This window comes from Amia ocellicauda, chromosome 7, assembly GCF_036373705.1.
Source record: "Amia ocellicauda isolate fAmiCal2 chromosome 7, fAmiCal2.hap1, whole genome shotgun sequence".
Lineage (NCBI taxonomy): Eukaryota > Metazoa > Chordata > Actinopteri > Amiiformes > Amiidae > Amia > Amia ocellicauda.
The window spans coordinates 30,109,410-30,253,588 of NC_089856.1; the positions used below are offsets into that span (position 1 = coordinate 30,109,410).

Sequence of the window (144,179 nt, forward strand, 5' to 3'; positions counted from 1 at the left end):
GCTCTAATTAACCCCAGCACCTTGCAGAGAAGGAAAGGAAGGAAGTGGGGAAGGGTGCCGGCAACACCTGCACCGTAATGACTGAGCAACAGCCACTCAGCATGTCCTTTTCCACTCCCCACTCTGCCCTCCTCTCTCCCTGTTTCTTTTACCTAGTTAGCTGCCCAGAAATTTGCTACATAGAGGGGGTATTAAGGCAAGCCATAATTGCTAATATAAAAAAATTAATTGCTGATATCAGCAATTCATGACACGCCATTGTGACATTTTATCCTTAACCAGATGTTAATTATTATGCATTTTTGATATCAAGAATACAATTGCTGATATCACAAAACAATTGGAAGTTAATTATTGATACAAGAAATTGAATTGTTGATATAAAAAATGCATACTAATTAGTATCTGGTTCTATTTTTGATGTCAAAAATACATACTCATTAACATCTGGTGACATGAAACTTAACCCTTACAATCATTTATTTTCTGACATATTTAGTTTCATCGGTAGTTCATTTTCTACTGCGGCCGCCCCATTCCATGCAACCTCCGGTAATTGGCTCTCCATCACCAGACATTGGGAACCCCTGATGTAGCCTGTATTGCGCTCTGTATGGAAGCTATGCACCGCCTCCAGAGGACAAAATACAACCAGTGCCCATTTTGCTTTAGCCTTACTGGTCTCAGTTTCGTCTCTTACAGCCTCTTTCTAGCAGTTTATGTGATCCTATCGAGGGGAAAAAATGATAGTCTACATTTTAAACGTGTTGTGTTTTGAAGGTGCCTTTATGTAGCCTATATGTGTTGTATTTATTTTAATAACCAAAACCACCCAATAACAGGGCCAATGAAAGGTGACAAATGCAGCGCTGTATACGGAACTGAGAGAATAAGGCTAAAGCAAGTGAAGAGTGGCTTCTGGAAGCGTGGAGTCCGTGGGCTAATGCATGCTGTTTGCGCACCTGGAAGCTGTGAGATATAAGTCTAAAACAAGGGCATATCGGCTTCTGGAGGAGCGGAGCAGGTGGGCTAAAGCATACCGTGTGCGGCACCTGGAAGCTGCGAGATGTAAGGCTGAAGCAAGTGAATGCCAGCTTCTGGGGGGCCAGGAAAGCATAGGATAAAGCAGCGTTTTTATGCCACTAGCGGGGACCTGCGGTTGTTGTTCAATACACTACAGTGGGGGGCTATACCGTGAAGGCTCAATGCATATGCCTTTGTTTCCGGGAGCTACGGTGGCGGCCTCCACTCGCCTCGATTGCATACAATTTTCTTCTACTAGTCACTTCGATGCATGTAGAATCCCAAGGTTCGGTTGGCCTTTGCTCCACTTGACTGAGAGAATCAGCTTTCTCCTCAACCAAGGCAAGCCTGCAAACACTTACTGCATGATGTGTGCAATTACGCTCTCACCCTCCCTAATCCGTCAACCCAATTATCCCACCATGCCTCTAATCTTTGCATCTCAAACACTTTCACTGATTTCTTTTTTTTTCTTCCAGTACCCCCATTATTCAGGGCCATGAACCATCACTCTCCATACTCCATTAAAAAAAAGAAAACAAAAAAAACACCAGCTTTAATATCACAAGAATAACCCTAAATGGAAGAACAGGTTAGTCAAAGGGAAACACACAGAGTTCTGCACAGGGCTTTGCAATGTGCAATGGTAACAAATGAGAGCTTACAAACACACTGTAACACTGAATGGAAGAATGGGTTCAACCAGGATGTGTGCTTGTTAAATTCAGTCTTAAGGCGGTTGCACATTGGATCCGATAAAACAACACCAGGTACACAGCCTTTCCCCTTTTTGTGCTGGTGTGCGTCTCGCAAGTCTATGCCACTGTTTCGTTAACAAATCATATAGCACACAAACTATGTCTCAGACTTTCAACTATTTATTTGAAAGTGCAAATCTTTGTTAATAACGAAAGTCACTTTTGTGTGCTTAACCACTTTCTAGGAGAATTCTAGCTATATTAATAGGTACCATTCATGCCCAGTGCCTCCGTGATAGCTTGCCATATATTGTGTGTCTATATTTATTTTCTTTGCTGCATACTTCTTCATGGTTAGACACGCAGATGATAACTTTTCCAGAGGACACAAATGAAGTGCATCAACCCACGTCTTCCCGTCGTTTTCTATTGGTCAATGCCATTTTTAATGCATGTAAAATTGGATCGAATCAAACTCGTTTACATTCCAATTGTCGTTCTATCATATGACAATTACGGACTCTGTGCTTAAGGTGAGATAGGAATGCATTCCCTCGTTTTTTCTCTTTTCATGCACGTCAAAATGGAATGCATCATCGGATCAAGTGTGCAAAGGCCTTTACTGGAAAATTCACAGAAGCATGTAACAGAGCTATGGCCCACTCCACATGAGAGAATGAATAAATAAGAATAAGAATACTTTTTATATGCTAAACCAAAACCAACAAGAACAACTTGTTATCCAATTCAAGTCTTGTATTTTTTATCAAGGGCAATCATTTCCCCATCCTTTGTTTGTAGATGTTTGCTCACAGCTGCACCTACAGTAATGCCATTCATATCACACCTCTCTCTGCAGGGCCCTTCACATCTCTGAGTCCTGTGCTCATCATTATGCAGAAAGTGTAAGTGATTGAAGAAGAGCTTGTGCTGTGTTAGCAGCCTGCATGGGAGGCAGTTCACTGGTTCAGCCCTTGGAAAAATAACCGGTAAAATGTGTCTATCTGAAAAATTAGTTAATCCAGCCCCTGGAATTAAAGGTTCCTATGCATCACAGCATACTAACAGTTAAACTTTTATATCATCCTGTCTCAAATCCATTGGCTATATGTAAACAGGAAAATACCATCATAAAAACAAAACAATGTTAACCCATTAAATCATCAAGACTAAACTGCATATAGAAAATACAGCGAACCTTCCCTTTAATGAAACTGGGGTGATACAGGGCCTTATGCGATTGGCTGATCTCCTAATATTTCAGATAGACTAATTTTATATGCCATTTCTCATGTTATTTCTCACAGTTATTGACACAAGGCAGTACCACTTGATCAAGGCAAGCCATCATGGTCCAAACCAGGCCCATTATGAAAGGGATTCTGTGACTGAACTTGTGATGAGAATGAAGATGTTTTAAATGTTACTGTTCTTTTCTTTAATGTAAGTTATAGTTTTTGACAAATCTCCCCATGGAATTGTGTCAGAACCATTTGCTGTTACAGTGGGGTCTTTGCAGAGTGTACACCACAATAGGAAATTAAAGGCCCATTCTCCCTTCCACATCTGTAGGCATCACTCCCAACCTGTAACACGAGAGACTCATTTTTGGAGCCAATGGTCAGCAATCATAAAACGGGATCTGAAAACCAGGCTGAAATTGAACAGGCAACCAGTGTTACTACAGGTAGCTCATTAAACAGCTGTGATCATTTCCAGTCTGACTCCCGGGGTACAAGCACTATTAGTCTCTGTTATGGGGAAAATTAGAGTAATGGCAATAAAGCAATCTGTCAGATGTGATGTTTGTTTTCCCTCTGCTTTCATTTCCCATGAGCAATCGGCAGCCAACTGCGAAGCCCATGTCTTTGGACTGCGAGAAAGTTTCTCAAACAGCATCCTAGTCCAAGGCAGATGATTGTGAGTACTTGCCTTGGAGGGGTGCGGTCTGTGTTGCGGACAGGGGGGGTACTGTTGGTGTTCTGTGCATCAGCGTTAACTTTCTCTCCTGCAGTCCTGTCCAGGAGAGCCCTCTTACTCCTGCAATGCCACGTCCCTGGGGCTTGGCAGTGTAATGGTAACACAGAACATCTGACACCTGTCAAAACAGCCCTGTTAGCAGAGCGATGAGGCCTGTCAGCCCACAGAAAAATACCAACCATCCCTCTCTCTCTCTTTCTCTCTCTGTCTCTGTCTTGTTCTCTCTCTACCTCTTCCACTGTCTGCCTCTCTCTTTCTCTGTCTCCCTCACTGCCTGTCATGACTAACCCTCCAAACACAGATACACACAGCCAGAGAAACACAAGACGCCTGTCACTGTCATCTATCCACACACACACACAGACAAACTGAAACTGTCACAGATGAGCTCAGAACCGGTGCCCTGCTTAAAAATGAGCCACATTAAAATAATCTGTTCTTCGGATTTCTTGCACATTGTTTTGCCTAATTGTATATGACTAGGCTCACTCAATGTTCACACTCTGCTGTCTGATTTTATTAGCCTTATTTTTCCTTTGCAGTGCTATGCTCCCATTAGTTTTGCAATACATCAAATGCATTAATGCGAGTGGAGATAATTAGGAATGTATTTTTCTCACTTTGCAGTTTGTCATTTATTTTTCTTTCCCTTGAAGACAGACTGATCGACATGAGTTTAGAAACTGCAGCAGATAACATCAAACCCCACAATCTGCAACAATACACAGGAGCTACAACTATGATGGAATTTTTAAAGAATGAAAGTGCCAGTTAGTGGCCAGAACTACAAACCAGCATAGCAGAGTGCAAGGAACTCCCACGTGACTGGGACCATAGCACTACTGCATGTGTTAATAGAGTGGTGGAACAAAATACCTAATTTGGCCCGAGAACGCTTTATTAAAATCATAAATCGGCTAATGATTTCTTTCATAATCCCACTCGTTAAAGACTTTCTGACTTTCCACATCTCAGAGCCTCAAACCACAGCAGAAGTAAAGAAATTGTTTCCATCAGAGACAGTTGGTGTCTAATGAGGCCCAGACTGAGGTTTTTCCCAGAGAAGATCTTTCCTGGTCTCACAGTGCTGTCTGTTTCAACAGGGGAGGCCAAGCTGCCACAGCTGCCTCCACTACCCCCAATCGTAAAGGCATAAAGAACAAAAAAAAATGTACTTTTACAAAGCTGCTTTCACCACATTCAAGAAACCGCCAAGGCTCTTCACAATAACAGTCCCCTCTCGGTTGTGCCGGGATCACTCTCCCTGCCCGGCTGCCACTGAGACTGCCTATCTTGTGTGGATGGGTTTTTGTTCAGGGAGACCCATAGGGTAACCATGCTGGACCAGCAGGATTGCAAGTCATTAATTGTCTGAGTTTAAGGAGGGGCACTGGAGCTTCTATACTTTGCAAGTCAGGGGTTTGTCACACTCCAGATCATCCAATCCTACTCCATCCATGCAGCACTTCATAGTAACCAGTTTCTTAATTGCAATTATAAAGTAACGGAGCCATTATCATACTGGCCAAGACCCTACAATGGGATGGATGGCAATTTGTGGTATTTGATGACCACTGGTGATGGCTGAGGCCACTGAAACTCATGTAGGCAGTTATAATCTCGGAAAAATAAATCCAGTGTCCCCACTTCCATAAAGCAACATACGAAGGCAGGTGACAGATATATCAATGACTAAAGTCGGCTTCAGTGGCAGGGAGAACATTTACACGAGAAATGCAGCTGGGTTGGAAATTCAGTGGTAACAAACCATGTTATTGCATACCAATTTAACTAATGTGTCTCTTTATTTTATGCTACATTTGTACAATATTGACATTGCCCTTCTGCTTAATTGTGGTACAGTTTATTCTCAACCAGAAGTGTTGCACTGCACAGTAACTGCCTCACTGTCCCATCCTCATTGACAGAAACATACTGTAGACATTAGGTCAGACTACTGGAAATCGTTTAATTGTTACTTGACGCACCTGTGTCTTCGTTGTGACTGCATCTTAATGACAGGGTGTTGAGGGACACAGTGTAAGGGATGCTGTGTGTGTGTGTGTGTGTGTGTATCTCCAGCTTGCTGATATGAAGGAGGGGGGGTTCTGGAGGCCAGCTCGCTGACAGGCAGCATGAGGCTCTGAGCTACTGAGTGGATAATGGGAGCAATAAAAATAAAACGGCACAAATATCAGTGCTGGAAAATAATAGACATTACTGCAATCAAAGTTAATGATGTTTCATAAAACACCATTTATTCCCCTACTGCCAGTTAAGGCAGCTGGAGGGAGAGAACACACAGTGTGTGAGATCACCATGAGTCAGAGAGAGAGAGGCAATAAGATACTGCCTGCACAGGCCACAGGGGGGCTCGGGAGAGGGGAGGCCAGGGGAGATTGAGAAGACCTGGGTTGTTAGACTCCTGCTGATACACGCCATTATAATTGCAAATGAAAATCAGTAGTGACAAATAAAACAGGTGAATTTACACTGCTTTGATATACACAGTACAGTGGAATAAATTGTCTTCTTTTCCCATACTTGTATTACTTAAAAGTATATATACAGTGTTTATAAACCATATTTATTTATGCATCCGTCTTCCCTGAAGCTCTTTCTCATCCACTTCTGAGAAATTGGGAGTGTCAGTTTGGCGCAGATTCCCCAATGATATGTGTGCCTCAAAATCTCAGGTCCATGTGAGAGGAGAGAAGGGAGAAGGGAAGTAATTTAGGAGGAAGGGCCTTAATTATGGCTGCAGCCTGGGTTGACAAAAGGGGATTGGGATTGTCTGTTTCCACACTACCTTGGCGCAAGGGGAGGTGAGCTGCACAAACCCACGCACAAACACCCGGCCAAGACAAACAGGTGCAGCTCAGACCGCAGACGGTTTTTCAGGGTCTCCCCCTCCCCATGCTAGACAAGCACATAAATTAAAGTGACTCAGACGCTCATAATACAGATATAAAATCTTTATTCCAGCACCAATTAGCTGACCAAGTTACCATCCTTTAGGTGGCATGGAATCAAATTTCCAGTGGTTACAGTATGTCTATGGAACTCTTTCTACTCCACATCAAAAAGATAAAGAAGGGAAAAAAGTTTGATAGTTTACTTGTTTGATTGCTTTTACATACACAGAAACAAATATGGAATGAACTTGCAATAACATAAAACATACAATATATGTTTATTACGATTTGTCTCTTTATATTCATAAAACCATATCTTGTATCCACGACTGTAATAATGACTCCCACAGCCCAAGCAAATTCTCGCTTTCAGTGTCACTGAGGCCCTCCGAGGTTTCCACATCAATGTTCTCCGAAGGATGATTTGTCCACTGTGGTGTTTTCAAGTTCAGCCAATCCCTGTATTTGTTTTGGGCTGCTGCCACCCTCCCAAGAATGTGTTTTCGCTATCTGAAGGACTGTAGTAAGAAACAAAAACATAAAGTGCCTTGAAATTCCATCAAGTTCACATCTCATATTTCTCTTGTTCAGTGACAGGCTTCTCAGCCTTGCCCAGTCTCATTAGAGACAGACATGCTGAGAGAGTGGCTGTGTGTTCCTGGAGTCAAGAGACCATCCTGCTGGAAAACCTTTTTCTGTCCCCCCCTGAGTGCTTTCAAACTGTTTCTCCACCAACCTCATCGCGTGACCTTCCGCACTGTATAACTAATCCTTGTGTTGTTTTTTTTTCCTATTATTTTCTCACATTGAGAAAAAGACACACCAAGTGAAAACAGGCAGCTGTCTTGTTTAAGCCTGCTGAAGATTTCCTCTTCATCTCTCATTAGTGACTTCACGCTGTCCTGTCGCTGATCTTTTATGTCTGTGTTTCAGTGGGAGAAGGCCCTCCTAGCTCCACTCCCGGCCCTTGTTTATTCAACCACCTAACCATTTATTATAGTTTATATGCTTGTATTTAGAAAAACTCACATATCCTTTTACCAAGGACGGAGATGCTCAAACTATAGATCGTGGGCCTCTGATAGTCAGTGAGCTCCTGTTTAGAATGAAGTCTAAGACCCACGAGCATCACGAACCAGCAACCCCGATAGAGATGCTGTTTAATTGCACGGATGTAGACCTGATAGACAGAGTGCACACGGCGGGGCTGAATTGTGTTTGTCTGTGTCTGCGCTAACAGCCCCCCATCTCCTTTCACTGCCTTGTTTCTCCTCTTTCTCCTCTCCCATCACTTCAGGAGGATGAGTGCAGGCCCCAATGAGCAACTAAGGAAAAGTATGTGGATAAGGGGATGGTGGATGGGGGTTGTGCAAGTGCAGTCTGCAGGGAAAAGAAGGGACACTTTTGTTACAAGAAAAGGGGGATGGATAGTGGGAGGGGAGAGGGGGAGTGAATGAGGGGTGCCAGGGGAAGTGAATGCACTCAGGAGTCTCCACCCTGCTCTGATTCACTGCCTGCTCCACCAGCAAGCGCAGCAGTCATTAATTACAGCCCCCAGTCCTGCACACAGCTCAATGGGCCCCCTGTCACACGGGGCTTGTTCAGCTGGTGCTGGCCTCATATTTCATGGCTGGTGGCAGCCTCCTTGTGCACTGCCGTCCCCGCTCTCTGTACTCAGTCGCGGGGGGTGACAGAGAAGCTGCTGTCGCGGTGTATTGGCACTTCCTCCCCCAGTATGTGGATCTGCATAGAGATCTTAACAGCTTCACCACATCAAGAAGTTTGAAACTAAGGCAGGGAACACAATGCTAACAAAGCCCTTCTCAAGGACTGCAGTGTTTTGCAAATACCCTGCCCTCTTATGATGCCTGAAGAAGCATCTGACTCTAGGCTAGGACTGCAATTAGAGGCTAAAGCTAAAAAATAACAGGAAGGGAGAGATAGAACCAAGTGATTTTCTTTCCTGTGCCATCTCTGTTGTGTTTTCAATTTGGTAGCGCTTTACATTTAATATTAAAAAGATATTCAATTGAAAATGTATTAACATTCAACTACTTGCTTAATTCACTTCAATAGAATGTTAATGTGATATCCACCTATACCGAAAAAGTTAAGTCTCAGCCATCTAAAGTTGGAGATATCTATGTTTGCCGCAATCGTTTCTTGTACTTTGATATCTCCAATTTAGATGGCCAAGGCATTTTATAAAAGTGTTTTTTTCATGCTGACAACCTTTTTGGTCTAGATAGAGATTACATAGAAATTCAATTGATTTTTATTTAGTAAACTTTGAATGTTAATAGATTATCAAATGCATTTCAATTTAATATTAAATTGGCCCACATAATCTAAAGCGTTACCATTTTTTTTGTTTTTTGCCGATAGGGGCATGCTGTGGTTTCTGCATTGATTTCCATCTCCGTACCTAGTTGATGCACTCGATGCTCCCGCATAAAAAAAAAAGATTCCTCTGCTTGCGTCTCACTCCCTTTGTCAGGCAGTAAATCAAATCTCCCGAAGAATTCATAATAAAAAATCGATAACCCTGTATGGATTGAAATGTCATGTGCAACAGAGAAATAAGATTTAGAATGAATTAACACGGCGCTTATTGAATAAGTACAAGCCTGGTGTAAATTTCAACTTCATTCCCCAATGGTAGGGTATTTTAGAGGTACAGGCCACAGATGACAAGGGAAGAGGAGAGAGTTCCTTTCAATGGTGTTTTGTTCCCTGGGCATTACAAATGTTATCTTTATATGAATTTCCCAAAAAGAAATGATGGCCGTACCAAACTCTGCCAACTTGTGTGGTCGATTTGCTCGGTCTGCTCTCCACTGAGCAGCTAATTTTACTTGTGAATTAGGTAAACAGTTGGAGGGGCCAAAGATATGTCCAAAGCCTTATAACATTATAACTCAGTGCTCTATTAACAAGTTTGTTAATTATGCAAGAAACATTCATAGAACTCATTTTTATATCAGAGCATTCCTTCCAATTTCAGAGTAGAATTATGGTGGATTATTATTCAGAAGCAATAGTATGAATTACATCAATCAATAAATAAATAAAGCAAAAATCAATGACGAACAAATGTATGCAATTCAATATTATATCTTTTTACTTTGATAATGAGAGTATAACATTTCTTCTTCTGCCAAGCATGCTGAAATACAGTTCGTTCTCTCATATGTATAACTGGTTAGGCCCTAAAAGAGATTTGTTTTTTAAAGAATATAAGAAATGGTCCAGCCAAGAAGAGGCTGTCTGCTGTATGGCTTTTTGGTTGGCAAGCATTCTAATAACTGCTTGTGTAAAGAGGATTTAATTACTCTATTTTGGCCTTCAATATTCTCTCTCTTAAGTGCTCTCTCTCTCACACACTACCGCTGTCATGTTTGATATCCAACAAGGAGTACAGTTCCATCCCGCACAGGTTTTTGATATGGTGTAATGCTGCTGCCCCTCAGTACATATCTCTATCTCTCTCTCTTCATGCCAAGCTTTTGAACCACTGACTGCATGTTTTGTTGTGCTTGATGCTGAAATTGGTCTCAGGGCCACAGTCATGCATAGCAAAAGTAATCAATGATGTCTGCACTCAAAGCCCCAGCAATGTCTAAATCTCATATAACAGTATCTTCAATGCGCAGCTACTGTGTCAAGACATGTTCTGTATGCACATACACTTTCACGCATGGATTTGTGCATATTATGTTGTCTTGGGTAAAAGTAGAACATGTGGAACGTGTGCTGGAATGTAAGCGTGATTACTTACATAAATAGGCTAGTGTATAAGGGCGACTTTCAATAAATAAATAATGTATGCATTTTATTTTACATTAAGACATTGAAAGAAAGTGCCTTCTGTGGGAATGTGGGGGCCAGTGGGGAGGGATTGTAGTACAGTGGCCAGTCTGACCGGCGCAGTGTGGGGGGTTGTGTTTCAGTGGGAATGCGGTTAGTCACAGTGCCGAGATGGGTGTTTGTTTCTGGTACCTGGAAACGGCAGCACCACAGCTCTGGAGAACCTGGCACAGGCGGCCCAGGCCAGTCTTATCAAGCCTGAGACCAAGCCTTTTCACCTTGGCAAAGAGGACACGTGTGTGTGTATGTGTGCGTGTGCGTGTGTGGAATTAAAATCCTAAAACATTGTGGAATACTTTGTGAACAAGTGGAAGTTTACCACACAGGAAATGCAACACTAGCTTCAATCTCCGTCAGTTTAATTTTAAACCACATAAACTAGGGAAATAAATAAATGAATAGAAGTGAGAGTAGGCTAAGCAGGCCTCAGGTTATACAGCTCTATTAAATCTCATTATCCAAATTCAGACTTCCACTGCTGAAATCTCACTCTGCCAGTGAGAATAATAACTGTGAAAGCCGTGCCCGTCATTTGTGTTTAGGGGGAGAAAAAGATAGAACAATGATAAGCATTTCAATTATCATTCGCCACTAAGCCCACATGAATGCGATGTGGTTGCGCAGCACTTCTCTACATGGTGCGCCAGTAGTGGAGAGCGGAGATTAGAGCTGGTTCCTTATCTGCCTGGGGGGCCACCCCGCTGCCCGTGGGTGTGGAGTGCCGCTGATGGATCAGCGAGGTGATCAGGTCGTCTGTCTTATTGACAGGGCGGTGGCGTCAGGGTGTGCAAGTGTGACATTCCTGAGCACTCCATGTAACAGAGCCTGGCCAGGCCGTGTGGAAACAGCCGCAGACTGGAGCCTGATCCTGGCGCTTGGAGCACATCTGGATGGAAACTTGATCCCAGTAAAGGGGGGAGGGGACTAGGCTAGGAGAGGGAGATGATTATTTTGTGACAATACTGTTCACACCCCCAACTACACACACTACATTCAGAGTTGACCACCCTATTGCGCAGAATCTAATAATTATTTTGATTAATGCAATCTTGTGTAAATGGGTTTGTCATGAATTGGCCCCATGCAAAACAAATAAATGAACACAATATCATTTATTATTAGGGTAGGGTCTCTGAAGTTGATTCTAAATGTTGCAAATTGTTACTGAGAGAAGAGCATAGTTCATGTGACAGATTAAGCAGGGTTGTCCACTTTGAATTATACAATTAGACAATATGTGCAGACATTTTTTATCGGGGGCCCTAATATGTATCTGAGTGGGTGAACCCTGGATCAAGTTGATGCTATAGGGGGATGTTGCTCTAATCTCCAGTTGCACCTAGAGCTACAACATCCGTGCACATTTAACTGCAGCTGCATTCACTCACACGTGTGTTTGTTTTGTTTTTTGATAATGGACATTCCAGATGCATGAGATAAGACAGATGTATGGTGCTCTAGGCATCCGAACTGTCTCGGGGTAAAAGCAACCCGTGACAATAAATAAGACCGCACACACATCTCCAAGCACAATTGAGTAAATATGCTTTTTCACTTATTTTCAAAACGAGAAAAAAAAAGAAAAAGATTGAGACATGTATAACGTTTCAGAGAAGCGGTCTGTCCTCATGGAGCCTCAGACAAAAACATTGGCGATCTCTCAGTCATTAAAGACGTGATTGAATGGAGACTGAACCTGGCCCGGACTGATGTGTCCTCCTTGTTAAACTTGTCACCATGTAATGCAGTTCTTGTTTTAGCCCACATGAGCCAACACTCAAAAACCCTACCTCCAAGTCAGACATGAAATGATCCCTTTATTTAAAAAACTTAATTTAATCACAAACACCATTCAAACCTGTAATAACGGGAAGGAAAAATCTATTTCATAATCCACAGGATAATAAAACTCAATCAATGTCACGATAATAGAAGACCCGATCGCAGTGAACGTGTTCTTGCAGCTGCTATCAAAAATTAATGAACGGGAGCAACAACAAAGGCGTTGTTCAAGCAACAGCAAGTACATCTTGAAATGAACACATTTACAATCTCAAGTCACACACAAAAGCACAGTTTTTGCACTTCTTCAGTTGGAATGATTTCTTTTTTTTTGCAGCTCTATAAACAGTTGCTGTTTTAGTTTTTCTGTTATAAATTGATTCGGTCTGTAGGATGCCTTAAGAGGGCAAAGAAGAGACAGTGTGTCTCTTGTAGGGCTGTTTTTAATAAATGAGGTGGGAGAAAACAAAGCGGGGGGATGTTGTTAACATTATAATGTATCGATTGGCACAACTTCCTCTGGAGCAGTCTGCTTTATGTCATTATTCATAAGAGATGCCCGATCGACAAAAAATACAACTGCAATTGTCCAGCCATTATTCCTGGGAGAACCCGCGATAAGATCTCCACTTCAGTCGTACTTCAGTGCCAAACACAGGAGTCACAGGGTGGAAAGAAAGACAGGGTGTAGGTGACAGGATTATATGATGCCATTTAAAGAAGAGAACTGGCATGACTACGGTCTCATTGCTTGAAAAACAACAATGAGAAAAAACAGCGGCCTGTTTGGATTGAACTATCACAGTTAATTTCCATGCCTCCGTGTCATCCCTCTCTCTAATGGGTTCTGAACTGAAGTTGCTGCGGGTGTTTGACCTTGTTTAGTCGGAGAAATTAATCATCAAATCAGAGGGCTACGCCGCTGTTTCTAAGGCACACTGCGCTCCGAGCCAGGGCTCAGCGACCATGGGTCACTCCGCTCTCTGCTTTCATCTGCTCCTAATGGTGCCCCTGTAGGACCGCCCTGCCAATCAACAGCCAATTCCCCAGCTTGGCCAGAGCCAAATCAATCACAAGAGGCAAGATCATTTGTTTCTGTCCTTTATTAATTTAATTGTTTGAAGTGCTAAAGAAGATGGATGCTTGCTGACACTCAGCAGCAGACTCGGATTCCTTCAGTGTTTTATGTGGCTCCGTGTTTTGATTGGAAAAAGATGTGATCAGGTCCCAGTAAAAAGAAAACAAACTCGATGAATCAAATTCGATGACCAAGGGACTGAATTTATGAACCTCATAGAGCATATACACTGACAAGAGGCTTTCAGAATACTAAATAAGACAAAGACCAGGACCCAAAAGTTTATGACTGTATCCCTTAATATGGCCCACGATCCTTACTCCGATCAGACCCTCAGTCAACGTCTGTGCTCTGGTCTACTGCCTCCTGTCACTGCGCTGACACTGCCTGGTGTGCTGCATGCACGAGTGTTCGCACATCTCTCCCTAGACCCCATTCCAATTTGCAGATAATTAAATGCAATTAAAAACTTTTATTTTTCTAATTAATATCCTCCCTGAACACAAGCCGTGCTCATCTTCTCAGAGGCAGTACACTCATAAGACCCGAGTTGTTCCTTGTTTTGTTCCCCCCAGATGAGGGACTGTAAAGCAGTGTGGGCTAACACTTTGAGCTGGCAGACCGGGAGAGAGAGAGACAGGGAGTGTGAATAATATACAGAGAAGCCTAGTAATCTGGGAAACAGCATGTTAGAACAGAATAGAATATCTACTGTGTGCCAATAAAGATATGATCCAGTTATAAGGAGGAGCTCCTGTCCCCCGATTAAGCTGTCTGCTGTGTAGCAATTCAGACGGTAGTTTGTTGCAGAGTAAGAAGATACTGAAACATAATTTTGTAGGGAATGCATGGGGACGCTGAGATAGCATTGACAATCTAATCTATTTGAGGGATAACAGCCCTTACCAAAAGTCAATGGTCCACCTTTCGTGGGACATGAGCCGAGTTCAGTGCAGGTTGTGGACAGTTTAAGATGGGCCTCTTACACTGAGCGAACAGGGAGCTGGCCTCCCCTGTGTGGACTCTTGCTGTCTTAATGATTTCTTCCAGGCTGTTTTCCAGGGAGCTCCTGTCCTTGAACCGAGGTTGAGAAACTAATTTGTTGGCTGATTTTCGTGAGGGCACAGTGGTCGGCACCCCGGCCCCTCTCTCCCGGGCCCTGCTGAATTTTAATGGACAGAGAGATGAGATTTCATTGTCGTTTCTCCTTGAAGGACAGCTGGTGCCCCAGCGCAGTCCCCAGGCTGGTGTGGACACGCTGCTGGAGAGACAATGAGCTCAGGGCCCAGACTGTGAGGAGTCCTCTGTACACCTCCCCTCAAAAAAATAATGTATATCTATTCCTGGTACTGTAAAATTATAGTTTAGAGTTCACTTTTAAGCCGTTATAAAATACTAAGAGCAAAAGCATTATAAACACTTTTCTATTGTTTGGTATAATGTTAATTATAGAAGTGTTATCACTTGTAATTTGTATAGATTGTTTATAGTCATTATTCCATATTATTAATTAGGTTTCATTTTTTAATTCACTTTATTTTATTTATCCATTCGGCACATTCTAGCACTCCATTTTTGCATACTTTGGAGATATGCAAATGAGGCGTTCTCTCCAAAATTTCTTGAGCCGAGGAAAGTGTTTGGATTGTCACGCAGCACTTCTGACCTCCAACATCATTATGGTCAACACAATCAGGGGAGAGAGAGCAATTTGCTAAGCGGATTAAGTTAATTGTGGGCACCAATGAATAATTATCAGCAATTGCACTGGCGGCGTGTTCACCAGCATGATACAATCACGAGAGAGAGGAGAGGCAGGAGCAGGAGACGGTGTATGTGGACTGTAAAGGCTGGGTGCCGACAGTCCGGCACATGTGAAATTGAGAAGTTGTACATTGGACAGATACCACATACTTGGGCAGAGAACTTCAATGGGATTTTGTGTAGCAGAGATATAGTCCAGGCTAGGAAAAGATATCAGACACCAGATACAAAGCAGAGGCTGTGGAGAGGCAGGGCTAGCATGCCCACAGCTATGCCCCCCCCCGCACCCACTCCGTCCCTCTAAACCCACCCCCCCAGTCGAGGCTCAGGCTTGCTGATTCAGACAGGAGCCCTCCCTTGGGACCCCCCCTTCTTTCAAGGGTTTTGCTTGAGTGAAGCTTTATAATGGCTCAAGGAAACGGTGCTTCTCGAAAAACTTTCTGAGCTGTCAAATGGTGAAGATTAATGCGTGAGTGAAGTCCCTACTGGGGAATAGGCACTTGATTCTCTCTGCCTCTCTCTCTTTCTCTTTCTCTCTCTCTCTCTCTTTTTCTTTCTATCACCCTTTCTTGTTCACACAGTCACACACAAATCTGTTATTTTCTTTTCATACTCACGTCCCTCTCTATATTCATATATATATATATATATATATATATATATATATATATATATATATATATATATATAACAGTACAAGCACATGTGCATCTTTTTATGAACATCTTTATCAATTACTTCAAACTAAACAGAAGCAAGAAGCGTCTTAGCTCGACTCAAGAGAGTTTCTAACAGACGTCTTTCTCAATCTCCGTGACACATTCTCCTGTGAAGTCTCCAGAATTCAGCTTTTTGGTTGTTACTAGAATAAAAGGATGTTAACTTTACCTCGGAGAATGATTAAGACAATACTTAAAAAAAGAAGTGTACTAAAATGAACCATAATACAATATAACAAGATTGTGATAGAATATAACCTATTAATAACATTAATGTTTAGATGCATTTCCCCCCATTTCAATAGTTTGTTTTTTAACACCCTGACCTGTGGATAACTAACAGTCTTCATTTTAAGACTCCCACTTTATCCCACAGCCGCAAACAAAATATGTGACATTCCTTTCTTATCCTGACAACACAAACAAGCAAATAAACTAACAAACCAAAAACATCCAAGTTATTTTCCAGCATGGCAATCTGTTTAAATTCTGTTGAAACACAAATTTTAGAAAAGCAGCCACAATCTATTACTCTGCGATGGGCCATACAATAGTTTACAAGCCCATGATGATGGCTCAGAACAAAACAAAAAAGTTGCCATTTCAGAACTAAAAGACTAAGATCTACAGTTGTTCATTGTAAAGGCAAATACATGTAGTCTGTAGTACAGCTGTTCACAATGCAATTAATATGTATTAAGGTGCACTGTATTAAAGCATTCTGAAAGCTTGTTGAGACTCTGAGCAGGGCATGAAATGGCATACACCATAACTTTTAATCAGTGCCAACAGCTGTGGTGATATATTATCTACGCTTAAACACAAGAATGGTGTTGTTTTTTAAGTCTTTGTGCCACTGGTCATCAATGGGAACACTTCTGGTCCACTCTGCCACAGAGATAAAAAAAAATAATGAAAATGAAAAGGTTCTGAGATTTGCAGATTGCACCCTAGTGGGCACCAGAGTAAAAGCAGGAAGAAGACTCCAAGTTGCCCTGAGATTGACAGGGAATACTAAAAAGCCTGCTGTAAATAACACAGTATTTATTTAAGTAATACATTAAATCTTTCTGTGCTGTATCTTATGGCTTAAGTAATATGTAACAATTTGCAGAGAATGGCAAAGTAAGGAAATCTGTCTGAAGTGCTCTCGATAAGTGGGGCTACGCGGGAGGCCTGGGGTGGCGGGCGATTAGCGGAAGAGAGCAAATACCTTAATGACTTCAAGCTCAGCGAAGGGGCCCGAGCAAGCCAGGGGGTGCCGGGGCCAGTCATTTTTTTTATTTCAATTTGAGATAATAAATGTCAGATTCGCTTCTGAACAACAAAAAGGCGGCTCAGCCCGGCTGCCAGCTCGGTGGGTTTGGGGTTGGTTCAGACTTGGCAGGGCTGCGGTCCTGGTGTGTAACATTGCAGAGAGCCGAGAGCCAGGCAGTCTCGCACAAGAGTCGGAGAACCGCCGATGACAAAACAGAGTGAGTCTTTCTGGAAACATGCATGTTTGGCAAGGACTGCAGTGTTTGAACAGGGAGAAAGTGTAATCAGGTTACTAACAACAGCAGCAGAAGCCTCTGTACCAATCAATCACAGCAAAAACAGTCAGACAATTTATTAAACTTGCAAATATTCATGTTACATCCCCCCTCCACCCCCTTCCCTGCCTCTCTCTCTCTCTCTCTCTCTCTCTCTCTCTCTCTCTCTCTCTTTCTCTCATGCTATATCTTTCTCTTTCTTGCCTCCTCAATCTCCTTTTTGTCTCTGAATAGGGAGCAGTAGTCTGGAAAGAATACATAAATGTTTGAATGTATTTACCAGCGTGGTAACACTCAGCTCAATACAAAAACATTGGAGCAGTGCTACATTTCACTACACAAAATTGTGTTATTATTTTTTTAAACGTACACTGGTTTCCACCTTTTTTGCTGGTGTTTATTTTTTTTTTATTTTTTTTGGCAAAGTCAGGTATCAAGTAGTGGTTAAGTAATGGAATTAGTTTTCAGGAATAGTTCACTGTGACAGATAGTACATGTCTGGTGTGACCTGTCCTGACCAGCAGTTGCGCCCCGTAGTCACCGAGGTCATGGAGGGTAAAGGCCGTTCCACCTTGTGATTCAGAGGTCAGAAAATCATCCTGGAGGTCAAGTCCATTTTCACAGAGGTCAGGCTCATATAACAGGGCCAGGCAGGTGTACCTGCCTAATGAACAAACGACAAACTCTTTTGAAACCAGACATGCGTGAGGTGTCTGTTAGCTGACAAGCATACTGATTTAGCAGTGATGTCTACCGAATATCACTTGAACTATATACAATTGTCCCACCGATATAGGCACCCCAAAGTGGCAGCATTTTAACCAATCTAGCACAGCTGTCTGATACATTAATCCAGCCGTTTCTGTTAGCCAGCTGAGCATTTACTTCAAAAGCTTCAAATGTTCCTCACAAATTGTTAATAAACTTCCAAAGCAAGGGATTCACCCCGCTGAGTTTCTCACTCTGTCAGAAAGCATGTTCAAGTGTTTATTTACTGTTGTATGTTATACAACAGTAACAGACTTCATTATAAATCAGGGAAGATACTGCACACTAGTGAATGACATAGAAAGGGCTGCAAACTGGAACAAAAATACTATTCAAAACAATTAAACCCAGTAGTATTAATTCTCACATCTGTCTATTCATCAGGGCACATTAGCTGAAGTCCTGGTTACACCACAGTGTTACAGAACATTAGGGAATTGCCAAGAAACACCACCCTGTGGTCATACTGGACTGGCCAACACTAACTGAGGTCGAACGCTGCCAGAGGTCAGGAACACACTGCATATCCCCAGGGACACAGGGTCAACTGGCTTTCCTTCCCTCCGTGTTTGAATTGAAATCATTATGAGTTGAATATGTCCTTCTTGTGTTCCTAATGGTCTTCAGCTCATGACTGAAAGAGACCTATGCCTGTATTTGCTAGAGTGCAGCACCGTCTCCAATATAGTTAGACATTTCACAATTTTTCATGTCCATAAATCGCCAGCTGTAAATAATGAAAATAAATAGTTACAGGTTTTTAGATTAAATCACCGTTCAGGTTTGTGACTGTATGAACTCTATCATAACCTACTATTTAAAATGGATGCATGGTTAATAAAGTCTCATTTTGATGCACTTCAGTCAAAAGCTGTTGGCACAATAAATGTACGTATATAGCCACTCTGCTCAGTTGACCTTTGAACCCACGTGGATGTTCCTCTGCATAAAGGGTCGCCATCACAGCACAGTAAGAATTCACAGAACTCCTCCAGAATGCTACAGGAAACACAGATTCATAGAAATATATGAACAAAAACTTTCCTTTATGTAACACAACTAAATCTGGAATATGAGAGGCGTTGGAAACCCTTAGGTCACATAATTTCATGCTTTCTCAGCACAAAAACTATTTTTATTGTGTTATTGTCTTTTCTTTGTATTTTCTTTTTAGTTGTTTCCTGGTGAATAGATATCTGCCTGTAAAAAGAGAACACACAACATAACTAATACAAATAAATAAACAGAAGGAAAGGAAAAGATAAAACAGAAATAATGATTTATCCTTTGCAGCTGTGAGTTATCTGTGGATTATGGATTTTGTTGTTGATGTTGATGTTGTTTTTCATTTCTAAACTTCAAATATATCTGAATCCCCCGGAGGGCTGTCTGTGGTGTTCTGGAATTCAGACCAAAACAGAAAATAATGGCACCATTAACACTTTGCTGTAAACAGACGTGTGAATTCTCACCTGTAGATTCCTGTGGGAGTTTCCCACACTGCAACTGAGCAGTGTGACTTCGTACACATAAACACAGACCCTCTGCCTTCCTGATTCCCACAATCCTCTACTGTCTCTGTTTGTATCATTCTTAATGTCCACCAATAGAAGAGAGGGGACAGGAGGAGGTGGTGCAGACAGTGTTGGACATACAAGGACAGAAATGATAGGAAACTTAAAGGAAACAGCCAGCAAAATATTAACAAAACTGGTAGAATTACTAAACGGCCGGCCGGTGCCCTTGGCTGTGTCCACTACTGGGAATTAGACTTCCTGTTAGGGCTGAAGACAGCACTCACAGACCAGAACAGACCTGTCCCCCCTTGAAATGGCCCATTAGACTCCTAGGAGCTGCTGTGTCTTGGAAGTGACACTTTTACACCCTGCCACCAGTCTTAGCACACTGATCTCACATCTGGGGGTGTGGCGGGGGGCTTCCTGAGCAAACCAAACACTGTGTAACCCTTCCTACACCCCCCCCACCCACCCACACCTCCTCCTTGAGTGTGTGGGAATGGCAGCTGTCTGTGTGGGGACTCCTGTACCAAGCTATGCACTATTACAGAAAACAGATCCACTGACTCCACAATAAAATAGACCAGAGATTAAAATATTGCGATCTCTCTGTTAACATGTCATCATTTAACATCTCTCTGTTTCATCCTACCTTTTTGATAATTTCTGAAAATGTAACTGAAATTAACTGTGACAGTTAGGCTTTGTTTAGACATATTTGCTTTTTTTCTGAAATATAACAAGAGCTCTGTATTCCTAATGATACTGACCATGAGAATGTATTATTTGAACTAAAAATGAACTGATTTTTGTATATAGTTATACAGTAAATATATCATTAAATAACATGCCATAGAGTGTTCAATATACATGGCTTGACTATTTGTCTGTTTCTATTGGACTTATTTTCTCAAATAAAAAACTACAATAAACCCATTTATTTACTAAGAAAAGCAAATTCATTTAAATTGATATGCCATCAGTAAAAGCACAGCAACTCAAAGACCTTTATGGAAATTTGACTACAACATAAAAGTAGAAAATATGTAAATGTGACGTTCCCTTAGAAACGTTACTTTCGGCAGCAATGTATAAATCTCTGTGCAAAAACCAATGACAGCTGAACAAGACACAATGAGAATTTGCTTACAGTAACCTGCATTCAAATTTCTCCTAATTATATTATGATGTAACCAAACAGCAATACTCAATCTTTGCTATAGAATGAAATACAAAATGTGCGGTTACCTTTATTTTTTGTGTGCAAGATCCCAGAATTTCCCATCGATTAACAGCAGAAATAATACTATTCTACTGTATGCTTTGTCTGACGTGAATAAATTATTTATAAATTGGGAAAACGTTTTTTTTGTCCAGCTTAAATGTTTGTGACATATCCTTCAACTGTAAAGTCACACTGAGTAAAAGAGTGTCTGGTAAAGAATAAATAAAATTAACAATAACAATAAGTCACACTGGGATCTTAAAGTAAATAAATGTACTTCTTCAGATGTTTTGTTTCCGGAAGAGATTGAGAGAGGGCAGCAACACCCCGTCTTGGGGTTGTTAAAGGAATTTGATAACTTCACACACAATTGGCAGTAAGGTTTACAACGGAAAAGTTTGGGCTTTTCCCAAACAGAGACGCTATCTGCTGACTGAAGTGTCAGTAAGGTGAGTCCTAAACTGAGGAGAGGAAGGGGGCAGCAATTAATACAGTGAGCCAGTTGGCTGCTCCTGTATCCTGTGTGAAGGACTTCCTTTACCGAGTTCAAAGAGCTCAGTTGACCTGCCTCATCGCATCTGCACCCCCCTCCTGCCTCTACCTGTAAACCCCCCAGTGCAAATCCACTGTTCCTCCCACCCTGCCTCATGCAGTAGCAAGTAATACTAAGTATGTAAGTAAAATATGTTAATAGATGAATGCAGCTGTATTTCCATCTCCTGTGAGCGCTGATGAGTTTGGTTAACCATTCTGCTTATCTGGGCTTTTGCAAAACATCAAAGCTTCAAAGCAATCACATTCAACACCAAGAAAAAGACATGGTTAACTTCTTCAAGATATCCCAATGTGCTGTGCTGTGCTGTGCTGTGTGGGTGTGCCAGTGTGTGTCTCAGCAGGCAGGGGGCAGTGGACAGAGTTCTCCATCACTGTGTCAATGGCTGATCTGACAGTAGGATCAGTAGGGTGCACGGGGTGTGGGGAGCCCAGGGGGCCCGGGGGTGGGGGTGAGTGGGAGTAGGTGCTTGAAGCATCCTAGCCGGGAATGACAGGACAAAGGCAGAGGGACAATAGGGCAGGGGGGCTCCAAGGGCATGTGTGTGTTTGGGGGGGTGACACAGGATCAATTTGTCAGAGCACAGGGGGTCTAGTCCATCCCTGCAGCCCACAGTGCTGTTCACAGGGATTAGCAGCGCATGCCTGCCTACTGCACAAAGAGAGAGGGAGAGAGTGGGAAAGAATATAGGACAGGGAGGTCTGGAAGCCTGTGAGACTAATCACAAGCACCCTGTTCTCAATCTTGGAGGAGATACTCGTGTAGGGACTAGAGGTGAAGCTGTCAGGAAACAATTGAATGCAGAAGTCCTCTGGTCTGTGTTTTCCCCCTCTAACTTTGCTCTCTGGGTGAAGGTTCAGGAACCAATTCTGGGGGACGGTAAAATAAATGTGTGTAAATGATCTTTTACTCAGCGAGGGCATAATGACCAACAATTCCCAGGTGACTGAGCTTCCAAATGACATTAAACGAAAACATTCTTTATTTTATCTAACAATTGTGACGGTTCCACACAATTGGGCTTCTATTAAAATTGTATTACATAGGAATGGGAACTGAATAGCTTGTATCGTCCAGTCTGTAATGATCCATAACTTGAAACAATGATAGAGCCCATTAAACAGCACAGGGAAGTCAAGCTTGTAGTAAAAACAGAGGCATAATGTGAGGGATGCAAATCTAGTGGTCTGGGATAGGTCAGTTTAGAAGTCTGAGGCCACTCACAACTATGAGGACACTATTAGATTGAACTGCTGGAGAGACCCCAGGCAGACAACTGTATTGTGCTTGTCCTGCAATCCTAAAACAATTATCTCAGCTCTCCAGGTCTCTGCCAAACAATGTGTGCCGTGCTATGGAATAATTTTCACACAAACTGTTTTCATCTGCAGCCTGTTACCCCGCTCTTGACGTTAAACGGTGCGATAAACTAACTACAGGTTTGGAAACGAGCTTTCGGACCATGTGTCCATAAATAATCTGTTCAAGCAACTGTATCACACGTCGCTCCATTTACGAGCAGCCACACACTTATTTGATATGGGATTTGTTAAAGGGTTTTCAAGGAAATGGAGAAAAGGACAGGGTGTAGCAATGGAAATGCTTCCTGTTGCAAAACCCACAGCCAAACTGACCCTGTTTTAATGATCACATTGTGAAGAAATGGATACAATCAGTTTAACAGCATGCAACGTCAAGTATGGTATCTGATATATAAAGCAGCATTCTACGATAATCCCAGAAGAGCTTGATTTCCACACACTGCTGATTTTCTCTGTCACTGCCGATATTGTGGAAGGCGTATTGTCAGAATTTGTAAAGGCTTTGTAAAATCGGCACAGCTCTGAGCTGCATTGTGAGATACACACAGTAACCGATTGTGTGCTGCAAAAGCCACAGCCTCGGTAGTCACTTCACAGCAGTGTTTTTGGTAGTTTTAGCAAAGCAAACACATTAAATGCATTCCACAATACGGAGCTTGTTTGAAGCCCAGCGCACAGAGTCTGTTTCACTTTAGTTTTATGGGTGGAAGGTTTACGAGTTTTCATACCGTGAGTCATTTGGCCGTTTTCATTAAAAACCAGGAAATCATAAAGCAGTTTATATTATTGACTGCTGCTTTCTGGAGGTCACAGCATTCTAATAAATTTAAAAAAGCTTCAATGGCCTCCCATTAGAGCCAACTACACTGGGGAGGGTGTCTCTGCAGCTGCGTGGAGGTATATTGGACGTTGTTGCAAACCACATCTGCAAGGGTCTGATACTACCAAGTAATGGTGATGGACTTGTTACATCATGTAAAAGAGCTCTTTGTGTACAGAAGCCTGTTATGGTGACATCACTCCCCTAGGCTTGGAAGAGCAGACCAACATCCTGGGTTAGGTGACCAGTCTTTCGGTGTACTGGCTTTGATGCATGTTTGGTGGCTGTGTGGATCAGATGCTCACAGGTGTACCTGATATAGTGTTTTGAATCCAAGCAAGGTTTGACCACACATGCTACAGGAGAATAGAGGAACAGACCACTCAGCCCATGAGAACTTGTCATTTAACTAGATCCATTTAAGTAAGACATTGTGTAGTAGGAACAGGAAACCTAGAATCTCAGCGGCCTTGAATGAGAACTTATAAAGAGAAGATTGTATAAAAAAAAAAAAAACGGTAACAGAATTCCAGGTCAACTTATAGATGCTGATACAGCAGGATCTTTCAGCTGCCAATTGAGAGATCCTGCTGTATCAGCTTCTGTTCTTTATACATTTTCATTCAGGGCCTATCAGATTCTGGGGCTGATGGAGCCAAGCTACTCTTGTCACAAAGAAAGCAGTGCAGGTAGAGCAGGTGAAGAGTGCAGTTTCCTGTAGCAACTGTAGATGTCAGACTGGTCCTCTCTCCTCTACCCCCACTTCCTATGAAGGCAGCTCATGCAGGCAGGTGTGTCTTATCTCTGCAGGCCTGAGGAGAGAAACATGTGGCCCAGGTACGTCATGCAGGCAGGAAGATACCTACCATTTTTCTGCTCTTACAATCGTCAAATTCCTTTCTGCAAGAACTGAGCACAATCTTTTTTAAAACAGACATTGATCACACGCATTATTTTGCACCAGGATCTTAACAATTATAGGATAACATAAATAAAAATGTTGTAAATTTTGAGCTGCCCCTTAAGCGCTAGTCCAAAGTTGCTACCCCCTTATCATCAGTACAGTACATCAGCACCCACATCTCCTACAATTGGGCTGGGCTGGGCTCTGTGTCCTTCACTTCACTGCATCTCCTGCTCAGAGTGATCGCAGGCAGCGTGACTCCAGTCTGCATTCTCTGCATTTTAATCACAAGTCTTACTGATGAAAACATTGTGCAATTATAGTCTTGTCTCTGGTAGAGATTCGACTGAAGTCATTTTTGAGGTCCAGTCACCCAGACCAGCAAGAGATATAGTCCGGATATTAGGTCACTGTCTCCATCTTCTCAAGTTGTTTAGCCATGTCTTATGAAATATTTTTTCTAGTGCGCTGTTATCTGTGCTGATTCAGAGATAGATAAAAACACAACAAAATTATCGGTGCCTCAAGGGGGCAAGTTAGTTTTGCATCTTGCATTCCTTTTAACGAGCCCTGGTACTTTGCTGCCCTCTTTACTCTTTCCACATGGTGAATTGTTCTCATTTCCTTGTTTAACCATACAGCCCAACTCACTCACCCACAGCAGCTCTGAAGTGACCTCCAAGGGGTTGTGTCACTTCCCTGTCCTTCCTCTGTGGCTCAATATCAAGCTGGACTCTTGCAAGATGGTTTGTTAGTCACTGCACAATGCTTCTTAATCGCCAGGGACCTGAAACTGGGCTCAAGCTGTTAACCAGAGTGAAAATATCAGCACTAGAGGAGAAGTCAGGCTCCCCTCCACACACTCCCCCGTCCAGCCACAAGCTCCCCTAATTACAGAACTGTGTCTCTGGCACAAATTAAATCAGAGTGCGGAGTCAGAGGCTGACGGCTTTGAAGGCAACGAGACGGGGGCATTGGGGAGAGGGGAATGAAAATTCAAAATTCAATTTCATTTTCATTTGGAAAATCTAAATAGAGTGTAACTTTAACCCCTTGGAGTCGGCTTTTCCAATTTGACAGATTATGACAGCGTATCAAACCCCGTGCCCCCCCTACCTGCCCCCCCAGCACTGAGCAACTCCCCCGTCTCCCCAATCTCGTTAAGCTAATTAACTCTGCAATCCACAGCCAGGGCTGCCAATAAGTCCATTTCATTTCATTTCATTTGTTTTTACTCCCCGTCTCGCTCTAATCAGATTTTATCGAAAGGGCCGCTTCGGCACCTTAACGGGATAACCCTGCGAAGACCAGCCGTGAGATAAGAGCTCATTAGTCTGTTATTCTGTTCTTAATGAGCAAGCCGTGGGGAAGAGGGATGAACTGAGCAGAGATTGGAGAGCTGTTGCGCAGGCCTGCGACAGGAGACCGATCGCTGTCTCTTCAGGGCAACAGACAGGACACAAACTCGTGGCAGAGGATGGCAGTACTCTGGGGGTCACTAGGCCTAGGGTATCCTGAGGTTATTTGGGACTTGGAGACTGTTGGTATTTTAAAATTACATCTTTGCCTACCAGCTTTAATTTCAATTAATTCTACACACCAAGCTTTTGGTCATATCCAAATTTGCTGAAGTGTTGATGTCTGTTTAAATGCCATTTAATTGTGCAGTGTTTTGTGGATATTGTAGTTATAATTAGACAGTATTTTATGAATGGCATGTGATGTATGACATAATATAAAAGTTAATATTATTATTAGCACTGAAGTATAGGAGGAAACAGCTGTGGCAGCATGCAGAAAGCATGGCATGATTCCAGTTCAAGTGGATTTCTAACAGCAAAGACATCAGGATTTATTGAGACGTACATAGAGGAGGGAAGGACAACCACATAACACAAACAAATCGTGTGATGTGATATAAACAATTAAATTGAGAGAATGGACAGACTTGCCAGACAAATCAGCACTGATACTAAAATAAAGCAGGGGAAGAGACAAGCTTAAGTAAAAATAAGCTTACAATTAAATACAATTCACATTATTACATAAGAGATCATAGATGATGCAGCCCCTTATTGTATATAGGATTACTGGAAGCACATGCCCCTTATGTTGCCCAGGGCTAGGAAAGGGTTTTGTTCCACTGGGCAAATAATGGTAGCCCAGTGCTGTTGTTAACACAGTCCATCCTGAGCCGAGAAGTAAGATGGCCAGCCCTGTGCAGCTGTTCTCTGCTACTCTGTGGTAGATGGAGGTGAAGGATGTGCTATGGGACTCTGTTCAGGACAGATACTTCCACACGGATGACCACATCTTGGTGGCAGACCCTTTCATCCAGTTGCAAGTGTGACTTTTACTGCCCGGCGCTGCAGGAAAATAGTCATAAAAAAAGGCGAAACAGGGGGATAGGATAGAGTGTGAGAAAAAGCAGCAGACCGGGAGATGGCACTCTCGGTTAGGTGTGAAACACCCCTACCCTACCCCAGTCTGACTGGCGGTGTGTCTACTTCATTTTATGAGTTATCTCATGCTGCATAAACAGCAGAGCCTGGTGGGTAACATTGACGTTACTCCCAAGCTTCTCAGAGGGAGTGTTCAAATCCTCCATGCATGTGTTTTCTTGCCATGCTCAGTAGCGTGCCTGTGACAAATGTTTGAGTGTGGGCTTTGAACACGTATGCCACACATTACATATTCTCTCTCTGTCACGTCTGCTCACTTTAATATAGCAGGGCTCTCAACATGATTAGAGAGATAGGTAGATTGTTATTAAGGTATACAGGAATACTAAATCTGATAAGAAAGTATAGAATTTGTCAAACTAATCTTTTGACTGGATTTGGTTGACTGAGATAGAGAGACTTGCGTGGTAAGGTCAAAGCTGGACTGCAGGTCCCACATGGAGGCGGCCAGGCATTATGTTTCATTTGAATAAGTAAATAGTTTGGGAGTTGTCTGCTTTATCAAGTGTGAATTTAATTTACAGCTTTTATTTACAGAACCTTAGCCTCGAGTGCTGATGAGGACGTTTCTGCAGAGTTGAAATTCATATGAGTTTAATGAAATAAGAGGGGGGGGGGGAGGGGGAAGAGAAAGTGTGAGAGAGAGGAAGAAAGGTAGAGTGAGAGATGCGCAGTGACCTTGGCACTCAGTACATAGAGTACAGAGAGTTTTCCGCACTGTCACTGCTCATGGGAATCACAGACCTTCAGTGTCTTCTGCAGATCCTGAGAGTCAGAGTCCTGGCCGGCACGGGACAGAGAGAGGAAGAGCGAGACAATGTGGCAGGCAGTGTTTGAGTAGCTGATTGGCTGCACTGTGCACAATAGCTCAAGCTGGCATGCTGGACTGCAGTATGCAAGGAAGTTAAAAACCCATAATTCTTGCAAATAAATGTGAGACTAATTTATAAATTAGCAGAACACATTGATCCCCAGATTAAAACCCATTTAATATTGTGTGTCAGTCAGCAGAAAAGGAACGGAATCAATGGGAATTTATTAACAAATGTCGGGAGTAGGCAACTCCGAAGCAGATCGTTCCCCCCACCACAAACCAAATAAAAAAAGGATAAATACCACGTCACAACCCCCTAGTTTTCATTGTTTCACATCTCACCACCTCCCCAGTCACCGACTCTGCAGCAGCTCCTTGGTTCATTCTCTAAAAAAGGCAAACAAAATGCAAGGTTATATTGTCAAAAGTGTAGAATTTAAAACAAGGGCAGTAATGTTCAGACTGTACAATGCACTAGTTAGAGCTCATCTGAATACTGTGTACAGTTCTGGGCTCCACACTTCAAGAAAGATATCGCTGCTCTAGAGGCAGTTCAGAGGACAGCAACCAGACTTATTCCAGGTCTGAAGGGAATGTCCTACCGAGAGACTGAGGACCTGAACCTTTTCACCCTTGAACAGAGGAGACTATGTGGGGACTTGATTCAAGTCTTCAAAATCATTAAAGGCATCGACCACATCAAACCAGAGGAGCTTTTCCAGATCAGCAGGGACACACGCACCCGGGGACACAAATGGAAATTGGGCTTCAAGGCATTCAAGACAGAAAACAGGAGACACCTCTTCAAACTCCCAAGTGATGTGGTTAAAGCCGACAATTTGTGAACATTTAAAAATAGACTGGATAGGATCCTTGGATCACTTAGTTATTAATGGACACCAAACGAGCATGATGGGTCGAATGGCCTCCTCTCGTTTCTAAACTTTCTTATGTTTCTTATGTTGTGGACACGGCTGCCAGACTGTCCTTCCCTCCGTCAAGTCAGTAAAGGCATCATCACGACTAATCACCCACATCAGTTCAAAATTGGGGTTGTAGACTATTGAATTATAATCATGGAAAGAAGGGGCTCACAGACCCGGCCTGATCTCCACCTGTACACAGGTAAGGAGAATTTGTATAAAGCTGTGAGTTCCACAATAACAGGCCCCAAAACCCCCATGTATTCCCCAGACTGTCAAGGAGCTGATGATGTGGCGTCCTGGAATGTTCTGACAGAGCTGGTGTTAGGAGACAATTCCTTGTCACACTGCTGCTCTTATACTGAGCTGGAATTGCAAAGGGTTCATTACAGCCCACTTGGTTCAGGAAGCGGTTAATAGCTGTTGAGAGATGAACAGTGTGCTCGGTTGGCAGTTTCAGTCTCGGAAACAACAGCTAAATGTTTTCATCGTCGGGCTGCAAGTGACTCAACTGCCGGTGCTAACAACCTTCTCATTAATGACGGATGGTGAAGATTCTGTCAAGGGTTTTGATTTCTAAAACAACAATTGTCGAAATGCGTTTCCTGGCAGAACACAGAGGCCCACATAATTGTGAAGAAGGAGTCACCTTGTTTGGGGGCTGAGATGCAGCAAGCTTTCTGCACCCATGTGTCACACATCAGACAGACCCAAATCCTGAAACCCTCAGCCTACCCAATGAATCATATGTATCAACTGGTGGGATGACTGGTGGATAGTTTGTTGTTGAGTTCAGACTCATTGAATATATGAGTCTGCTTGCTGATGTCACCCAGCTTGGTTCTCAGTAGTGTACAAATCTTCAGCCCTTTGGGACCAGTCTGTTGATGTTGACTTGTCACTTATCTGGGCTGTTCTGCTCAGGTGCCCTTGATCTTAGCTTCCAAAAGCACTACAGATGTCAGTCTGTCCATTATTTTGCCAATTCACTACACCATTAGACCAGATGGGATCAACCATTAAATCAGGTATGGAAACGCCACAAAATCTTCAAAGATGTTAGGCAGACAACAGCGAGAAAACTCCTCTTAGCTAGAGTGCACATTTTAAACTATGGGAGCCTCAGTAATCCTATAGTGTACCATTACAGTGGACACAGACAAAACAAACCAACCAGGTGAGAGAGAGAGAGAGAGAGAGAGAGAGAGAGGGAGAGAGAGAGAGAGCGAGCGAGGTGGTGGGTGGGGAGATCAGTCCTTAATAAACTTAAATCCAAATCCAAAGTGCTCATTCGGCAAATCCACACAATACACATATTTACATTTCAGTAAATGAGTTGGAAAGCTTCCATCTAGTTAACCAGGAAATATCTGATACCGAGTTGTAACGTGCACAGAGATATGGTCGTGGGAATTGAAGCATTAATGGACACAGTGAGACTGCAAAATACTGACAGTGACATAACACACACACAAAGCTTCTCCAATTTAAACCGCATTACAATTAAGAATACAAATAAATAATGACATCATTGAAAACAATTGTCAAAAAAGTTTTTCTTCTTTCAAACTTGTTTTTGTTTTTGATATCAGACCAGAAAGGAAGAAAAACAAAACAGTGTTGGAAGTGATAATACAAAGGGTTGGGTAAGGAGAAGGACTGACAGACAAGCAGGCACACTGCCAGCCCAACCTGTAGACAGCTTTATGGTATCATTAGGTTTTTTTATCAATTTGTTTGCAATAAATCTTTCAGTCATTACCTGTCAATTCAGCACCTGGCCTCTGTAAACAGAGCCCCATTCTTTCCCGGGAGCTGCAGTGTTTTGGCAGGCGCTGGCTGGGCGAGCTGTTCGTATTGGTGGGTTCCTAGATCCAACATTACCTTCTCCGGCAGGAATCCTTGTGCTCCCACAGTGGTTCTGTGTTTGAACTCGCTTTGAGTGATACACAAATGAGCATTCTCACTTCCCTCTGCTGACTCTGATACATTGTGTTCATTGTGTTCTCACTAACGACTCTAAAATGCTCCTTATTCTGCTTTCATTACAGATATGAAAATATTCACTCTTCCCAGCTCGGAATAATGCTTCTGCAACAACTATTCTTCACATGTTATTGGTAACTCTAAAGCACTCCTTTGAAAGAATTGTATAGATCCAAAAATGTTCTATCCTACTATCTTCATGATCATGAAACTGAAGCATTCCATTTTCAGTTCATTATAATGATTCTAAAGTTCTCCAATCTCTGTTGCTGACGCTGACTAGTACAGTCCACTTTCAGTCCTGAATACTGATTCTAAAATGACTTCATTCTCATCTCTTAATAATGACGGTCGGTTCTGATGCTAAAACACTTCATTCGGAGTTAATATTGCCTCTTAAACAATCCTTTCCCAGATGGTAACACTGAGCAGTGAAGCACTTTATCTTCACACAGTGATCATGAAAGCTGTGCATTCAGTCCAGCTGCAAAGCCACTCTCTATAATGTGGCCAACAGACTGGTTGATAGGTCTGGGGAATGTCATGTGAGCGGTCAGTGAGAGACTCCAGACAATATCAACAGTACACTACAGTACATCGCAGAGTACCGCCAGTACTACTGCTGCTTGTATGTACCCATTGATCAAAATTAAGTCACAACAATATATATGCCTATTTTCCCAAAGGTGCCTGCCCAATCATATAAACAGTTTTATGTTTTTGCTTCATAAACATTTCATTGTCACTTGTCCAGAACAACAGGTCGCAGTGCAGCCCTGCCTAGGAGTTACATTGAGTGAATTGTGTCTCAGGCACAAAATGAAGACAGATATACTGTAGGGGAGGAAGGAAAGAGAGGGGGGGAGAGCATAGGGAAAGAGAGAAAGGTAGAAAGAGGGTGGGGATGGAGAAAGAAACTTAAAAGCAGAGGTACATGTAGAGGAAGCAAGGAAAGAAAGGCGAAGAGTATAGGGGGGTGGGGGGAGGTTAGATAACATTGGCAAAGATGAAAAGAGGAATAAGGCAGGGATGGAGTAAGATAATGAGGGAGAGTGAAAGAGAATAAAAGGAAAGTATCTTTAAAAAGTGTGTATGGGGTGGCTGGAGCTGGAGAAAGAGTGCCTGATTTATTAGAGCAAGTGAGATGCGGGGTTCAGAGAGATGGCCTGCCTGTGATCTCCCCTAAGTGTTCCAGCGCCTTGGGAGTTATGGGGATTAGACGTTGTGAAAACTTCACTGTCCGTCCAAGCCTGGAATTTGCCTCAAAGCCTACTGAGCTTCTCCAGATCTCTCAATCCCCCCCACCACACACACACACAACACGCACTCCCGCCCATCCCACAGGGAAGCTGATATGGCCATGTCCACAGTGCATTAGCATTTGCTATTAGGTAGCCAAAGGAGACTGGGGGTAGGGCTTGGGGTGGGCGGGTATACGTTTGAGAAAGTTCCATATGGCAATAAAATGTCTGCCACTTTACTTATTGAATTTCTAATGTGCGCCAGGTGTGGAGCCCAGAGTGCATAGCTTTCCCCTTGCCACTTTTTAGACCTGCTTGCACTGAACTGCAGGAGCTACTCCAATGCAGAAATCCACTTTCCTCTTCTTCCCTCTCTTTCTTACAATAACTGTATTTCTCTGTTGACGTTTTAGCAAACCCAAACAGCAAATCAACTAAAAAGTCTAACATTCTTATATATATTTGGAAGTACATACTTAAGTTAGATTGTAAATGCAAACCTGACAGATTGGAAAGTAGTGAAATTTACTCTACTCATATTTCTGATTTAAAAGACATTCCAGTTCAGGATATTCAGTCTGGTTTTATTTTCAAGTTTCATGTGTTACATAAACTATATATCAACCGAGTGCTTCCTTGCATATATATATATATATATATATATATATATATATATATATATATGTGTGTGTGTGTGTGTATGTGTGTGTGTGTGTGTGTGTGTGTGTGTGTGTGTGTGTGTGTGTGTGTGTGTAAAAAGTCTACTTCCCCTCCCATCTTCCCCTCAGAATAGACAACACAAACAATACACACAGGTGTAAGTGCAGCACTTAACATGAACAATTGCAGACATTACTGTAATACCCCTCCTCTACATTGCCCCTGGGGCACAGGACCAGTATATTGTTTTTGGTGCAATTGAGGCGAATTTCTAAAGCCCTGATTACCTGAAGGGTCTTCTGTTGTAGGGTAGTGATAGTTGCTGCAGCCTCACACTGTTTTATTCATTATAGCACAAGAGATCTTTGGAATTGTGTTTGTTCTTATTGGTTTTTGTAAAGAAAATAGTTAATACATTATTAATTATAATTAATAGATGCACTATAATTCCTACATTGTTTAACACACATGTGGCCTATAAATAAATAAATATGTATCAATAAATAACAAACAAGCAAATACATATATACATTAATCAATATATTAATAAGTTAATGAGAAAGTATATTTTCCTTAATCCTGAAACCAGGTGTGTTAAGTTCTACACATTGCTTATGAAAATCTTTCCTTCACCACTTTTTCTTGATGCAAACCACAATGCTTTAACCATACACCCAACTTTCACAACAGACTGTACGTGTGGAAAGGAGTTTGGCTTTCACTCTGAGATACTTTCAAAATAATTCAGAAACATTTATTTCTTAGCAAGTTATATATGTATAAATTGAAACTGTTGTAAAGCACGATTAAATGGGAACACAAGAAAAATAATACGGTGAAGGAGAACAGCTCAAACCACATCTTTAATTAGACACTAAATTGCCATGTATGGTCAAAGTAAATCATACAGTGAGATCCAAGATATTCATATTTGGAACACAGATGCCATGGGAACCCAGGCATTGAGAAATAATTTGCAGGTATTCTATCTGCCCTGGGTTATCAGTGCCTTGAATAGGAGGTGACCCAAGGGATTACAACTTCTTAACCTTCGCGTGTCAGCATAAACACACTGACACAACAAACACACACAGAGCAACAAACCAGGGCAGGCTGGTCTTTAATCTCACTCTCACCTCCCCGAGTCTCAGAGCCTAGCATAACAGCCAGCCCTAACTCAGGAGACACGCTCGTTACGGGATTTATAGCGTCTCCCACTAAGACTTTAAGAGTGAAAAATGGACCCTGCCCTGCCATAACAATGTGCCTCATGTTTTGCTTTTTCTGGTACATTTAAACTTTAATATATTATCGTATTAGGGTTTGATCTGTAAATTAGAGGTCTTTAGAAGGGAATAGTCTATTGAATCCCCAATACACAACCCCCACCCCCACCCCGTCTCTCACTCATGTTCTGCAGATTGTGAAAAGAGAAACATAAAAAACAAACGGAGGCAAAATGGTTATTAGTTAATAGTTTTGCAGTTCAGATTCAATAATAATAATAATAACAATGTATAAACAAATTGTAAAATTATTAATTGGGTGAAATTCAATATTAGACTACTGTAATTACTTAATTTAAATTCAAACAGATATGCACAGATTTAAAGTAAATACATAAAAACATGCTGACAGAGTAATTAATTAATCAATTACATTTTTGCATGTCATATTTGAGTACATTTTTGAATATAGAACAGTAGAGAATGTAAATAATCATACTGCAAAAAAACTATTAAAGGTTTTAATTTAATTTTGATTTAAATAATTCTAGCTTCTGGAACTCATAAAATAAAAAGAAAGAAATACCCGCACACTTCCTACAGCTCCAAAAAATTAGAAGTATTTATTTAGCCCATGCTTCACAGGTTTTAAGCACAAACAACATTTCGATCTACCAGAGACCTTTATCATTCCAGTAACCATATAATAATAATAAGCATATTTAGGTTATTAGCATAAAATGACCAACTCATAAACTCTTAATATAATGAGATAACTAATTAGGAGTATCTTGATTACACAAACCAAAAAAGTCTACAAAGATATATCAATTCATGCACAGAGAAAAACTACTGAACATGATTAATGTAGTTTTAGATAATAGTCACTATACATTGGACAACAACTATGGATTGGATTAAATAAATATATGTTTCATTCCACTAAAAGGAGAAGCTGTGAAAATTATTAAATGGGAATTTAAATTTAAATTTAGAGAAAATCAAAGTGAAGAAATATTCTCTAAGGGCCCAGTTGTACTTTTCCAAAGAGGCCTACAAAAATAACTAAAAAAATAAATTAATTAAATACACAATAAATTGAGAAATGTATATAATAATTAAAAAAAAACCGTTTATATGTTAAATATTTTGAAATATTGTTTTGTTAATATTGTTTTTAAGCTTTTTGGGGGTTTTGTAAGCTTTTAAGTGTTTTGCTTCAACACTCTTGACTAATTTGACTGTTTACTTGGGCTGTTTACTAGGCCCTAACTTTTTTCAGTTATTATCACTAAGATTACAAGATACAAAGTTATATTCTATGAATCTCAGAGTTCACAAAACTATTAACATGACAGTCTATTATGATCAGAGCCTGAAGGACAGGCCCAGGTGGTGTCGTTACCCAGGCTGAAGGTTTTATTGAGCAGTAAGAACACCAAGAAGTTAATAATAATAATAATAATAATAATAATAATAATAATAATAATAATAATAATAATAATAATAATAATTTAGTTTGAATGTATTACTTCATTGTTAGAGCCTGTTTTCTTGTTACAGGGCAAGACACAACATATTTTTAATCAAGAATGAAACACGTTTACCGAAACTGCCATTGTCATAATTTCACGCTTTCTTGTAGGCTATAACTTTAACTTTATGGGTCTTTTTCTCTGACTCAGTATAGGGAATATATATAATAAGGTCGGGCGAATCTGCTTTTGCTCACAGAGACGTTGAAGCTTTCTTTTGTGATAAGGGAAGCATGGTGTTGTTTTTATGAACGTTATAATAAGTTATGATTATCATAATCGTTGCGTATTCTTCTCTCTAGTAAAATGAGTCACCAGATAGTTTCAAGGTAATATCATTTATATATATATATATATATCTCGGTGTTTGAGTGACGTTTACAGGCAGGGTCACCGTGTCTCTGCTCTTACCTGTGTCTGATTCACCTGTCTGCTTTGTGACGCGCTTCCTGGCATAGACATGGTCCAGGTGTTCTAGTAAACCATAATAATGCTTACTTATGAATATAAATAAATACATCCCTAAAGCGCAATACATTTACATGAAGTAGGCCTATATAACATTATGCATTAAAATTCGCCTAAAATATCATTAACATGCTTATTATTGTTGACTCAGACGAAAGCAATGGTGCTGCACTGTCATCTGCTCACCCAGTTCTCACAAGGGTGTGGTGGAATAGATGATTCATCTTAAAATCAGTAGTTAAAAGATAACCCAGACCACTACCCAACCCACAAAATAAAATAAAGCAATTAATACAATAAACAATAATATACGATACCATTACAAATATATATTAGTAATCATCAGACTCCTCGTCGTCAGGTCTAATCGTTTATGTACATAGCAGTATGTTTGTATTGAATTGCAATCTTCTGGAAAAATTATAAGCAGCTTATTGTCGTCTAACTCAATAAGTCTGTGTTGTCTTTGTAAATTCAGAAAACGTTAAGGCTGCGAAATTCGGAGTAAAGACAGCATTAAACCACAGACCAGCCATCACCCTGCCCCGGACAAAGGGAATCTGTAATAAAACATAATATTAATTGGTTTTCAAATGATGGTGTCTATTTTTATCTATTTGTTTATTATTCATGGATTTGTTTATTGGTGTTGGCTGCTTTCGTGATACCATAATACACATCGTGTTTTATAAAGTAATTTTACATTTTATTGTATACAATTCAAACCAGGTCAATTATTTTAATTATGTCTCATTAAATAATATATGATATGTAAATAAGAAAAAAAATGTATTATTGATTTCGTTCATAACACTACTAATAACTCTTATTCTTCTAAATATCATTATTATTTATTGATTGGCAGACGCCAGGGCAACTTATTACAGTATACTACTACTACTACTACTACTACTACTACTACTACTACTACTACTACTACTAATAATAATAATAATAATAAAGTCGTTATCTAACTAGTCTTTAAGTTAGCCTTAAGACTGAATAAATTGAAGGCTGTGATTTATATTAGGGGAAATATCCTCACAGTCACTCTGCCTGCTGGGACACCGCTCCTGTTACTGCAGTTACAGTCCTACGATCAGTAAGTTAATAGTCAAAAGGAATGATTTGATATTATTAATTCACCACCATAGAGAAATCGCTAAAAAAGTAAAATTCGATTTTATTGCCATAACTTTTTTCGAGTTTATTACTCAATTTCTTAGTTACAATATATCACATTATTTACATTACTTTAAATAATGTACTGGTGTGTGTGTGTGTGTGTGTGTGTGTGTGTATATATATATATAAAGCCTATTTAAAAAAAATAAAAAAAAAGAAATCGTTTCGTACAAAGATACATACATATAAATGTGGGCTTAGTCCTACACTTTTCATGGACTTCTTGTGGCGGCAGAAACGTGTATTCCACACTACTATTTTATAGAAGTATTTTAACGTCATGCACCTCGTATATGGTTTTACGAAGTAATGGACTTAAATTTCATTTCAATTGAAAGGCATGTCAGGCGCTGCAAGTTACTGTCTCAGCCCAGTCTGTCCGTGTAGTTGCCGATAGCATTAACACTACAAAGTGAATGACAACACCCTTACTAAGTGTTGTTGGACGCAATGGGCAGATAATCACAGCGCTGCCGTATCCCAGACGTGTAAGTTTTCCTTTTGATCACTGTCTGAAATCTCCGGTGAGGGAGGTGAACACAGCACAGTTTCCACAGCTCACCGGCTTCCCGTCCGCATCCCGCTTAGCGTTAGGAAACTTCATTGTTCTATTAGCGCTACTCTATACTGAAATCATTACATCAGTATTTTAGCTTTCATAAGAAAATACTGTATTCTTCTAAGTTCAGCTCTATACGAAAATAATTATAGTAGTGTTTTTCACAATAAAACATCAAGATCAAGTGAATTATTGGGAATGTTTGACAATGTAAACATTCGTTTCTGTTCCAGAATACTCTCATTTCCTTTCTGTCCAGATATTTATTACAAACACATATTCATATATATGCATAATTATAGAAAGAGAGACCCAGAGAAACAAAAATAGCCCCTAAATTACTTACTAACTACTTACCTAAGCAATCCAACTGTGATGGCGTAGCCTATCCACAGAATTAGATAAATGTACAAGAAAAAAACAATATCACAAAATTATTTTGATTTGTACTCCTCTATAGCCTTGTAAAATAGTAATACATACTGTATTCTCCCGCAGGGGGCGCTGCCTCCCCGCTGTAACCTGTTTTCTGTGTAAATGTCCCCGTTTGATCTGAGCCCCATGTCCCGGTGTGGAACAGAGAGGGGGGCGCGGCGTGGAGTAGTAAACCCGGGCCGGACAGCTTTGCGAATGAGGTGGTGGGCGTGTCCACGGGGAGAGTGACAGCCGCTGACTCCTCCTCCCTCCCGCTCTGTTTCCAAGCTCCAGCCACACACAGCCTCATTCCAGTACACACGGAGAGGGGCAGAGCGGCGGCAGCAACAAGCAGCTCAGGGAACTACAGGGTTAATAAAGCATTTGTTCCTAGGAGTTACAAGCATAGATGTATACGTGTATATGCTGTTGTATATATCGATATATACATAGCACACATTGCTGGACTACTTTCATATCGGCTCAACCCAGCCTGCGAGCGGACCTGTCCGTTCTCAGAACCTCCAGCACATTCTGGAACCTCGAAGGAACTAACGAAGATTCGGGCTCGCAGACACGGCACCGCACCGCTCTGATCGCAGCCGGAGCGAAAACAGGGGGTCGCCCCCACCCCCCCCATCTCCTCGCAGTGACATCTTCAAATGCCAAGTATAGGGTGCGAGACTTGTGGTCTATCCTGGCTGGCTGCTTAAACGGAGCAAAGGAGATCTACGGAGGCTCTCGGAACCAGCACCTCTGAGCAGGGTGGCGAAGTTGGGTTTCCGTGTTGGAGCTACTGAGCCCGGGCTTGACGGCTGGGTTTACCGGACCGTGAGCCTTGCGGAGATCAGCACTTTGGGATTTTATTGATTGACTTTCTGGGACCTGTTTACATGTCCGAGCTCCCTGGTTTATGACAATGGATTATTTGGTCTTTCTATGCAGTCTTTTGCTGCCCGTGACTTTAGCTGTGGAAGGTAAGTCTAACAGTCTAATAGGCTATATCTACCTCTATACATATATATATATATATATATATATATACACACACACACAATACTCTTTCGATATCATTTTAGGTCAGGTTTATTGATCATAAATTATACATAATCGGCTTTTATATATGCTTATATGGGAGCATTTGTATTAATTAATTAATTAATTTACTTTGGGGTTTGGAAGTGACTCTTTGCTCCCAGAGTGAGAAAAGTGCTCCTTCTGTAGGGTAGTCATTGTGTGTGTGTGTGTGTGTGTGTGTGTGTGGGGGGGGGGGGGGTCAGCCCCTGACACACTGACACTAATACACATTGGTAACTTGTAACATTCATCGAGAATATCCTTCCAGCGCCGCTTGTGTATTACTGCTGAAAAGACCTCTCGCTGGCCAAGTAGCCCTTTCTTTTCATTCTCGCCTCCAAGGAAATTAGCGCAACACGATCTCACACCAGGGAGCCCCCCGCCTGTGGGGTTAACTCCCCAGCTTGCGCGCACAGACTGGATGGATAGATAGATAGATGCCCTGGCCACTGCAGGCTACTCCACAGCGAGGTGTCTGTCTGCTTAACACATCAGGGGTTTCCTCAGCTGTGCAGAAAAAGAAAAAAAAATGTATCAAAGCAACAAGCCCGTCTTTCAAGCGAGTCCAGCGTCTTATCTTTGCGAGCGATGCGCGGCCGGCGGGCGGCACAGTGAAAAGTTGCGCTTAATTGCAACCGACACTTGCTTTGCGCACACCATCCATCCCTTGCCTTTACTTCAGTTGGGTATTACTTTGTCTTCTTGCTGGCGTTGGCCATTTCATTTCTGTCTTGTGTCACTGAGGCTGCTGATTTGATCTTGAGCGCATAACCAGAACACCCCCAGAAAGTCTCAAGTCATTCCCACCCGTTTATTCCGCTTCTCCGTCGGTTTTCAACGCTGGGCAAAAACTAGGGGGGTGGGGGGGGGGGGGGGGGGAAGAAACTGCGAGGGGAAAAGTGTAACAAATTACTTAGTCATGGCCATAAAGGAAACGTAAACATTGTAGTAAAATAAACTGAAATCAGACACAATTGCATCGAAAAATCAGGAGAACAGATTGCCGCTACCCCATTGGCAGAAGTTTGTGAAAATGTTTTATATTTGTATCAAATCAATTTGTTTGGTTTGAAATGGGAGAGTTGACTTAAACATGGTCATAGAATTGCTTTTCATGTATTAATAATAATAATAATAATAATAATAATAATAATAATAATAAAACAAAGTTAAGTCATTCTGATTTCTCTACTTTACGCGTGATAAGGCAATAGTGGAAAAGGTACCTCGTCTCCCGTAGTCTGTTTTACTGCCTTTTCGTTGGATCAATATTCGTTTAGATTTTTAATAATAATATTGTTGTAGCATTTCATCCTCTGTGGGATTGGAACAAGTAATTAATTTATTATTATTATTATTATTATTATTATTATTATTATTATTATTATTATTAAGCGTACTATTAGTAAATACACACTGTGCATGATTGTGCTGTTTCGCGATAGTCCAGTGCAACTTTCTCCACTTAATAAGCTCCCAGATAAGATAGAGTGGCAATATTTATATTTTCACAATTTAAAAAAAACAAAAACAAAAAAAACGATTTAATTTTGTATTAAAAACTGGAGATCTGAGCCAAGTTGTGATAAAAAAATGATTATAATTAAAAAACAAAAATCAACAACAAAAAACAATAGATTAACTGCCCCTGCTTTACTGTGATCACGAAGTCATTGCATACTGGTTGACAAGTTCCTTATCTTATTTGGTACTGAATGTATTATTAATCCAGATCTAATGTATTTTACTCAACTTTAATTTAGTGAAAACTAAAAATATGAACAGATCAAGTTAAACTTGGTCCTTCTGAAAAAATGTAACATGACATATTATCAATGTTTGTAGACGGAGCAAAAAGCTACACAATAGATGTCACTATTATTTTTGTGTAATTTACACCAAGGCACACACACCATTATAAAAGTAGGTAGGGATAAATATATTCATATTAATTTCGTATTTATTGTTTTTTAGGTAATGTGAAGGTTACACATTGTCTTCATTAAGTACATATTATTTTAGTAGCTTTGACATACAAAATAGGCATTTGATACTGAAATAAAAACTAAGGAACTAATACAAAAGTGTATGCAGGGAGTCAAGCACAGGGACGTGGGAGATCTCTTGCAGATCAGTATGAAATGTGCATTAGGGTCCTGGGGTTTATGTGACCAGTTGAAGCACTTCGGAGGGAGGCTTTGCTGAAGTTGATATATTTTGTTAAAGCAATCTATTTCCACCTTAAGTGATGCCATAAATTTCCGCGCTGACCTGGTTCAGGATTTAGCTAAGCTTTTAATACTGCTCTGTGATTTATGGCCTCCTCTCCTGCCTCCGAGGAGCGACCCGGACTAATGGTCGGCCCGGGGCTGGAGGAGGCCAGGAGAGGAGAACCTGCATGTGCCATTGACTGCACTGCACTGCAAACCATCTCCCTGGACGAGGAAGAGTCTGTGTATTTCATACATAAACAAACAAACAAGCCTCATTTTGTATTATAATGTTGATTGTATGTTAGGAAATATTGTTGGGCATGTGATTGCACTAACTAACAAGAACAAATAATGTTTGTTTCATGTAATTATTATTTACCCTCTTACCCTATCAATTTAGAGTTTGCGGTTGTTTTAAACTTATTTAATTCACATTTTAGTGAAGGTATTTAAATAGGAAGGTATTTAAATCTTGTCAGGTAAAACTATTATTTGATCGACTTTATATTTAGCATTTGTAAGAGACAGACGTTTGGGTTCATATTCATAAAACGTGTATTGTTCCAGTACGTTAACACCTGATATGCCCAGTAAAGAGAACAGAAAATAAATAATAAAGTAACTGGGGAAGTGTCAGATGAAACTTTCAGTGTGACAATTTAACTTAACAAAAGTAAGTTAGGTGATATTTAAAAAAAGAAAAAAAAAGTACAATTGGATGGTTGGTTTTTAATCTTCAGAAAAGGGTGGTCGTTTTATCAGAGATCATTAAAGTTTTTTTAAATGTAGGCCTTCGTCCTACATACCAGTAATCATAGACGTATAGTCTTTATATATTAAGTATAAAATGATTATATATATATATATATATATATATATATATATATATATGTTCATGAATACAGTACATTTTGCCAACATATAGATTTACAAGATTATAAAAAATACAAATAGGCCTATAAAAATACTTTTTTTTCAGGTTATTTGTACAAGGAATATATAAACCTGCAGTAGTTTGTTAATTGTTGGTTTAATTGCCAGTTGTTTGTAACCAGGGATAAACCATGCTGTGTAAATGTTTGCTTGTCTTTAAAATAGTGGAGTCCAAACCTAGAATTTTACATGTTTACGAGTACTAGATCGTGTGTGTTTAATCTGGGCTGTTTTAGGGCAGTTGAAGGTGGGGAATTGCTATTTTTCATTTAAGAAATACACATATGATCGAGTTTCCAAAGTGTTGCTAAATTCATGAAATAAATAAATAAGAAAATACATTAATAAATAGCCTACCCTCACTGTATTTATCCACCAATAAAGATGCTTTACCTGCTAATATATAACATACCTGAGGAAAATAAGGAAGACAAAAAGGCAAATATTTCGAAAATATCACTACTACTCATACTACTACTACTAATAATAGATGTCCTCTAAAATAACCCTATTCATTTCAATTCACCAAAAAGGGGGAACATATTTCTGCAAACATGGCGTACCCATTGCAATCTGCTTCACTCTGCTGCTCGAAGGTTATTGTATGCTCTGTAAATCCAATGGATGATGAATACTCTGCAGGCAGAAACCCTGGTGTTCAAAAAAGTCTACTGTGTATCCATCTTTATATTTTATCCATCACACTAATCTGTGAATTTCCTAATTTTATCCTTTCCTAAATTTCCTAAAGCCTTTCACTTCAGAGAGTGTACAAGGAGAAAGGAGAAAACATCTCTCCTAGTTGCAGACCTTGAAGTCGACTAAACACCAGAGGACTGTAATTGAATTGTTATTGATTATCTTGAGGGTGTTTACTTGTAGCTGTATGGCTCTCATTTTTTTATTTATTGAATACATGGTACTAATGACATATCATTGCACAAAAGGATCAGTTAATCCCCTACCCACTGTAACTCATATTAATAAAGGGACAGAGCACAGATTCACTAACGTTGTCATCGATCACTGCAGTTGAACTGGAAACCCAGCTGCCCACAGAGGCACATATTTCATTTCACTTTGTTTTCATCCTTCGCTTCTGACTGTTTGGCAGTAAATATTACAGCATATTTTCTGTCACCCTGAGCTGTCGAATCTGAGTGACCACAATCACACATTCCAGTCTTGTATAACACATAAGTGTCTGTTTGTTAATTAGTCTCAGCCATGCATGGATTTCAACATGTCGGTGTGTGTACCTCTTTTCTAAGCAGCTAAGTGTATACAACCTGTCCCGGAATTCAGTTTGTTCCTGTCTTTCACTGTCACAGGATGATTGTCAACGCTTTGTGCTTGAATCAGAAAATGTACTACAGGTATTTAAAAGCAAAAAAACTGGGATCAAATGTCTGCTCTGAAGTACAAACCATTGAAAATCACCTTCCCAAAAGAGAGCAGTGGAAATGTCAGTCCGTTCACAGTTACCCTATTTTTGTCATGGGGTTGCCTGTCTTCACAACCGCAGGCTATCCAGGCAGGGTTTCCAAGGAGCTCCTCGACTCTGAAACAGATGCTCCTCACTGCTGCTCCACTAACTGAACTTTATCGGTGAATAAATACGTCCCTGATGGCTAGAGTTCAGGTGCTGTGCATGAGAGAGAGTGTCCGTAACAATCGAATCACACAATAGTGTTAGCCATTATCATGTAAAGGGAACATATGCCACTGCCCGTTATGAAATAATAGCCATAATAAACTCCCTGAAATAATGACCGTAACTATCTCGCCACCATTTAGAGAATGGCCTTTCCTTCACCGCAACAGATTGTTTTATCTTATTATTTTAATCTATCTGCGGCGCTGACTAAATTAGAATTCCATTTCAATTGACTGGGTTGGCCTTTATGTTTCTTTCTGTCTGAACACTTCCAGCTAAGGCAGATGCTGGACTTGAAGGGGATATGCATATCTCTCTGTGCATCTTATCTGTTCAGCAAATACACTTCTCTCCACCTCCCTACTGTGAAGGCTGACTGAGATGTGATTTGTGATTTGATTCTGTAACCATCTTTCTTTCTTTTCTTCTTCTTCTTTTTTTTCCTTTGCAGTGAATAGAATCACACCTCAGCAGGCCTCTTCCTGTGTGTTTTATAATGTGTAATTCGCTCTGCATTTGGCCTAGTTCTAATCCCCCCTCCACTCCACTGTGTGAGGAAGGTCCTTCATTATTATTATTATTGCTTAACCCATTCAAAAGCAGCAGGAGCCATTTTGTTCTGCACACTTTGGCTGAGTTCAGGAGGACTCCAGGCCTGGCCTCATTAGAATACCACTGACAGAGAACTGAAGGAGGCCCTGTGGATAAAGTGGGATAAACTGACTTTTACCCAAATATATTCAGAGCTGTTGTCGGCTAAACCTGCCTTCCCCAGCAGCAGGTCATATCCAGTTTAATAGAATCACCTGCCCACAACCGTAACTGCAAACCTGATCCAATTTAAATGTAATTGTGACTCAAAAGGAGAATATACAACCTATAGAACAATGGGACAGCAGGACTGGTTAGTAATTAAATGGTCTTGATTTTTCCCCAATATTGTACACAATCTGAACTCAATTAAAGTCCTTGTACTATTGGGTGTGTCAGAAATATTGCACCCTCAAATGGATCACCCTAATAGACAACAGGAAAACACAAATATAAATAATAATACTAGTAAAATAAATAAGTGATCAATTACACCCTGGAGTGCCTGGGTTCAATCAGCAAGACCGTTGAGTTTTCAAATTGGAGAAAGTATTTTGTTGAAGGCACACAAACTCCTATTATTGTCTCCACAAAGGAAATAATGACCTTTAGTTGTAAATTAACTTCGGAACAATGGGTGAATTTAGGGGAAATTGCTTTCCCAGAGCAGCGCAGTTAAGATCGTGAAGAATCGCTGTAATAGTACAAACCCCCGCAGTTTCTCATGAATACGAGATCTTGGCGGGGCGAAGCATTAAGGGTTCAGCCCGGCCTGAGTGCCCGGCCGCGGGTCAGTGGAGCGGGGAAAGCTGGCTACTAGTTCCCGGAGTCAGAAAGCAAGTCTTTGAACAACAAAACAGAAACTATACTGTACTTACTGGACGCACTCATCAGTTCAGTTTGAAGAAAATAAGATTACATTTCAATACCATGGGTGTCAAATGAATACACACACATTTAGCTTAAGCATTATACAATAACGGGACGAATTTCAAACTTTATTTGTCTCCACCTCCACCTTTTCCGTGCCACTTTGTATGTGTAGATAGACTATACTTAAATGTAAAGAAATGCATGCCTACACTGTATTTTGCTTGATGTAGACCACGCATTGAAAAATGCGAGGCAATTTTGATTTGCAGCAATAAGCCTTGAAACCCATCCTGTAAATTGGGAGTTGATATAAATAGAACTATGCATTGGGCCGCATCAGAAGAATGAAATCAGAATGCAAAAATAAATTACCTGCTTACCCAACACACACACAGGTTATAGTTGGGATTTAACAAAAACGGATACAATAAAAGACCAATTAAAAAGTAATACAATGTTCGTTTCAACATGGAAGTTCTAAATTCCAGAATTTTAAAATAGACTAACAACGACAACAAACACAACATCAGTTTTACACATTCTATTTCTAAAGATCAACAATTAAACTCACACATATATTTAGTATATAAAAAAGTCCGATTGTTTCTGAGGGAAGAACCGGTTTTCCCCGTTGCCGGATCTCTAAATTGGATAAACCGTGTGCGCCACAAAACGGCTCTGTTGTTCGGCTGTGCGTGTGATTTTATTCTGCTGGGATTAATGTATTCACTGTCAGATCATTTATACATTGAAGCAATCTGTATGATCCCCTTCATTACAGGAGGTCAGTTGGTTACACCCTGACATGATAGGACTAGAATAAAGCGATAAACAACCTTTAACCAACAACATGGAATGGTGATGATGTTTATTAGTATGTTTTCTTGTAATAATAATAATAATAATAATAATAATAATAATAATGGACTAATTGCATGAAAGGTTATGCATTTTAAAACTAATTAATATGTTAATATATTTATTTAAATTACCTCATTTTGTATTTCCACCTTTGCTCTTAATTGCCTAATTGATGTAATTAGTTATTTATTTGTCCTCGGGCTGTTTGTGTTCCCGGAGGTGGAGACGTGCACTGCAGCTTCAGTGGGAATTGAAACAGCACTGAAACACAGCAGACCACATGGACAATCGCCTCCTGTTGGATGGGAATTCATGAAATGGTGTTCTCGGGTGTGAGGAGCCGTGCAGTCTCTGTCGCATGAGGAGTGCTGCTAGCGGTGCTCCTGTGTGCGGGTGTTGGGCTCAGTGAATTAGTGAAAGTGTTAATTCGGTTAACTTTGCTGTAGCGTGAATTGAGCGGTCGATGCAGTGGGATCGATGGGCGATAACCTGGTGTGCTTTAGAGGCCTTCATTGAGAGATCAATGCAGTAATCTGAGAGATTGCTTTCTCGGGAGTCTGGCAGGATGGAGGGAATGGCTGTAGGGTACAGGAGCGAAGTGTAGTTTCTAATGTGTTCCAGAGTAGGTCGTCGAACAGTTATTAAATTGCATAATTGATGTAATTGGGATTATGAATGATCTAGTGTGAGTGTGCCACTAATTCCGAACTGAAACAAAGAGCGCGTTTTTCATCGCACCGCACTTTTATCGGGCAAATGAGGCGCAATTGTGGCGTGAAGTGATGCATACATTACATACGTGCGCACACACAGACGTAGTAGGCCTGCATACTTCACACAAGTACAAAGAAAGCGCAAAACATCGACTGAAGGTTTTAAAACAAATCTTTACAATCTCTTGCATGTTAAATATTGAATATCCATAGCTTTACTGTAGTTTTGCACCATTTATACGTTTCTTACAAGTGTGGGGGTTTAATGGTCCGGTGTCTTTCCAGCCGTTACTACTAAATACTGAATTGACGCCAAGTCGGCAGAAACAAAAATAGTTTTTGCTCAAGGCCAGAATTACATTTAATTGGCATTTAATTGATACAACCACAGGAAACAAATGCGGTTTGTGTGTGTATATATCTATAAATTTCGCTTCTGTTTATATACAATTGTAATCTCTTGTATTTAGTGAATTTGAGTTATGTTAAAATGAATACTACATTAAAAACAAAGCTGTTAAAATGACTGCAAGAAACCCTTCTCTACTGCTAATAAATAAATACGGTATAAGGTAAAAGTCTGAAAGAAGGGATTCGCTGGTGGGTCTCAGTTTTGTCTAGTCCCAAGTTAAACCAACACATATGCATTTGTGTGACCATTCTTTCCATTACTAATTAACCAATTTATAATTTGATTGCGTCCGTTTCCTCTGCCCCGTTGATTACGGAGTGAATGCTCGTACATGTGCGGCCGTCTTTAATTGATTAGCAGAGGAAGGGGTGAGTGTACAGAGCCGGAGAGAGAGGTAGCGACCCAAGGGTGTGTTGATTTTAACACTTCCTCAAGGCAAACTGCACAGAGAGAAAACTGCGAACATATAAACAAAAAAGCCAGATAAACTAAACAATTCAGATCCCGGCTCTTGAAACTCGGTCAAATCTCAGTAATGTACTATAACTTTTAACTAGGCTGCAAGTGGGGTAAGTTGTCATTTCAAACTAGGTTATTATTATTATTATTATTAATAATAATAATAATAATAATAATAACACAAGCGCCATAAAATAAAAATAAAACTATGGAAAAAAAATTAAAACTTTTGTTTGATCTTCTCCCATTTCTGTCTTGTATTTGCTTAACTATTCTCTCGCTGCACCCTGTCTATAGGTGATAAGGGGACAGCAGCAATGTTATTTGCCGAAGTAATACAAGACAAGTTAACAATGTCTTATCGAATTACTTCAGTGATTTAATTGATATTGTAAAATACAGGACAACACAACATTAAATACAGACATGCATACACACGGACATAGGTTTATGAATCCAATAAGATAAGGTATCTTGTAGTAGTAAAATAGTGTAATAATAATAATACTAAATATATAATAATGTTATGTGAAATGAAATGTGCTTTTTGCAGTATGATGTTAAGTTGATTTATTTAGTACTAAAAAGCTAAGAACCTTACAATTTCTGTACAGCAGGCTTTTTAGATAGAGCGGCTGGTAGATTTCCTAGACATAGTCAACATTTGGGCTTGAAGAGCCAGGTTACAAATTGAACCTAGGAACACTTATTTAATTGCTGATTAGCGTTTGAAGAGGAATTTTACATCTAACATAAACAGGTCAGGGAAGTAACACCCTTATTTGGATTTAGTTTAGTTTTAACAAGAGTATTATTATTATTATTATTATTATTATTATTATTATTTCTTCAGTTTCTCAAGGGTCTTGTACACCACCAGTTGCTCCAGTTGAAGTAAATAAAGGGATAGAGAGGGGGAAAAGTAAAACACTTCCACCATTTTGATTTGCTGAGCTAATTTAAAGAAAAACAGACCACTGCATTTTGAAATGTTGTTTGTATAGACAAATGGAAATCAACCAGCTAAGACCACTTTGAGCACTTGCTGGCCTGCTGAGCACTAGACGGACTATATGAGAGTGACCCTGGAAGTCTACAGCAGGAGTGGGTGTGTTGAGGCCTGCCTTTAGCCCACTCCCACTGGTGTCTGCACCCACTAGGGCCACTGTGGAGTCATGTGTGCATCCTCAACCAAACCTCCTACTCCATCATGCAGCCTACAGGGACACAAATCAAACTCCTCTTGCACAGCACCATCATCTATTTAAGGTTTTACAAGCCCCGGGCTCTTGTGTACAAGCTGAGACAGGGTGCTGGATATTTCAAGCTTGATACCTAATTTTAGTACATTTTAACAGACAGCCGTGTGTCAGAATGAGAATATTAAAGATGCAATGTTAATGATTCACATTCAAAGGCCAGGACAGCACAAAAAACCTGCAGCGGACCACAGTTCTCTGTAGAGGGAGTGGAATTTATTTTCCACGGCTGGTTACTAACTCCCACGGTAATGAGAGCCCAGGGGTTCAACAGTGGGTATTTCTGGACATGTCTGTTATTGAGTCACAATTCAAGGATGTAGAAAAGCCCCCCATGGGCAGAATTCTGGCCAAAGAGTTACATCAGTAACAAAAGAAAAAGAAAGAGACAGAGAAAAGAAAAGGAAACATGTCTGTCAATGCGCGGCGCAAAGCGGGGCGATAAAATGCATATATAGTAATGACCAAGCTTTGTAACGTCGACTCAAGGCCAATATCTGTTCACATGGAGCGCTGGCACACACGGAAGGGATGACTAACAGGTTTATAGCAATACCGTGGTGAAAAACACCGCAGCTGTACAGTTTAGCAGCAGCGAGTACCGTTTAATAACAGCCCACTCCTTCCATACTTATCCACTGTAGACCAGTAATTGCTGGATTACGTGATGACTTCAAAGGCAGCGCTAGGAGACGGACCTGTAGCAATGTCCCTTATTTAAATTTATTATGGAAAATGAAAGTGGATTTGGGCAGGGTGTAGTGGAGTACACCGAAAGGACATTGAGACTTACACTATATTCCTAAAATAATCAGGTCAACGGACTCAATGTTTTTCAGTGTTTCGTAGGGTGCAGGCTAAATTGTGAGCCTACACCCTTTAAAAATGGCTGCTGCAAACCCTTTGAGAGAGATACTCTGCCACTACTCACTTCTACTCCATTTTTGTGTAGCGAAGTAAGTTGGTCCCCGTTCCCGTACATCCCAAAGATGTTCTGTGGGGCTGTGGATGTTTTTAGGACTTTTCTGCATAGCCCACTGTGTTACATACCCAACCTATGAAAAAGACATTACATCAATACGTGACGGGACACCATCGTCCAAAAGGTCATACTTCTGGTCAGGGAACAACCTCTGCAAAAGCAGGTGACTTCTTGTATGACCCATAAGTGTTGTAGGGAAGGTTGTCACAGTTGTGTTTGTTAAAGCTTATACAGTGGTTTCTTAACAAGAAAGACTTGAAGAGCCTTCTCTTGCATTCTTTATTATAAACGGATATACAAACTGACTGCAGAAAACATTCACCCAGAGTCTCAGACAGAGGTATGCTAGGGTGTATGTCTCTCTGGTCTGCACACCCAGGCCTCAGACACACATCTCTGGACTGCGACAGAAATGGAGCACCTGCTTCTAATCCACACTTCAAACACGGGCCGCTGCGGGGCACAGCTGTCTTTCTCATCAGAATGTTCTTTCATTCTTTTTTTCCCCCTTTTTAATTAAGTCTAATTTATTCACCTCTATCACGCACTCCCTTTTTTAATCATTAAAATGTTGTTTATTTTTTAGCCTGCCACCATAAACCTACATTCATTCCAAAGCAGGCAGTAGAATGTCCCAAAGCAATCTAATTGTTGAGATTTTTTTATTTTTCCATTAGAAGTACTAGTAGTAGTCGTAAGTGTAGTTATAGTTATAGCAGCAGTGCTTATATGAGTAAGAATATAAAGATTAAAGCACTTTTTAAAGTTTAATTACTATAGGTTTTTATAAAAAGAGAGTTGTGTTTTTCACCTCACATTGAGCCAGTAAACCAAACAAACAAAACAAAAACAAACAAACAAATTTGTGTTTAGAAAAAAAGACAATCAGGAATGCTGTGTAGGATTACACCAAATCTGGGAGCATTTGGTTCTGTCTTTTTTCACGGCTGTTTTTATTTTGCCATTTGGAGAGGTGTGGAGAGGAAGCAGACGGGATCTGTAGAGGTGTGAAATCCTGAGCTCTCTGTGTTCTGTCTCTCTGTGTGTTTGTTGTTCTCTATTTCTCTTGTCTCCACGAACTCACGTGAAAACACACACACGCGCGTACACTCTCGCTCACTGTCAGATGGGGCTGCAGCTGTCGGAGAGATCACACGTAGTGCTCATACACAAATCAGACCGCATTCAAAAAAAAAATCATGTCGCAATGTTAAAAATAAATGAAGAAGCCCGAGTTAGTAATCCCTCTGTTTGATATCTGTTAGTGTGTAGTCAAAACTGCCTGTGTCAGTGTTTGAGTGAGGGCACAGCCCAGGAGAGAGAGACAGAGAGAGAGAAGGAGGATGTAGGGGTGAAAAGAGAGAGAAAGAGATAGAGGAGAATTTTTGAGCTCTGTTGCAGTTGATATGTTGTTAGATCATTTTGCCTACGATTTTGCAAAATAATTCTCGAAGTGTCTGGTTAAAGTGTATTTTTTTTTCTAACAAAGATTCCTTACTCTTTCTGTCTCTCTCACTCATGTCCATCAGGTTTCTCTCTCTCTCTTGCTCTCTCTTTCTCTCTTTCTCTCTTTCTGTACAAACTTCACTCATTTTTCCTAATTCCAAATCTCCTTCATTTGCATTCCCATTGTGTTTGATACCTACTGTATGTCCCTTTATTTTTGTTTTTAAATCTCTTAGAAAATAAGTTACAAATTCTGCATTCTGCAAAAAAAAACCCACTATTAACCATGTCTCTGACAGACCCAGTTGAATTAGAAGGGACAGAATAGATTAACTTTCATTTAACTTTAATTAATCATCAAATGTATTCTTTGGCTATAAGCAAAGTTTATGCAAAACCTGTCTTGTTGTTGAGAGAGCGAGCGAGCGAGAGAGACTGAGAAAGAGAGATAGGGAACCATTTATGCTGTAACTTTATCGGCTTTAACAGTTGGACAAGTGTTGCCAAATTATTATACGCTAGAGAGAAACACAGGAAGAGAGAGACGCGGAAGAAGAGAGAGACAAGGGCTTACTATCAAAATCCACTTCATATGAGCTGTGTTTTAATATCTGTCGTTTTCTTGAAAAGGTGTTGAGAGAGCCGATGACATGAATGCTCTGACCTGAGACTCTGTCCCTTGCTTTCCTCAGTTGGGGAGGGGGGGGGCTGTGATTTAATCTCCTGACCTGGATTGGGGCCCGGTCAGGTATCTCTCTACACATCTCAGCTCTGGAAACCCCCACCACCCCCATTCTCCGTTTCTTTCTCTCTCCGACGAAAAACTGCGACCATGACGTGACCTGGAAAGAATCTGATGCTTTTAATGAAACTGACAACAAGCCTGGCCGATATCAATGGCGACATTGTGCTGTGGCTTCAGGACAGGACCTCTGGCTGGGTATCAGCAGAGAAAAAACAGAAAGAAGCAGAGAATGGCAGGGGGGGTACAGGAGCAAGCATCATTCAGCAGCCTCCATGCATCTGAGCTATGCCAAGCCCTGCCCCGCCACTCGGGGCCTGTTAATTAAACACCCAGGGTGTATTAGCTGTATTGTATGTGATGGCATGTCTTCTGGCTCAGTGCTGGGGACTGTGTATCTCCCTCACCACTCCCTCTCTCATCCTTCCCCCGGCAGCGGTACAGTTGGATCATGCCAAGACTCTTTTATCCTGACCATTAGGATCAGAATTAGAACAAATGAAGGAATACACCCCAGAGCAGGTCTGTTGGGCCGAGGTTGGTTCTTTTAACACTCGGAGATTCCTAATGCTCATCATATCTGGTTTAAAGATCAGAAAGTATTTTCTTTCTTTTTCTTTCTTTCTTTCTCTCTGTCCATTCAGTGTCTCATTGCTCTGCATGCTGTTATCTGAGCTCTGTCCTAATTGCTGTCTTATTTCCCTGAACTGTTATCTCCCCGCACTGATAAATCTCCCTGCACTGACTGCCTAGCGTGTGTCACAGAGATATTCACTGTGTCAGAGCCATTGTTTCAGGATACAGTGAGCAATCTCAGACCTTCCCATGTGCATTAAGGGGGTATCTAAGTTAGTGTGCAGGTGAAATGGGTCACCTTGAAGCTCTTCCAAACTATTGCTTTGCTCCCCAACACATAGAAAGACACAGGGGCTTGCCATGTGGACATAAACAGCCTTGGCAAAGGGGTATTATGTGCACAGCACACACTATGCACAGATGACAAATGTATCCGTGTCTGGTAGCTGACCCTTCTGTTTGACTCAGGGTTGGAAGCAGATGTTCATGCAATGCAAAAGGCTGATATTTATGCCACAGCTGTAGAAGTTCTGCAAGTAAACTGGCCCTCCTGTTGCCCCCTTCCCCTGGCACTCACCCTTCCCACACCTCCTCCCCGGAGAGGCCTGTGGCTAAAAAGATTTCAGTGATCAATGATTCAATTTAGCCTGCAATCAATCAATCTGCTATAAAAGAGAGAGAGAGAGAGATAGAGAGAGAGAGAGAGAGAGAGAAATGATGCCAGTTCCTCCAAAACAGGCTATGTGTCAGGGTCTCAGGGGGGAGTGGTATAATAAATTAATCAACCACCCCCCCACCCCCCAGCCGGTCCACAAGGCAGCTCTGAGCCTCCCCAATCGATCGGTTGGGTAATTATCATTGCCACAGTCAGTCCCCCAGTGGCTGGCAGGACCAATATTGCATGGAGCTCTTTTTGCTTAACAGTAAGACGATCTGTGGTGTTTAAATGCTGTCTGTTATGGCATCAGACTGCCTATACCAATTATATCATTTGAACCATGCAGTTGACCCCTTCCCTTATGGCAGTCTGTTTGTTCCACAGCACTCACTTTTCCCTATGGTATACTACAGTAAAGCTTAGAGTGGCAAAGTGGCTCACTATATCATCACTTCTGGAAAGCAGAGCTGAGCAGAAGTAGAGCGGTGAATTCACACTGTGAATTATGTCACCATGCACAGAGTCATGGGGCATTTGTGTCCTGTTCTGAAACTACATCATGAGGATCTATCTTCTGGTAAATTTAACGCCGCACGTTGTAAACCAGCTCCTTGCATTAAGTGCTCAAAGCCATTCCTTCCATAGAGCTGGAAAAGCCGCTTTGAATCCAATCTGAGAGAGAACACCCATCGAACGCTTGGTACACAATGGTAAATAACTTGTGCATTTGTGTTAAGTACTCTCTAAGTACTTCAAGTGTATTTATATCTTGCTGTTTAATGTTGCAAATGTTGTTTCGCTTTTTACTTGGTAGAGCTAACGGCATTGTTGAGGTAAACAGCTTACTGGTTACAATGCTGGTATTACTGCAGAGCATTTTGGTACGTTTTAGCTCTGGTTTTAGCTCTGATCGTGCAATAAAAGTGTTTTACAGAGTTAACATTAAGAAAAGCCAGACAATACTGGACTCTGATCAAGGGTGCTAAGAAGTCATATTTCCGTATACAGCCAGCTCATACGGACGTTTAGTCCTGGACACACTGGGATGTGGCAGAGTACTGCAGAGCAGGCTGAAGTGAGTGCGTAAACCCTGGCAGGCCGACTACAGTGTGAGAAGGGGGGTATTTGTCCAATGAAAGTCACCTTGACGGCCTCTGCCCCTCCCCCAGCACAACATTTGACTCTCAAACGACAGGAAGCTAAAGAGAGTCTGCTTTTGAATAACGCAGAGGCACACCTGAGCTCACCAACATTTTCAGTGCATCAGCAGAGCGGGGAGGCATTCAATTATACCTGCTTTCTAATAAACCTAATTATTTCACGTCGAAACTGAGAACCCCAGAATAGGTGGCCCTTTAGCTGTCCCTCATATGATCAGTACTGTGCCGCGGACACTGTACTGGACTGTACTGACCCTGCGGAGCACTAGTTTTGGGTTATGACCGCCAGTCAGACTCCAGTTCCCTGCTGGATACTGGAGAGTTAATCTGGGATTGTCCGTTGCCATGGAGAAAGCCACTGGTGGGCGTGGCGGGGCAGGGAGGGGCTGTCCAGTCTGTAATTTGCGGGGAGCTGGGCGCAGTATGAGAGACAGCACGCAGTGTGGCACGGGGCTCCCGCATATCCGTGTGTGTGTGTGTGTGTGTGTGTGTGTGTGTGTGTGTGTGTGTGAGAGAGTGTACATGCCCGGGACTTGTCTATCAGTTAGAGAGTCGGTGTGAGATCAAGGGGCCGGGCCGCATTTTGCTGCTAAACCATTCATTATGACAAAACCTGTTTAATCCATCTTTCACCAAGTCAGAATAGACTGTCTCTTTTTGGAAAAAATTAATTCTCACCCTTCTGCTCTCCTCCTGTCTTCCCACTCCACCCTGGGGTTTTTAAAGTTCAGGGCTGGTTTGTGTGGGGGGGTGGTTAGCTCACATATCCTGTTTGACACAGCCTGGTAGAATCTGACCACAATATAGACCAACTATTCTATATATTCTATACGCTGTAATACCACTGTACACACTGGCACACATAGTACTGTCCTTTGTATAACATTTGTACACTCCCAGACCCCAGCGACTCTCTCTCTCGCTATGTCACAGCTGGTTTTAAGCCTCACACACAGGCTGGGACTCCCTCTTCCAGCCTTGTTGAATTCTCTAGGGCTCTCTCAATGTGCTTTGATCCGGTCTTACTACTCCCTGTCACAAAGGTCTGCTGCTCCTCTGTGCTTTAACACTTTTGCTTCTTCTGTCAATATATCACTCCTTACTACACTTACCCTGTGGTACTGCAGAATGTATTCCTGATTTTATTTCCCCCTTTTTTAAAGCTCGGTGTCAGCAGATAAAGAAATCCAGCCCAGTGCCGCAGAGGGCTCTCTCAGAGGGGTAACTAGCAGTTCTCAATGAGCGGCTTTAGTTACACATCAATACAGGGTGAATAATACATTAGTGAACGCATTCTGGGTAGGCGAGGGCGGCCTGTGAATGAGTGAACCCGATTACATCACCCCAGAATCTTTGCTGATAGCTCAGGATTCCTCTTGGCTGCAGGGCTCGGGGAAAAACGCCTTTCCTAAGGCAGATCAGGACATTAGAAACCCTCACCAGATTGCAGCTCACAGTATGGGACAATTTCTTGTGGGAGTTCAATCCATCAATTGATTTCGGCTCTACAGAGGTTCCTGTTTATGGAACAGCCCTCATCTCAATCCCTTTTAGTTTAAGTTGAGTTTGAAAATATAAGTACACAAGTTGTGCCTGGAATAAAGCAGAACTTTGTCCTGCCTGCAAATCTGGAAGTTACAGACCTCTTACTTGATGACTTTTTTGTTTTGATTGGACTTTCTTCTCTAAATTAATATGCTTCTACCTGATTGAAACACACCATCATCAAGGATTGCTATCGTGATTTGCTATTGGCATGTAGGTCAAAGTTTTAGTTTCATCCGAGGCCTGGTGTTCAAACATTGATAACATTAACAGAAGGCTTGGCAGCAGAAACACATACTGGACAACATTTGTTTTGGTCAGTAAACTCGAGAACGGCAGGGCTTTCTAAACAATGGCATGATCGTTTGTATTATTTAACACGGCTGAGTGTTTGGGAAACGCGTGTTGTGTTGAAGGGCTTCAGCACAGCCACTGCAGAACTTTGGCAGCCCGAGTCGGAAAAATGTAACAATAACGATCCACCAGACAGTTTAGGTAATGAGGTAATGATGCCAAATCACAAACAATCATATTTTGTTTTACAGCGAAATCGTGAAATAGATCCATAAACATAAACAACTTACAGCTGTTTGTCATTATAGGTCATTAAAGGTCGTTGCAGCTCTTAGTAAAAGCTTTACATAGCAAATCACTGCAGAGAAGTGGCATAAGGTAACAAGCACCCCAGCTCTGTTTAACTTCAGAGATCAGAACAAGGTGCCATTCTCAGTTATGTCATGTCTCTTGCTAGACAGGCTGGCACTGTCACAAATAAAACACTCTGACCCACTTTAATAATATAATATACCCAGACATGCAAATGCACCAGAGTTTGAAGTTGCACTTCATTCTAGTTCTCTGCACCTCAGTGAAGGTGAATGAGTCCTACAAGCTCTGTTCAGAATCCAGGGTCATTCACCTTTGCTGAACTACACAATTGGCTAAAATAATAATGGTCTGACATGACTCATTTTTAGACATCGTTTAAACAAAGCGCTCAGATTCCACCATGTTTACGGAGGTTCTTTTTCTTTTTTTTCGTTTTCAGCCACTGTCTAATCACTCAGCCAATCACAACGACGTCTAGCACGTAACTCATAATGGCATCAACATCCGTATTGGTGGAACATAAATCACATGACCTCATTCAATCACAGGACATGCTCCCAGGCTAGATATATGTCACGATTGAAGTGCTGCTGAAGGATTTCTCATAGTGTGAGTCAGTGGCTGAAGGAGACAGTGAAACATGGGGAAAGTGAGACGGGGAAGTAGGGAGAAAGGGAGAGTGAAATACGGAGTCGATGAGAAAGCAAATCAGCGTGGCAGGAAGCACACTGCAGCCCCACATTCCTCCCTGTCACTCTGTAACTGCTCCCTGTGTTTTGCTTCCTGACCTGCATCGCAATGAGGGGGTAGCTGAGCATTAAGGAGCTCTATGCTAATGACCCTGCAACGTGAGGGTTGATCAAAGGTTGTACCTGTCTGGCCTGGGACTGCTGTGTCAATGAAGCTCCCACACAAACCAAACCAAGAAACATCTGCCTTCTCCCACTTCTTCTTTTTCTTCCTTTTGTTGAAATAATCATCTGGACATAAAACAGACGTGTTAGTTAGTCCAACAACTAAAGTCTACATCATTTAAACACTTCCACCCTGCAAGTTCCATTTTAAAACCTAAGAAGGCAGTCACAGACAGGTACCGCTGTCCCAAGTTAATCCCTAATCCTCCTGGCAAACAGCACTTTCTTTCAATCTGATTTTCCTGCTGGGTTGCAAGCTTTATTAGGAACGCAAAACAGTGATTTGGCGTGTTTGCATGCGAATATCGGCGGCTGTACACAGCACGCTGCGGATCTGTGTGGCAGTGTTTGCTCAGCCACGTCTGTGCTTTAAATATTTAATGTGCTGTTTTGCATGTGTGTGTGTGTGCGTGTGTGAGCTTCTGCTATTAAGCCTGACACTGAATTAATCTGAAGTGCATGTCTGTTGCTGACAGTATTCCAGTTTTCCTGTTACGGCGTCTATAGGTGAGGAAAGAATGGCTCTCAGCTCAAGTGATCACACAGCTCTAACCCGTACGTCAGACGATTCCCGGCTCTAGTGAGTTATATATCACATGCACAAACCTCCGGGGAAGCCATTGTGAACACATTTCCCCTGGCTTTATCATCTTCAAATAGCTTTTACTGCTCAGCCTAATAATGTGTCATTTATCAGTAGTGTTGTTTAAGTACACACGCACAGAAGAGTTTGATTCTATTAGTTCCATGGCAAGTGCAAGGCGTCTTTTCTCCCAAGTCAATCTGGCAAAGCTCGTATATAGTTAGGTCGAAAGAAAATGGATGCTCTGTTCATTTTCACCGATGTCATTGCCTAGCTCCTCGGGGAGAATTTGACTAACAAAAGAGTTGATCTGTGTGGTAGGTCTGTGTTTTGGTTAACGGGGCACGTGTGTGTGTTTCTGTGTATGGAAATGCCCCTGTGTGCGTCTCTCTTCGTCAGACTGCTGTCCTGTTCGCTTTCAGATCAGTCAGAGCCCTGCTGTGAAGCACAGAATTGTTGAGTGGCTCTACACAGTGTCACTGGGAAACACACTGATCTTTTCAGAGGAGTCAGCTGGTGTTCAAAACGAATCTGACAATTTATTTCGGATGTATCTTTTTTTCTGTATTTCGAATTAAAGCGTTACAGAACAGGTACTCAGATTTGGGTAAGAGCTTTGAGACTGGAAGGGAGGAAGCGGGGGCTGGAAATAAGAGGTAATGAAATGACAGATCAAGGGAGAGGAAGGCTTTGTGGCATTGTGGGTAGAGCTGAGGACTGGGGAAGGATGTCGGGATGGGGAGACTGGGAGAGGGGCAGTGAGCCAGTAAAGCAGGGAGTCCCCATGACCAAAGCCAAGGTCTTTTGAGGAGAGCAACAGCGCCAGCCTGCTCTGAGCCGAATGGGCCCGGCAGCTCCGAGACATGTCCCCTGATCCCCGTGATCTCGGAGATGAAATTGCTGTGGAGATTGAAGTCCCAGAGTCATTTGAGTTTGTTTCTGGATGATAAGAAAATCATTTAACATTACTGGGGGAAGATGCGCATGAATCATAATTATATAGATTTGGAGCATCACTCGGGGAGAGGCATTATCTCTGCTGTAGAGCTGCGGGGAGGCCTGATGCTTTGAGAGCCGGCGCACTGAGAACGGGGTCAGGCCCGGAGACGCACTCGTTCCCCAGACTCCTGCTACACCCTATTAAATTTGCATGGTCGCTTTGCACTTATGCCATGGTTCTCCTCTGCATTTTACACTCATTGACATTGCTTTGAAAACACTCTGCTGTGCTTTTACTATGCTCTCGCTGTGAATTACCGCCCTGCAGTAGGATAACACCATGATTTAGCATTGTGATTTTCCATCTTAGCACAATTCTTTACAGTGGCAAACCATAGCATTATTGTAAAACATACTGTAGCAAAGATGTGCATGTACAGAAAGTAAGGTAAAATAGTGTCAAGTAACACAAATGTCTATTCTTTCGCACAGGAACTGCTAGACTATCCTGCACTATAAGTAAGTGGGGCAAATCCTTGGTAGGGTGGACAGAATGGACGCAGCAGGTTTGCTTGTCCTCAGAATGGAAAATCGAGTTCCCCTAGATGCTCACGCCATGCGACACATTGAATTTAAACCATGGTTTACCAGGCTACATTGAACAAAATAAAGTGATTGAATGGCCCGATCCTCTGTCGCTTAACACGGCTGAGGGAAAACAGAGCGGCACGGATGAAAATGTAATGACTGGGTATGTGGGATTCACAAGACTGGTGTTAAAATTCACAATAGGCAGGAGATGATTATACAGCCAGGCTTTTGTTTTGCTGGCTGCTTTGTTTTGGCAACCATACACTTTTCGAATGAGAGATTATAAAAATAATCATTAATAGAAAATACATGCTGATCTCTTGGATTGATCTCTCCAGGTAGCAGTTTGCCAGTACCGGGGCTTTTTCCCAAACCTGCCTGCGACCTTTTCTCTTTGTAGCGGGGAGAGTGGAGAGCACGGCTACTGTGCGTCATTGTTCCCAACCTCGCAGGAACGATCAGGCAGTCAGAGAATGTACTCATGAAGATTAAGTGCAATTAAGTGCAGTGGTCTGGCTGGATCCTGAAACACAGGCAGGTTGTCCGAAAGGAGGGGAGCTTACAATCCATCCCATTGTTGATTGTCTGGTTCCCAAAGGCTGCTGTCTGGTTGATGGCCTTTTGATGGTTTGTAGTGAAATCAGTCGAGCAATATTGTGTCTTTATACAATCAGAAACCCCCCAAATGTAATGCGACTGTTCCCAAAATACTCCTGGGTTCTGCATGACTGACCGTAGATCGGCATGTGTTTGTGTATATTTCTCATTGTTTCGTGAAGTGTCTGTGTTATGGAGCTGTGTAACTGCAGTGTGCTTAGTGTTGACTCAGTTCAGATCCGTCCAGCCCTGCTGCTCGTCCCATGTCTCGTCTCGTGTGCTCTGGTCTCTTCCCCGTGCTGTGTGTGGCTGCGTCTCCATCGCTTCTCTCTCTGATGTGTGTTTACTCTCCCTCGGGGTAGCTCCCGCTGCGGGACCTCCCTGGGAGAGACGCGTTGTGATGCTCTCTGTCATTGCTTACCCCCGCAAACAATGGTTTCGTTTTTTCAAGGGAAAAGTTGAAAGTTAGAGATGGTCTTGGGAGATGCTTGTTAACTGGGAGATGCTTGTTTACGGGCGAACAATTTTTAAAGTATTGGTGCATCTCGTATTAAGATGCACCGATACTTGAAATATTGTTCATCACCTATGTAAGCCTCACATTGCCCAGAACAGTTATACTCCATTGCTTCCCTAACAGTGGAAACTTCTGCCTAGTCCAGCAAAGCACTCTCAGCGCTTTTCGACTATCCTCGGATCCTCGGTGGCTGATTTACAGCATCGCCTGTCCCTGGAAGCTCCTCTCTCTCTCTCTGCCCCCCCACCCCCACGTCCACCTGGATGCACAGGGATGTCCCGCAGGCACACCTGAGTGTCTGATCCTCCCGGCTGTAATTACAGACCCCGCTCTGAGAACCAGCCGCGACTGCCGGAGTTCACAGGCATTCCACAGACTACCGGGCCGCGGCACTGTGTTCACCGACACTGAGCTGCAGGCACAGTCGGGGAAATACCTCTCACAAAGACTCCCTCTTCTCCTTCTTATCTGTGCTGCAGACTGCGAGGAGAAACATTACCCCTTGTTCTTGTTTAGGACTGTTTATACAAGCTGGAATACTCAGTCGTTGCACAGATACATTCTAATTTCCTGTTATATCGGGTATTAAGTTGCAGTGTCTTCAGAAATGAATGCAGTATGGCAATGTTTAATATGCTCCAATGCAACTCGACTCTGCAGTATTTCAAAGTTGGATCTCTCACTCTCTCTCTCTCTCTCACTCTCTCTCTCTCTCTTTCCCTCCAGTGACGTCATGTCCAGTTAAATCTGCAACATCAAATTATGAATAAAAGTGAAACCTCCGTATAAAGGGAAACATTCAGCTAGTCAAGTAAAAAAGATGAAAACGCCGCTGCACTGGCGGTGACAAAGATACCCTTACTGTATAATACACAAGGGGGGCTGCTGGGAGAACCCCAACCCTCGCCATTGGGATGTTAATGTTGCAGGCCGTGCTTGGGGGGGGGGTGTCTGAATAGAACATCTCTAAACACCAGCGACGGAGAATGCGGCCACAGCCAACCCCGATTTCCAATTACTGTTCTGGGTCTGCAGCCACCAGATTCTAATTACTGGGCTTACAGGCTGCACAAAAGGAGACTGGCTGCACAATTTGAATGTAAATGGGGACTCCTTTTTTTACTTTCTCCCCCACTCTCTCTCTCTTTCCCTAAGTGTTAATATGCCAAATGACAAAAGCCCAGCAATCGCCCTAATAGCCCTAATAAGACTAATTCGGAAAGAGAGTGTTGCTCTACTGAGGACACTTCTCTGCCAAAATAAAACGGGACTGTACCATTGGGAGTTATAGTTTCTTAGATTGCTAATGCTGTGCATACATGTGTTTCTGTCAACTAAGCTCATTAGATCAACAGACATTTCTGTAATCAGCCAAATTCACGCTGTCCTTTATTCTCCTGTGCACTGACTAATTCCAACACTGTATTTTGGAACATCACCACATATTTATCTTTACAAAATGGTCTTACCAATTCACTGTAGAAAAACGTTTTTTCAGTTTCAACGTAAAACGAGTACAATGCGTTTCCATTCCTGGCATTCTGCATGGTGAATTTATTAACCACAAATGTAAAGCAAACACAAAAACTGGAACGACAACCATAGAAGTTACAACCTTCACCGAAAGAAACTGTTTCAGTTTAATCCTCAGTAATCTCCCACCTGCCCAAGATCTAGCTTTGGCATTCTCTCGCTAGGTGTTTAAAAAAACAACCAAAAAACACATTCTTGGGGAAAGAAAATTGTGCCACTTTTGTGTCTTTTCTCTTTTCTTCTCTTTCTTTTCACAAGGCAAGTTGTTTCAACAAAGAAATATTGTAAAAGCCTGTAAATCAGCTCCCAGGACCAGCGAACCTCCACCCAACCCCCCCACCCCAACCCTCCCCCTGCAGCGGACCGAGTATTGTGTAATGTGTGCGTGTTTCGGACGGGCTGGGGTTGTGTCTCTCAGTGCCCGCTCTGTTATTACCACAGTCTGTCATTATGGGATTAGGAATGAGCACTGAAGGGTTGGACTGTGTGTCAGCTGGTGTGTGTGTGCGTGCGTGTGTGTGACTGTGTCAGTGAGTCAGTAAGTCAGAGTGTCTGTGTGTGTTGATGTATCAGTACAGCCTCGTACATGTGCCTCGGGCAAAGTTTGATACCTTAAAAGGCACAGTTTTATAGGATCAGCCGATTGATGGCATTCATTCAGAAGATGATCAATAGGCAGTGTACGTGCGCGAGAAAGACTGGCTGTATGTGTGTGAAGGTATAGGAGTTTATTAGTGCTGTACCGGAGTGCGTGGAGGAAAGAGCAAAAACCTTTTCTTTTAGCTATTGAATGTAAACTGTTGTAATTACAGTGTAGAAGCATGTAATAAGTAAGGAAGTGCATGAGAGATCTAGTTGTGTAGGTGTGTACTTACCAAGAAACAGTGTTTTCTGCGGGTGTACCTGTCATTCAGGTTTAACTGCATTAGGAGCTGAAGTTGTCATGTCTGTTTTGTTCCCAGATGCTTTCATTAATCTTTCTAAAGACGAATCAATTCAAAACAACAACAACAACCACAACAAAAGTACAGAGCGTAATGCACACGTCTTGTAAGCCCACTTCCTGGTTTTCGATTCTGATCTGATTTTCCAATTGCTTTTTACGACACCGACCTGGGATTTGGAAGTGCAAATCGCTGAGGGGAAAAGGGAATTGGAAATGATGCTGGGAATTGAAAAACACAGTTTGACCTCAGCCCTGCCCTTCCTTCTGCTCTGGGTGTAATTGCGTGGACGGCGCCGGGGGGATGGGTACAGGGAGAGGGTGATGAGGGGGTCAGTGATGCCCCAATCTGCCCCTCTCCCATTCAATCAGGAGTGCTATCTCATCTAAAAACAGACACGGGAAAAACAAAGACCAGCTTTAGGGTTTTATAGCCACTGCAAAAACAAAACAAGCCCTAAGCTCCAGCAACTTCCACCCCATTCCCCCTGACTCAGGCCTTTCCGTTTGTGTCGGAGCCTGGGCGCGTGTGGCACTGTTTCTCGGTGCCCAGAGTGTGTTTTTGCTGCACTGTCAGGGTGTGCCGGGCTTCGGATATGCCCTGTTCAGTTCAGCTTCTCCCTGTGGAACTGTGGCCGCCTTTTCATTTCCAATTTCCAATTTCCAGTTTCGTGTTAGCTCACCTGAACCAATATAAGAAATAAAAAAGTAAAAAGAACATGAAAAAAAGAGAAGCAACAGAACAAAGCTCTTAATTGGAACAAGGGAAGTGGAGCAGAGAGGCGGCCTTCAGCTAGGCTTTGAAGTGGAGTTTAATTAACAGAGGAGCTGAAGGACAGAAAGCCGGAGCAGCCAGCGCAGGGAGAATACCCTGACTGTTACAGACTGCGCGCTGTTTTACTGACTGCACAAGGACTGCGATACTGACTGCACACTGTATGAGCATTGCACACTGTTACACTGACTGAGCAGTGTAATACTGACAGAACGACATGCAACTGTCTGACTGCAGCGTATATCTCATTGACTGGACTGGTGGGAGAGCGACTGATGCAGAGAGAAATAGATAAATGCCAGGAGGGAGGATACACAGGTAGAGCACAGACTGTAGTACACGGCTCACTGACCATTACCAACACGTTCTGAGAAAGATGGAGAGAGGGAAGACAGGGGGAAGGAGATACAAGGGAAATGAGGGAGGAAGCAGGAGAGAAAGAGAGAGACTAAAATAGCACATCTGATATGATTCAGTTTTATTTTGGAGAAGAGGTGTTCTGTGAGTGAATATGGAGTTGATTGGGGGGGTGCTGCTGTGTTTGCTCAGTGGCAATCACTCCCACTCTCTGCCGAGCCCCAGCCAGTAGTAACACGTGTAATTAAATCTTTTAACAAGCGCCTTAATAAGACTTTAACGAGAGTGCATCAGCGCCATCCCCTCTGAGATCACCCCCAGTGCTTTTCTGTTTTCTCTTCTTTTTCTTTCCTTTGTCTGGTTCTAGTCAACAGCATTTACAGGGGACGGCAACAGTCAATTGAGCTCGAAAGGAAAGGGAAAGCCGTTGGTATACAGATTCCTGGCATAAGGAAACGTCAGCAGCCTTGATATTCTTTGACAGTCTTCAAAGGATGCAAAGACGACACAAGATCACACACAATCGTGGAGACTCAAACACAACAGTATCTGGTCAACAGCTCAACGCTCGTATTTTTTTAATAGGCACAGGACGTAATGGGAAAACTGGACAATCCCACTATTGCTTCAGGAAGCTCATTTCAACAGAGCATTTAATAAAAAAAAATAAAAGCTAAATATTACAAAGACAGGTGCAATTCTTTTTAAAATGGTCATTGTAGTGTCATTCCAGTCATCCACGGTTTTGTTCCAGCGCTAATTCCTTGTGATTTTAGTGGCGTGGCTGGTGTTTACTTGTACCTTACTTTACAGCAGAAGCATATGGAAGCCGGCATGAGAAATGTAACAACTAGCATGCAAAATACGCAATTCAGCTTCCCTGGACAATAAATAAAATGAAAGGTTTACAATATAACAGTCCAAGCCTGATTCCTCCACTGCTGGAAAAGCTGCAGAACTGAGAGCTGCCTCCCAAAGGTGCTTTCCTTTCCTCCCTGGCCTTCCTCTGCAGCGTGTTTTGGGATTTTGTCTGAATTTTGTCCTAGTCTTGGGATTCCCAGAGGCCTGCCTGTCAAGGTGTCGCTGTGGCTTCACAATGGTGTTCTGTAGCTCACATGGCCGTTGATGAAAGTTAAATTAAATGGAAATAAATTACAGTCTGCACTGAGAGGGTACAACACAATCCCCTTTTTTCCTTCTTAATGTCACCGTGGAGGTATATGAGCAGGGTCTTGAGGGGACACTTGGATCATGAAGCTACAAGCTTATGGGGAATAGAGGCTGAATGGCCTCCTCAGTAACTCAGATCAGAGCTGAACATGCTAAATGGAAATTTGTAAAGAGCAGATTCTGCACTCATAACTATAAAGTGGAATTATTAATGCATGGAATAAATTGCCAAGCTACGTTGGGGAGGCTGAGACACTGAGATCCTTCAAAGTTCAGTTTGATGCTGAGAGAATCGGGACAACAGGAAGCTCTGAGGGGCAGAGTTGCCTGTGTTCAGCACTACATTTACTTATTTTATTCTGCACGACCATGGTTCGCCGTTCTTATTCCTCACGGTCCTCTCTCTTGTTCATTTTCAGAAACTCTGATGGACACCAAGTGGGCCACATCAGAGCTGGCCTGGACCGTACACCCAGAAACAGGGGTAAGTGAGAGTCTAGCCTTGGTGCTTATCTTCTGAGTATGGCATTGCTTTGAGAACGATGTGGTTGTGCTGCAGAATGTCAATTGTGTTTTTCTAATTAACACCACCTCTATATTGAATATCACACAGAAACACAAACAGACAAGCTTTCACACCCATACCTACACCATACCTGAGGAATTCAGCTGGATAAAAACTGTACCAAATAGAAAGGCTGCTTATCTTATGGAGACCTTAACAAAGCGGATTGTTACTCTCCAACCCAAACAGACAATAATGGATGACACCCCCCCACCCCCACCGCCGGTCTTTACCTCTTACCCCTCCTCCATATGTCAATGCCTCACCAGGACTAGGGGGCTGGCTGACCTCTCTGCAGCCCCACATCAAAGTACTCTGCCCCGCCCCTGGCTTTGTGTCACCCCCCACCCCAGCCTGATTCAGGGTGCTGTCCCCCTCCCCACTCAGCCAGTCCCAGCTGTTCGCAAGCCCCCTTTACTTCCGAGTAACTTAGCATCAATACAGACAGTGACAGCGCTGACCCCGACTCCCCGATCCACAGGCGGTTACTGCATCTGTACCCCTCCCTCCAGTCCTCTAATCGTTAAAGAACACATGTTGAGCCACCAGTCCAGGCCAGGCCAGGGCGTTAATAAACCCCAAACCTCAACAGATGCTCCTTTTCACCTCCCCATCCCTCTCTCTCTCTTCACACCAATCTTCTGTGGCACTAAAGGAGGGAGTGTTCTGTCACTCCGTAGCAATGGCACGTGGAGCTATGTTTATCAAGCGGAGGGAGGCAGAGAGGTTTAGATAATTTATCGGCTTAGAGGAGACGCAGTAAAATCTGGGAATCTCTTCAAATTTCTTTTTTTTTCGGTTTTGCTTTGTTTGCTGTTCTATTCAAAACAGTGCCATCTCTCTTTCTCTCTCTCTCTCTCTCTCTCTCTCTCTCTCTCTCTCTCTCTCTCTCTGTCGGAATTGGCATACCTCCTCCTGTTTTTGTTTTTTCATTTATTTTTCTGCCTTTGTTTTCAGAGGCTTAGCACCGCAGCTTACCGGCATAGACCATATTTTGGGAAGATGATAATTCCTGAGAAACAAAAATGAACAACGGAAAGGGCTCAACATGCTGGGAATAAAAAAAACGGGAACTAGTCCCAGAATCTGTCTTTCCCACATGATCTTACATTCCATCTCATTCATCTTGGGAACAGCGCAACCGTTTTCTGTTTGTTAATAAATTGCTTCAGAGACCGCCACCTTTTAGCGAGCCCTGTCATAAGAAAATGAGCAGCCTCGATAGTACTACAGTGCAAATGTGACACAAGGCTCAAGGCACGGCTGGGAATTGGAGCCGGAAATGATTTTATATAGGAATTGGAAATGGAATTAGGCCTGCCCACAGACACTGTCCACACTCTCTCCCCTCAGTCACACTTTGGACCGACCTCTGAAAGTGAGACCATAGCTAGGAATCAGGCAGGACGCTTATGAGAAAGATGAGAGTGCGTTTGAACATTTATTTAACCAAGCACGTTGGGGAGGCGAGCCGCTCATAGTCAACTCTCTCCCCTGCCTTCCTTGGCTCTTATTGACCTGGCCCTGTGATTATCGATCCCTCCCTCCCTGTCAACGATTGGATCCTATATTAATAGCATTTCAAGGTAAAAGCTCAATTAGGCACTGGCATCTGGTCTCCAGTGGGGCCTGATGGATAAATAGCCTGTCTCGCCCTGCATCCATATTGCCATGCTAATTAAAACCCCTGGCGATGCAGAGTGCTGTCCTAGATTAAGGAGATGCTTCTCCCTAAACGCCAAGGTGCACGTCGAACCCCCAGCTTCGCTAGACCAAGGTGGCTTCTCGGGCAATGTAACATCTATGTGTTTGAAAAGCGTCTTCTTCAATCATCTACTAGAGCCCAGAAAAGGAAAGTGGGCATCATCCCTGTCTCTTCTTTGTGCCCTTTCTTATATTCCTTTATGACATTCTGGGGGATCCTGATTGCGGGGACCCCAAACAAAGGAATGATCACTATTCTAGCTTCACTACCTGGCAGACAATCTCTGAATCATACAGGATATCAACTTATCTCAGACATTTCCTTTTTTCACATTGAAATGTGTTTCCTGACAAAGGAACAAGGCTGCTGGCTTATTATTTTTTATTTTTTTCGTCTGCCGGTAATCATTTTTTGAATAGTTTGATGCTTTAGTTTTAATTGTCTCCGATAACAGAATGAACATGCAACAAAATGATTGTTCTGTTGGCTGGCAAGAGTGATACAGTCACAGTGTAATAATGTCAGTAATTGAAATGTAATTGCTTGTGAAGCGATGCGTCTCTTGTTGAAGCAGAATGAGGTAAACATCCACTCATATTTCACAGTTACTGATACTGCTGACACTTTATGATAATTGTGATAAATTAGGTATTTTATTTTGATTCATAATCATCCTAAACAGAAATGATAGGATGGATTACATGGAATAACACTTGACTTAATGACACTGAATGGATTGTTATTGATTATACAGGAGTGCATGGCACATTATTTATTTATCTATTTATTTATTTATCTTTGTATATACCTATTGATTTGTCTGTTAGCCTATTTGGCTTTCATTTTCTTCATTTTTTTATTTCTTTCTTGTCCTAACACAGTTTATGTCCATATTATTACAGACTGTATGGGTATGTGTGTGAGTGTATTTTTCCTGTCACTTCTAGACTCACTCGGTCTACCGGAGACAGCGGAATGCTGTTATATGGCCTGTCAAACATTTCCTCATTCCTCCTCCTGCTCTGGGCCTCAGTGGAGCAGGTGGGGCCCAGAGAGGAGGGGAAAGGTCAAAGTGCAAAGGTCACAAGCACAGCGTTTTCATGTTTTTTGCTGTGCGCTATATACTAAATATCTCAGGCATTAGTCCAGTGATTCTCGCTCCTGTCTTGGAGAGCAGCAGTTCTTCAGGTTTTACAGGGAACTCTTAAGCCCTTAAAAGGACTAAATGTCTTGAAACAACAGCCATTCTGACTAGTTAAGTCAATAAATGATTCTGTTCATTAAGAGCTGAACTAGAAAAAAAAGAAACAGTAGACCCTGCTGCTCTCATAGATCCAAGAGTGACTGTCATAGATTTAGACCATATTACCATAACAATGCTAGCAAAAATAAATAAAACAGTATCTTCTTTTTGTCATTAATCTTCTCTGTCTCTCTCTTGGTTTGTGTACAGTGGGAGGAAGTGAGTGGCTATGATGAGGCCATGAACCCCATCCGGACATACCAGGTGTGTAATGTACGTGAGCTCAACCAGAACAATTGGCTGCGCAGCGACTTCATCCCGCGCAAGGACGTGTTGCGCGTCTATGTGGAGATGAAGTTCACCGTGCGGGACTGCAACAGCATCCCCAATATCCCAGGTTCCTGCAAGGAGACCTTCAACCTGTTCTACTATGAATCCGACAGCGACTCGGCCACAGCCACCAGCCCGTTCTGGATGGAGAACCCTTACGTCAAGGTGGACACCATTGCGCCTGATGAGAGCTTCTCCAAGCTGGAGTCCGGCCGCGTCAACACCAAAGTGCGCAGTTTCGGGCCGCTCTCCCGTAACGGATTCTACCTGGCCTTCCAAGACCTGGGTGCCTGTATGTCCCTGATCTCAGTGCGGGTCTTCTACAAGAAGTGCTCCACCACTATTGCCAACTTTGCCATGTTTCCTGAGACCGCCACAGGCGCTGAGCCCACCTCCCTGGTTATCGCCCCAGGGACCTGTGTCCCCAATGCGCTGGAGGTGTCTGTTCCACTCAAGCTGTACTGCAATGGTGACGGCGAATGGATGGTTCCAGTCGGATCGTGTACCTGTGCAGCCGGGTTTGAGCCTGCCATGAAGGAAACACAGTGCCAAGGTAAGGGCTACCCGCCACTGGCACCGAAGGCTGCTCGGGATGTGGTCCTTCAATCTCTATCATTCTCCTACTATCTAGTCCTACTCCTGTTTCCATCTCTCATACTGTTTTAACCCCTACCTCTCTCAGTGCATGTGGTCAGAGCACCCCTTGAAGTATAAGATGACTTTGCAGTGGCTCCCCACCTTTAGGGGGTGTGATTTCCTTGTACACGGGGAGAGTCAGGGAGGGGGTTAGGGGAAGTGTTGCCACATTGGACAGTAAATCTCTGCGCTTTGTGTTTAAAAACTCATTTGTTTGCTCTCGACGGCTCAAGGTTAAACCCCCAGTGACTGCGCCTGATAAAAAAGCTCTCTAATCAAGCGCCCGGAAGCGGCAAGGGATAAATCTCCCAGCCGCCGCACTCCTGTGCCTCAAACCGCGTTAATCTGAAGGCCGTTTCGCTCATTAATACCCTGCAGGAGTGAAGAGGACAACCACATGAATATTAAACAGCAACAGACCTTTTTTTTTCTTTCTCCATTCCCCTTTTTTTTTTTTACTTCCAATTCCAGCTAAAATTTTAATCAGTTTCATAAGCTGCCACTGCCTTTACTGCAAGAGAGGGGGAAAAGAGACTGGGAGAGAAAGAGAGGGACAAAAACGTGGCTTGCGCTTTTCGATTGCCTGTAGGATTTGCATTTTTTGGTTTCTCCATTCTCCTCCCTCACCCCCCCATCTCTCTCTCTCTCTCTCTCTCTCTCTCTCTCTCACACACACACACACACTCTCGCTCTCAGTCAGAGAGAGGGGAATGAAAGGAAAAGGCTGACTGTATATTCCTAGAAGCCAGTGATCAGCACTTTCACTCCTTCAAAATAACTTTCCCATTTTAAGGAGAACCGCTCACTCCACTGTGATGGCTTGCCTGTGTAAGAGGGCGCACTGGCCTGCTCTACATCTATTGAGCATGTCTGTGCTACACAGGAGCGTGACCCTTTAATAGGAACTGTAATGCTATACTGCCTTTACCATGTCAGACTTCAGCATATATTTATATATATTTAAAATTGTCTCCTCCAAAACTAATTGAAGCATTTATTCTACCCCCATTTCTTAAATATAAGCCCAGGATTCAAACTACCACCCTCTTTCATGAATTCTGACTCTTCCCTCTCTCCTCTCTTCTGTCCTCCTTCTGTCTGTGTCTCTCTGTGTCAGTGGAGATGGACTGAGGCTGTAGTGTCTATACTATACAGCCCAGGTGGACAGATGGGGAAAATGAGAGCTTTTTCATTCTCATGTGAGGGGTACAGTGCAGTCCCCACTCATGGGATTTTGCTGTGGTGTTCAACTTTGATTACCAAAAGGGCATTCTCTTTCTTTCTTTCTTTCTTTCTTTCTTTCTTTCTTTCTTTCTTTCATCTTTTCAGTAACTTCCGCCTTTATGAATTATTTATATTCCCCCAGTTGTCTTGCCCCTCTCTCATGGTCCTGGGCTACAGAGGGAAAGTGTGGTGCAGGGGCCACTGTGTATAGAGTCAGTCAATACAGCGATCCGGGGAGAGGGAGCCAGAGGGAGGGATAGATTACTCCATTGTCATGACTTTGAGACTGCAGGACATGAAACAGTGTGTCTGCATTTCAGATTGTGCTTGCGTTGCATGTTTTTCCTGGCCCTGACCTGTCCTGCCCATTCACCCTGCCCTGGAAAGTGAGTGAGTCTGGTTTTGCAGGTGAAAACACAATCCAGTCTTTTTTGCAGTTTTCCCCCCAGTGCTGGTATTGTGGCCTCCCTCTCTGCCCTCCGTGGCCCCAACAGCCTGCATTTCATTGCAGTGCCATGGCCTTTTCTAACCCAACCCTCCTGTGTCTCCCCAGCCTGCGGCCCCGGCACCTTCAAGTCTCGCCAGGGAGAGGGGCTGTGTTCTCCCTGCCCCCCCAACAGCCGTACCAGCTCCGGTGCCTCCACCCTCTGTTCCTGCCGCAACAGCTACTACCGTGCCGACAGCGACTCGCCGGACTCCGCCTGCACCAGTGAGTACTGCACACACTCTGACACTCGCAAACGCCCTGCCACAAACATTAGAGCACAAGAGCAGAAGAACGTTTACAAATGAATCAATCCCACAATTCCATTCTGCATTGGTCATTCTGGAGCCCAGCAGCTCTTTCATTATTAAATATACTTTCCATACAACGTGCCGTTCAGAAAGGTGCGTGCTGGCTGGGCAGAGCGTCGGTGGAGCTGGTCTGTTTCAGTGACGGGCCGGAGGAGTTGCGTCCAGAGGCAGCTTTGCCAACAGAAACACGAGGACGACGGCACGGCAGGGACCTGGCCGGCGTTCAGAGTTTTTTTTTTCTAATCTCCATCTCAGGAAAGCCTTACTGTGTTTGTGTGTCTGGCACAACCCGCATTCACTCAGCTCCACAATTAGCGCCGCAGCTCCACTTTATCAGCTGGGCTCCCTGCATGAGACTCTCGACTGAAAAAACAAGAAGACGACCCCCCCCACCAAAAAACCCCCCAAAAAAACATGTTACTGAAGCCAAGGAATTTATCTGCTGGATAGAAGAAACAGAAAAAGCTTGAATCTAATCCTGCTGCTGCTGCTGGTTTGTCTGGGTTTGTTTGACTCTCCCACAGAGCGGGGAGAGATAAGGCTTTGGTAATTGGATAAGAAGTAGCACTGGCCTGTGTTTCTCCAGCACAGAGTTTTGTACAGACCTGGAGGACATATAGAGCGCACAGCTATAATCTCCCCCCAGTTTTGCAGGAAACAGCACAATTTAAAATCTTAAACCTGCTGTCCTCCCCTACTTGAGAAATAAATAAATCAACTACAATGTATACCTTTCACAATATGTCCACATGCATTTCTACATGTTTATTTTTTGCAAGTCCAATGGAAAATATGGAATTAGGAAATAAACCCTGGGTCTATAAAGTGTGTGTTGTGCATAGTGGGACGGGGTTTGCTCCCCTGAGAGAGAGCAGAGCGGTAATTGTAGTTTACTGACTCCTTCTTTCCATCTTCCTGTCTCTCAGGATTGTAGTATGACCCAGTTCTCTCTCTGTCTCTCTCAGGTGTATTTTCACAACTGCATTAACTCTCTCTGTGCTGCTGACACTTTGGGATTTACAAAGATAATCCCCCCACACACTTTACACTGCAATGTTGGACCTAAAGCAACTTTGGTCCGACTGCCAGCATGGTGATTTTTATTGACATTCTGTGTCGTGCTCACACTGCTGACAGACCTAAGCCTTCATAGGTCCGACCTGCGCTCATATCTCCTAATTACAATAGATGGCGGGTGATGTCTCCTCCCCACAAAGACAAAAGTAGACAAAAGCCATTCACAGTTGTTTTGTTGAGGTTCAGCTGAGTAGAATCATTACAAACAGTAGTTATCAAATGAGATGCTATTATCAACACCATTAACCAATGAAAGTGAGAGAGAGAAAAAGAAAGACAATAACAGATTGAAAACCAACGCAGGTCGGCATTGTGGTTAAAACAAAAGACACAAAACAAACAAACTGTCTAATACAAAATAAAAGAAAGGGTTATTTGTAAGTTCTCGCAAAATACAACCGTTAATGATTGGAGAAATAAGTCGCCTTTTTGAAAGTGTCACAGTTTTGTCGTTTTGTTTTCTTCCACTTGGAGGAGTTGCCTAATGGTGTGACTGTAGCATGTAGACTGACCTCAGTTGGCATAGAACCATGCTAAAAGCAGCCATTGAAAATGCAGTATCTTTCTCACTCTCACTCTCAGGGGTATAGTTTGAACTGTGCCTCCCTACCTCTCGTCTCTTCCTCTGCGGTGTACTTTGACTAGTGTAATAACCCTCCCTCTATCTCTGTCTTTATCTCTCCATCCCTCCTCCTGCTTTCTCCCTTTCCAGCCGTGCCCTCAGCCCCGCGCAGCGTGATCTCCAATGTGAACGAGACGTCGCTGGTTCTGGAGTGGAGCGAGCCGCGCGACTCGGGGGGACGGGACGACCTGCTGTACAACGTCATCTGCAAGAAGTGCACGGCAGAGCGGGGCGTGTGCTCACGCTGCGACGACAATGTGGACATCTCCCCGCGCCACCTGGGCCTGATGGAGCGCCGGGTCACCGTGCGGAACCTGCAGGCGCACACGCAGTACAGCTTCGAGATCCAGGCCGTCAACGGTGTCTCCAGCAAGAGCCCCTATGCGCCACAATATTCCGCCGTCAACATCACCACCAATCAGGCCGGTGAGTGTTAGGCCAGCTGTCCACCAGAGGACAAGAGTTCCTGTTAACTTCCTGTTTGGAGCAAAATAGGTTGAGCAGTTAAGGCACTTTCTATCAGTAGACCACAGGCCATAACTGGCAACCAGCATGGTCTACAGGTAGGAATGGTTAGGTTAACACATTTAGACCACAACTTTTGACATCTGTGCTGCATATGGGACAGGAGATACAGGTGTAGTCCACCTTTAGACCGGATCTATACATAATTTGATACTGAAAGGTTCATATTCTGAAGTACTTTGCTCATTCAGACAGCATTTAGGTTGTGATGTGAAACTCTGGTGTCCACAGATGGTAGTCGGCTCAGCACTGTCCTCAGTGTGTGCGTGTGCGTGTGTGTGTGTGTGTGTGTGTGTGTGTGTGTCACGGACACTCTCTCCTCTTTAGTGACGGCTGCATGTGACAGTAGAGGGATTATCCCGCTGCTTCTCCCAGTGTTTCCCAACCCTTCTGTTACTGCACAAAGGCCCTCAGATTGTCCCCTATTTACTCTGGGGGCTGCTGTCCTCGTAAGTGTGATTACCTTGGTTGGGTCAGCTCAGAGGTGACACAGCCACACACGCATACATACAGAGGGATCCAGGGGTTGCTCCCTCATCAGATTATCCTGGACTTTCTCCCAGGGTGTCCTGAATATTCATTCACCTTTTAAGAAAAAAAATAAATAAGGGTATAAGCTCTGGGTAGCCATGGTTACTCAAGGTCTCAACAGGAGGAGGGCCCCCTAATCCTGGGGCTCAAGTTACTGGGGAATCTGCCCAGGGAGCATTGTCTTTTGGTGGGGAGGGGTGGCTACAACCAGGCTGGGTGAGTTTAGGAGGCCTGGGCTAAGAAAGGGGCTGGGGGGTTGATGACAGAGATAGAGGAGATAAAGAAGAACAAGGAGAAGGATCAAAGAACCGGACTTATGGCTTAAAAATCCTTTAACAAAGAGAGAGAGAGAGAGTGAGAAAGAGAGAGCAAAAGAATGCAACAAGTAGTGAAAAGGGAGGGTAGGAAAACAGTGGTGGAGGGGTGAAAATATTGTAAAAAGGGAAGAAAATAAAGGACATATTTGAAAAAGTTATAATGAAGACTAAGACATATTGAGAGTATGAGACACAAATGATATGAAGTGAATATGGCCTAGTCAGAATGTAGGACAGCAACAGAGAGAGAGAGGGAGAGCGAGAGTGACAGAGTGAGAGGGCGAGTGTGTTGAGGTTGAGGCAGGTTGAGGCAGTGTGTGTGGTTTAGGGTGTGGATGTGGGAGCTGCCTGGGGCACAGCATGTGATTTGGGAGATGACTCTCCTGTCACAGCGGAATTAGGACCCATTGTCTGTGGCAGCACCACTGCGCACTGAGACCCAGCGGCGCTTCAGCAGGGGTGCTGGGGGGGACTAAAGTGTGTTTAACTCTCCCAAACCTGTCAAAGCATCACATGTGGAAATATTTGCAGAAAGACCGAGGTTGCGTTTGATCTTTTTCTTTTCTTGTCGCTATGACATGAAGATCAGCAGGATTTCTTAATTAAATATTTGGATGCAACTAAACATGTCTAACTAGGCCTGTGAGAGTGGAAAATATAAATATCTGTGCTTTTGATGCTGAACAAAATATTTCAATAACCAGGAATAAAAATACAAACGAGATGAAAAAATGAATAATGAAAGTACAGTTTTCTTTAACTGGGGTAGGCCTTAGGGTCTGTGGTATAAGATGTAACCCGGGGCCGGTACAGATCCATTGGGTTTCTGCTGAAAAGTCAATATCAACCATTCTTATTCCTACAGCTCCATCTGCAGTGCCCACTGTTCACCTGATGGGGGCGACAGCAAGCACCATGAGCCTGTCCTGGCTGCCCCCTGAGAAACCCAACGGCATCATTCTGGACTACGAGATCAAATACCATGAGAAGGTGGGGAGAAGAGCGGAGATGGGAACCTATATATATGATTTGTATTTCATAGTGTCCCTAATAAATACAAATTGACACCCAACTCAACTGAAGACTCACCTGCACTCTTCTTCCCTCTCCCTTTCTCTCTCAGGGTCAGGGCGAGGCAATCGCTCACACGGTGACGGCCCAGCACAGCACAGCACGGATCGAGGGGCTTAGGGCGGGCACACCGTATGTGGTGCAGGTCCGAGCGCGCACGGTGGCGGGGTACGGCCGCTACAGCAACCCCTCGGACTTCAGCACGAACCTGCAGAGTACGTTTGTTAGCTCACTCAAGGCTTGGCTCTTTCTTGTTGCATCTGTTTGTCCATGTATCGATTTTGTTTCCTTTTAAAAGAAGCTAATTTCAGTGTAGAAGCCGCCCACTCGAAATGCACTTGCAAACTCTCCAGAAATGCACAGCTGGTATGTCTCCGTTACTCTTAAGCCCAGCCCTCCCCTGTTGAAGACAATACTCAGAGACCTCATTGCCTTTGTCTTAGTCATCACTGCAGCAGGAGAAATTACAAGTCAAGGCGCTAAATACACAAACACATCTGAAGAAGCCCAAGGAGATTGTGTAACTCTTGGAGAGTTATTTCGGTGGACTGTTCCAGGCAGGGTGTTTGGGTGTTGGTACAGCTGCTGTCTGCGTGTGTTGTTTAATAAATGTAATGTGATCATCTATGCAAGAGCAGCAAGACATGGGCTTGAACATATCAGTCAATTGTGACCCCTTTTTAACCACTGTGTGATCCGGTGTGCCCCCAGGTGACCCTGAGAAGTCCCTGCAGGAGCAACTGCCCCTGATTGTGGGCTCTGCCACTGCTGGCCTTGTCTTCATCATCGCTGTGGTTGTTATTGCCATCGTCTGCCTCAGGTGAGCCCCCCAGCACCCTACCAGCACCTTAGCATGATAGCCTGACCCTACAGGAAGCAACTACCTTGATACCCCAATACCTTGACTTACTAAAACACTGACACCCAAGTGATTGACACTCAACCTGCCTAAATACAAGACATGAAGTGATTCAACCACTTCACTTCACAACACTTCTGTAGTTGACTGACTGATTCTCTCATAGCATGGGGCTCAATCTTAAAAGATTCTAGCAAACCAGTTGCCAAAAAGAGGCTTGCTAATTGATTTCTTGGCGTTAATTATTCTGTGTGCAGAAAAATAATTTCCTTGCATCTTAACACATTTTTATTCTGCTTTAATAATTTAGTTTGCAATAAAAACTGGAGTCATCTCTATCTGACCGATGGTGATGCTTTCTTATTTGTTTATGCCTCATCATGTAGGTAGTCTTTTAAACAGCCAGTGGAGTGTAGCAGTGTATGTGGTCAAACAATTTGACATCACCGGAACATGCTCATGTAAACTTTGAGCCCTGCTGCAGTTTGTAATCCCACATAAAAGACTAACAATCCTTGACATAGAAAGCAGTGCCAGGGTGGTGTGACCTAAAACAGGGCATAAGAACCACATCCCAGCCACAGTCGCAGCAGAAAGTGTGTACTCTTTTCAGGACAAAATGAAAGGAGCTTAAACGAAGTAGACCGAGAACCCATGTAGAATTGTTATTATGGTAATGTGTTAAAATGACATGGCACTTGTACTGTATATTCCTTTCTGCTAATTGTAAGAGCCATGCCTGGGGGATACGGTGTCATTGTGGGCCACTTGTAAAAGCGTACGTTACAGTAACCTGACAGCGTTAGTTCGCAGGGTCCCGGGGATCAGCGCTAGGCTGTCATGGACACGGTTCCTGTAGCACACCACACCGACAACCACCAGGGACTCTTTCACGGCAGATTGAACAATCATTTTGCTCTGGCGTTTCTTTGCTGCTCATCATTGCGTCGTGCTTCTGTAGTTCGGTGCGTCTCGAGCGGGGTCTCTGCCATGCGTTCTGGAGCCGCATTTGAATTGGAAATGAGATGCAAAATGCCAGAAGGTATTATTGCCCTGGTTACTGGTTAGACAACAAGGAACCAAATTAACATCTAATTTCTAACCCTCTCCCCGCCACCCCAAATACTGATACTGAAACTAGAAAAAATAAAAAAGAATTAGCTAAAAGGCAGAGAAATGGAACTCCTGTGAAAAGGTCTCTTCAGCAGAGTGGATATCCATGTTATCTGTATTCAATAGTTCACATTAAAAAAAAAATCAACTACAATTAATTTAAACAAACCAGTCAGTAAGGTCAATGCTTGTTTCCCAGAGAATAAAGAGAATTCCAAAGTTACCGTTTGGCAGTGGTATATAAATTTAAAAGCTGAGTAATGGACTATCGTTCTGGAGTACTTACTTTAATAAATCTTGCTGTTGATAAAGAAATAATTCAGCTCATCTATTACAAGCGGGATTTGGAAAGCACTTTCAGTTATTGTTGGCGAAGATACTGCTTTCTACGTAGTCAGGCAGATTTTAGTAGACCGTGACCCTAACTCTAAATATAACCCTAGCCCTTGGCCTAACCGAAACCTTAGCCCCAACTCTGAACCCACACCAAACCCTGTCACTCAAGATCAACTCAAATATAAGTTAAGTTGTGCTTAAATGAGGCGCTAGGGGTGCAATGTTCTCTGCCCCGCCGCCCGCTGTGTACGTTGACCGGGCAGAGCACTGTGAGAAGATCACTCGGTGACAGCTGCCCTGTTGTGTTTCATCCACAGAAAGCAGCGCAATGGCTCGGAGTCAGAGTATACAGAGAAGCTGCAACAGTACAGTAAGTGCCCTTTAACTAAAGGACTACCCAAAAGTCCAATCTTTGCTTTGTTGTAATTTTCTGCTAGTTATGGCGCTGTATTGGTGAATCTCTGCATGTCATCTGTTTTTGCTCTGCATATCTTCCTCACGACTCTCTCTCTCTCTTCCCTTTTTGCAGTTACCCCAGGGATGAAAGTCTATATTGATCCTTTCACTTACGAGGACCCCAACGAAGCTGTCCGTGAATTCGCCAAAGAAATTGACATTTCCTGTGTGAAAATCGAGGAGGTCATAGGGGCAGGTAACCAACAACTCCTTTGTGTTACATTCATAAACAAATGACGAATTCCTCTAACTTCTACTAGATCCCTTTGCTTCCCAGCCTCTGCTTTACTGACAAGCACACACTGTCCTCCTTTTGTCCCAGGCCCTCGGCGCAAACTATACAAAGTCCCTCCCTCATTCCCCCTTACCCCTCTTCCTCCCTCCCACTCGAACCACTAGCCCACACTCTCTCCATCCCTCCCTCTATCCCTCTTTGGCCTTTAGCTCTACCAAATACTCTACATTGGTCCCTACTCCTCTCCTTCCTCCTCTCAGTCCCTCAGCCTTAACCTCTGCCTCTTTCCCTGCCTCTTTCCCAACCTCCTAGATCCTAATTTCTGACCAGTAACGCTCCCTCTCCCTCTCTCCGGCCCCCTCTTCCCCTCCCCTCTCGTCTCTCCCTCTCCGTCTCTCTCCCTCTCTCCCAGGTGAATTCGGGGAAGTGTGTCGTGGACGTCTGAAACTGCCCGGAAGGCGGGAGATCATCGTGGCCATCAAGACCCTGAAAGCAGGATATACTGAGCGGCAGAGGCGGGACTTCCTGAGTGAGGCCAGCATCATGGGCCAGTTCGACCACCCAAACATCATCCGTCTGGAGGGTGTGGTCACCAAGAGCCGGCCAGTCATGATTGTCACAGAGTTCATGGAGAATGGGGCCCTGGACTCCTTCCTCAGGGTGAGACACTGGCGTCTTTTTTTACAATATCACTCCCTTTTATCCCCTCTGTAACACACAGTGACGCATACACAAACACCCAGGCTGCTTTATTTATTAATGCTTGCATTACGTGAAGCGAAGCATAACATCTCAGTTAAAAACTTTCACTCACCCATTACTTTTAAACACAGAGAAGGGCTGCCACGCCTACATGCATTGCAGTAGTAATGGTCTGTGACAAATGCCCTGGCCCAGCCTACTTCGCAAACAGGGGTTTCATTACTAATAAAGTTGTTAGCATGGACTTTTTATTATATTTTTAATAATGTAACAAAATCTTGCACTTGATTTAGATTAAGGAACAAATGAGGCTGGCATCATGGGCTTGGGTTTAGAGTTAGAATTCCCAGAGACCTAGACTTCTGTTATGCTTAGACTTCTAAGTAGACTTCTGAAATAGCCATGTAGTTATGAATTAGGCAAACCTGAAAATAATACATTTTAGAATTCAAATCAATTATTTACGGATTAATATAAATGCGCCCACGGAAAATGTTCAGATCAGTCAGTCCTTGAAGCCAGTATGTCACAACGATAAAACCTAGATCACAATCTGCCAAAAGTGGCAACTCTGGTGTTTACTTATAGCTCTGTTTTCACTTGTTGATTGAGGATAACATATTGCAAATTATAAATTAATTTGTGAAGCATCTGTTTTGCTCTAGTTTGCTGAGAGCAAACCTTCAGACAAACAGCAAGTATCAATGTGTCTCAAGGAAATACAATTTGGGTTCTCTCAGCCAAAGTTCAGATCTGTCCAGCTAGGAATGGCAAGGAATGGATGCATGCTTGTATCTTTGTAATCAGGCTTAGGTGCCACTCATACACCACGGTAATAGCAAAAAGGTGGCATAAATCATGGTGAAATCCTAGTACAAGCATGGTATAAGGGCTGCAGAAAAACATGAATGTGTAAAAAGTCACCGCAAATGTACAGCAGTAGCCTTTTATAAGGTCGCTGCTCCTCGGCTCAGCAAACCCGTGGAGCAACACTGGCAGCTGTATAATATTCCTAATCTGTCTATTATTAATCTCTTTTCCCTTTCTTTTTCATAAAGAAAGGTCTTAACCTCATTGCTGTAAAATCTGTGACAAATAATATAGCCACCCCCTCCCCCCCCCCCGCTGACATTTGGAGAGAAAGCAGACGGCAATGAATCATTACCCTGCAGGAATATTAAACACAGAGGGGACGGAGAGGGGGAGAGAGCGAGAGGCAGGGAGGGAGAGGGTAAAGAGAGAAATCTATAGCGTGCAGAATTAATTTTTATGAACCTTGCCTTTCCTTTGTCTGTTTTCGGGGAGTCAGGAACGTAGGCAGCCCAATTCTGTGGGTCAAACAAAGTTTCACAGCCCTTTTGCTTTTAATTTCTAAGTCAGAATTGGTATTGAAAATAAGATTGATTATTATTACTATTAGTATTAGTACTATTGGTATTAGTATGAAATGGAAATTAGTGGGAGTGCATTTTGCGTTAGAAGAATAACAGATTTCCCTTTGGATCAGAGTGCTTCCCGAGTCCTTGAGTTTATGTTGCTCAGCCCCTGGGGTGACAGGGCTCCTATTGGCAGCAATAAAGCATTTAGTGTATCTGTCACAGCTAATCTGCCCTGTATTTGTAGCGGTTTTACAGCGCAATTTTCCTCTGCCCTTTGATACAGCGTTTCCAGTTGTGCTGAAATGTGAAAGCCACATAATGATCTTAATTAACCCTAATTCAGACGCCACGCTGTAATCTGTAATCTAAGCATAGCAGAGCGTGTTGCTGCCGCTTTGATGATGGGGAGATAAGGAGTGCACAGATCTCTCTCCCTCTCCCCTTTCTTTTTCTCCCTTCCCAGTTGCTTTCTACTCCCCCTTTCTTTTTATCTCCCCCTATGCTTCACCCCCTCCTCCCTCGCCCAACTCAGTGGGGACATCTCATGCATTTCAAAGGGGAGCTGAAACCCCCTTCCTTCTATGTTTGTGCCATGCTAGGGAGGGAGAGAGAGAGAAAACAGATGGACGGACCGAGAGATTCTTTTCCCCTGTCTGTTTCATTTTCGCTCTCTGTCCTTCACTGTTTGCTCTTTCTGTCTTTCCCTCTCTTGGTTCCTCTCACAGAGTCAGTCAGTCTTTGGATCGAGTTCAGGACCAAAATACTTCATGGTTATACAGGTTGAAAGAACACTGAGAACGAGTTTGTCTACTGTCCATCTCTCCACACAATATTGAACGGTTCCCTTTCTCTCAGTGTTACAGTGGGAGAAGTCCTCTGTGTTAACCTGTGCTCTCTCTCTCTCTCTCTCTCTCTCTCTCTCTCTCTCTCTCTCCCTGTTCTACAGCTGAATGATGGTCAGTTCACAGTGATCCAGCTCGTGGGGATGCTCCGGGGTATCGCAGCCGGGATGAAGTACCTGTCTGACATGAACTACGTCCACCGAGACCTGGCGGCGCGCAACATCTTGGTCAACAGCAACCTGGTGTGCAAGGTGTCTGATTTTGGGCTGTCCCGCTTCCTGGAGGATGACCCTACAGACCCCACCTACACCAGCTCCCTGGTTAGTGTGCGTGCCCGTGCGTCTTACTACATGTCAGTCTGTCTGAAGCCTGGTTCACAATGATCAGATAATACCAACCTTCAGGCAGAATGGACAATGTCCAAAGCTGAAGGGTAGTCACATGAGGGAAGTTCTAGAATTTCACGTCTAAAACCAATTTAATGGGCATGCCAATTGTGACCCAACTAGCGAGAAGCGCATCGTAATGCATTCAAATCCATGTGAGCCCATGTCTGATTGTGTAAGCCAGGCTTGTGTGTGTCTGTGAGTCTAACGGTGGCAGTGTGTCTGTGTATCTGACAGCGTTCGTGTGTCTGTCCTCAGGGAGGGAAGATTCCCATCCGCTGGACGGCCCCTGAGGCGATCGCTTACAGGAAGTTCACCTCTGCCAGCGACGTGTGGAGTTACGGCATCGTGATGTGGGAAGTGATGTCATACGGAGAGCGGCCGTACTGGGACATGAGCAACCAAGACGTGAGTAAACTCTCCCAGTCTCCCCCTCTCCTGTTGGTCCCTTTCTTCCTCTCCGCCTCCCTCCCTCTTATGCTCATTCTCTCGCTCCGTCTCTTTGTAGGTGATCAACGCAGTGGAGCAGGATTACAGGCTGCCCCCACCCATGGACTGCCCCACCGCCCTGCACCAGCTCATGCTTGACTGCTGGGTGAAGGAGAGGAACCTGCGGCCCAAGTTCGCCCAGATTGTCAACACGCTGGACAAACTGATCCGCAACGCCGCCAGCCTGAAGGTGGTCTCCAGCACGCACTCAGGGTGAGCCCCCCGGGGATGGCGATATTGAGACACACCACATGGAGAACCCCAGGCAACCCCAATGAAAAGGGTGGGGTGGGATTTGTGGTCTCATGTGTTTGGTATGGCAAGTTTGCCTTTTCCTGGGTCAGAGAATGAGTAACTGAGAGACTGAGAAAGGAGTATATATATATATATATATATATATATATATATATATATATATATATATATATAGAGAGAGAGAGAGAGAGAGAGAGAGAGAGAGAGGGGTGCACAGAGGGCAGGCATAGCTGGTGCTAGGACGATTGTCGAGATAGATTAGATGAGAGTAATTAACCAGATTAAGGGGACCATAGAAGAGGATGGTTTTAATTAGTTTGCTAATGAGATTTTAAACGGGCCGGTGGAGAGGTGGTCCCCTCAGGGCTTAATGAGTACCTAGTACTGCTCTGTTATAATATTTGTTACTGTTTCCTTTCTGTGTTTCGCCTGTGTTACTGTACTGTGGAGATATATCGGGCAGAGAGTGGCAGATTGTGTCAGGAGGAAGGGAGGGGCAACAGACAGAGGAGCTGCCGTGTGAGTTTTTTGTTGATCCCAATCTCCCAGGCGATGATTTGACCTCTGGATCTCACTGATCAACATCCCAGACTAAGAGAGATACTGTATGTGAGCCGGCAGAAGAACAAAAAAAAGTCTGTTTGTCTATTTCAGTCACACAGGCACACTGTCTCTCAGTGTCTGTGTGAAAGAGACTGTGTTTACAAATGTGAGGATCTTTTATAGAACTAAGTTTGGAGGACTGGAGGGTTCGTATGTGTGACAAAGCGAGAGAGATTTGCAAGGCTTGCATCAGTCTTGAGTGATGGTGTGTGTGTGTGTGTGTGTGCAGACTCTGAACCCCTCTGATGATGTCACACCTTTGAAGGCACCTGGAATTTACTACCTTTTTGGGGGTCGGCTGATGAGTGACAGAGAGGAAATGATAACATTCGTAACATTTTTCTCGCTGAACTGACAGGTCAGGAGGGTGACCCTGAGTAGAGGGACTGGGGGTCTATTGGCACAAAGCATCTCGTTGGCAGAGTAATTGCCTTCTCAAAATGAAACTGCAACAATGGGCCATTAAGAAACTCCAAGCCTGGTTAATGAATCCAGGACAGGATCAGGCCAAACCCAGCCTTATTAAAACTCCTCTGCCCCAGACGGCTGCACCCTTCTCTTCAATAGACCCTCTATACAGTGTTATTAACTTCTGTTTCTTTTCCTTTTTTTTAATCATTAATTAATGTAATGCCATCAAAAGATGATGGGGCTCAACAGAGCAGAAGACAGTGGTCCTCTTTCTCTTTCTCTCCCTCTCTTTCTCTCTCTGTCTCCATTTAATTCATTATTCTCCTCTCCCTCTTTCTCCTGCCTGCCTTTTGGCACAGTGTGTCTTTATGTCTCTAAAGAGGATTTCACTTTCACAGTTCAGAACAAACCGTAGTGATTCCAAACTTTCAAAGAGTAACATAAGCTGTACAAATCCACCAACGCTTGTTTTGGTATTGCTCTTTGGTGTTTGCCATGCTCGGGCCTAGGAGGGCAAGCAAGGGTCATCTGTGCCAGGCCCTGTCTCCCTGTCTCATTGCCTGCCCATCACAGCAAGGGCAGCGTTGTACTCGGGGTAGCAGCGGGCCAGGGTTGGGGGGCTGTGGGGAGCCCTGCAGGCTGGAAGGCGGAGTGTTTATGGGGAGGTGAGGCGCAGACTGACACAGGTGTCTCTCTCTCTCTCTGTCCTGCAGGGTGTCCCAGCCCCTTCTGGACCGCTGTGTCCCCGACTACACCACCTTCACCACGGTGGGGGACTGGCTGGACGCCATCAAGATGAGCCGCTACAGAGAGAACTTCATCAACGCGGGGTTCGCCTCCTTCGACCTGGTTGCGCAGATGACAGCAGAGTGAGTGGGGTGGAGATGAGGGGGAGTGAGAGAGGGGCAGAGGAGAGGCTAGAGAAGGGTAGAGAGAAGACTGAAGCAAAGAGGGCTTGTATATTTCATAGAAACAACCTGCATCGAGATCCTCATTGGTCAGCCATTGCCTCAGTCCTACAAGGCCATGTGTAACCAATGATAGAAGATAGATAGCCTTCTGTCTTAGTGTGGTCCCCTCCCCTGCATTTAGGGCTAGGAGAAAAACTATGGGGAAGATTAATTGCGCAATTATGATAAAATAAATGAATGAGGATAAAAATAATAAATAAATCGACCTTGTTAGGTGAGGGATGGGGTGGGGGCTGGGAGGGGTAATCCATTTCAATTTGGCTCCCTGACAGGTGCACAAAACAGTGATTTTCACTCTTAATGCATGGTAATTCACTTAATGGTTTTCATTTATTATCATTTTATCCTCCATTGCCATCATTATCAGGCGCTCGCTCAGAGGGAAAAATACAATTAATTTGAATAGGACCACATTGATAAGGGATGTTTAACTGGGAAATAGGCCAGTGATTGCAGCCGTCCAGACAGCAGGGTCCTGACAGACCGTCTTTCCTAGACGTGTGCAGTTGTGGCTTGTTTGTTTGGTGGTGATTGGCAGGGGAACAGCAACTTTCAGGTGGGGGGATGGTACTGTACCTCAGGGAAGTCAGTGTTGGTGGGAATACAGGCAGGTGGTTCACATTAGGACCTTTTCACATGCTTTCTGTATATCCTGGGTCACTTAAACTGTATTTGACAACCTGAGTCTGAGTGTGTCTGCTTGTGGAAGTGTGTGATTCAGGGAGGTGTGGACTAGTATCCTACTGTCGGTGTATTTTTATGTCCTCTAGCTGATAATAATTGAAATTAATTGCTGCCCCAGATTGTGTTACTTGCCCCTATATCAACATTCCTGACTCTTCTCTTCCTCTTCACCAGGGACCTTTTGCGGATAGGAGTGACGCTAGCGGGACACCAGAAGAAGATTTTGGGCAGCATTCAGGACATGCGCTTACAAATGAACCAAACACTGCCCGTCCAGGTCTGAGAGGGAGGGACTATGCCAGAGAGAGAGCCAATTGAAAACCCAGCTGCCTGACATTCTCTGCCAATCAGAAACTGGCTTGCAGTGCCTCAGACATTTCCCCTCCCACCCCACCCCCGTTTTCCATGTTATTACTGCGTTTACACTTTATTAATATAATGATTATTACTATTATTATTTTTTTTGTTTCGTTTTAGTTTCGTTTTGTTTTTCCAAAAATTGTGTGTGGGCCCCACGGGACACGCGTGGTGTTTTTTTGCATGCGTGCGTGTGTTTGTGTGGCGGCAGACTGGGACTTCCTCTGGAGAGCTCCCCCCACCCCCGTCCAGCACAGAAAGTACAGTCTGAAAACGGACAAGACGACACAGGCATCAGAGGGAGTTGGAAACGAAGGCAAAACAAACGAAACAGACAAACGGAAAGGACGTTGTCACCTTTGGAAGCCAAGGAGACAGCAATTGCTTACCTCCTGCCTTCAACTTTTTTTTTTTCTAATTAGCATTTTTGTTTCTTAACATCTTCATATTGAAGATGGTGTATTTAAATCCTCTGACGGAGAGGGAATAAGAGAGAGAGAGATAGAGAGAGCGGGATCCTGCATGGGATAAGGAGGGCTGTTGGTGCCAAAGGAAAGAGGAAGGAGGAAAGAGATGCAGTTTGAGTTTCCTGTAAATCTTTATTGAAAGACATTCTCGAATGGAAGAATTTTCTTTTTCCACATGGGAACATTATAAAAGACAAACTAGCTTGGATTGGTTTAGAAGCTCCTTGGCTATGTTTTACTGTGATTATACTTTTTTTTTATCTCTCTCTGCTCTGGAAGCTGTTGTCAGATGTTCACAAGTCTGTCCCTCTCGCAGCCTGTGCGGTGTCCAGCTCTGTGGGGCTGGAGAGAGCAGAGACAAAAGACGGTGTGTGTGTGGGTGTGTGTGTGCGTGCATGTGAGTATGTGTGAGGGTCTTCACACATATATACGGACAGCTTTCCTCACACCACACAAATGAAAAGCATGGCTGGCACACATCAATACGGAAGAACATTAATTTCATACAGTACACTTCATTATTCGACAGAACATTGTTACGTATTTTTTATGGGATCCAAAAAAAACCCATTGCTGACATGCAATATGCTTTGGAAACCGAAAGCCAGTGACGGAAGGGATGGGAGACGAGGATTTCTGTGTGTTTTTTCAACCCGTACCATGGATTTGTTTCTTTTTGGTGGATTGATTGTTTTGCTTTTTTCATGGATTTATTTATTCTTCCCGGATAAGAGGCCGTTCGAGAACTGTGGAATTAAAATTCAAATCAATCAAAACGGTGAGACAATTCAGCAAACAAGTCGAGAATCATTATTTCGTTCCCGTTGTTGTTCTAAACAGCCTGTTTATGTTCTGTTGTTTTTCTGAAACCCCACTGAAAACAGAGTAAAGACACAAAGAAACTATAGGACTGTTGTCCTTAGGTGCCTTTGTGGCGTGGATCCCAATAGTACGATGGTACCACAGGAGAGAGCTAAGGAGACGGACTTGTCACTGAATGGCAGAGAGTGAGAGAAAAGGGGAGAGAGCGAGAGGAGCAATGGGGGTGCGCGGTAGAGCGATTCAGCCTCCCTGGAGCCCCCTGTCCCCCTGTCCCCGCAGGCCCTTCCCTTCAGGACACATGGTATTGAATACTGTTTCATTTCGGACTGTGGTGTACAGATTGCAGAAACAGTGTGAGCTACAGGTGCTGTAAAACCCTTTGTGCAATGAGTGTCTGTAACCACAACCAACAGCCTGCTAGCTCGAGTGCTCATATTGTTTTGTTTTATTTTTTATTTTTATTTGATGTGCTTTTTGTTTAAGAAAGTGAACATTTGTATGAAAACAATTATAATTCTTCCCAGATGTTTGCAATCAGTGCCGTTTATGTGGACATCATCCCCTGACCAACTTCCTCGGTCCTGCTCTGAAACAGACCCTTTCCTTTCCCTTCGATTTAGGAAGGGTGAACGAAATAAAACCTGTGTAGCCCCACAAAGCCAAGCTTGGCTGTTTTCAAATAGGTAACGAACACACAGCACTGGCCCCAGCAAATGTTAAATGATTTTACACTGGCATCGCTACAGTTTACTGTTTGATCGTGACTGTTTATAACAATGTCACAAACACACTCTTCCCATTTCATTACAGTGACTAGAAACCCTGTTTGTTAATACGTATTTAAAGCAGCTTTAGATAGCTCTCTGAAGGAGAGATTCATTCAGATTGTTGCTAAAATCCAGGGAGCTCAACTGAACTAAAATAATGAAAACGCAGGACAGCAATGGAAAATGATTTTCGTTGAAAACAATAAAACAGTATGGTTAGATTTTCCAGACCAGGTTCGATTCAGCTATCAATGCCATTCTGTCTGTAGACTCAGAAACCACCTACAAATGTTAATTGCCAAGCCTTAAACTACAGAGCTCCGGTTACATGCTCTCAGCCACAGGTCCTAACTGGGAACTTGAGGGACCCTTTTGAGATCGGCCACATACACAGATATGTTTATATTATGAATATATAATTTACTATATGCGGACCTCTTATGCATATCTCCATTGGCCAGTGGTGTGCAGACTGGCTGTGAGGTTTTGAGGTTAGAAAGAGTGCAGGGGTGGGGGTTTTCTGTCCAAGTCTTCTATCGTAGAGCAGCATACAGCCATCACAGAGTTCACAGAGCCCAAGGGCAGAGCTGTATCACATACCATGTGTGTTTAACAGGTGATCAAACTGTCCCAATGGTGTTGGACAAATGGAAGACAGCGTCCCGATCCTGTCGAGGTGATTAACACAGCACACGATCTGCTGTTTCCATGAATATACTTACAGTTTGAGATGGATAGGCACCCCTGATTATCCCTCTCTTGTGTTTTATCACTGACTGCAATCAACCACCCACACTCATCTGGGCTGTATCTGGTCTGGCCAGCACACTACGTGCAGATGTGCCTGATACGGCAATCTAGAAGAGCACTGAAAAACATCAGCAACAACAACAACCCAGCAGTGATATCAGCTTCATTGGGCATTTCCCAATGTACACTATGTCCTAAAATACTAGCCAAGCCACAGGTGTGTTCCTTAGACTGGGGAATATTAAGAAATTCTTGCTAATTTGGTTACTTAGTCACGCCACAGTGTTTTAACCATAGTATGTTGAGATGACCGTACTTCTGTTCACATTATTTTATTCAGAAGGGAGAGGTAGTTTCTCACATCAACGCCTGTCTCAATCACTCTCCACCACCCCCCATCCTCCATTCACACAAACACACATCTCGACTTTGACAGCCATGATGGAAATTATGCAAATGTATTTTATGTTTTTATTTATTATTTTTTTAATTATTATTTAGATATGTTGACAATGCCCCCCAACATCCCCTACAATTCTTATAAATGGGCTTTTCTAATCCAAAATATTAATAATTGTAAATAAAAAGTAGTGCAAAGTAATTAATAATAATAATAATAATAATAATAATGACATAACAAAGAGACACCGAGATGCACACAGGAACCACTTGTAGCGATGAAGTCATTTCAGTCTTGATTTATCAGTCTAGGAATTTTTCAATTTTAGTTCCTTTTATGTCCATTTGAATAGTGTTGAGTTTTTTGTTTGTTAAATCCCTGTACAGAGGAGAATGCAATCTTAGTGTGCCATTTTTGTTGTGCTGTTAGTGTAAGTTACTGTCTTTATCACCGGTCACTGTATGTGATGTGGCTCACACCAGTGTGCAGATAGTGAGCAGTTCGGAGGGCAGCAGAGACAGAGAGGGCTGTATTCGTAAAGCATTTTCCACTGTGTTGAGTTTAAAGAAATTAAATGCCAACTCCAAGTTTTGCAAAATCTTTTTTTTTTTTTCCCAAACTGCCTACTATGAATTTCTCACAAATTAACACCCTGAAAGATGTTTTATCTCCTATCAGTGGCTTGGCTGAGACAAATCGTAAAAAAGGTGCTATAGTAAGAACTCAGAACAATCTTAAACCAATTCTTTTTAGGGTTCAGAGTTTAGACCCACCCTCCTGTGCCAATATCAGCCCCTTAATGCTGTGGAATATTGTACCCCAAAATCCCTCCTTACCTCAAAAGTATCTCCCCATCCCATCTCGCTCCATGCCCTCTCTTCTCTCTTCTTCCATTCGTTTTCTCTGTTACTGTTTTGTATTTTTTTTTAATGAGAACTCAAGAAAAACAAAACAAAACCATCAACGATAAAAAAGGAAACGCCTGTCTTCTAGTCACTTTTGAAATTGATTTAAAACATACTAAAAAGAAATGAGAAAAAAGTACTGTACCTGTATAGTAAAAAAAAAAAAAATGCAAGCTTTTTTTTTCTTTTTGAAAACATTGAGATGTATTTAATGGTGAAAACAAAAACAAACAAAAAAAATGATGCATTCTTGTAGAAATATTTTTAAAAAACCCTTTTGCAATTAAATTATTTAAGAAATTTATGATACATCTTGCGTGCCCGTGTCTTATTTTGTTCTCTGTCCTCTCAGCAAAACATTTTGGGGATTAAAAAAAGAAAAAACAAAGTTGTCAAGCTTGGTCTTCTTTGAAATCAGTCAGACATCCATGTTTCCATTTAGAGACTTGCAGTCTCAGTGTACAAATTGGTAGGATTGTCAATTGAGATGTGACAGGGGCTTTTGTGGGTCCCTACTATGCCCTCTAGCAGAGGTATGCAACCTTGGTAACTCCATTGCAAGCCTGTATCAACTAATCCTTAATTACTTAAGTGATCTTCAGTAGCAGGGCCAATTAAGGTATTAAAGCTCAATTACATTGATAATGTACTGGCTAGATCAAAGTCCTGCAATGGAGTGTAATGGGAATGCCCAGAATACCCAGCTCTACCTTATTGCACATCACTGTCAGTCTCCGTTCATAGAGATCAGTATCACCTGGCCCTCACTGGGTTCCCATTACACAATTAACAGCCAGTTAATTCCGGAGAAACACAGGCTCTGATTGGAGATCTGCAGAGCTGGAACGATTATAAAAACACCTTCTGGGAGCAAGGTGAGTGTGTATATATATATATATATATATCTGGGGAGTGAATTGTTTATAAAATCCATTCTTAATGCCTGTTTTAAAGGAAAGAAAGCGAACAGCATAAACAATGTTCTTGCCTGTGACTAGATGTAATTAAATGGTAGGCTAGCAATCCCTGTAGAGCATTTGACTGGTTTCATTGCCTTTTCTTTTCCCTAGTGTTCTTTCGCTCTCACAGATGGTCTCTGTTGCACGGTCTGACCTCCCTGTGCAGATTAACAACACGCTCGTTTCACACCAGCTATTTAAATAAACAGTGGGTGCTCTTAGCAGGATGTAGGCGGCAATGAGAAGTAGTCGCAGCGAGCCACAGCTCGGACCAGAAGAGCTCTGTGGCTGGGAAGGCCAGCTGCAAATTCTGCCTGCTACTTTCGAACCTGCCCAGGTGTCTAATAACCAAGGATGAGCACTACTTCTTACTTAATAATAAACTATAATTAATAGTCCGTTAATCTGTCTTTGTAGAGACCACCTTTTATTGGCGAGTGCCATCCTAAGCAGCATGGCTTGACAAAAGGCAAGTTGAAAGCGCAATGCCGAGTGCATCGAGAATTAATCGACCTTGAACTTGGCTCTCCCTAGACGGGGCTTCACGTTTCACGTATTTACACAAAGCTTCTACTTTTACAAGCAAGCAAACCACATCTATGCAAGATTACAGATCCACAAATGGGACACTTTGATGTTAGTGATGTTTATATTGGGCACATTTACACACAGTGCTTCACTTTATTAATTATGGTTTGGTCAGAGGAGGTGGGGTGCAATATGATTGGTGTTCCCACTCTATTCCTACTTTATTCTTCTGGTGTGCAGGATAGTTATTGTGACTGTAAGTGAACAGTGTGTTTGTGCTGGTGTAGCACCAGACTGCACACGCGCATTAAGACACGCAATGCCTTCTGCTTATGTTTATGAAAGTGGGAAATGACAGCATAGCTCATTTGGCTGACAACACCCTTGGACCTATCCACTTTTCTTGGACAGAAAATGACAGTTTTATCTCAGCCCATATTACCTTTTTCTTCTGAGCCAGTGAGCCGCCAGTGTCATTACTGTTTTACTATGTCTCATGGCAGTAGACAAGGGCAGTTTATTGCAGCAATACCAAGGAACCAAGAGTTTTTGTGATCTTTTCAGCACCGTCCGAAACCCTAAAGGACGGAACAGAAAAAAAAAAAAAAAAACATTGTGTGCAGAATGAATCGTTACTGCAAGCCTTGCTATTTCCAGCATACCTGGAGGGGCTTGTAACTGGGTGCCGGGTATTGTGGCTGAGTTGGTATACAGCTGAGACTTCATCAAGATTGATTTATTATAAAAACAAATAGGAATACATCCCCCCGAACACTCACATGGAGCGTGAAAGTGCGGAGACTTGTAATGTGAGCAGTGTAGCTCTCTCTCTTTCTCTATCCTTCGCTCTCCCACTGCCTAGCTGGTACTCTTTTATGCACTGCTGTGGGGGAGGCAGTTTATTCTCCCCCAGCCTAGGGATATTTAAGACCCTCTGCAGTCTATAAAATGTTTTACAATTTAATACAGAGTGGTGTGTTTCATCTTTATAGCTCTGGGCACTTAACTGCCCTGCTGGAGTCTTGAGTTGTAGGGAGAGAGTTTAGGGGAGGGGGGGGGGGTTGGGGGGGGGACTTGTGGTGCGGGTGGGGGGTATTGATCTTCAGTTAAACCTGAGGAGAGATCGCAGTTTTAATGGGCCTCCTGTTACTCAGCCCGAGTGAGTCTGTTCAGTGGGGAAGTTCACTGACTTTGACAACCTGACAAGCTGAAAAAGTCTGGCGTTTCAATCTAGCTCAGGGGGTGGGGGGTGCAATTCCTTCTCGTCTCAACAAAACTTCGACACTTTTGGCCGTCTTGGAAGGGGGGGGTTCGAGACAGGAGGCAGAGGTGGGCAACGATTCACAGAACAAAGACATACAAAACTGGGACTGTATCTGCAAATTCTTCCAGCTGCAGAAAGCAAAGGGTAAAAAAATACAATAAACGCAACAAGAAAACACACAGGAATCGGATTCAAATATAAAACCTCTATTTAATGATCATGCCACATTCTTCTTATCTATTGCAAGCAGGGTTACTGTAAATCTAAAAAAGTGCTGGGAGACACGGTTGTGCATCTAGACCCTAGTGTGTGTGTGTGTGTGTGTGTGTGTGTGTGTGTGTGTGTGTGTGTATGTAGGGGGCGTCTCGTCAGCACAGGGCTGAGCCACTCTGGGTGGTAACTGTAACTCTTGCTCTGGCTGTATTTGCTTCCTCAGCACTTACAAAAAACACAGAGCTTAAAAAAAAAAAGATTTGCTCTACAAACCAGAGACATATTGATCCAGGTGAGATGATATAAGCAGTTTAATTCTCCTAGCAGGCACAGGGAAACAGGATAGAAAAAAATGTGTGTGTGGGAGAATAATATCCTGGTTCATATTCAGTGCCTCCTTCCACTTGGTTAAAGAGATCTTTATATTAAGAGCTCTCCTTCCAGTCTAACCTTATGTGGTATATTATCGCTGTAATCTGAGAATCTAACGTTCATTTAAACAGCCTTTTTAGTCTCCTCATTGAAGTACATGAAAGAGTTATTGTCGAATTTTAGACCATTAATAATAAAAAATGTGACGAAATCTCGGAGGAAGAGATTGGGAAGAGATCCATGGAGCCCTGGTTACTCCCAAAGAGGTTTGAAGTGGGCGAATTGGAAACCCGCGCATGAGCACAACCTATATTAGTTAACTAATATGAGGGAAATGTGATTAAGGAACAGTAGCACAACAGATCCTGTAAACGGAGTTTAATAACTAAAAACCTGAAGAATCTCACAGATGGTTTGGATTTTGTCTGCTTCATATATATATATATATATATATATATATATATATATATATATATATGCTCTCTGTTTCGCAGTGTAAATATAATATTCTGTTCTGTTTTTAATACAGAAATGCATGATTTATTTATTTCTCTTCTGTCATCTCCCATGGTGCTCTCTCTCCCATTCCAATTAAAATGAATTTCAATTAAGACAGGTTGCCTTGGTGCAAAAGTTTTTTTTTAATAGTTATTTTATTTGTTGATACATGTAGAGATGTGAAGTGAAAACTCAGGCTCTCTGGGATTACGTCTGTGAAAATCCCAGTGCTTACATAATCTGTACCAATGTCACAAAACAATGTCCGTCTTCAGGCTGGCTGCTTCATGTTTTAGCTGTGTCCTGGTCATATATGATCATCTTTATCTGCAGAGAAGTCGCATATTGGAGATAATCTCAGATTGCTGTGGCATATAGTGGATTGAAGTGGAAAATGTATTAATTCACGCTATCCTATCAGGTTTCCACTTTCCCCACCACCACCCTACCACAGACTCAGCCCCAAAATCTCTCTTTTTATCCCTCCTTTCCATTCCGTCTATCTACTACCTACCCTCCCTTCAACTCCCTCTCTCCTTCATTCTCTTTCATTTTCCCTCCCACTCTCTTTTCCTCCTCCATCCCCCCACCCCCACCCCCCCACACTCCCTCATCATTTCTCTTTTACACTCTTGCTGTGGATAATTACTGCAGTCACTGCTCTCTGCTTTACTGGACAAACTGTGTGTCGTTCAGCGAAGGCCTGTCAGCAGCTCGAGGGGAGACTGAAGGGGAGAGTTAATTACAGCCCCGCTTCAGGGCTCTCTAATTGGCGACGGCTGCTAATGAGGTGTGAGCACCCCTCGCTGTGAGGAAAGAGGGATAAATACAGGAAATGAAAGAAAGGTAGAGAGGAGAATAGGGGTGTGATGGTGGTCATATAAAGGGGTTTGTATGGAAATATTATTTATTCAGGAAAAATATACTTCTGTACAATAATGCCTTCCACATCTGTTATCTCTTTCCAAGGGTGTCCTGGGGGGGTTAGCAGGCAGTGCACAGAACAGTCTTCCCACAAATAAACAACCAGTCGTACATAGGCTATTTTCAAAGAACAGTCTTGTCATTTACCAGGGACTTTTAAATGCAGCAAATAAATTAAATGGATAGAATGCACAAAGCCAGTAGGGAAATCAATGCATAACTATATGATACTGAAAGAGAAGGGGAGCGAGAGAGAGAGAGATTGAGAGAGAGAGGGAGGGAGATGTTTCGTATTAATTTTCTAATTGAATTTCAAATTGTCAGCTGTGAAATGTCAGCTCTTTGAAAAGCAATGCCAGATAATTAGTCATCATCCACATAAACTTGAGCCTTTGCTGAATGAAGGGCCCCTAAGAACTAATTATTCATATCATATTTTTTATTGTTATTATTATTTCATTTTGTAAATTATTCCTTATTGCATGTGATGCTTGTAGTATGATCTTCTGTGTTCTACTGTCGCAAGTCATAGCATTTCACACCTGGAGTAAGAGCTGGTCTGTTATTGTGTGATTTACATAGTTGTTACCATGTTATTACATAGTTATCACATCCACATTATATTGTATTAATGTTCTGTCACACCGTACTCTTCCCCATCACCCACAGAGGATGAAAGTTCCTATTTCTATAGCTCAAGAACGCATTTCTTGGTTTATTGATTTTCTTTTCCTGAGCTGTAACACAACCTCTTCCTGCAATGAGTCATTTAACAGGGTCTCTTCTTCTCTCCTTAGTCTTTTTCCTGACATGCTTTAAGAAGTCGAGCTTTAAGAAGTGAGGGACATGGAAAGGAAAACAAAACCCTTGAGAGTGTTTAAGGGGAGAGAGTGTAGAAACACAAGGGAAGCTGCTCCTCTATTTACTATTCTGCTTACCTAATATTTGTGTTCCAGTTTGGGATGGACATGGCAAAAGACACAACCACTTAAAAGACAAGTCCCTGAATAAGTGGGATTTGTATTTTCTTGAAAATCAGGAGGACTGAAATCTATGTATTTGGTATTATCCTCCCCTAAAAGCACACTGAAGTGTAATCGTGTATGTTTGTATGTATATGTGTTGCATCACAGAACTATGGAGATCCACAAAAAGCCAAGCAGTGTAAAGCATAGTTTAAAAGTTAGAAAATGAATATCTTGATGAACTTCTAAAAGGGTCTGTGGAGCAGCGACTATCCTCTCCAGGGAGGCTCTCTTTCTTCCACCTGGCCTTCGCCCTGGAGCACAGAGAGCTCCACTCACACCTGCAGGAACCGTGCGGCTCAGTGCCAAGTTCCCTCTCTCAGCACACTCTGCTGTGCTTCACTCCGGGTGGTCCGAATGTCCGCTAGCTCTAGAGAATGATTTCTTGTGTGTTCTGGCAAACAGGTCTGAGCATGGTATAACACACTTACACACACACACACACACACGCACACACACGCACTCTCTGAGTCATATCTGACAGTGCAGGGGCTGTGTGTTTCAGCACAGTCAGCGTTTGGCATTAAGAGAGGCACGGCACCACAGAAGGTGAGCAGGGCTGAGACATTTGATATGGCTGTTAAATGTCTGTCTCGAAACTTTCCTGTTCACTCCTTCAGGCCACTATAAAAATGAGAATAGACTATTTGTTGTTCCGTCGCATTGAAATAAACGTTACAGCTGTGGTTAAAAAGAGCTAATGCCCATATCACAATAAAGTTTAGTTCTTTACAATTAATCTTGACAGCTTTACTATACTTAAGCTTGTTCATGTAGCACTTTTCCCTTTTGGAAACTACTGTATGTGTGTGTGTGTGTGTGTGTGTGTGTGTGTGTGTGTGTGTGTGTGTGTGTGTGTGTGTATGTAGGGGAGGAAGTACCTCCCCCTCCATGAATGCAAGCTGACATCTTGAAAGTGATCACATCGGGCTTAAGGTTAAAATCTCATTACAATGAGATCAATGAAGAAAAAGATCACAGGTATGTACTGTACCTTAAATAGCTGAAGCAACAAACTGTGTTACACAACACTGTATTATTGTGAACCCTGCTTTGCTCTTTAAATCAAAAACCCAGACTAATATGTTGCTCTCTACTTGTAATCAGATATTTGTCATTTAAGTATTAAGAGCCCTGTGATGTTCACTTGAAGGATATTGTATAAGTGCAGGCCTGGCCAATATTAGCTGGGACGCTTAGTTATAATTTAAATTCATTGTATTGCTGCTCTCGGCTCCTTCTATCTGTTGGACTGTGTGATTTGAACCACAACAACAGACAACAAGAGAAAGAGGGAGCTGGTGAGAGGAGGGTGGATGTTTTCTACTCTGTCTTATCACAATAATGATACCATGCTGTGTAATTAGCATTTTGTGCACCCCAGGCCCTGGCTGCAAATGAGATTTCTACAGCAGAGGCACTGCAAAATCCTCCCTCTTATTATAATCTGACACTAAGGACACCCCAAATTAACGACTTGAATTAATTTATCAATCTATGCAAATTACACATCTCCGTCGTATTCCCCCTCTCTCCCTCTTTCACACACACACACACACACACACATATATATATGAAAACATTACATAAGAAGTGTAGGAATTAGGACATAATCTCAAATTACTTCAATAAAAACAAGTCAAATAACAGAAAAACACTTGCACATGATTCTATATGATTGTTGAGTAATTCTATTTGCAGTTTAAGATTTATTCTCAAGCTGTTTAACAATGAGAGAAACTGCTGCAAATGTGCCGAGGAAGATTGAGTAGTCTGTGATCTTTTTATATTCATCTTGATTCTGTTAGCAGTCTGAATGTTCATATATTATTAGGTATCATTGTTACAGAAGGCCAATTTCCTTAATAATCCTACCGGATCAGAAATGCACAGTTACCAACATGCCCAACCTGCTTAGCAGTCATACAACCCATCTCTTTGAAGGACCCTATAGACCTCTACAGCTCTCACACTCCCTTCGATTGAAAAGTAATATTCCACCAGCTGAAGGTAACTCCCGCAGCATGTATTGTGACGAGGTTCTATCTTCCCTGAAACAAAGGAAACAATGTTCTTTTTCATCTGTCTTTCTCTCTTGTGATTTAGGCCAAACTGTCGTGCATTGTTTGGCGGATTTTTTTGCGTATGACACGAAAAATCTCACAATGGGAAACACGAAACTACAGGATGCACGCCCGCTTTTTATTTTTTCACAAATGCATAGAAAGTGGAGAAGGAGGGCATGTTTGTCTCTGACCTTCTTTCTGCAGTGAAACTAGTGTGGCACACCCTCAATGCACACAAATATACGCACGCAAACACACACACACACACACAAACAGACATACACGCAATCATGGTCGCTTTATTCCGGATGGTCGTAGTGGGACACTCGCTAAAAGCAAACCAACGTGATTGGGGACTGATAATTCACTTATCTATTTAACTTTGTTCTACTGGTATTTGCCTTCTGTTTCTGATGCCTAAAGCAGGCGTCCCTGTAGTGTAGTAACATTAAAGACCTGTGCAGATCCTGGTTATATTTTTGCACAATGGCGCCTGTGTGTGAGAGAGGAAAATCATGAATTGTTAATGGTCAATAACAAACCCATCTCTCACTGTAATTCATTGTGTGTGACTAGTTTAACAAATCCCTATGCATTTTTGCTGTTTAACGGAAAAGCAACATAAACCAAACAAACAAATAATAGGAAGGATAAAGGATAAAGGGAGGCGTGCTGAACTGAAGTCTGAATGTGAATAAGTAATACACTGCTAAACTCTAAACCAGGAGTTTAAAAAGGGAATGCAGTCACAAAGGGGAGCACCAGGGAATGAAGTCAGAGTTAACAGATATGATCTCATCGTGTCACCTGGCGAACGATCAATTATTTCACAGTTGTAATGTCATCTGCTGGAGACAGTATTAACCGTGTACTCATGTTCACCTCTCTAGTCAGCATTGAAAGGAGTGATGTAGGTAAACACTGCACCATGCATTCCACCCATATGATACAAGCTTTAAAAAGCACACTAACAATGAATAAACAAAGACATTAAAAATAACTAAAATAACAACAACAACAGCATCGTGTTATCATACTGGTTTAATGAAGAGTTCAGACCTTAGCTTCGATTGTGTTTCTTAATCATGGAAGCCACGATTTAAGCTGGAAATGACAGGTTTAAGACACTTAAAGCTAACCTGCTTATGACACACCACAGATAATATTTGCTTGCATAAGGCATTGGGAAGGGAGGGGGTAGGGGGGGGTTCAAGCAAAGGCATGGTGAAGTTATGGAAAAACATATGTATTTTTACTCATTTTAGAGTAGTTTCAGTTTTTAGGATGATTGCTTTACTGCCACGGTGAACAAAGCTCCACAGAGAGTTTGGCATCCTCAGATACAGAGGAGAGACAGAAAGCCGTCCGTTATGACCAAAAGGCTTTGAGATCCCTGCACAGGTCCTTCTGTCCTGGTCTTTCCCTGGCTTTCTTCAAGATTAAAGAAAACAGCTGTGATTCACTACCCAAACCCTTGTATAGCTACTGGATGATCCAATCTCTCCAAACACAACAATGAACCTCATTCTAACCCAAATCTAACCCTCCCCATAACCGTACTGCTAATCTTCACACCAAACCCTAAGCCTTGCCATAACCTCAACCTCCCCGTTTAACCCTGACCCTGACCTTCTCCGTAATTCTAACCGCAGAGAATACAGTTGCCCCATGATATCTAGATACTTTTGGATAGTACTAAAGTGTACAGATCAGTAACAGACAGTATGGGTAGGGACATACTGTCACCTCACCTCGAGCTGTAGTCTGGTGCTCTATCCTGCCCAGTGATTGAAATTGCTCTGATTGAGGAGAGCAGCCCTAATCCTCCAGGGCCAGTCTCTCCTGCTCTTTGTTCCATACAGACTCTGAATGACTTAATTGGACTAATTATTTGCTTAATTGGAACCAATTTAACAGCATAAGCAGTTAATCATTCGAAAATATCTATAAATCCTGCCCTTAAAGGACAACTGAGCAGTGCTTCTTGATATTTAATTAATGACAGAAAGCACTTACTAGTATTACAATTATGAAATGTCTGTAGCAATATCTCTACTTGCGATGACTAAAAAATAAATACATCTCTGCTGAAGTGCCACTGGGAGACTGTGCGCAAAGAAAATTATGGAAATACCATTTGGTTATAGTGTGAGTCCATACATGTGAGAAAGTGTATGCTGGATTGGTGTAGTGAACAAGTTGGGGCTGCACTTGTCCATAGCGAAAGTCTGTACCAAAACTGATAAGTTAATTATTTAAATTGCTAGGATTAACGCATTTATAGTAGATCCCCTTTTTTTAATTTTTTTGGCACACTATGAATAGGATCTGCCGGCGGGGGTGACGTCAGTGCTGAGCAGCTGAGCTGAACAGAGGTCCAGATCTGTGACTGTGATCTTGTAACCTCATCCCCAGACTAGCCTTGTACAGTAGAGGTGGGAGTGTGAGGAGGTGGAAGGTTGTTATCACTTGTATCTTGTATCTTGTTTTCCCACACTGGGTGGATGTGTATTGAACAACACGCAGGAAACTTTCACAAAGGTTAATGTAAACTGAATTGTTCCATTTCTTGCCCGTGATCCATGTTTCTGTAAAGTATCAGTTTACGACTGGCAATGATTATATATGAACCTAATTTGTTATGTTTCCCCTCAAGTCCTAAACAACTTGTAAAACTAGTAATGTCTTGTGTGAAAAAAAGACATGCAATACATGCATTGTAAATCTATGTGTTCCCTGACACTTGATCCTCTCGTCTTTCTCGGATGCCTTTGTAAATGAGTTGTTTGTCACTCATACGGCTCTGCAGTGCCCAGAAGTTGAGAATCAGTCTTAAGCTTGTGGTAAAGAGATATCAGCAAAGAATGAAATAGTTGCTACAGCTATTTACAAGTAATTTAGGGATACATTATACAATTTGTTTTCATTAATGCTGTATGTCAACACTGGCAGATGATTGACAACTCAATTGAGAAACTTGAATTTGAAATCAACTTTGAACGTCCCTGAAAATGCAAAAAAACTAACTCTAAAAATGTCTCTCATCCCCCAGGAGTTTCACCGGTTGAGGGACAATATTCTGACCCTTGGTGGTGATGTTCAGGGCTGAATGAGTGCAATGCAGTGAGGTGAGGCCAATGTTTCCCATATAAGAGGAGGGCTCTGACCTACTCCGCCTGCCCCCTGCCCTCTCTCTCAGACTGCCTGGCTCTTTGTGTGAGCGGGAGGCTGCAAGGCTTGGGCTGCAGAGCTAAGCCTGTTAATCGTGCCGGCAAGCAAACACACAGATGGCTAATCTGCCCTTTGTTTTTCCCAGCACAAACAGAGCTCCCATTGGCCGCCCATTCAACTACGTGTTAATTACCTCTTTCTGTAAAAACTTAATCCTGTTTAAAACCACTCTCTGTGCCCTGAATGTCCTTTTCTTTTTCTTCTTTTCTTTTGTTTTTCGAAATTATGTGGGCAGAGAAGCCAGGAGAGAGGGTCGCCTTTGTCCCCAGTTCTTAGGGGATGGGGGGTGGTTGGGATGGGGGGTGGGGTCTTGTCCAGATTTTAAAATGCATTGAGAGGTCCTTACTGGTTTCATTTGTTTTTTTACAGTTTTACAGTCCTCCTTGTTGCCTCCCTATCTCCCTGCCCTTTCCCCTCTTGCTCTCCTTGTTGCCACCAGTCGATCAGTTCATACCAGTTAGCCCGACACTGCCACTTTTGCCCTCTCGCTCCAAATCTCTCCCCTAAACCAGTTGCCTCCCTCTCTCCTAAACCTATACTTCAAGCGTCAGGCATCCTCTCCATATCAGCACTCTTTGAACAGAAACATCTGTCGCAGTAGGCCTCAAAGGTTCGCTCTCCAATCCCCCAAATCCTCAGTCCCTGGCTTCAGGAATGTTTCAAACAGCACGCAATGGATGTGTTTGTGTTCACCAGTTTCGTACATTGTCTTTTTGTTTTTCGCTTCCCTTTTTTGTGCTCATATCAAAGAGTTCCCCGGGTGCCATTTATCCTGCTCTGAATAAGTGGATAATAGTGGCAGAACGGCGCTAATAAGGCGTTGTGTGCTTGCGCTTCTGCAGCGGTGAAGAAAAGGACATTGTTACTCCAGTGTGTCTGTACTGTGGGCTGAGTCTGTCGTTTCTGGGGGAAGGGAACTGATGGTAAGATGAAAGACTCCACTTATGCTTTTCTTTTTAATTCTTCATTTTGTTTTGTTGCTTTATTCTTTTTGTTTAAAGGAGGTGTGTATGTGTGTGTGGTGGAAAGGGGGGGGTGTTGTGCAGGGTGAGGTGGAGGGGTGTTTGCTTCAATCTTGCCAGTCCAGGTATTGAGATAGCAAACTTCAAACGCACGTTCTTCACTTTGAAGTGCTGCTTGAAAAGAGACACCTGCTTTCTTTTAATTATTCACCACTTCCCCGCTCCTCAGAGCCATCTCTGCTGCACAGACACTGCGTTCTCTTACTCGCTCTTGTCCCCCTTTCTCTCTACCTCTTCTCCTCCTCGTTTCTCCTCCACTTCCCTTTATCCTCTCTCTATCTCACCCCGTCTGTCTTTGTAGTAGTTCTCCCTTTTCCCGATCATTGCCACATCATGTGTGATAATTAAAGTCTGCCAATGAAGTGAACGTCACTTCTATAAAGATGTTGCAGTAAAGTCTGTCTAGGCTGCTGGTGCGAACAAGTCACTAAAGGACCCTCTAAAACAGCCCTGATTTAAAACTGGGCTCGATGAGCAGCCTGAAGCATTGCATGTAGAGTGGTTTTCCTGATGTACATCTGTCGGTGAGCCTGCACGAACAGGTTTAACGGTAAATCATTGTTCTCTGAAAAGTCCTTGAAATCTAATGAATTGTTCTGTGTTGCAGCCCAATCCTACAGTTGAAACTGTGAGTGCAGTCTGTGTAATTGAAGGCATCAATCGTGTTTATATCCTCATGCAAAAGCGGAGACTCGCGATCGGAAAGTGTGCACAGTGTGCAATATTAAAGACAGCCACCCCCTCCGACACTCATAAGAGTGGAGCTGCTGAACATCAACTTTCTGCATTGCCGGGGGGCCGAGCTAACACATGCCGCTGTGTTTGCGCCTGCTCTGCTTTGTGCTTGGTGTTTTGCTGAGACTGAGCCGGGACAATGCTGCAGAACTGTTTAGGAGCCTCAAGCCAATTACCAAATGGGGGAGGTGGCGAGGAGCTGGAGAGGAAGTGGTGGGCTGTGATCAGGACTTTGGCAGGTCTATGCCTGATACACAGGGGCTGAGTAAGCTGAGGGTCATATGTTCTGCTTTAACCATTAGAACTCTGCGGTGGCGACGCGATGAACACAGGGTCCCACAGAGCTCCAGTCTTAGAGACGGTTGGAGTTCTCTGCAGGGGCAAGGCTGGCTAACCGCTCCCAGTCCAACGCACTGACCTCCACTTCTTTTCTGGCAGCAGCAATGCTTGTAAAGAGCAAAACAACAACAATGAGCCATAACAGTCCAGCCCAGCTGCACGGTCTGTGCCAAGACTGCATATCTATATTAATTAATTTGTTTCTTACTTTTCTTTGCCGGGGCCGATGGGATTTTGATCTCCTGCAGATCCACACATGCAGGGAAAATGAGGTGATGTGTGATGTGCAAACTGTTCCAGCTCGCAACATGATTGTGCGTGTGTGTGGGACAGGCAGCATATGTTACACAGCATAAAGAGAGGAACATAGATCACTAAATGCTGCACTAAAATTCAACTCTATTACCATCAGCCAATTCCGATTCCATATTTGTTATAAAATTCCTTAAAATCTGTTTGGGCCAATAAAAATCTGAACACATGCTGTACAGGCCATACTGTCTGTGGTGTGGTGCTTCAAAAAAAGACACTCAAGCTAATTTCTAAAAATAGAGGGTCAGTCTGAGGGAAGGAAACACAATTTAAGGCTTAATTGCATTCCTTTAAGTGACATGTATGGGCAAGTTGTCTGATTATCTTTATTAATGGTGTAAAGTGACATTGACAGTATTGCTCACCAGAGATATATCACCCCCTATGGGAAGTGGAGTAGACTGCTCCTTGTGCAACATGGCTTGAGCTCCCTGCAGGTCACAGGCAAATTCAATTGGGCAGCTCCAATAATCCCCATAATTTAAGTAGATTTTATTTAACTGAATTGGGCAATGGCATTACTATTAGCTGATCTGAGTACAGGCTAGAAAGGGTGAAAGAAAGACCGTGCTACAATGGGCAATTTGCTCCTAAAATGTAATTTCCTCTGCCAGCAATTAGATAATGAAACCCATCCGAAAGGTGCATGAACTCACTTTGCACACTGATTGAAACCAATTTATCACAGGTGGCTTCCATCCCTGCTATATGTAAGATGTGTTATCTTTTAAGTCAAGAAAACTACCAAAACGGGGGGTGGCTTAAGCCTGTAAACATGGAATCTCAATTAACACATTGCCTAATAAAGCCTATTGACCAATCCATACATTATACAAGCAGCCCCTTGCTGTTTCCTGCTTGTATAAATATACCTGCATGGAGTTCTACTTCCCCTTTTGGGTCCTTCATCTTGAGCCATTTTTCTCTCTTTATTGCAAATATTTCTCTGTTTGAAATATTATATTAATAATATTAATATTAGTTAATATCTTTGTGCTGATCCTGGGCCTTGTTGAGGGTGATCATATAGGTCCTGTTGCCCTGTCTGTTCTGTGATGTATATAGTTTGTTTATGTCTGCAGTAGGGCGGGTGTCATGTCTCGCTCCTGAAGGTTTCCTGTTGGTTGTGGTGCGTGTGCTGTTGCCCCTCAGTTGTACATAAAAGTATTAGAAAATGCCACTTTTGGCCTTGTTATGGTCAGTAGAGCAGGCATGGGTCAGCTCCTGTTGTCAAGCAGAGGTTGCATTGGTGCTATTGCCCTACCTACTCTGTGTCGTAAATAGTTTGTTTGTATCCTCAGTAGAGCAGACATTGTGTCTCGCTCCTGTAGTTTCTCTTGGAAGTGGGGAGAATGCTAATTTTTGCCCCTCAGTTATTTAGATAAAAGTATTAGAGGATGGACAATGTGTCCACTAGGCACAGTAGAGCAGGCCGTTGGTGGTTATGCAGTCTGCTCCTGTTGTCAAGCAGATGTTGTTGAGGTGCTGTTGCCCTGCCATCCACCTGTTATATATCTATATTTTCTTCCAGGGTTTTTCCGAGTCTGACCCTAAGGGGACCTACTCTAATGCTCCTTGTGTAAACATCATTTCTTGGTTGAGAGAGGCCTTCTCCTTAGCAGGCTGTGGCCTCAAGGCAGGATTCTTTACTAGTCTGCTGCCATCCTCCCTTGCAACATCTTGGTTATCCCTCCCACGTTGGGTTGTATTCTCGACTTGTAACATAACTAGGTTGCGAATACAACAGTGATCTTAAAAAGAGAATACTACCCAGAGTTACATGGTCGCAAGGGAGTCCTTTGTCTTCCGGCAAAAAGATGAAGTAGAACTCTACACCGATCAGCCATAACATTATGACCACCTGCCTAATATTCTGTAGGTCCCCCTTTTGCCGCCAAAACAGCCCTGACCAGTCGAGGCATGGACTCCACTAGACCTCTGAAGTTGTGCTGTGGTATCTGGCACCAAGACGTTAGCAGCAGATCCTTTAAGTCCTGTAAGTTGCGAGGTGGGGCCTCCATGGATCAGACTTGTTTGTCCAGCACATCCCACAAATGCTCAATTGGATTGAGATCTGGGGAATTTGGTCAACACCTTGAACTCGTGATTCATCAGACCAGGCCTCCTTCTTCCATTGCTCCGTGGTCCAGTTCTCACGTGCCCATTGTAGGCGCTTTCGGCAGTGGACAGGGGTCAGCATGGGTACCCTGACTGGTCTGCTGCTACGCAGCCCCATACGCAACAAACTGCGATGCACTGTGTGTTCTGACACCTTTAAATCAGAACCAGCATTAACTTCTTCAGCAATTTGAGCTACAGTCTGTTGAATGGGACCACACGGGCCAGCCTTCGCTCCCCTCGTGCATCAATGAGCCTTGGCTGCCCATGACCCTGTCACTAGTTCACCGCTTTTCCTTCCTTGGACCACTTTTGACAGGTACTGACCACTGCAGACCGGGAACACCCCACAAGAGCTGCAGTTTTGGAGATGCTCTGACCCAGTCGTCTAGCCATCACAATTTGGCCCTTTGGCCCTTTGGATCGCTCAGATCCTTACGCTTGCCCATTTTTCCTGCTTCTAACACATCAACTTTGAAGACAAAAAGTTCACTTGCTGCCTAAGATATCCCACCCACTGACAGGTGCCATGATAACAAGATTATCAGTGTTATTCACTTCACCTGTCAGTCGTCATAATGTTATGGCTGATCGGTGTATGCAGGGAAATGTATACAAGCAGGAAACAGGAAGGGGGTGCTTGTATGAAGCATGGAGTGACCAATAAGCAGCTCTGTTAGACTATGTGTTCATTGAGGTTTTATGGTAACCGGCTTACACCCCTGCCCCTTTGGGTAGTATTCTCTTTTACAGATAACCAGGGTTGCATTACTGGGTGTCATCTCTGTCTACACACACCTACACTCTACCACAGCAGAGTTCCTGTGAACAGATTGATGCGCTGTGCCATGGTAACTCTCTCTGTAGCAGAAGCCTGTTTTATTCTTATTACTTAATATTTTGTTTAGGTTACTATAATAAATACCATTACTTTGTGCTGCGGATGGCCTGATTCAAATACTTTGTGAAGCAACTGCATTACTAACTTACCTAGTGCTGTGTATTGTATGCACAGTATGGAATAACAAAATAATAATAACAATATAAAAAATACAAAAATAGCAAGCACAAATCTGGGACACAACACAATGCAATATATTACAGTGATGCATAGTACAGTGCAGGTTATAGCAGCTACAGGAAATGAGGCGTAGGAATGCAATACAATAGCATCAACAAACAGGTAGTAGAGTTTAAGAATGCCAACAATGTGGGCTGGAGATCTGATCTTCCATAGTGGGCAGTAGGCATTAGTTCTGTGCCAGGAAATTACTAATTTTGGTGTATAGTGACAAAAGACTTATTTTGACTGTTGGGTCTTCAAGTGCAGTCTGACACTGAATCTGTCAATGCCAGGCACATTTCTTTGGATGGGTCTTTGAAGTTGGTGGCGTATAGTACAACCTGAGCATCTGAACAAAGTGTGCAACACAATGAGTTTTGAAGACGCTCTCAAATTTCTTTTCTTTAAGTTCTTTTTCACATTCCAGTGTCCGTGTGGTCTCCTTTTGTATTCGGTTGTCATGCTGTTTCTGAGCGAGGGGCACATTATGGATATAAAGGGGATGGCTGATTAACTTTTTCCTTTAGCTGGAGATTCTGGAGCAAACATATTATAAAGTCATCTTGAAGAAAGGAATTAGTGTTGTGTCGTTTTGTAATATATTAATACCAGGCCTTCATTTCTAGGTTGCCTACATAAGACAAGATGTTTTTCTTCTTTTTGTATGCATAAAAATAATAATTAATACATCAGGAGTGAGGGGGAGGAAGAGAATAAGGGAGAAGGAAATAGTGAGTGACACAGAGAGAAGAGATTAAGGTAGAGAGAGGCATTAAGGGAGTGGAAAGAAAGAGAGAGAGAGAGAGAGAGAGAAAGAGAGAGAGAGAGCGAGTGCAAAAGACAGCGAAAGAGAGAGAGGTGGGAGAAATGGAGAGAGAGAGAGAGTGAGAGCGGGAATTATACAATGATTCCTCCCTGGCTGCGCATCAGCAATTCTCTCAAATAAAAACAGAGCTGACCTCGTCTCTCAGGCAGATGGTAAACTGGATTAGTAGGTAATGGGCGTAGAGTATAAAACAGAGAAAGCAAGAAATTAGCTTTCCTTAACAGCCCATTTCAATTGCACAAAAGGGCATTAACATAATCGCTGCCACTCTGCTGCCAAATAAATCCAATTCAACGCAATTCCAGAGTGGGCGACCTCATTACCTGCCTGTTCAAGGTGATTCCGCGAATGTAGAGCCCTGAATCGTACTGAGCAACGGGCACACATGCAGAGGGACTGACGGGAGGCATGGGAGGGAAATAGGGAGGCAGTTCTATGGTGGTTAAAACTGAGGGGCTGGGAGAATAGGATGCAGTTTGGGTTAGTAGCCAGAGCAGAGGCACTGGGAGAGAGAGAGGGGATAGGGTAAGTATGGTATTATTATTATTATTGTTATTATTGGGCTTTTCTTCTGCATACATCTGCGATGCATTTCCACACTACACAAAAAGAAAGAACGAAAGAAAGAATCAGACAAAATGTGGAATTTCATTTTTTTTTCCTTTTGTTCTTTTCTGTAAGGCTTTCGGAGAAAATGAAAGCAATGAATTGCATTATTCTAAATTTCAAATTTCTCTCTCTCGCTCTCTCTCTCTATTTGTGTTTCTTAGTAAACTGAAGGAAGTTGAGTCTTTCCTTGCCTTTGTGTTGCCATTAGAAATGATGATATTGAAAGACGAATACGACAGCAGCGTGAACAGACAGTATGAGGCACAGGAGTGTGGCTCTGTCAAAGCTCTTTGTGTCTTCTATTTCTAAAGAGAATCTCAACCTGCTTCACTTTACATGAGCTTTACATATAGAGATGGAGAGAGAGAGAAAAAGAGAGGGTGGTGGTTGGGCAGGGGAGGAGAGAACAAGAGAGAGAAAGAGAGAGAGAAACAGAGGGAGTGAGAGATATTCTTTCTCTGATGCATGCTGCCCCCCTCCATCCACTGTCTGCAGACTCCGACACAGCTGTACAGGCATGGCCCATGACCGGCTTGGCCCGGCAACCATCTGTGCCAAGCAGAGAGGTGGGGGTGTGGGGGCAGAAGTGGAGGGAGAGATACTGAGCTGAGCACAGATAGACAGACAGACAGACACAAGCGCTTTGCTTCCTAACACAGATAGGCCGAGCCTGAGACAAAGAGATAGACAAGGATTTGGTTTCTAAGCTTGATAAATAGTAATGGCACCTGACAGACAGAGAGAGAGAGAGAGAGAGAGAGAGAGAGAGAGGATCAGAGAGACAAGCAGACACAGAGAGGAAGACAGACAGACTGTTTCGCAAAACTGCAACTCTCTCTCTCTCTCATGGGCAGGCTCCTTGCTGTGCCTTTGTCTGGAACATAGAAAGAAAGCGAGAGAGAAAGAGAAAGAGAGAGAGGGAAAAACTGAGAGAGAGAGAGAGCGGAGGAACCAATAGAAATAGATAACAGTGCAGCGTGGAGCACTATCTAAACACACACACACTCGCACACACATCTCTCCCCTAGAGACGCTCACTCTGCCAGACGAAATTACAGCTTATTGTTTCCTATTAATAACCATTTATGCTTTAGTGGCCCAGGTTTGCAAATATCACTTAATTGATAACGCGATTCCCTGTTGAGGCACAGAGAGGTAACGGCTGCCTGTCTGTCTCCTCGCAACTGCACACCTGCCAAAGAGGCTGTTGTTGTTTTTGCTACCTGACTGAAGTGCACATCACACTGTTTATACACTGAAGGATTAATTGATTACGATCAACATGTTATTATCCTCAAAGCTGTTTGTCACTGAAGACAGTACAAGTAGAATAGGATTAACGATAAAACAACATGAAATTAATTTAAATTATTAATTGTATCGCAACCAGCTTTATTATTATTAATATTAATGTGTACTACTATTAGTATCATCATTAATGGTAGTATTGTGTTTGGTGTTGTTATATTTTTGTGTTTGGTAGTGGTGTTATTTTTGTTGTTGTTGTTGCTGTAGCAGTCTTTTACTTTTAGAAATGTACCCAGTTAGATTCCAAGACAAAAACGTTATTACATTCTTTTGAAATGGCAATAATGCAAGACTTGAAAGGCATTAATTAAGACATTACTTTTAACGACCGACAAACAAGCAAAAACATATTACTACTACTGCTACTGCTGCTATTGCTATTAAATCCACTGATATTGAAGATTCTTTCTTATATTTCAATTTTTGTTTTGTTTAGCTACTTAGTGCCTATTAGCATTGGTATAAAACCTTGCAGAATTCAACGTGCGTGATTATACTAACTCTCTCATTGTGAACTGGAAATGGAAATGGAAAACTGGAACTGGAATTGGTGGTACTGCTGGGCAAGTAGTGCAGTAGCCGCGCAGTTCCAGGATACGTGAAAAAACTGGAGCAGGACATGGCTGCTCTGACTGCAGTGGCTGACACATGATGTCCCGGTATTTTATTCTGAAGGGAAGCAATGAAAGGAAGAACTAAAGGAACTGGAGAGACAGTTGCATAGCAGAGGGGATAGACCGGCATCTAGTGAGAAAACAACATGTTTTTGCAAGTTGACGAATTTCTGGGGCAGAATGGAGTGTTCCCATGTTCCTTTGCACCCAAGCATGTACCACTGATGTCATGCCCCAGATATGCAAATAGATAGAGCATGCCCACCTGTCTCTCGCTCTCTCTCGTTTTGTGCTAACCCCTTCTCCCGGAGACTGACGTCAACCTAAAAGCTATCCCAACAGGCTCGGTGTCCCTTGTGTGACCCCTCTGTTTCTGTGTCGTGATGATGTTTTTCGTTGGGTGCTGCGGGCGGGGTCGTTTAACGGTCACAGCCGTCCGCTCCACTCTCTTCATCTGTGGGGGGGTGGGCGGTTGATTGGCGGGGGGGCTGGTGGTTGATTGGCAAGGGGGGCGGGCGGTTGATTGGCGGGGGGGCATGGGGGCGTAACGAAGTCGGTGGAGATCCGCGTCCCAGGCACCACCTCTTCCACTCCATGCACGTGTCCCCCTGCTGGACCAATAGCAAAGCGCCAAATCGTATAAAGGCGAGAACTAATACGTGGAAAATATATTTATATTAATATAGTATTTATATTTATCCGCTCTGCTTCTTCACCGAGGGAGGTCCACTTTCGAAGGATTTGGCTTTTGTTTTCTTGACAATCTGCCTGTTTCAGCGCTGATTGCCCAGTGTTCACGGGTCAGATGAGTGGAGAGAGGTGAAGCTGGGGTCAGCGCAAAGCTGTAATTATTTCACACATAGCCTTCCCCCAGTGCATGCAGATCTGGGGAGCGCAGGAATGCTAACGCGTTGCCCGCGAACTGCCTTCCCCTACCATTGTCTGACTGTCACCTTGCATTAGGGCTCCTCTAGTCTTAGCACAGAACACACTCTCACCCTGTTCACTGACTTAGATCAGAACCATCTATTGTGGTGCTTTACATACTCAGAAACGAGGAAGATGTATGTTACAATGCAGAACGTGGAGAGGAAGGGAAGCAGAGGATAGCGGAAAAAACGGGAAGATTAAGCGGAGAGGGCAGAGGAGAGAGGTATGGAAAAGATGGAGAGAATTCATAGAAATCTGAAGTGCAAGTGTGTAGGTGTGAGTTGGAGTACATATTTGAAATTATCTTTGCAAAGATGAATGTTTGGAGCATATGGCATGGTTTCTTCTCTCTCTCTCTCTCTCTCTCTCTTTTATTTCCTTTCCCATTATTGTGGAACTCAGCCAGTAGCTAAAGCTTCACGCTGTGCCCTCAGTCTGTTTGAGAAGGTGACATACTGGAGAAGAAAAGCACACACAAATTCTAGGGAAAACAAAAGAAAAAAGAAAAGGCGGAAAAATGAAGAGCAACAACAAAAATCGTCTGGTGTCACGTTTATCCAGTAGATGGCGGTGTGTGCGAAGGGAGGAAACTGCAGGGTCTCGTCTGTGATATGGGAGCCGCTAGCCGTTGGTCCTCTGAGCAAAATTATGGTACTTACTTATCCTCTTTTATTAAAAAGGAAGCTTTCCAGCATCCAAAGCTTATCCTGCACGTTGACCAGGAACAAAGAAAACAAGCTCTTGGAGTTAGTTCAATTATTTTGGATGGTTCAGTTCAGGAGTCAACCTGCGTGGCTACTCTCCCAGCCTCCTCTCTCCACATACCGTGACCCAGCACCAGATAAAAAGTGCAACCCACTGAGAGTAATTAATTCAGTCATATCATGTATCATACCCAGCCAAGGTGCACACTCCAAACCCTCTGCCCCAGAGACTATACAGGCGATAGAGAAAACTCCCCATCTTCTGGTCAGTTTTGTTGCACCTATAGTTTACATATTACATGTATGTTCAGTATATATATCTTCATGCAGACTTACAAACTGTGTCAAGAAGAACAGCATTATTCTAGCTGAGTTTAGCTTTCTTTGCTCTTGCGACAGAGAAGGATCTTTGTTGATCTTGCTGAATATACTTCTTCAAATGTCTCAAGTGGCTACCCCAGTCTGCTTCTCTTCTGTCTCCCCTGTCGATGGCCGTCCTTTATGAGATTATAACCAAAGAGGACATAACTGGTTTAATGTTTGTCAATGTGTTTTGCGAAGGCTTGTTGTGTGGAAGGCTGTCTCTCTTTAAAGGACAGAGTCAAGGGCGCGGTGATTACTCTTGCCCTGCATGTGAAATAATCGCTGCCTTTCTGTTGCTGGGAGTTTGATTAAGACTGATAAATATCGGCGCCCCGCTAATGAATTTTAAACAAAATCCCCTCAGTAATGTCATGACATCTTTTTATTGGCAGGGAACACAAACCATTCATTATTTTTTGTAGATAAATGGCTCAAGTGAAGACTTCCTGAGTTGAGTGGAGGAAGCAACAATGAGGGGTGCGTGTGTGCGTGTGTGCGTGTGTGCGTGTGTGTGTGTGTGTGTTTGCATCTGTGGCAGTGTGTACGAGTTCCAGCATCTGTGCACTGTTCTCTCTTTGTGTGCATGCATTTCTATATGACACATCCAGGACTTGAACTGAGTGGGAATCAGTTACAGTCATCAGATTATGTGCTTATGAGGAAGACCTATATTCTGTCTGTCAAGATGCATTATAACAGGATATATCGTAAACCAACTGGTTTAGCACAGCGATGCCTCTACATTACCTTTTGATTGTGCCCAACATCTGATCACAATCCATACAAGCCGTCACTGATTTCAGTCTATCCTTTGCTTCTTTCCTTGACCGATTGAGAAAATATATTGGAATGGTTAATTTATTTTTTCACGGATTTATTGGATTTTTTATTTTTTATTCAGTTCCCTCAAAAAGTCAATACTGAATATATAAATATTGATACAAAAAGATTGCATGCAATTCATTGCAGTGGGATTTCGTCACATTCCTCGTTTTCAGCCTAATTTGTATGCTTGGCTGCAAATCGTTGGCTGCCTCACATATTTAATCTTCTATCATGTTCTTCAATGGAGAGATGTTACATACATGGACTTAGAGAGGGTTTTGGAAAGCATGTAACACATGATTACAACCTTGAGTGAACCCCAGTGAACCTTGGGGTGTGTGAGATCATGGTTTCAATTCCCATTTTCACCCCCTCCAGCATAACAGCTGTTGGACCATTGACTTACTGACACCTGGTTGGCCCTTTCCCATCTGTAACCTTTCTTCTGTTCTTATATTCTTAGAAAGCTGCTCTCCACACAGAGGGCACCTACCTTGCCTGGCATTACCATACTGTGCCAATTCCATACCTATCCCTCTCTATTCAGGATGACAGGGGACTCTGTTCCCATGGGATCTATGCCGAGGTGCATTGAAACTGTTCTGGTGGCTTGTGGTGGCCAGTGCAGAGCAACAGAGTGTCACAAGGGTTGGTGTGAACCTGTTGTCTTCCAAGTGCCCATCACTCTTCTCCTTGGCAACAGTGGGCACACTTTTTGTGTTCCCAAAGCTGCAGATCTGAAAGGGGGGTTCCTGGCACAGAGAGCAGCTCCAATCCCTTTAGTTAGCCCCGGCTGGTCAGGCTGGGCTGGGCTGGGCTGGGCTGGGAGGTAATCTGCTGGGCTAGTCTCTGGGAGAATATTCTTTCTGTCCACAAACCGTGGCTACTAATCCGGCAACACCAAGCAGCTGCACCCTGGCTCTGGGAACAGCCCAACAAAGAGGTGTTTGTCAAGGAGGAGGGATACAGGAGAATTGGGCACAGGAGGGGGGGGGCTGGGGGTGAGATGAGCTGCATACTTTTGGGAGAGATGGGTGGGGGGTTGACAGAATGAGTTACTGAAATGGTGGGATTTCAGCAGTGGGATAATCCCCTGTGGGACGAGGGGTGTCCACACACACAGGAAGGGGCAAACTCTTTTGTTGAGGGATGGGGGGAACTATTAATGTTCCTCCTAAAATCTGAACAGAGTACCCACGCAGTTACATTTTTTTCTTTCCAATTTATTTTCTACCAGAACCCTAAAAAAACTACCAATTTTATATGTTTTGCTGTTTTGTTTGCCTACTCTCCAGGGTTGGGAGGATATGATATGCAGTGAAGACCAGACGGAACCAAGACCACAGAGTAGAATCCCTTATCTCGTCTCCTGATGTTTCTTTTCCATTTTCCAGCAGCACAGGTGACTGAATTGTACTAACCAGGCTCTTCTCTCACTCTCTGTACATCCTCTATATCCCTCTGTCTGGAACTAACCACTGAGGGGAGTATCAGGGGAGTTCATTGTGTGCACACCCTACGGCCACAGCAAGTTTATAAATATTCATGTGACTAGTATATTGACAAGACGACATTATACTGAAGAGTAAAAATACATGAATAAATACATAAAATGCAGTTTTCTCTCAAGAGAACACACACACACACAAAATATAGTTATAACACATACTAAAATAAAGGCAACGCTTCCAATTATGTTTATAGATGCAGTGTGAGAGCTGAAACACCTAGGAAAATGAGCACTAGTTCACCTTGCTCGAAATGATACCAGACATCCGTGGGCCGGCACTGCTCAGCCTTCGTCTCAAACCAGGCCCTGCATTTGTCTGCCGATGAGCAATTTAAATACTTTTCTCACCCACTCCTGATGCTGGCAGCCTGTAGCTCGGCAGGTTTCAATCGGAATTTAAAACATCTCCAAAATGATAAAGATCTGGATACTGTGGCCGTTCAGACCAGTTAAGTCAATAACTGATTCCATTAAGTCATTAAGGGCTCCAGTGGAATGACAACTAGGAGATCCAATGGCTCCTCGGACCAGGAATGCATATCTCTGCTACAGGGGATCATTGTTTTCAATAGAAAATAACTAAATTGTTATTTTATGGCATTCCTTTTTTAGCAATGTACCAGCTAATGAAGATGTTAGCTTTTTTGTCTCTGGTGTCTACATCAAATCAATTGACAGTTAAAGAGTTAAGACTGTAAAAAGATTATATAAAAGGCAATCTATGTACAATGTTTATCCATTATTGGTTTAGTTTAACCAGGAGATACATTTCTGTCATGTATTTATGTATCAGTATGTACAGATTAATACAGGGTGACAAATTAAAGGAAAAACCTGAATAAATGAATGGAGGAACATAACGAATGCAGATGCCTCCAAAGAGGTGTACTGCATGATACAATTAAACAATTAACATCCTATCATGCTCTGTGGCATGTATAAATATGCTGAGCAGGCCCAGTTGACCTTGATTTTGGATCAAGATGGCAAGAGGAAAGGATCTAAGTGACTTTGAAAGAGGGGTCATTATTGGGGCATGAATGACAGGAGCTTCAGTCACAAAGACGGTCAACTGGCTCGTGTTCTCGACAAGTGGGCGCGTGCATGTGTGGGACACCAAGAGAATGGCACAGGCCTGACTGCTGGACCCCTACAGTGAGGGGGTACAGAGGCTCTGTTATACTGTGGGGGGCATTTTCCTGGCATGGTTTGGGTCCACTTAGAGGGAAGGGTCACTGCAAATCATTACAAAGTTATTCTGAGTGATCACCTTTATCCTATGGTGACACTTTTCTATCCTGATGGGAGTGGTCTCTTCCAGGATGACAATGCCCCCATCCACAGGGCACGAGGGGTCACTGAATGGTTTGATGACTATGAAAATTATGTGAACCATATGCTGTGGCCTTAGCAGTCACCAGATCTCAATCCAACTGAACACCTATGGGACATTTTGGACCAACGTGTTAGACAGCGCTCTCCACCACCATCACTAAAACACCAAATGAGGGAATATCTTTTAGAAGAATTGTGTTCCATCCCTCCAGTAGAGTTCTAGAGACTCATAGAATCTATGCCGAGGTGCATTGAGACTGTTCTGGTGGCTTGTGGTGGCCAACACCTTACAGAGACACTTTATGTTGTTTTTTCCTTTAATTTGTCACCTGTCTGTATGTATGCATTTATTTTATGAAGGATAAAAAATGTGTATATTCATAAAAGAAAAATCAGCTCTTCAATAAAATATACACATAGTTAAAAGCTAACTGGAATGTGGTAACATACAAAACGATTTAAATTGCTTATTGGTGCAGTTTATACAATAATTACAGATGGATAAATAAAAACAGGCAGCTACAAGTCTTGATAAATAATGACCAGGGCTATAGTGTAAATAATTCACAATTCCCTGAGACTTTACCCTGCAATAACCTTGAGGAGGATATTTAAAGTAATACAGCCTCCAATAATATAATTCATTTATCAGCTCCAAAGTATTAATGGGGTATTTTAAGCTCTATACACTCTATTACTAAAAATAATGGGACAAATCTCCCACTAACAGTGATGGATTTTACTAGAGGTCATGTGCAAAGCAGAGGTTGGTTTTGTGTGAAGGGCACCAAGACGACCATTATGTATAGTGATATTTTGGACAATAGGGTGCTGCTAACAATAATATGCCTTCATGGGGAGGTTCCTGAACTCTATCACACCATGTCAGAAAGCTTGAAGTGTAAAATCAAGAAGGAGAATCATGTTGGAGATTTTTCATGGTCCACTCCATGCGGCTGCTGATCCAATTGAAGACCTTTCTGAGAAACTGGAATGGCAAATCAGGACTAATCTCTCTAGAAACGTGAATTTGGACTCTGGTTAGGAATAGTGCTGCGTTCCTCTGCCTGTCCATCAGAGGGATCACACTGACGAGCCATTAGAGCCAAAGTTGGTCCTACAACCTAATATACACTTTGTGAACAGCTGTTGATGGGATCTTGTTCTTGTTGGTCATAAAGTTTATATTTGGGGCAAGCTTTTGATGTTTAAGGAAAATGTTAAGCTATAACACAATCCTGAAGAAATCAATACATACACACATATGCATGAACAAATATAAACATCATACATAGACGCATACATACATAAAACAGCAAGAAATGACACTGCAAGAATGCTCCTTTATTTAGATTCCCTGTTGCAAGATTAGCCAGGCAATTATGAGATTCCAGAGCAAAAGTGTTTCATTGGAGAAAGAAGGATTAACAACGATGAGAAATCGGCTCAGATTTGATCCCAGAACACATCAGCTCTGACAGCTGTGGCTTCTTCACAGCCTCATCCTGACAGCTTTCTCACACTCCCAGATCCCTCTTCAGCTCTGGGGCCCTGTAACGCCCACCTCCTGCCCCCTCTCACCAACACACACACAAACACACACACATTATCCCTTGGATATGATTGCTTGTGTCCTGTGTAGTCTTGGGTGTTGAAAAGCAAATGTATTTTTCTGATTCTGTTTGTGATTTATTTATTTGGCTGATGCAAGTACCCAAGGTGACTCAAGTTCAAAAACACAAAGTCTCTAGAAGCTGACAAGCATAAGACACATTACATTTGATTGCAAATACTCTTAAAAGCAAAAACTAAACAAAATAAGACCGATAAAGAAACAGTTCAGCTCACCATAGAAGTTTTCATTTATTCTCTGCAGAAACTGAATTGTACATCTTCTCCTTACTTCTTAATGGGTCTGTCTTCCTGCTAGATGCTAAATGTTAATAATGAAGCAAAGGCCGACTTATCTTGGATGAATTGACCGCTTTGATTTTTTTATAACAGATAGTCAGCATGTCACACTTTACATAGCGTGTCACGTAAACTATCGCCCTGTACTGACATCCTGCAATGCAAGGGCTTCCACTTGAGTTATTGCGCTAATTATACCCCACACCTCCTAACGACAGTGCTAATGTGGGGTTAGCATTAAATGATTGCTCGGTGATTCTTTTCCCATTTCCCAGGGTAATGGCTCTCGGGGAACGTGCTGCCGCTGAGCTCATGATGGATGGTCGAGGATTGGTCTGACCGGCCAGTCTGTCCAGCAACACTGCACTGGTGATTACCACAGGTGGGCAGCAGCAGGTACCTGTTTGGAAGAGTATATTCTAGTACGGCTGCAAAATGTGCTAGTTTCCAATTATGCAGAATTAGCATATGAAAACAGAAAAGAGAGAAAGTTGCATAAGCAAGGCTTGCTTAACTGTATGGTGCATGTTTGAATATCTACTATTCACAACACTCACAACATTGTGTGACAGAGTACGAGGAGTGGTACATGAGGGGAGGTACTATAGGACCAATCGTTCTCCCCATCTCCACTTCTCCACACCAACGGACAAAGCCAACAGACCCGTCTGTCCAAGATAAGCACACACAACTGCACTACATCGAACGCCTCCACAAAAACTCTCTGGCAGCAACACTCACTGACCGCAAAGTACCTGAAGTGAAATGCTAGGAGGGCACATAGGAGAATTGAGCAGGAACGACAGTAATGAGAGGAGAGAAAAGGAAGTACAGGACTGACCACACAGCAAATTACACATTGCTGGCTAAAGAACTCACAAGGAAAACAACTACGGAACTGACACAGACAACGACCCTGGAAAATCCCCTAAAACGACATCTGAGCAAGCCAAAGCCACAACCTGTTACCACACATAACCCACACCTCACACCGTGCCACAATACATTGACACAAATATATAATCGAGAGTAAGGATAATTTTTTTCACAATGATTTCAACAGTGGTGGTAGAGCCAGGAAAAGCGACTCATGGCACTAAAGACCTGTCCATGTGGTTTTGGCGCATGTAAGGCCTGCTGCAACTACCCCCCCAACACACACACACACACACCTGTTTCTACAGAGACATTTGTTATGATATCAATGGAGGTTTCCTGGCACAGTACAGCACCCCGAGGTCCCTGTAATGTTACAGTCACAACTCCCAAGCCTCAGAAGGCTTCTAATAAGAACGCAGCAGATGGGCGCATTCCAGACACGTTGGGTAAATACTGCTGAATTGCAAACATATTGTGAAGGTTTTTGACAAACAGGGCTCCAAAAATAGTCCGTAAAGCACACACACACACTCACGCACACACATGCATTAGAATTACACCTTGTAAACAGATGCTGTGCCAGAAAAAAACAAAAACTTTAATCTCCTAACTGCAGTATGAAGTATGCAATAATAATAATAACAACAATAACAACAGTCATCTTATCCATCAAGATTTTCCATGGTTTCACAGCATAATAACATCAGAGCCCGGGTTTAGGAAACAATGGCAACTTTTGTCTCGGTCCCCTACGATGACCACACATTCTGTGGCAACGCCCTTATGAAGGTTTAATAGGATAAGCTGCTTCAGAACAAGGTGTTCTGGTGAATACGCTATTGTGACTGTGTTTGGTACAGTTGTATATCTTCTCTTGGTTCTTGTGAGTGTGTGTTGCTGTGTGCCGGCTGTGCATGCTGCTCTGTGATTGGTTCTTGCGATGCTGTGCACTGGTGTGTGTTGGCCCGGTGCTCTTGTGTGTTTTTAGTCCCCGGCTGTGGGAAGGCAGGCTGTCAATCTGTCAGGCCTCTTATCACCTCTTCTCTTCCGTGAATTCCTCATCCTCTTCTCCCTGCCTCTCTGACTTCTGTATCTTTTATCCACCTCTTCCCCAGCTCTCCTCTCATCCGTCTTCTCTTTTCTCTTCTCACTCCTACTCCTTTCTCTTATCACCCTTCAAACTCTCCCCACCCTCCTCTCTCTCTCCATCTGTCTCATTCTCTCCCTTCTTTTGCCTTGTCTTTCCATCAGTACTTCCCATCTCCTCTCCTGTCTCTCCTTCAGCCCAGCTCCCTCGCTCTACCTAATGTTAGCACTGTATGATGTTGAATGCCCTGTGGCAAACAGATCTGAAATCTCAGATGCTTTTTTTTGGTTTTATGTTAAGGGTAGCCTCGGTCTGAGTGTATAAGCCCGTCTTCATCAATTTCGATTTTTTCATTCTTTTCTTGCATCTCACTCTATCAGAATACATAAAAACAAATGAGAAACGCAGCAGTCCTATGCTTCTCAGTCCTATCTGTGTCGGCGTGGCGCAGCTCAGAGGGGAGCATGGGAGACGCTGTGGGGAGAGTGTGTTGCCAGTTCGTTATCTGCACTCAACAGAATGCAAGAAAACAAGAAAGCAAAAGAATGAGAAGCATCGCAGACAACAGCAATATAACAAGTGACATTCCAGATAGTTGCTATCAGTCTCTCGCTCATTCTTTCTCTCTTTCTCTCCTCCCTCTCCTCCTCTGATCTCCCCTTTGATCACTCTCCCACTCGCATCCCTCCCGCTCTCCCTTGCTACTTCTCCACTATCAGTCTGTCTTGCCGGTCGCTGCAGACCCCCCCCCTTCCCCACTCCCCACATCGTCCTGACAAAAGTGCCCCAAAAGCAGACCAAAATTAGCTCGACTGTGTCAGATCACAGCATTAATTGACATATTCAGAAGTATATGTACTCTAATGTCTTTGGATGTCTATTGACTTCAAACCAATCTATTAACATATCTGTCGCCAACAGCTTTATTTTTGAAACCAGACTTTCAATGAGACTGCCTACTGCAAGTTAATTCTGAGCCTCTTCACAATGGAGAACATAACTCAGCCTGAGGGGGCCCATTACAGCAGTATGTCCAAAACGCATCCACCCCCCCAATCACCTCCTTCTGATCCCCAGACACCTTTAGCACCAATCCGCACACCCACCCCCCATCTGTGCAGCTCTCTCCCTGCTCCGATCACTGTGACCTCTAGATACACTGGACCAGAATTAATTGAATTTCACTTTCATTTACTGCACTTTTGTTTTGCAGGATGAACGAGGCTAGATAAGAAAGAAAGAAAAAAAACGCGGTTGCCCAATCTGAGTGGAAAGACAAATAAGAGACAGAGGGAAGACAAGGAGAAGAGAGAGTAATCGAGTGTCAAAGAGAAGGAGAGCGGGAGAGAGAGAGCAGAGAGGAGAGAGGGGAGGGAGAGATTATTTCCTTCAACTGTCTTCTGAAGCTCGATATCTCAGCTCTTCCAGGCCTAACACAGTTGTCATGACGACAGGGAGCGGGAGGTGGGGAGGGAGTGGGGGGGTGTAGAAGACAGGCCATTTTTTCTGGAGAGTGACCCTGAGTGACAGACAGGTCCTCATTTGTTGCAGGAGACATCAGATCCTAGGGAGAGCGGGCCTTTGTCAGCCCGGGCTCTTCAGAGCCCAATTTCACACCCACTGGGACTGCACTAGCTGGAGCCTAATTGGTTGCCTTTAGTACCAGTCAAGCGCTGTGTTGGTTTATGGGGAATGGTAACCTCTCTTGGTTTGTGGTGGTTTGTGTTGCTGTGAGGCTGTGTGTGTTGGTATCTCCCAAAGTGTGTTTTTTGTATATCCTAAGATCATACTCTGTTATTCTGTTTGGCCCAGCATCTTTTAATTTCATAGTGTACCACCCGAGATGGTGATGGAGAGGAATTGGGGTGAGCAGCATTGTGGGAGACAGCAACCAGATGGATAGGTTATGGTTAGAAAGTTAAAATACAAGCAATTCAAATCAAGTTAAAATACATAAAAGCACAGGCACACAAAGAGACAGACGACCAGAGAGCTGTGCAAGCAGTGTGGACATTCTCCTTCTTTCTTTTAATTCCTTATTCCTTTCCGTTTTCCTCTACTTAATGCTGTTTCGTGCCCAGTCTACAGCTTTCCCTGCTGATGTGTTGATACCCATCCCTCTGTAACAGAATAACACATATGAAAGGGGTCTCAAGTTCAGTTCAGGAGAATTGCTGGTACTCATTTACTTATTCTAGATATCAATTAGGCACTTTTCTTCATTTATTTATTTTTACAGTTGATGGCTTAACATATTCTTTTGATTTAAGGTGCACTGTTATATAATAATATATTGTCTGTAGAGAAATATTAAATTCTTCCAGTTAATCAGCTAATCAGTAATGAAGGAATTGAATTAAAAAAATATGAATATATAATGTTTTTCTTTAGATGGGTAAGAATAATAGAAATGTGGGTAACGTGTCATTAATGATAAATTGTTTATTAAACAGTTAGAAACTATTAATTATTAATCAATGAACCTTTATAAGATTTGATATTATACAAATTATTTTTTAAATAAATGATGAGTCATATATTATAATGGTTTATTGATCATTTATACATTGAATTATTAATGGTTCCTAACTGTTTCATAAACTAATTACCTATCACTTAGTAAAGTCTTACCTTTGTAACTCTTGCATATGGCTTGTAAGTTTTCTGAATGGAAATTGAAATGTAACAGTGAGAAAGTGAGGAGCAGCCAGCAGTCACAAGCAGTGCTTTCTTTGTGTGGAGAGAGTCTATATATTAGTGATCTGAGGGGAATAGCTGCCACCTGAGCAAAGTGAGGAAAGCTGCAGAGAATATGGAGACATTTAGCTGCAAAGCGGTGTAGTCCCCTTGCAGCTTGTAAATCAGCACAGGGTAGAACAGTTATAGTACATGAACACTATCATATTTTGTCTACTCTTTCCTTACTATATTTCATCTAGACTGTGTGCTACACTGTTGAAGCCCCTGTGTACGCAATATAAAATATTGTTCTCTGTATCATCATTGCATTTTCCCTTCTTGTATAAATACATACAATGCAACACATTTGATAATTGTAGCCCTTGTTGCTCAAGTCATCATCTGTCTCCTTTTAATGGTGATGAATATAATAATAATAATCAAGAACAAGCACAAGAACAAGAAAAGATAGGACAGTAACTTTCAAAATAACTGAGAACAGAAATAATGCTTTTTTGGAAAAATTGTATTCATCTGTCGGGCAAAATCTGGTAAGAGACTGTCATGTTTATTTTGAGCTGCAAGGGCAGCCAAATGAAATTCAGCTTTATTAAAGGGAGAGAAAAAAAATCCCAATCAAAACAAAGGAAAACAAACGAGTGTTCCAAACCCTGCAGCAATCGCTTAACGAGCTGTCAATTAAGGAAGTCTTTGTGGTTTGGAATCAAAGCCGACTCCAGGACTCTCAGTAAACAGCTCCGCGCAGACCTATCATTACTGCCTACCTGCTGAACACTGGCACACATTCAGACACAGACACAGACACGGCTCCCATTTAAAAGTTCCACATAGTGCAGATGCTTGATCATTTGGCACTTCGACAATATTTCATCTCTACATTTGAGACTAATTTAACTTGTTTTCACTGTGCTTCCCAATGGTTCAGCCATACTTTAAGTTAACTTTTCCTCTCTACAACATGAGCTTGAATGATGCAGAACAGGTAAGTTGCTGCATGGAATATGATTGGCTTATTCCTCTCTTATTCCCATTTTCAGATTTCTCCTCTTCTACATCCACGCTCTTTCCAATCAATGCCGATTTGTCTACTTGAAAACTAATCTCCAAATGGCTTTATTTCTTGTATGGTAAACTTCCTGGGAAAATGTTTAGTTTCCAGTAATTTTGTCAAGCTGCTGCAAATTGCTTGAAATTGAAACTGCCTTCTTCCGTGCAGCCCTGATTTGTTAGCTCCAGGTAATTTCTTTTTTTGGAAACCTGATGATGATTAGATGGCGGTATCTCTGTTGTTCTCACTGTGCCTCGGTGTAAGATGACTCTCTGTAAAGTGCTTTAAGATGGTGCTCACTAAGAAAAAGCTTCTTTATAAAATAAAAATTGATTGAGTGAATACAGTTCTGCTCCCAAATAGCCAGTGAACTATACAATACAGTGCACCTGTGCACAGGACACATTTTGTTGTTGTTGTTGTTGTTGTTGAGTTATTTAAACTGTGCACTGTGGTCTGACATGGCTAGATCTTTAATTGGATTGATTGATGTTTATGTTAGACATCTAAGAACCTGGTTAGTTCAGGATTCTTGATTTCCTGAATGAAAACCTGAAGTACATAATTACTTTGATTAAGCAGTCTACTACATAACGATGATCTAACAATAGTAATCCTACATTATTATTATTCAATTTCTTAGCAGACACCCTTATTCAGGATGACTTACAATTGTTCCAAGATATCACATTATGTTTTACATTTACCCATTTATACAGCTGGGCAATCTAGGTAAAGTACATTGCTCAGAGGTACATCAGCAGTATCCGAACCTGGGATTGACCCCACAACCCTCAGCTCCAGAGCCCTAACCACTACTCCACACAAAAAACATACATACATATAAAATGTTTAGATCTCTTTCTCAGATCCCAAACAGTTGAGAATGACAGTACTTCACCTCAAGAGTTAAACCGGAGTAAGGGAGACCTGGAGTAAAGACTATAGCTCACGGGGAAGTAGGAGCAAAGCCAACTGCCTGTGAATCCCTCCCTATGTGTCTCCTGAAGGACCTGAGGAAAAAGCCTCAATCCACCTGTGAGATGGCTAATTAACAGCTTGCTTATTAAGGTCTGAGGGCTGTTCATAAGCAGACATGCAGTCGGGGAGGCAGTAGAAAAGTAGGTAGGTCTGCAGGTGCACCCACTGGTCTCCATTACCCAGGGGGAACTGCTTGCTGTCAAACTCTAATCTGGAGTTCTCAAGGCTATTGCGGTTTTATTTCTGTATTCTCACTTTCAGACACTCTGTGTTTCTTCTTTCTTGTTGTTGTTGTTGTTGTTTAATTAATACATGGAGCTGTACTGTCCCTGTAGGCGAGGAACAGTGTGTTGGTGTTTCTTATTGTTGTTGCTGCTGTTTCCTGCTTTGAGCTTGATGAACACCCACCATGTTTTTTCCCTCTGTTGCCCCATCGCTGTCTCACCTGTCAGAAGTACAGCAACAACAACCAAAAGAAAAAGGCATCTAGGCAGTCATTTTTCTGTGAGAACTTGATTAGCGCTGAAATAAGTCACAGCAGTAACGATGATACTCTAGGGAGTGTGTGGTAATCGGAAGTGTTTTGCGGTAATAGGAGAAGCTGTACAAGATGGCAGGAACTAGGCGTTAGTGCGTTAGGAATCGCTCTGTGTGTCGAGGTTTATCACTCACTTAGTGGACATGACTGTGTTATAAAGTTACATTAAACCATGGAAGTCAAGTGATTTTTAGCCGGGAGAATAAGGAGGTGCCTCTTTGAACAAGGGGCTGTGGTTGTGTATGCAAAGTAATTGGGCTGCTCTGCGAGTATCCCAAGATCATCTATATGGGATCATTTAACTACTGAGATTAATTAAATGACCTCCTCTTCACTGTAACTTTCATTTGTTCTTCTGTTTTTAGAGACTGCAACTGGTCTCCTCCACTAGAATTGGCATTTGAGTTTGTTGTTCCTTTTATTTAGAGCTTCTAGTGCATTGGTACCCTTAACTATGTCTGTAGGTAATAAAGAGGATGTTGAGCTGGGATTATTGGATCCCCAGTGTTGTCAAGCAAGGCCAGTATCTCTGATCTAGGCTGCAGACTGAACACTCATTCATCTCGGATGCGAGGCCGGTGTGCCTGTAACCTTTCCAAAACCATTAGAGACAATTTGATTTCTAGACCCCTGAGATGTAGTCGATTCCCCTCCTGTGTCATGAGATGCTGAATGGTCCTTGCCCTTTTCCAGGAGTGATGCTGCTGTTGTTGTTCCCTGATGCCCTCCCCGAGCGAGGTAATAAAATGATACAGACGTTCTAAGGAGATTCATGTTTGTAAATCAATTTGTTTTGCATTGCACATGTAGCTGAGGTAGATTTGCCTACAAGGCAGTGTTGCCTTTGACACAGTTCCCATTAATACATCTGGAATGCTTTCAGACTCCACAGGTTGTGGTTTAAATCTCCTAGGTGGCCCAGAAATAAAGCTAACATAGTCCTGCAGGTGATCACTTTTGGATAGGTAGGGGATGTTAAGGGACCGCGAATTGTACAGAGATGTGAGTGTCATTTGTGTGTCACACAGTGGAGTTGATTTGCAGGGCTGGGGATTTGCGGGATTGCGGAGAACAGCTGTGAGTAGGGCTGTGTGTGTGGTCTGTACCTGTCTTGCCAGGAAATCAGCCTGTCTGTGCTTCAGATTGTTTAATTGGCACTTATGAGGGCCTTTGGTGACTGTGTGCTTTTCACTGTGCTCTAAACATCATTGTGAAGGTGATGCTTCTGTTTCTGTCTCTGCCTTTGTCTGTCTACAGCCTCTCAAGTTAAATAGCTCCCATATGCATTAGAGCAAGATTCCATATATGGCTGTGCTCGTGTCTGCTCTGATTTGTGCTCTGTGTTGTGTCGCATACTTGTTAATCTCTTTGACAAGGCTGTTTATTTCCAATATGCAGGCAGAGCTCTTTAGAAACCCAGTCAGCCTTGCAGCAGTTGGCAATATACAGCTCACAATCCTGAATGGCATCCCAGGAATACATTATCAGGACTAGAATTGCCCTGATGTTGTTCTCTGGTTGATTTGAATTGCTATGTGTCTTATCTGATTGCATTTGTAGGTCAGGGTGAACTTGCCTTCATGGGAAATATAGGAGCTCCGAGAGAGAGAGTCTCATTGATTACCTGCCCTGCCCTCACCTGCCAAGCCGTCCACCCTCTCTGTCCTTCAAATGCTCTGATTAAGTGCAGGCAGGAGTGGCGACAGAAAGTTTGAGACCTTGGGAGGGCATTAACAGGTAGAGCTGGCAGCTTTCCGGAGTGATACCAGATCAGTCTCGTTGGAAGTGGGCTGCCCTTTGTCTATCCGTCATTGTCTCTCTCCATCATACCCGCTGCTCCTGGACAACTAGTGATTCTAACCTGGAGAAAAATAGTGTGTGTATACTGTATAGTGGAATAGTTTGTGTGCATACATTAGCATGCTTTAAGGGCATGTGTGTACTTGCAAATCTGTGTGTGCACATACATGCGTACCTTGGGCATAGTCCAGCAGCTCCTGCAATCAAATCTGGAACTGCAGCGTTGTGAGTTTAAAGCAGTTTATAAGTGTGTACTCTCTCGGGAAGCAGTCTGGGCAAACTTCTCCTCTTCCTCTCTCTCCCACTCTGTCTGTAGTCTGTCTCTGTCAGCTTAGGGGATTTTCTGCTTTCTGCGTCCTTCTTCACTGTCATATCTAGCATAATGAGACCATGACTTTTCCTCCTGACCTCAGTTCTATCCACTTTGAGTTTGCAGCACTAATTTCTAGCATAGGCAGGTCTACCTGTAAAATACCTAATTAGTATACTGTAGCTCTTGCAGCTGATCACAACTAACAGATCATGAATTGGCCTCCTCCCTTTTCCTCTCCTAGAGAGTCGACCTCTCTAACATCACCAATGTCTGGGTATGTATCTTTCTCCGTGTTCTCTCTCGGCCACCTTTCCTGCACTTTCACAGTGTCAGTGTTTGAATAGGTAACTTTTCTATCTCCAATCTCTCTCTGCATGTGTCTGTTCCTCTCTATCGCAGTGTCAGCGCATGAGCAGGTATCTCTCTAGGGAAGTGTATTGCTCCAGGCAGTACAACTCTGAGATTCTCTTGCCCTCCCGTCCTGTTCTCTCTCGCTCTCTCTCTCTCCTCTGTTGCATACACACGGAGGCAGCTTGGAGGGACAATCTAAGAGAAACAAAAGGCTGAAACTCTCAGAAAATACTCCAGAATACATGAGGGAAAGAACCTAAGATTAGTATAAATGCAAAATGTATTTCAAGATATGCAACTGACTCAGAGGGACACAAACAGACAAGGGCTGAGAGCAGAAAAACCCACTGGCAGTTCATGCTGACAGGCCCAGACATGCACACAGGCTCAGACACACAAAAAAACATGGAAGACACAACGACAGTGCTGACACACTGTGCAGGTACAGAGACGCACTGACAGGTGCTGCCCGGGCAGTCAGGCAGTACTGGAAAAAGCCTGGGAGGTGGAATAGGAAAGGACCACTGCTCATCTTTCCTCTGCTCTCCAGTCTTCCATTTCTCACATTCTTTCTCTTTTTCTCTGGCCATACCTCTCTGTCTCTCATGCCCTCCACAAGGCAGGCTTATAGAGCAGTGTTTCTCAGTCCTGGTCCTGGAGTACCACCTACCCTGCTGGTTTTTGTTCCAACTGAGCTCTCAATTACTTAATTGAACCCTTAATTTAAGTAATTTCCTAAATCAGTCTTTTAATTATTTTGAACAGTACGGGTTTTAATTTAAGTATACAGTTGTATAAGGAACTTATCTTAGTAAGGAACCAACTCGTAAGCTAATTATTAGTTAAATTAATTATTCAATTAAATAATTGAGAGCTCGGTTGGAACAAAGACCACCAGGGTAGGGGATCCTCCATACCAGGGTTGAGAACCACTGATCTAGAGACCCTTAAATCCCTCTCACTTCCTGTGAGACAGAATGGTAGATCATGCCACCCCCCCACCCCCCACACACTTTTCTGTGTCTTTTTGTCTCTCTCTCCTTAAGCCAGGCCTGCCCCCCATACCACTCTGCTACAAACACACTGACTGACTGACATCCATCCCGGATCACAGGTAACTCTTGTTCCACACTTTCTCTTTTACACAGCCTTCACATGTTGTTTTTTTCAAAACAAATCTTTTTTGTACTAATCTCTGCTGACATTATAAATCTACTCAGTAGCTATCTGTTCCCAACATCATGTTTATTTGTTTGGGGGGGGGGGGGGAGTTTACATTCCTGTAACTGATCACCCCACTATTCTTTACTAACACAGCCTGGTCAAGAGCAATAGATGCAGTTTAGGAGGCACCTCAGTTAAGTTGCAAAGTTCTGTAACCAAGACTCATCGCCACATTTGCTCCCAATCCATCTTGTGTTGATTTGAGCTCAAGGGTGACATCTGCAAAGAATGACTTATGAGCATTATTGAAATATAAGTTTCATGATTCTTTATTGATGGAATCAGCTGACATTGGAGCTGTCGTGAGAACAAAACCAGTGACTAATCCCAAATACATGATAAGACGCACAACAAAACATAAATAGGCAGGCTCTACACCTGTTTACCACTTTTTATCTACTTTCTGTGAAATAAAACAACAACAACAAGAAATGGTGATCGCATGAGAATGGGTACTTTAGGGTCTGTGGTTAAAGAGATGCAGCAGCAAAGAAGAGGGCAGGTCGTGGTGGTAATGGATTGAGGGTAGCTTGTCTGTTGAAAACTGGGTGCAGCACAAAGAAAGTGAAGACAGCTGTTGTCAGTCAGAAATGCCTCTGATCTTTACACCCGTGTTTTGTGGGGAAAAAAACTAAAAAACCCGGAAACAGATCACATTCCTTTGGGGAGAGATTTGTAGGTGCAGTGGCTCAGAGCAATCGCTTCTTCCTCTGTTAAAAAAACAAAAAAACATTGTGTGATAATGACTTTGGTCAATATGATAAACATCTCCTGTACAATGAGGCATCCTACAGGTATGTAGCAATTATGACATGATAACATAAACTAGGCACGCCGATTGTAAACCAGATTATAGGAGATATTGAAGCTGACTCATACCCGGGGCACGATCGTAGTGTGAGATGCAGTCAGGACTGCACAGAACTGACACTAAAAGATGGGCTACCTGACCTATGTTGAAGTTTGTTCTTCCCCAAAAGGTCAGTATAAAAATAGAAGGGTAGGAAGAACAATATCCTAAACTGCTGATGTAATGGTTTAATCAGCATGAAGATAAGCAGGTGTTTTTCCACTGAGGTAGGGGATTCTCAGTTATTTGATGCCCTGGGTTTTATGTAGGGTTTGGCATTACAGTATTTTCTAGTACCTAAAACCATTGACATTTTTTTAATGATCATTTAAAATAAAGGTTTGGTGAAGTAAGTAAGAGTTCAGCTCCAAGAAAAGCTACCAAAAAACCTGAACTGGGAGATCCTGCAGTAACTGGAAAACATTTCTAAAAACAAACAAACAAAAAAAATATTTCCGTTTCCCAGAATTCCACTGTGGCAGTTCTCTCCAGACTGAGGCTCACGCACTAATACAGAGTTTTGAAACCATTAAACCAGTCCTGCTGCTTTACTCTTCAGAGCCGACTCTGACCTATGCGGTGTGGAGTTAGAAAGCAGACACGGGGAGAGAAATGCAAGCATAGGGCTGGAAGGAGCCCTCCCAGTACATGCTGCTGTTTCAGTCCGAATTGGTCGCAACTTTTCTAATCAATCGAGTGCACCCCTGGCACTGCTTCTGAAACGAGCTTCCACCCAGGTGGGGTTCGGGCCCAATGGAGCTGTGACACTGAGCCTGTGCTCCTCTCTGTGGTCTGGTCCCTCGAGGGTTGTGATTCTGCACTCCCCGACTGGGCGGTGCCTTTGTTGTGTCTGTTGTTTGAACATCACAGCCGCTGAGCCCCCTGGCATGCACATGAAGCTCCAATTATTCTTTAATAATCAGCTCTCCTAGCAGCACCAAACTTTTCTCTCTCACACAGCAGCCACTGACCTTAGTTTGCAAGACTTGAACAGTACTGTAATGAGCATAGGAGTGCAGGGAAGGGAGTACTTTTCTCAGTCAAACACCATCATGGTACTTGAGACCGAATTCAGGAAGTGAAATTTAGCTTGTATTATGCCACCTGGTTTCAGAGGTACTGTGAAAACAACAATGTATTTGCATTTTCTCCAGTCCTGTTGATGACTCCCAATAAAACTGTATTTTAAAGTTGAGAGTACTGCCCAGGCCCAGTCTTGAAGTATGCCTGTTAATATCTGAGCTTCAATTGCCCAGCCCTAATACAGCACAGACAATGTAGGGCCATTGTCTACACAGGGACCTTGTTTTGCAAGAGAGAAACACAATGCCATGATGGACCTGGCTGCCAAGAGTAGCTAAGATATCCCTGCTGGTGCCAGCCACCTGTGCACAGACTGTCATCCAATCTGGACCTACCTAACCGCCTCTGGCCTGGAAAGAAACCTCACACTGCCCTCTGCAGGAGATGGTCTGCATGGACAGGACCCCCTGCCTCAGGTGAAGTCAACTAGTGGACCTCCTAATCCATTCCAATGCTCTTTTATGCAATTCAATTGAGCTAATTAAGCTTTGTTGGGTTGGGCAAAACTCTTCCAATTTTCTCATAATTTTTGGTCTGCAATTCCATAACAGGAAAAGGAGTAATTAAATAATTGTTTTATCATCACCATTCTAATATATATTCATGATCTGGACTCTGAGATAGTTAGCAAACTTGTCAAATTTGCAGATGATACTAAAATAGGTGGTTCAGCAGATACAATCTCGGCAGCACAGGTTATTCAAAGGGACATAGATATTCAGGTGTGGGCCGACACCTGGCAGATGACATACAATGTGGAAAAGTGCAAGGTATTACATGCAGGTAACAAAAATGTCCACTATAATTACACTATGGGAGGAATAGAACTAGATGAAGTATCGCATGAGAAAGACCTAGGAGTCTACGTGGACTCCTCACTTTCTCCATCCAAACAATGTGGGGAAGCAATAAAAAAGGCAAACAATGCTAGGGTATATTGTCAAAAGTGTAGAATTTAAAACAAGGGCAGTGATGTTCAGACTGTACAATGCACTAGTTAGACCTCATCTGGATACTGTATACAGTTCTGGGCTCCACACTTCAAGAAAGATATCGCTGCTCTAGAGGCAGTTCAGTGGAGAGCAACCAGACTTATTCCAGGTCCGAAGGGAATGTCCTACTGAGAGACTGAGGGAACTGAACCTTTTCACCCTGGAACAGAGGAGACTACGTGGGGACTTGATTCAAGTCTTCAAAATCATGAAAGGCATCGACCACATCAAACCAGAGGAGCTTTTCCAGATCAGCAGGGACACACGCACCCGGGGACACAAATGGTAATTGGGCTTCAAGACATTTAAGATGGAAAACAGGAGACACTTTTTCACACAGAGAGTTGTCACAATCTGGAACAAACTCCCCAGCGATGTGGTAGAAGCTGAAAATTTGGGAACATTTAAAAACAGACTGGATAGGATCCTTGGATCACTTAGTTATTAATGGACACCAAATGAGCATGATGGGTTGAATGGCCTCCTCTCATTTGTAATCTTTCTTATGTTCTTATGTTGTAGACTGATGTAATGAGTTGATATTCCAGGTTATTCATTACAAAATAACCAAAGACCATTGTCAATTGGTGCATTCTGGGTCTCCCTTAAACGGTGTATAACAGCAGTAAAAGAAGACGACAGCTTGACTGCGGTTTACATGGAACAGTATGAGTTACTGCAGCCTGAACGAGACTGACCTGCACTTCAAGCGCTAACTGAGAAAGAAATATCGTTGCCACCCTTAAGCATCCGATAATATGACTTTGATGTCCTGCTAGCAACAGAAAACTCTGTCCCAGCGAGGCACTTTGCACCACTTTCAGCGTTCAGGCTATTTATCTACACTGTGTATACATATTCCCCGCTGGAACCAATGCCATCTGGTGCCGAAGCCCTGTCTGATTAATCAGGCCTTGCACAATGCTTTTCAGAAGGCCAAGCACCTAGTGTTACCAGCAAACAAAGACATCTAATGTTTAACAGTGCAAAAACAAAATCCCCACGGGCTCCCTTCCCATTCAAATGATGGAGGGGATATATTATTAACTGTTGTCTTACTCTTTTTTTGAGTTTTTGCTCCCCCCACTGCATGTCATGGCTAGTTAGGCAGTAGATTTATTTTCTGATGGCTTCTAGCTACTTTAGCAGGATGTCTGGGGAACTTTGCAATGCAAGCAAGATCGACTGTGCTTGCTGACTCATACAACAGCCTCTATGCTCCTGTCACACAGCTGTGGGACTCGGTACAAACTGGAAATGTCACACCACTGCCCTACACATACAGCACTCACACTGACACGGTTAAAGAGCACCAGCTTGGACACTTTAACACTCTCCAGTAGGATCCCAATACCTCGGCTCCAGCAGTCATACCAATTGCTTTTTGGATTTTAGTTAAGGATTAGAGATGGGTAAAAATGCATATGTGTTTATATATACAGTGATGTAGTGCCAATGTAGGACCCAGGTGGGGACGGTTTGCCTGATCACTGGCTCCCCTCTGCAATGAAACAGGGAGCGATCCACTTCCTGGTGTGGAGAGGAAGGAGGAGAGCCTGGGAGAGGATTTGGAGAGTATGGTGCGTGACTTTCTGAAGAAGGGTTGCTATTGATTAACAGGACTTTGTTTACAATTACAGCTTGGTTTACGGATCATGGACTGGACTGTTTGTTGTGTTGTCTTGTTCGTGTTTATCATAAGTTACATGTTTAGATCAGGGACTTGTTTACAGTGTTTAGTTTAGGTTCAAAGATGAGCTAGGGTCATGTTTACATGTTTGTATCTCTTTTTATTATGATCATGGCACTGTGAACAATAAACCACACTTTGAAACATAAAACTGCTTTTGTGGCAATAGTGGCACCGTGGTGGGGATCTCATGTGGGGGCTACGGAAACATAAAAGCAGTTTTACTGTTCAAAGTGTGCTTTATTGTTCACAGTGCTGTGATACAAACGTACATATTTATAAATGTAAATATATGTAAATTGTGTATTTTATATATTATATGTTGAGCGTGTACATTTATATAAACCCTAAACTAACGTAGACTGATTAAACAAATGATCTCAACTGTAATAATAAAAATAATTATAATAATTTAGATGCATACACAGGTTAAAGATGTTGGTGAATGCTGCATTCAAGCACAATGCTGTGGTGATCATATTCAAGCCACTGAATTGTGAGAGTGGGTGAAAAGATTACAATTTCACAGCAAAGAAAGGAGCCCACTAAGATCCACTGAGTCAGACTCTCAGAGAAACCTATTTCACCAGAGAAGTGGGAATCACATCATGTACATATTTACCTTAATAAAATAACTGAACTTCAGAGGGAGTTTAATTGCCCTGAGCGGAAATACCAGTGCAGTTATACAGTAAAAAAAAAAAAAAAAAAGCAAAATACTTGAAGTTAAAGCCAAAAATTTGAAGAAAGTTTAATAGAAGAAAAAGTAAGTGGTGATGTGATTCATTATTGTCTTTGGGAAATGCTTTCTGCATTATCTTTCATAATGAATAAAAGACAGATGTCTCAGTTCACGATCAGTTGTTTTGACTTCTATGCATACAGTTCAGTCATTGAAGGAGAGAGACACAGAGATTAGCGGCATAGCCTGCTATTCCGATGTGGCAATGAAACATGATATAGCTGGTGAAATCTGGCTGTGTGTCTGTATCTGCTCAGGGATCCTGAGACGTCGAGAAAGCTGGTGAGCTGAGGGAGGAAGAATTAACCACACAATCCCTCTCCTTCTGTGCTGGACTGCCGGTCCTCACTTCTCGCAGCAATTCAATACAGGTGCTTGCCTGGCTTTTGTGATGCTGTGAGTGAATGAAGGGCAGATACAGATACATCAGCAGGCAGCACATTATTCATCACAATGAGAAATGCAGACTGGAATGCTTTTATATATGATTTATGTGACTAACATCATTCTCATATACTTTTCCATAGCAGCAATCCTATCCCATATCCCATTGCATTGCAGGACATTGCGTGTGTGTGTGTGTGTGTGCATGTGTGCGTGTATACGTGTGTATGTGTGTGTGTGTGTGTGTGATGGAGGGGCCAGTAAGTTTATCCTCTTTAAAAACACTGGGATTATCTTTGGAATGGAACCAGAGTGTCTATATTTCTGTATATATATATATAAATAAATCTTATATATCTTAAAAAAGCCCTTTTGAAATTTGGAAGAGTTACTGTGCCAGGGTTAAGATGTTACTAATACAGATTAACCTTGCCTATGCAGCCCTCCCTAGCTCCCTGTTCAATATTGTGCAGAGAGAGAAGGAGTATGTGTGTGGGGTGGGCTGGGGCTATCGGAGAGATAGCTCTTAAACTCCCAACACCTTCTGCTTTCTGTCTTTCATGGAGCTATCTCACTGGAGCTATGCTGTAAAAAATGTAAGTCTGATTCATCTCTGGATCAACTGGTGAGTCCTCTTCAGAACTCATAAAACAACTATTTGACAATGTGTCTGTATGCTTTTATTAGACTGTGTCAGTTACCTGGAACTTTGGACACTTTTTGGACCTTGTAAAGTAGCACATAGAAACGTGTCCTTCGGTGGATGTGCCTCTTCAATCCCAAATTCCAGGCTACATCTCAAAGTCAAGAAAAGGGAGAGCATAGCCATGCATACTTAATGGGTCTCTGCTCAGTGTCTTGCTAGCATGGTGGTTCAGTGTTTCTTCTAGCTAGGGCTTTTTCACTATAAAAAGCCATATTGATTCCTTATAGCCATCTGGCCATCAGTGTGCCCTTTCTAGGTATAAGCCTTAGCCTATAGAGAGGCATAGGTCAACACCAGCCCTCCTGCAAGACACTGACTCTGTTTGACCACCCTCTTCTTTGTAGAAGAATGATCCTGGTCAACTGTAATCCGGTGAAACAATACCTAACACTTAAACAATGAACAAAGAAGAAGATCCCTCGAATAGTGTGAGTGAATGACAAAGAGTTGGAGAGCCAGAAGAGTTTGGTAAAAGGAATGGTAAAGTGCAGAAACGAACAATGAAAGCATGACAAGACATGGAGTGGTATGGCCAAATGGCAGATGCCACAACAAGCTAAGGCGCAGGAAAACCATAGGACAGCTCTGACATTACTGTGCCAATCTACCATGGAAAACGTCCATGAGGGAACACAGAGATGAGGCAGAGGAAGGCAGAAAAATAGACAGAACAGAAAGATAGAGGAACAGAGAGAGAGAGAGAGGAGGATATACTATCAGTCTGCAGCTCAGTTCTAATGGTTTCCACCTGTAATTATGTCAGTCGGCACCCAGACTCCATCTATCACTACAGAATGGCAGCGATTGTGCCGGAGAGGGCTGTCGGAGGGGATGATTAATATGCCGTTTTGACAAGTTACAGGCCATTACAGCATGCAGATAAGGTGAGAAAAACACCTATAAAGAATGATCTTCCTCTAAAGTAAGATTGAGTGAGCGCCAAGGCCAGCGATGAAGAAAAAACAACAGCCCCCTGGGGGAGTCAGCCAGGGTGAAATACAGCATGGGATTTAAAGACATAATATAAAGCAAAATCATGTTTAAAAAGAGACAAAAATGTCACTAGAGTCTGCATTAAAAGTTGGTGAACGCCATATTATTTGAAGAAAGTGTACTCACTCACTGTTGAAGTAAGAATGCAGATAAGTAGAAAATATACTTACTTAGTAAACTTTTTATTCTGTCTCAGTCCACCATGTTTCTTTTAATAAACCCAGTCGTCTGAATTTTGGTGGGTGAGTAAGAATTCTTTCCAAGTTTGAGAAGTTTGCTCTCTGGCTTTTACTAAACCTCTTAGCTTTACTAATACCAACAAAGTCCTTACATCTGCTAAGTTCTCCTTTTGTAGTTGTAAGCCATCCACAGTGTGATTGGTATCAGTTTGGGTAGAGAGATTACCAGGACCCTGTCTCTGAGACATTTTTTTCCCAACAGCCTCTACACCAACCCCTCACAACATACCCCTCCCTCCACCCCTAAATCAGACAAGAACAAGCATTAATACATCGACAACGTCTCAACAATATGACAACATGGTATCACCACTTCTGTGCATCTGTAAAGTGTTTATGGCAGATTACATACAGGGAGATAAGACACAGGGACAATGTTGTAAGAGTGATATTGTGACAATTTCAAATGAAAAAGAAGCTCAGCTCTCCCTTCCCACCTCACGGGAAACCAGTTTTTATATTTATATTGATATTTTGTTTTAATCCCATTCCAGAGAGCAACAACAACAACAACAGAAATATCCCTAAACATTCTGTCTGTTTGTAGGCTGGTGGATTGGCATCTTAAAATGCTTTGTCATCGCTGTTCTTTAACAGCTGCACATCAAGACCCGGAAAGACACAAAGACAAACATCAATGCTTGGTGACATCCTTTTTAATTTTCTTTTGTTTGTTAAGAGTACTTTGTTACAATAATAATGGTAGCATTTCATTTAAAAGACACTTTAATCCTCCATGTAGACTGGGGGTGAGAAATACGCAAGCGCTGCTGCAGGGACACAATAGTTTTAAATTGAATCTAAGTAACAGCCAAGTAACTCAGCCAAGGTGACTCACAGTGAATCAAAAAGGAAAAGCAGAACTGTGGTTTGCCCCACAACGTCCTTGAATCAAAACATTCACCTTCACATCTGGGACCACCTAGCCACCTTGCATACTGTCTCTTGACTGCGGTAGATCCATCTCAGAAGGGAGCAGAAACAAACACACACACACTCGCACAGAAATACCTAGCTGTAGTCACACACACACACACACACACACACGATAAATTAAGTTGTACTGTCCTGGAACTGAGTGTCATGTCCTGATGTGATTTCAGTTGCTGAGCTAAATGTCAGTGGGCCTACAGCAAATCACTGGAAGAGAATATGCCTTCATTATTTCCAATGTCTTGAGATATTACGCGAAAAAGACTGGAAATACAAATTAAACCTATTACATTAATTGCCCGAGTGATGGATGCGCACAAAAAATACCCAGGCAATTCAGAGCAACAGGCCGAGCAGAGCAAACGTTTCCCCTGCGGCCTGTGTTAAAAATACCAAACCAACCATGGTGACCTGCAGCATTTAGGTCATCACTCCAGGAATGAAGATTACAAAAGAACTCGGAGGACTTCAGGGCTATTTACTTGCACTTGTATGATGCGTGATCTCTGATTGCGCCCTATTTACAGTGTCACTGCATTCTAAATGCTAAAATGCTCAAATGTATCATCAGAAATGTTTACTTATTGTGACCCTCATTCTGAATAGTTTTAGTATCTAGACTATAAACATTTTAAAAAATAAGACAATAGATTGTGCCCTTGTCTCCCAAAATAATACAAATTGATAATATCTTGGAGGGAAAAGGTGGGAGACGTCAGCAGAAGGACAGCTGGAGATGAGTCCCCCCCCCGCCCCCGTCTTGCTCACCCGGTTGTCAGAAGCTTAACGATCCCAGTAGCAGGAAATTGTGTGAACTGCAGCGATTCATTTTAATTCCCCACAGCATTCTTGTGTTTATTTACAGTAGTCATTAAGGTGTTAGTCTGTGGTTTAGCTGTCAGTGGCTTCTGTGCAGATCAAATCACACCAATTTTTGCCTCACTCAACAAGCGCTCGGGAGCCACTTCCTGTTGTGTGCAGATGCTTCTTGGGAGAGGCACTGGTGCTGGAAGGGAGGCTGGGGCTTATGAGGGAGAGGCAGCGGCAGACAGATAGGTGGAGGGAAATAACCTAGCCACATCTCAATGCCTTCGGCCCACTGACTGCAGGGGCATCATGATCCATCATCAGAGGTTTTGAAGTGCATGTGGTCACCTTTGAGCTACACTGGTGACCATAATTTGTGATCTCCTGCCACACATTCATCTTAACTGTTGTGTCCCAAAGTGGTTGCATTATGAGAATATTCTCAGCCCGGGAGAAATCCACTTTTATTATTTAGAGGTTGCCCCAGGGATGTCTCCAGGATTGCATCAAGTCCTATTCATTTCAAGTCAGCTGGGAATGCTGTGTCCTTGTAATGCCTTCGTCATCCAGACAACCTTTTGCAGAGATGACTGATATTGAGTGGCTTTTGGAAACCACATACATGCCCATCAGTCACCACACAGAACCTGCATTACCAGCATTAATTGTTTTGTAATTATTGTTATGGAAATTAAGAAAAAAATTAATCAAAACACAAGAATAGAAATCCATTTGTCAAAGGTGCCTACAGCTTAACAAACTGAACAAACACGTTTTGATTTACACAGTCGCACGCTGAGAGCTGCTCTGATGCAATCATAGTGTTAATTATCGCCCCTTGTTGCGTGAGAAGCATGTGGCAGGGGTTTATTAATGAATACCACCTGCTTTAACTGCTTCATCGGGGTCCACAACACAGAGCTGTTCTTCTCACTGTGCGTTCACCATGCTCTTCTCACCTGGTGACCCACAGTACTGTGCTTTCAATGTGCCTTGTCATGCTTCCATTTCATGTGCTCAAGCCTGGCCTGATCACATATCTAAACGTGTGTCCTGATCAGGCAGCTGAACTATAGATAAGAAGGAACAGAAGAGAAACTACACGTGAAAGGAGGTCCAACCCATCTTGCTTGTGGAAGCAGATTTCCCACACTTCTCCATGTCAATAACGAAGATCCGATGTGTTATCTTCAACACACACATCCATTTGTCTCCCTCCGGCCCTGTTTTCCTTGCTGGTGTTGAAGTGGTTAGCGTGCTGTGTCCCAATGTAGAGACACAGGCTGCAGGCATGCACAGGTCTCCCAGGAGACACCCACACGCTGTCAGGACCAATCACACGGAGTGACTTAGCCAGCGCTGACTGGGACAGATAAACACACATAGATTAATGACACCAGAGTATGGGACGCCATATGAAAATCAACACTTTTTTTTTTGTATGTGTCACGCATCGATAGACATGCAATCTCTTACTGAGGATAAAGCAGAGAAAGGCAGAGACAGAGATACCCTCACTGACTGAGGACATAGCAGAAAGAGACAAATAAACAGAAAGGCAAACACACACACTCCTCATATACTGAGATCATAACAAACATTAAGGCTCATTATAATGCTGAGAGACGCACCAAGAGCCAGACAGAAAGACCTGGAAACCTGGAGATAGTAAGACAGAGACAGAAATATAGACACACTGACCCATAAACATGGGGAAGATAATGCATCCCATGTCTCACCTCAGACTGCCCTGCAGGGTTAATCTATTTTAATTAATTCCAAGGGGAACTAAAAATACATCCAAATTAAGTAATTGATTCCTTCACAATGCCAAATAGACAAATTGAAATAGTTAAAATAATGTGCCAACTTCAAATTAAATTTGCCTCTAAAATGAATGTAGACCTGCCCATCACCCTTAAGTAAATGTGTCAAGTCTGCCAAGAGAGTTCTAAAACGTTCCTTCAGAACTGTTTATTATTCTGACACACAGAGTTGCAAACTAAAATCAGTGAATAAATAAAAAGAAAGAAGAAAAAGAAAGAATAAATAAAAATAATTTACATAGATTTTTTTTTTGCCGCATATATTGTCTGGGATTTGAGTGGAGCTGAGCAGACTATTGTTGACCAGAACAGAAGATTTCCCTTTGTGTTAAGACACTGCCCACTAATGGGGAACTTCCTTAGTAGAAACGTGGTGCAGTTGACCTCTCGATCAAATTTCCCAGCCTGGGAAATGTTGCAATCCTCATGGTACTTTTCTAGGGGGCGCACATCTGGAAGACAGACACCACCAGAAAGTGAGTGTGCTGAGAAAGGACAGAGGAGGACTTCTCCATCAGCTAGCCAGTGCGGACAGGGTTTTCATAGATGCACACAAACACACACACATACCGTACAGTGTGATTGTGATCTCCTGCTCGTTAGCCCCTCGCCTCATCAATAAACTTGTCCTTTCATCACTCGTCTGCCAGTGATGGAGTGGTAGCTGCTCCCTCTTGCACACATATACAGGCTTTTCAGTTTTCAGGGTCGTGGGGGTCAATCTCATTGCATTTTTGTGATGTTTTAGTTTTTTGTGTTTAGAAAGAAAACAATCATGACCAGAAAACATGCAGGTTTACGTAGCTGTGGCCAGAGACAACAAGTGTGAATGGGAAGGAGGGAGAGCGAGAGAGGCAAAGACGAGGGTAAGGGTCAATAGAATAACCACAAAATTTAAGTTTAAATCTAATTCTTTCTTTACTTTAAAGCAAAGGTAGTTTAACAAGCACCACAGCCAGACCAGAGTCCAGGCCCAGCAGAAATCCCTAGAGTAGACATGTCAAATAAGGTGAAGGGCAAAACTTGATTTTTTGATGTGTGAGTGGGAGCCTCGAGGCTTGTTAGGGGGAGGTGAGAAGGTGAGATAATTGGAGGGTAGGGGCACATGGCCAAATAAGAAGGACACCCCTGAGCTCCTCTGAACACAGGAGTGCAAGGAGACACAGAAGTAGTCGGGATGGAGGCGGTTCTGCATCCTGCAGAGATTTCAGCAATTTGATCTGCTCAGTTGAGTGTGATTCAATGTGGTCACAATTCAAGGAACGTAGTCATTCTGCCTTCATTAAATCTGGGCTAATTACCCATCGAGGGGCAAAATGCAGGTAACAAAAGTTGTTGTGTCCTGGCCACAGTCCACAGAGTATTGCTTTCAGGCAGAGATGGAAGGATACAGAGAAGGAGGGCAGTGAAGGGCAACTGCAGTAAATAACAGTGGCAGAGTTTCCTCATTAAGAAGCAGATTTTCTATCACTAAAAGATCATACTAATACATCAATTTGTATGTTATGTAGGGATTTCACACCAGCTCAAACTGCTTTGCAAAATCAGGTTAAAATAGGGAAAAGTAAACATATGATACTAGGGTAAAGTGCAACAAGTGATCAAGTCTCAGATAAATGCAATACGATTTCAAGCCCTAGTGTATCGCAACATTTCTACAATAATAAGTCTAACCAGGATGCCCATTACATTTTACAACGGAGGATGTCTGCATAATGAAATCGCTACAGTCACCCACAGCTTCTACGGGCTGGTCCTGATGCCCAGCTGGCTGCTATTATATTGTAGTGAGAGGCTGCTGGGGGTCAGTGGGTTAGATGGCTAGCCACATCTGATATAGAGGCCCAGGGTCAGCCTGTCTGTCTTACGCTACCATTTGTTTCCTACAACCCACTAAACTTTTGGATTATGGGATCCATGGGGGTTCTCAGGTAAAGGGGATCTCTCAGAAAAGCCTGGCAACAAATCAGCCCAAGAACAAAACAAACCAACAATGTCTGTTTCTCCTATACACTACGATACACTATGTTACAATACGATATGATACGATACTATACTATGCAGTGCTGCCTTTTGAACTACTTGATTACAATAATTTTATTTGACTTGCAAGTATAAACTAGAGGGGTCACTATCCAGGCTGATTGCTTGACAAAGGTGGCCCTGGGTGAGATAAGGATCCCTGACCCGTGCATATCACAGTCTATGGTGAGCCGCCGACGTACACGCACAGTACAGCTGCACTGAAGGTGTAGAAACTTGGCAGAGGAACAGCCAGGATTGTTTCGCTTCCTCTCCTTTTTATTCTCTCATTTCAGCTAATGTGAAAAACCCGCTTTACTATAGTCAAGCTCAGCAAATTCCACAACAATATTTTTCCCATCGATTCCCCAGTGAGCTTTATTTTCCCATCTTTTATTGCACTGCCTCAGTTCCCACAGATGGTAAATTAAAAAAAGAAACCCTCAAAAATGCGCAACAAGCCTTTCTGCAGGGAGAGAGAGGCTGTAATGGGAGAGACGGAGAAACGTTAATAAATTGTCTGACTGGTTGCGGAATTAGTGAAGTGGTGGGAATTACCCTGGACATCGTGTTGCACACTGTGTTGGGTTGATGAGGTGATGACAGCACAGTCACTGAGGCAATAGGAAATGGTTAGCTGTGCCATCGTACTGTTTTGAATGGTCAATCATGGTGAAAGCAATGGTAATGTGTTGCTTTCAATCGTACAGCATAGAAGCAAACACGGCTAAAAATCGTGCACATTTATCTTGGTAATTCCTCACTAGGGGACTCTCCGCGTGTAATGTGACTGGTGCTCCTGGGATTGTGCATGTCTTTCAGATTGGCAGGAAAGAGCTCCTGGAGGAGGCGGTGGAGGGGGTCTGGCCAGGTGTTCTGTGGTTTTGCCTTTCCTGACATCACTCATTCCTGTGGGCTGGAGGGAGCAGCGCCGACCCTGCAGACAGCCCCCTGCTGGGAGCACACTAATCAACAACCCTCCCCCCTTTCCTCTAAACCACAGAATAAAAAACAAGACCTCCGCCTGGCCCTCTGTCCAGACAGGCTGACCCGTCTTGTATTTTGTCATTTACTGGAATAATATATTTTAAAAATTGTGGTATTGAGTGACTGGTCTTTCTGTCCGCCCTGCATTGCACAGAAGCTCATACTCAACTTCATGGCTTTTGCTGTGGGCTAGGGTTGGTGTCCTGTGTATTGTTAGGTCTAACAATGAGGTAGGTACCTGAATGGCTTGATACAATGACTGTGCGGTCTTTCTGTTTGGTACTGAAATGCAGTATCATAGTTCAGAATAACCATTATTAAGTAAGACTATTTAATTATGAACCTTTTTTTTTTTTTTTAAGAGGGAAAATCCATCACAGGAAAATAATACTTGGGCTAGTCCTGTTGGGTGAGGCTTGGGCTGCGGGCTGTAGGACTCTCAGAAAAGTGAATCAGAAAAGCGGCAATTCTGCTCTCGGGTGTCTGCAGGGCCAGAGAGTGAGACAGCAGTCAGATGAAGGTGGGGAACAACTCCAAATGTCACAATTCTTCCCCGTTGACTCTGACCATCCCATGGTTTCCACAGAAATTGAATAATCACTTTTGCTTAGTTTAGTTTTCAGTTCTTTTTTATGAACTATTTCTGATTCTAGAAAAACATGCCCTACAGCAGCGTGATTGTGTACAGACTATTGAGGTGATATTCACCACACCAAGGAGATATAGGAAAATAACAATTAATGGCTGATTATTCTGCAATGAAAGAGAACTAGAGAACTGAAGACTGTGCTTTATTGTGTTATTGCGTGCATCCTCACGCTTTCTGTGTCTGTCCCTCTCTCTCTCTCTCTCTCTCTCTCTCTCTCTCTCTGAGTCACAATACCTGTAAAACTAAGGTCATGTGAATGTGACTGTCATTCCTCCTTTCTGTATGTCTGTCTGTCT

General features: G+C 42.8%; 1 protein-coding gene and 1 long non-coding RNA gene across 6 annotated transcripts in view; both read left to right on the forward strand.

The window, feature by feature from the left end:
• LOC136754075 (uncharacterized) overlaps nucleotides 1-300 on the forward strand; it is a 1,829-nt gene extending 1,529 nt beyond the window's left edge. Inside the window, exon 2 of the long non-coding RNA XR_010817524.1 lies at nucleotides 1-300. This exon is cut by the window's left edge and continues 251 nt beyond it. This is a non-coding gene — a long non-coding RNA (uncharacterized LOC136754075).
• A 37,959-nt stretch (nucleotides 301-38,259) lies between these two features.
• Nucleotides 38,260-90,764, forward strand: ephb3b (eph receptor B3b). 5 transcript variants are annotated; one of them, XM_066709094.1, is made up of 16 exons: nucleotides 38,260-38,917; nucleotides 66,045-66,109; nucleotides 69,349-70,021; nucleotides 71,882-72,037; nucleotides 73,913-74,248; nucleotides 76,061-76,185; nucleotides 76,319-76,481; nucleotides 76,978-77,086; nucleotides 78,892-78,944; nucleotides 79,104-79,226; nucleotides 79,678-79,925; nucleotides 82,293-82,514; nucleotides 82,833-82,982; nucleotides 83,083-83,276; nucleotides 85,046-85,201; nucleotides 86,162-90,764. In XM_066709094.1, the coding sequence occupies exons 1-16, from the start codon at nucleotides 38,854-38,856 to the stop codon at nucleotides 86,268-86,270; spliced, it is 2,946 nt and encodes a 981-aa protein (XP_066565191.1). In that variant the 5' UTR covers nucleotides 38,260-38,853; the 3' UTR covers nucleotides 86,271-90,764. The 5 variants fall into 5 exon arrangements, with proteins under 5 accessions (XP_066565191.1, XP_066565190.1, XP_066565192.1 ...); XM_066709093.1 differs by having other exon boundaries at nucleotides 82,293-82,508; nucleotides 82,812-82,982; XM_066709095.1 differs by having other exon boundaries at nucleotides 82,293-82,508.
• The last annotated feature ends 53,415 nt before the right edge of the window (nucleotides 90,765-144,179 follow it).

What these genes read in the sequence shown, in the direction of transcription:
- ephb3b (XM_066709093.1), top strand. Translation starts at nt 38,854, where the DNA reads ATGACAATGGATTATTTGGTCTTTCTATGCAGTCTTTTGCTGCCCGTG. An exon ending in GCCGGACTCCGCCTGCACCA is followed by an intron (nt 72,038 to 73,912) that starts GTGAGTACTGCA and finishes CTCCCTTTCCAG; the next exon opens with CCGTGCCCTCAGCCCCGCGC. An exon ending in ATTGCCATCGTCTGCCTCAG is followed by an intron (nt 77,087 to 78,891) that starts GTGAGCCCCCCA and finishes TTTCATCCACAG; the next exon opens with AAAGCAGCGCAATGGCTCGG.